The following is a 143109-nucleotide window of genomic DNA, read 5'->3' as shown; positions in this document are numbered from 1 at the left end:
TAAGTGCTACCCCAGTTCAATTGTGAGTCCTCCACACAATTATGGACATTAAATTTTCAGTTACTGCAGCTTTTAGACTGCACATCCCAGCAGAGAACTCTCATGACAGACATTGTGTGCATTTATTTTTTACATTTGGCCACTGACAAACACCAAGGCATGAGCTCCTGAAGTGTGTGCCCCTGCACAACAGAAACAAGTGTCATTTTGGCAATTACAGCAAGATGGATGGAGTGGAAGACTGTTAAGATGGAAAACACTCCAAATTACATGACAAGCCTTTCTGTGTTACAAGTATTGTTTAGGGAATGTGGGCAAAGAGCTGTCAGCTCCCATCAATGGAGAAAACCAGCCTGGTGCAGTCTCCTTGGACCATCTCCTCTCATCAGGACAAAGAAGGAAGGGGTCAGAAGGGGACAGAAGTCTCTTCCAGCAGCTTTCCCAGGCAGGGATTTGGAGCATTTTATCACCACCTATAATTAGTTCAGTTCAGTCAATACTTTATATTCTGGCTCTCAGAACTGTATCCAAAAGGGACAAATCTGTTTTTTTAGATAAAGATTCATTTTGCTTTATCAAACCAGGGCCCTGTCCCCACTGTGCACAGGCCTGAGACTGAGCACAAAGAGGGTTTGCAGCAGGATGTGCCCACAGGGAAGCCAAGCTGCTCTCAGGGGGAGCTGGGGGGTTTGGGAGGCTGTGAGCCCGAGCAGCCCAAACCAGAAAGGGCCCTTACCAACACTTTGGGAACTGCTTTACAGGTCTGACTGCAGAACTCCCTGACATGTGTTTACAAAGCCTCGATGGGATGTGAAATGGCATTACAAAACCCCAGCCTAAACATTTCAAGAACCCAAGACAGACCTCTGTTCACATAAAACAAAGTTTCTTGCCCTAAAAGCTTTAAAAGCTCACTGTAAATTTTTCCATTCATTCCTTTCCCACACCTTACACACTTCAGTGACTCAGCCTGCTTCAGTTACCTTGCACTTGAACTTCTGTATCAAAACTTGTTTTAGAAAGGTATTTTCACAACCAACAAACAAAATATTATGTCTTCCTTGCTATCAATACCAAAGTCTCATTTTGTCTGTACTTGTATCTTTAATTTCCTTTTTTGTCATTGTTTATAATTTCAGTATTTGACCTAATTCTTACCACTTTCACTTGAGGCAACACAAAAAGTATTTATAAACTGAAAACACAGACCCACCCAAAAAATGCACAAATATTTGCCTAAATTAAAGGAAGTTATGTACCTAAAGAGGAAAGGACAGGCAGAAAGTAAACACAACAGAACTCAGTTGAGACAGATGTAATTTAGTGGTTTTATACTGAAAAAAAACAAACATCCATTTTACACAGAGTAAATTAGAAATCAGCTGCAAAACTATCTAAGAGAGCCTTCAGAATTATCTAAAAGAGTGGTAAGAGCTTAAAAGCAATGTGACTAAAATACCAATGTTTATTTAACATAGCAAGCCTTTATCCTTTCTCAAGAACATTCTGTTTGCTAATTCAGGTAGGACAGGCTCTCATAAAACAGATGTCAATACAACTGTGGAAGTTTACCAGGTAGGAACCAAGATAACACTAAGAAAGAAGCCAGGAGAAGGTAATTCCTGAAGTACCTCAGACCCTGTGCTCCTACAGCAGGGAAGGGCAGCCTGAGTGAATATATGGGGCTGCTTTTATTTTAGCTTCCCCTGACACACGTGGCCAGCACTCCACAGCATTTCATCTCTTGCCCTCACAGCAGCCCAAGCATTGCAGAATTGAAGTTGAAAATGCCAATCCAAACTTGTGCAAATATACCAGAGTATTACACAGCACTGCAGAGTTCAGACAAATCAAGACAGAAAGAATCCTTTCTGTGACTGCCTTCAAATGTACTTAACATATACAGTGACACATAACACATGTGCTTCAGGTACCACAGGTATTTTGGAGAAGAGATGTCAGGCTGCCCCAGGGCTAGAAGTCAACACCAGTGGTCTGTGTTAACTGGGAATTGGAGAGAGAACCAACCAGACTGTTCAAACATGTAAATTAATGTCACCCTCTCGACAGATTTCACACCTTATATGCCACATTACTGGCACAGCCATGTGCTATTAAGAGATGTTGGAGTGAGAAAGGAGGAAATGAAAATTCAATACGAAGCCAAAAAGCCTGTTTTGTCCCCCAGGGAAGGTGACAGCACCAGAGAGATGACACCACATCAGCACAGACCACCCCAGGAGTCCCTGAGTTGCTGTGCCCACTGCCCTGGCAGCTCTGAGAGCCCCTGCCCTGCGGTACCACAGGGCTGGGAGCATTGGAGTCCATCGGGGAGGCTCCAGAGCCCCTGCCCTGCGGTACCACAGGGCTGGGAGCATTGGAGTCCATCGGGGAGGCTCCAGAGCCCCTGCCCTGCGGTACCACAGGGCTGGGAGCATTGGAGTCCGTCGGGGAGGCTCCAGAGCCCCTGCCCTGCGGTACCACAGGGCTGGGAGCATTGGAGTCCGTCGGGGAGGCTCCAGAGCCCCTGCCCTGCAGTACCACAGGGCTGGGAGCATTGGAGTCCGTCGGGGAGGCTCCAGAGCCCCTGCCCTGCGGTACCACAGGGCTGGGAGCATTGGAGTCCATCGGGAAGGCTCCAGGGCCCACAGCACTGAGCCATCAGATACCCACTCCTCTCGCCTCCGACCAAACTTCCTTACGGGGCTAATCAAACACACGTACCTTCAGCGTTGCAAAAGATCCCAGCCGGCCATCCTTGTCTCTCCACTGTTCAGTTTTCCTTCCCAGGTCCGGGGGACCCGCCTTGTATCTCGACGGTGCCGCCTCTGAGGAGCTTCGCCTCAGCTCCCGCAGCCCCCGCGAACACCTGAGGGAAAGGACACAGAGTTCGCTAAAATCAGGTGAAGCCAGTTAGGGTATTTTAACAGTTGATTGCCCCAAGCCACCTGTTTATCATCTTCTACGCTGGAGGCTCCTGAAAGTTCAGAACACGAACTCGCTCCCCGTCTCAGCCACGCGCGGGATCCGCCGCTCCCGCCCTCAGCGCCGCTTGAGGGGACACGGAGCTTCCTAAAGCTGGGGAAGCAGCTGGGATATTTTAACAGGTCACTGCTCCAAATCGTTTCTTTTCCATCTCTTCCGTTAGAGGCTCCCAAAAGTAGAGAGTGTGAACTTAAACATCTTCCTCCGCTTCCCGCCCTCTGCCACCCACGAGGGACCCGCCGCTCCCCGCCCCTGGCAACTTGTGAGGGCCCCGCAGCTTTCCCGCCCTCCTCTGCCCGCCCTCAGCCCGGCGTGAGGGACCCGCCGTTCCCACCCACACCACCCGTAAGGGACCCGCCGTTCTCGCCCTCAGCCCCCTGTGAGGAACCCGCCGGTTCCCGCTCTCCGCTCCCCCCTCAGGCGCCCCCGGCCCGGGACTCCCCCCCAGCCGCGCCCGTCCCGGTCCCGGTCCCGATCCTGATCCCGATCCCGGTCCCGATCCCGCAGCGGCGGTCCCGGGGCGGCTCCCGCGGGAAGGGAGCACAGCCGAGGGGTGCAGGTAGGCGAGGCACGAGAGTGGCTGTGGGAAGGAGAGCGGTCACAGCCAGAGACAGGGCAGGGACAGGAGCCGCGTCCCTGAGCCCTCGCTCTGGCTGCACAGACCGGACCTGTACAGGCTGGACCTGCGCGACCCCGACCGGCTGTTTGCAGCTCTGAACGTGCTGCTTATCCTGAAAAGCAGCATCACAACTGACATTTATTGTGGCTCCTGCAGTCACAGAATCACAGAACGGTTCGGGTTGGAAGGGCCGTTAAAGCTCACCTGTTTGCTCCAAGCCCTGTCCAGCCCGGCCTTGGACACTTCCAGGGATGGAGCAGCCACAGCTCCTCTGGGCAACCTGTGCCAGGGCCTCACCATGACTTTAATAATCCCTAATTCCTCTATGAAACATTCAGATTTGCTGACTTTATCAGGATTATGTGTAAAGTACACCTCCTCCCATGGGACAAGTAGATAAAAATCTTATCAGTTCATCTGGCTTTTCCACTGACACCTCTGAACTGAGAGATTTCTTTTCTGACACCTCTGTCAGAACTTTTGCTCTAAAAGCATTATTTTCCACGTCTCACTGGTTGTTTTTTTTTTTAAGGGAAGATTTCTGTGAACTCCAAACACTTTGCCTCAGAGTTCCTTGCCAACACCCACAGCCTCTGGAGACCAGGCATTCCTGTGTTCCCTTTGCTGCCATTCCAGCCTGGGGTCTGGAAGTTCCCACAGCATGGTATGTACTTGGTACTTGACTTTGCTCTTTCACCTACACCACAAACACCACTATGGACTTGTGCAGAGACACTGACCTGAGCAGAACTGGGGAGCAGATGCATTTTGGCAAATCCCAAAATGACCTGGGGCTTTCTCAGCCTCCCCTCAGGCTGAGGGATCAGCTCTGCCAGAGAGGTGCCCCATGACAGCTCACAGTTCCCTTTACTGATGACAATTTCCATTTTTTCCCTGTGACTTCCCTAATATCTAGGCAATTTGTGAATTTGTCTCAGCTGGAACACAAATTTCCAAGCATTGTGTCTCTGTGAATTACCTGGTGTGATGGGCAGGCTGACTCTGGGTCTTAGAGATCTTAATTGTACATCATAGGCAATATCACCATTCAAACAGTTTCAGCTTTAAGAGATCCCAGCTAGTTATGGAAAATCTTATTTCCTGGGCTGTTGTGTCATTAATAATAACAATATTTTCAGTCCTGTTATCTACAACCTTACCCATATAACCTGGAAAATATCAGTAATCCCTAATTAAAGACTGGTAAGTGGTGACTGATTGCAAAAGAATTGATAACTCCAAAAAACCCCAAAAGTCTTCATGCAACAGAAGGTCTCACAGCTCTAACAGAGAGAGTTTGAAGGGTTTAACAGTGTTTTGCACAAGTGCCAAACTCAGCATGTTTTGTACTCTGTGTTTTGCAGTGCTCTGCACTTTAAGGGAAAGCAAAATTATTACCTGTTTCCAAAAGTTCCATCTTGAAAATCAGTAATGGAAAGGCTAAACAGGATTAAATAGGCCAACATAAAGCTGAGAGAACAGTTCCCTGTGAAGGTGAGAGAAATTAGCCCCAGTTCTGAAGGAAAAGTTACCAACCCTTCATTCAGTGCTTTTCATGGCACAATTGCTGGCAGAAATTTATGAACATCTCAGAGATTGGTTTTGCTCAAAAGGCCCATCCCATTTCTTTGGCCATAAAGCTGATGGGATTAAGAATAAATCCATTCCTGTGAATGATGCACCATGTGATGAGTTATATTGGTGCAGTCTGAGGAACCTCTGTCAGAGGTGAATTTAGCACAGGAAACTCTGCCTACCCACTCTGCAGAGTCAAGTGCAGTCACACTAAATGTGTTACAGCAGAAGGCACCAGGCATGGCCCTTCCAGCAAAACACAGCAAAGGAGATTGCAAGTCATGAATGTTTTACAGGAGTCAAGTTAATTCCAGCATTAAGAGTCAGTTTTGTGTCAGTACCATCCATGAACAACACTCAGATTTCAGCCTGAACCACTCTGGGTGTTCCCACAAGGAAACACTCCATGAGGCAGCTCCCAGGAGGCCTCTGGCTTAGTCCTGTCTTAGAGAATTTATAAACAGCATATTTGTAAGTACAGCCTTTGGTCAGCCTTTGGAACATCACAGTTTGCAAGCAAAGCAGGAGTTTGGGGGTTAACAATAGTTGGAGGAAAAGGGACACCCATTGGAGCTGTTGAATGTGGATTTGTTTCACCTTAGTCATAGGTTGGTGTTGAAACATTATTTGTGTGCCTATACAGAATTTATAACTATAAATCTATATATATGTGGAAAAGTATATTAAATGTATGCATTTATAATTCATAACATATAATTATATAACCAAGTTTTAGCTTCTGAAAGGAAGAGCTCATTTACATTTTTACCAGGTAGCTGAGAAATGTGGAAATTCTACAGATGAGTCTGATCTACTCTGACTCAGATTATTTATGGTCTGGCTAAATGGCAGCACTTATTCCCTGGGATGGGAAATACAAGGGAAGCTCCAGCACACTTCAAAGTGATTTGGTTTGATTCATGCAAGTCTGTAGGGCTCAGGAATGGGTTTAGGATTTTCTTCATCTAATTTTATGGAGCTTCTTCCCCGTTTATTGTGTTCCTGTGCTCAAGGGAGCACAGCCCAGGGAAAAGGGGTTGTGTTTTGTCCATGGCATTTCAGGCTTGGGGCCAAATGGAGCTGCACAGGTGTAAATAAAGAGCAGACTTGGCTCTCCATGTCCCTTGTGCAAGACTTGAGGCTTAACTCATAAGAGTAAGTAAAGATTGGACTGAGTTCTTGCCTTATTTGATTCCCCTGGTGACTACTGTGTTGTTTAATCACATTTATGTAATTGCAGAACCCAGGAAAAGACTTAAATTTACTCCATTTGACTGGAGTTTGTGCTTTTAAATTTAGATCCCTGACTCCTTAAATACATCCTGTAGTTCATGGCCAGGAACTGACTGACTGTTAATCTCTCTGACATTATAGTTATTCCTGTCATTTGGTTTACAGCTTCTGCTTTGAGCAGAGCCCTTCAGACCCAGCCCTGCTCAGAGCCCTCTCTTCACCAAGGCTGTAGTTCAGGTCTACAGTGTTGCTGATGAATGAACCAGCAATTAAGGTCTGACAATGCATGTCCTGGAAGCCACTGACTGACCTTCAGCAGCAGCAGAATGTGCCAAGGTGAGTCTGTGGTGAACACACATGAGGATCCTTTTCCTTGGGTGGATTGAGTACTAAATGTCCATTTATTTTCCCAAATGAAAAGAAAAACAATATTAAAAGACACAGTTTTTTAGGTTTTGCCTCATAACTACATAGGAGTCTTCTGTTTCAGAGAACTGCTCCTTTTTAATTGAAAAAAGGAATCTTAAGAGCCATGATTTTATGTCTCCATGCAATTTATCCTTGTGCCAAGTTCCATCAAAATTAAAGAAGGAAAACACTCTTGTAATGTAGAATTTGCTCATTAACCATAATTATGAGATAGACTCTGAACTTGAGCTGTAGAGGCAGCACAAATGGCTTTGACAACACCCACTGCAGCAATTTTGTTCTGTGGGAATTCATGTAGATAACATGAAAAAGTGTTCAGAAGTTCAGAGCTGAATTTCTCTTGCCAAAGGAAGTAATTTAACTGTGAGAGCAATTCATCCCACTTTCAGCACTGACTCCTGGTCTCTACAGTGCAAAACCACCCCCAGCACTCCTTTAGCCAACAGGCTGCAGTTTGGTTTTTAAATGCAAACCCCACCAATCTCTATGGAACAGGCAGCTGGACTGCCTGGCCTGAGAGCATCTTCCCTGGTTGGAATGCAGGACAGCTTCATCTTCTGCAAACTGGGAGTATTTAATTTAGGCAGGCACGGTGAGCAAATATGTGAGGGCATTAATTCCTTTGCAGTCCCCTGATGTATCCAGCAGCTCTGGGGTTTGATTGGATTGATTGTGCTGCTGACTCTGGGGACCTCCAATAAAAAATTGTTGCATTCACCACAAAGTGATTTATGATGGCAGAACTCTCTGTTACATAAATACTTTCCAATGCATTAGTCAGAAATCCACTGTCTTACTTCATTAAACCAACAAACACAATCAATTCTTACCTGATTTACAGTTTTTATGCAAGGAAAAATGATTTTACCTTTATGCCAAATGGAGTTAAAATGTAGATCCTGCCATGTGCAATGTCTGTGCCTCAGTGTGTGAGAGCCACTAATGCAAATCCGAGTGCACATCCAAGATCTGAGCTCTGGTCACAGCCTGGCTTGGACAGGACAGGAATTAAAGGCACCTGCATGTTTGGATAAACAGTGCTGAGCATCAACACTGTGCCTTTTTGCAGCTAAACAGCCACCTGGGTTTAATCACAGTGGGGAATGAAAGGCATGGCTTAAATCTGAGCATCCAACAGGTGACATCAGGGGACAAAGTGCTTCCTGCCAACGCATCACTTCACTGTCTGTCTGCACACACTTGTGCACCCTGATATTGCATCTTAAACATCTTACACACAGGCATCACTTCAGCCCTGTCTGAACTGCAGATATAGCACTTACTTTCTATGCTTATGCAGACAGAGAATAACCCATTTTCAGAAGTAATGCCTCTTTTAATTCAAAAGGATAGATGTGCCACTGAATCTATAGCTCCTTATCACAACACTGAGTCAATAGAAAGAGCTCTTATCCATCTCCTGTGCAGCCCATTGATAATTCTGCCAGAAACACTCAACACTTCTTTGCTGTACTGTCCCTCTGGCCCAGTTATTGGGATAATAATTTTGAAATAAAACTTGGGGGCAGGTACTTGGTCACTTTTCCAAAACTGGTGCCACCCCTAGAGTAGGGAGGGAACAATGAAAGTTTTAAAAACCTAAAGCAGAAAATTAAAACAATGCTGTGTTTTTTCTGCCTGATTGATTTACTTGCTGAGATACTGTAAAGAGATGAGTAGGAGATCTGTAATGTGTCCTGTTCCTTTGGCAGCTGTGCTTTACAAAGAGCTGAGTGAAATCCTCTCAGCCCTCTGGACATGACCTACAGGGTCAGCAGTGGAAAAAGGGGCTTTTCCCTGAGGAGGAGCTTCAACATGACAGAACTCACCATCTCCTATAGGTAGCTCAGAACAGCTCCCAGTAACTGTGCACTGGCCAGTCTGGATTTCAGGGGCCTCCCTTAGTGTGTTGGCTGGGTGGAATTCCTTCAGGAGTCAGCCCAGCACCACCCAGTGCAGGGCTGTGAATGGCAGTGCAGTGATCTGAGTGCCAGGGCGGGGCTCTCAATGCCAGGGCAGGGCTGGGAGTGCCAATGCAGGGCTCTCAATGCCAGGGCAGGGCTCTGAGTGCCAGGGTGGGGCTCGCTGCCAACCACAGGCTCTGTGCAGCCCGAGGCCTGGTTAAGATTCTGTGCAAGGATGGGGATTAATGGCCAATCCCAGCGATGCTCGAGGTGCTGCTGACACAGCCCCTGTTCTCCTGCTCTGAGCAGGGCCCTGGTGCAGGGCAGGCTCTTGCTGTGGCTGCTGCAGGGACTCTGCATTTCTGGAACATTCACTGGGTCTATGCAAAGAGTGCAAACCTGTCTGGGTGCAGAGCAGGAGCAGCTGCTGGCCTTGCACACACCCCTGCCAGGCTCAGCACCAATCACCGACGGGACTGTCAGCAACCAAACACCATCAGCACCTCTGAGCTGAGGAACAGCTCCCACACCTGCCCACTGCTGGCCTTCCTGCTTCTGTCGGCACAGGGTACACAGCACTGGGAGACTGTTACCAACACCCTTGGCATTACACAACTTACTAGACAAGGTATTTTTGAGCATTTATGACTCAACACTTCCAGTTCCATCATAGATTTTTTTTCTGCAGGAAACAGCAGGACCCTGTATAGACACCTGAAATGTCATGGGGCAGACACAGCAATGAAACTGTCTCTCTCTCACCCCCTCAGGCTCCAGCAGTAACTCTGCTAACTTGCTGTCAGGAAATAACAGCCCCCTCTCTCTGGAGCAGAACATCTGATCTTGATCAAAAAGTCTGTGTCCTACACCATTAATAGAAAATCCAGGAATCACTTGATAGCTGGGAAGGAACAGAACCACAACTCTTTATGGCATTTAAGAACAGCCTTCAGTTTCTGTTCCCTCTCTCTGTGATGCAGTAAGAAGAGGGAAAGGATAAAAATATTGGTATCAAAGGATTTTTCTTGTCAGAAAGGGTGTGTTATTGGCCTTACTGAAGGAATTCAAAGTGGTTTTGATTCACTAGACAGTTCAGTGATATCTGTAACCTGCCACATCTATGGACTTTTTCCAGCTGGTGTAACTTTATCAGCAGGTGAAACATTGATTTATCTTCCAGGAGTTCCTAAACACCAAACTGCTGTTTCTGGAATTAGAGATTATTTAATACATACTGGAAGAGGCTCCTTGCTGGATTTCCACTAGTTCCAATTCTACACAATTCCACTGCATGTACTGTGAAACCATCTTCATAAAGATACAGTTAAGGAAGACATCAGATGAATACATAGGCAAAGCCTGACTTACAAAACCAGAGTCCCTCTAAGGAGATATTTCTCCTACACAGAGAGATTCCTCAGCCTCTTGCACTGTCAGAGCATTTTCCTTAAGACTCCATTATTTTCATGTTAACTTTGTGCACAACTGAGCACATAATACACAGGTCAAAATTGTTTCATCTTCTCTTTTGTGAAATAAGTGTCCCTTTGCCCCCTGTAGAGCCCTGGCAGGAGAGATCTCCCCTCTGCAGTGCCACAGTCTGTACTGAGCTGGGTCAGATCAATGGCACACCCTGGATTACAAGGTGCCTGAGGAGGGGGCAGGTGTAAGTGCAGCTTTGGAAGGGCTGAGATCTGCAGAAATATCAGGGCAGAACAGGAACTCCCTTCTACTTTGGCATCCCCAGTTTTGCAGCTGAGCCCTATTGCTGAATGGTTCAAATGAAAAGCCATGACACAAAGAGCCCCCAGGACTCTTGAAGCTGAGCCTGACCAGCTGTTTCAAACAGAGCAGCTCATGGGCAGAGAGTATAGAAAAGAGAGTGTTATAACTGACACAAAACAGCCTTGATTGCTGTTCATCTGGCTTTAATTTTCCCTTATGGAAACCTGTACTGGGCAGTAACAAGCAGTGCCTGAGCCAAGCCCATGGCCCTTGGCTGCCTGTGCAGGGCACTGAGGGGTGGGGATTGCATGGAGGGGGTCACACAAGCCCTGCTTTGACAGAGCTCTTTTCTGGCTGTGAGTGCTCCAGAATGGAGCTTGGAATAAATAAGGGTTTGGAAGATCTTCCTGGTTGTGATCAAAGTAAGAGTTTGCAAGTGTTTTCAGTGAGACAAAGGCTTCCTTCAAAGTTCTTGCCCCTGTGCCCCCCTGAGAGCCCAGTACCAGAGCCCAGGGGATCTACACCCCTGCCTGGTCTGTGCAGGGTAGGGAAGAGCCACTTAGCAGAGACTGAAAACACCCCAGCAAAATACTGCAATGAAAAGGGTATCAGATAAGCTTGACAGCAGTTTCCAAAGCCAAGGGTTCACCCTGTGGCATGTGAGCAGCTCACATGGGCAGCTACAGCTGTTACAGAGGAAGAAATGGCATTTGGGGATCCCAGCCCACGTGTCTTCTCCACAGCAAACAGCCAAAGAGAACCCTTCAGTAATGACCAACCTCCCATCAGTGCAGTGTGCTCTGTGTTTAGAGTTTGGCTACAAAGATGGAATTGTCACAACCTTTGGTGGAGCTTTTTCAGCACAGTGCTAAAAACTCCAACAGAAGAAACTCCTTGGTGGCCCAACACTAGGCAAGCCCTGCTTGAGTGACATTTTTCTATGTGAAATGTATATTTCTAGCTAGTATATGTACATTATTCTTTCAACTATATTTTGTCTGCAAATGAACTTGTCCTCAGAATGATTTATCTCTTAGTTTCAGGCTTAGCAGAAGAAATGAAGCCCCAGAATGCTCAGTAATTAGAGACCTCACCCTGGAAAATGGATAATGACAGTCCTTGAAATCAGTGAAGGTTAAAGCTGCCTGTTTATAATAACATTTCTATAAACACAAGATAAGATGTTGATTAGGATATTCTATCAGCCACATAACAATTACAATTTATATTTAATCCTGAAGGGAGAGTTTATTTTGAGCATTGCATGACCTCACAGATTTATCCAGCAAATAATCCTTGACTTTGATGCCACAGACAACCAATACTGGGCTTTGTTCAAACTTGCCCTGTGTCCACACACTTCTCACAGACAATCATTCAGGGACATGAACTACAGGTGAGGTGTTCTGGAAATAACAACTGTCTGCAGACAATCAACAAGCCCCATGTTTTTTGCAATAGGAATGTATAAATGAGCCAAATCACATGCACAAGTTCCCAGTAAAACAGCTACAATTTATGTAGGTCCATTTTGGATCTATTGATTATTAAGACACACAGATCTGGTTTTCCCTTGTCCTGCCTGACCCAGAGGCCACCCAACAGGTGGCAGATTCCCCAGCCCTGGAAACATCCAGGGCCAGGTTGGACAGGGCTCTGAGCAGCCTGAGCTGGCTGGAGATGTCCCTGCTCATTGCAGGTGGGTTAGACTTCAATGGTCCCTTCCAGCCCAAACCATTCTGTTGTTCTGTTGTCCTCCCAGGGGCCTTAGATAGATGAACAGCAAGTGTTCTCCACCTTTTTCTCATGGATTCCCATTATTAAGAATTTCCCATTATTAAGAAATTGCAACTCTTGGAAATTGGTGGTGGTGGTTTAAGTTCTGTTTTAACACAAGTTTTATATTTATTCTATGATTTTTCTTTCGTATAAGAATTTCTGGATCAGTCCCTCCTTTGCTTTAATCTCTCAGGCAATGAGGTTCTCCAAAATGATTTGTACAGCCTCACATTTACCTCTGAGCAGGAGTGGTCACACAGGCAGTACCTAATGCAGTGCAAACCTACAGTCTCATTTCTCTGTGTGTGTTCCTTCAATTAAACCTCAAATGTGTCTTTCAAATGTTAGGGAAGGTCAGACTTGCCTAAAATTTGGTGCATGCTACTTATAATTAGCTAAAGATTTGGGGGAGGTGGAGTTGCTTTAGTACTCCTCAAGCCCTGTGAGCATTTGGGTGTTTGCAACAAGATGTGTTTTGTTTTCCTGGTCAACAAGTGAAGAATAAAATTATGAGGGGGAAAATACCTGACCTTCTCTGTACACTGCAATTTGTGCCACCTGCCATCAGCTCTCCCCTCCATTCCCTGCACACAGCACTGTCAGCATGGACATGACTGGGAAGATGAGCTCTAAATCCTTCTGGAAAGTTCAAGCCCACAGATTTGCACGAGATCTTGCTCTGCCCTAGTTCTCTTTTCTCTGAATTTGCTGTTACAAAGAATCCATGAGCTCTGGAATTTGATCTATTATTTCTCACTTGTGGCTCCATTCAGCTTCTAAAGTTGATGCCCTGGTACAACTTTAGTGTTTATGATTCATTTCTATGACTGAAGAGAAAATCACCAGAGAATTGTATTGTGTTGCTCTGCCTCTTAATGAACAAAGATGGTGCTGCTCTAAAAAGCCCAACATTTAAAAGGACCAGAGGTTGGAGTTTAAATAGCCCATATTGGCCAGTCAGGGACTTCTTTCTGGGAATGGGAAGGGCTGAGGCAGCAGCTTGAAATGCTGCAGATCCAACTACAGAACCTGTTAGGTGAGAGGATACTGTAGACTAATCTTGATGAAAAACACTTGATGATGATTCTTTCCAGCTCAGCATAACTGTTACTGTGCCTTGTTTATGGTTTTTAAGCCAAGCCTCATCTGGGCTTCTGAAGGGAATGAAACTCAACACTTGCAGCTGGACAGAGGGACACTTTCCACCCTGGGCCTGTTTCTGTGCCAGCCATTTAATAACCAAACATTTCTTTCTCAAACAGCCTGTGTGGATTGTTTAAGTAACAGCTTTAGAGCCAGACAGATAAAATAAGACACATCTGTTATTTTTCTCCCTTAGTCTCAGTATTTGGGTAACAATAAGATTCCTTCCCCTCACTGATCAAAGCAGCAGGTTTGTTCCTTGTGGGATTTCTGCTTCTGCTGGGTGGTGAGTTGGCAGCCCCAGTTGTATTGGTGTTTCTGGCAGCACCCACATTCAATATGTCTCCCTGGGGGAGAACTCACAGTGCAGCCCACTCTGGACATCTAAATTTAAATCTTTCATCACATCCATGTTGAAATCCAGCTACCACCTGGACTCCTGGAGGGTTTAATTACCAAAATGCTCAGAATATTTCTGTTCCAAATATCAAATTAAAAATTAACTGAAGTTTATATTTAGGCAGGACAGCCAGTAAACCACAGACACTTTGGTTTTTTGCTTCTCTCTCTGCTTTTTGTAGTGTCAGAGCAGATTTCCATAACCCAAATCAGAATTTGGTACCTGCTGTGCTTGTTTGGTCTTACTTTGGGCTGTGTTTATTCCCCCTGGGTTTACAAGTTCAGAAAGCCTTGGTGGCACTGCAGCCTCTGGCACTGCTCTCCATGTCTGTGAAATTTGGAAATGGAAGTGTGAATTCCAGCAGGATATTCTGGGATTTCCTGCTGTCCTGAGTGCAGAGCTCAGGCCTGGCATTGCAGGGGCAGGTTCAGCTCCTGGTGCCCGCTCAGAGTCTGCTCTGCTGGTGCCTCATTGCAGGGCACAACCAGCTGGTCGTGGGCAGAGGAGCCCCAGAGGGGGCTCTGGGTCCTGCTTTCTCTGTGCCCCTCACACCTCTGGAGCTGCTCTGGGCACAGCCTGTGCTGCAGCCACAAACCCTCCAGTGCAGACGTGGCCTGTGCTCTGGGCAGAAAAGGGTTCCAGAATGTACATCTGCATCAGGGAATGCAGGAATGGCACTGCTGCAGAAATCCAGACAGCAATTCCACACCAAAATTCCTCATCCATAGATTGTCAGCACTGCCTTGGTGGTGGTGGGGAGGGAGCTGGAGGGGACTCACCTGGCCAGGGGCCACATCCTTTCCCTTCTAGGTGAGGTGCAAGTCAATAACCACACACTTCCAGAAATGAAGTTTTTTCTCTCTCTCTATCATACATATGCCTCAGAGTTCTTGTTTTACTCAGATGATCTGTCAGGTTGTATTTTCCTAACCTTCCATTATGACAACTAGAACACAAACAGCACAACACTAATTCAAACAGCATTTTGGGCAGGGTCCTTTCTTTCCTTCTGGCAAATGGTCCTGGTTTCTGCTGAAACAGGTGACAGTGAAACCATTTCACCTGAACTCATTTTGGAAAATACTCTGTATTTTCCCTTAAGAGCACAACTGTGTTTAAGGACCTGCAGGCAACAGGAGCCATTACAGCAGAACTGTGTTAACCCCTGTGTGACATGTTAACTGGGCACTGAGCAGTATCTTCAGGGAAGTGCCCCTTGGCAAAAGTGATCAGGGTCAGAGGAATTAAGCAATGGGAAAGTCACTTTACAATTCTGCAAGTGAGTAAAATAAATAAATTACTTGGAGACTTAGAAGGATATTTGCATTTGAGTTTTGGGAGCTCCAGACTTTGGCCACAGTTCTTACTCTGGCTTTGTGCCCTCTGTTAAAGAACCCCAAGGGATCAGATTCCAGCTGTTCCTACAGGTAACCAGTTCTGTTCAGACCCTGCTCTTGGGGGTTTGGGAAGCAAATACATACCATGGACACCCCCACAGCCACCTCAGGGCTGTTCTTTGCATTTCACAGCAGGACACGACTGATTTTTATTCTATTTCATGGCCATTTATTCTTCAGCTTGAACAAAGTTGTCTCATTTATCTGATACAGCCACAATCATTAACCACAATTATATAAAGACTCCCAAGCCAACCCCAAAAGGAAAATATTCCTTCATATGGTTTGTTTGCAGACTTGTTCTAGGCTTCTGTAAGACAAGACTCTGTGAAAACTCTTTGATTCAGGCCAGGCAAAGCCATGACAGGATTGAAACCAAGGTGGAAATTCTGTTCCTGTGAACCTCTGCAAGCCTGTTGGAATTCCAGCTGAACAGCAAAATTAAGCACATGCTCAGCTTTAACATTTAAGTGACTTGTTTGGCTGAACTGAGCTCTGAAGGTGCCCACTTAAAATGGGCAACATAATTTAACTTTAAACTCAGGGTGACTGTGAATGGACTAATGCAGAAATCAGTGGTAAAACCCAGTGGAAAGTGAGAACATTTCAAGATTCTTTTTTTCCTTTTGTTTCCTTTGAATCTCATTATGCTCTTTCAGTGCTGTTTTTCCCTCAGTCCTCTCCACCTACTATGGCATAATTATAGACCCACATTTAAGTACACTAATTAAGAGCAGATTCACAGCAAGGACAGCAGAAAGGGGGACACAGAGAAGGTGTTCAAGAACCAGAGAGCAAATTAATACCCATAAAAAAAGAAACAGGAGAGAGAATAAGGGAAGGAGAGAAAACAAGACATCTTGCTGTGTGCCAGTAAATAAACTGAATATCCCATTCCCAGGGGTGCACCCACAGCCTTGTCTATCAGCACTGCACCAACATTCCTGCCAGATGATGGAACACTGTATATATTGCTTGAGGTTTAGAAGATTTTATGTAAGTAATGGCAAACTAATTAAGCAACCCTTCTGAGCCTCCCCCATAGAAGTGCTGCTTTATCTGGTTTTGCAGAATAAGAGGGTACTAAAGCAGCCCTGGAAGTGCCTGTTTACCTGCTAATGGGTGTGGGCAGCCCTGAGTGCAGAGACAAACCCTCCAGGGGCAGCTTTTCGGGTGTGCTTTGAGGTGACATTCAGGAACAGCAGCAGCTGTTCTGAGGAGGCTGAACAGGGGTAGACACTCACTGGAACTTTCCTTTTGTAAGGTCAAGAACCAAAATCTCCAGGGCAAAAAAATTATTGTAGATGGAGAGAACATCTTAATCAGTGCAAACACCACAGCAACTGTTCAGAAAATCTGATTAAAAAACAGCCTTTCCACCTCTCAGGGACAAAGCGCAACCCCTTTTGATCCTGTTTGATTTCAAGTCTTCTCTTGGCCTGTCCCAAAGTACCACGTGCCATATTTTAGACATGCAGGGATTTCAGCTCAGTCCCTGTTTCACATGAGATGTGGAGGTGCAAACCAGCATTTTGTTATAATGTCAGTGCCTGGCAAAATAGCTCAAGGCAGAGAATCAGACATAATGTAGGAGAGGGACTCCTGGTTCACCCAACAGAGTCAGTGGCAGGTGCTGTAAAACATTCTTGTAGCTTGAAATGCTTTTGTAGCCTCCAAAACAAGCTTACAGTGCTCATCACAAATTCATTACCTGTAACAAGATGAAATAGGACAAAACTTAGTGGGTTATGCATGAAAGAGTATGGATATGAGCAGGGTAACCTTTATCCATTCTTAGGGACCTGTGCACAAGACAATAACTATGGAAGGCCCTGCCAGCAGCAGGCCCAGGAGCAAAGCACAGCACACTGTCAGAGGGGTTACAGAGTGCCTGAAAAGGCTCTGAGAGTCTGGACTGGCCTTTGCCTGATGGCTGGAGCTGTGGCTGTCAGAGAGCCCTTCCCCTGCTGCTGTGTCTGAAGGTGCTCAGCCTTTCCCCACTGCACTGCTGCCTTCAGGCTCATTGCACAGGAACTGAGACTGCAGCAAGGGGGGACTTGGAGTCCCACAAGGTTTGAGGGTGCAGAGCCCTTTCCAAAGTGCTGAGTGTCCATTTACTGAAAACCAGCCACTGAAAATGCTTCAGTGGAGGAGCCAAACCCACAACTGTCTTAGAACTTCAGGTTTCTCACAGGCAATGTCAAAGCTTTCCCCATCTTTACAAGTATCTTTTCCCTCCAGTTCTATCACACACTAAGTCTGGGTCTGGAGAGCCTGTAGAACATATAAATTAGCAAAGCAACCAGCCCAGATTTCCTCCATGTGTGAGCTGTGCTAAGGACAGGGATGAGTTACACACTGAGAAAACACAGCACGGCCCTGTAACATCTCCAGGCTCTGTGTAGGAGATACCAGGAACTCAACTTGAAGTGAAATGTTTGGTATTCAGTTGTATTTGTGGATAAAATGTTTAATTTCTTGGCTTCAGATTATTCATGATCAACCAATACTGAACATGAAGAACATTTTGAGGGAACATTTGGCCCTCTCAATTCAGGCTGCTTTTTGATGGTGTGCAAGTGCTCAGCAAACCAGAGCCCTGGTGCTTGTATTCCACATTCCCATTTAATTGCTGTGTCAGTTCTGCATTGCTGCCCCAAAGGGCCTGGCTGAACTGCTGCTCACAGCCCAGAGCAGTCCCACAGGATGAACCCACAGCTGGTTCAAATACCAAAGAACACAGGGATGGAGAGTGTGGGGCACAAAATACTCTCCATCAATTCTGATCACAGGTTTCTACAACCAAAGCAAGAGCCCAGGGGTCACATTGCCCAGGGCTGGCCCAGGAAATCACCCCCACAGCCCCAGGGGCAGCTCCATCCCACCTGCAGCTGCACCCCCTGCACTCTGGAGCTCCCTCTGCTCCCCCCATGAGCTCGTGCTTTGCTCTCACAGGGAACGTGCCCACCTGGTGTGTCCCCTGCCAGATCCCAGTGCCAGCTGCCCTTTCTCACAGCTGGCACAGCAGCAGCTTCTCTGCCTCACAGTTTCCAACACTGCTCCTGCCTTTCTACCATCACCTTTGCCTCCCTTTCAGACTCCCACTATGAACAGGGCTCGGGTTTGCCAGCAGAAAGTGAAATATCTTTCAATAATTCTGCTGTATGGCAATCAACAATTCAGCTCTTCAAACATACAAGTAAAGGAGAGTAATTTGGAATCAGGACCCTTGATTTTTCTGTTCTTGTTTTCCTCTCCCTCCATTGTGCTTTATTGATGGGTGAAAGGCTAATTTAGTCTCGAGTGCTCTGAGTCCACCCCAACCACTTCATTCCAATAAATAACCTTGCTGTGAATACATTTTAATTAGTGATTTCCTACTTGGAATTGTGCAGCTGTAATACAGTGGGCGTGAGGATCTGTTGAAATAGTATAAGAAAGTAGAATTATGTTCAAAAGCTCTGCTGGAATAATGCAGGTAAGAAATTCTCCTGCTGGCATCTGTTTTCTGTGCCCTGTGTATCATTAGCACTTCACACTCTGTATTTATGAAAGGGGAGGTGCTTGGCCTTCAGGTTGTGCAGGATGTTCCCACAGTGCTGGAGCTTTCTCATTCCTTGTTTGTTGTTCCTCACTGAGACCATTATAATGAGGGTGAGATTTTTACTTCATTTGAGAATTTTGGTCTGACTGAAAAATATTACAAAGAAAAATGGGAACAAATTCATGAGATTCAGAAGAATTTTCCTGACTTTGTGGGCCTGGATTGGGATTTTTTTCATGCAATGTGGAATAAATGAAGCAGGGACTAAAATAAAATAATCAAACCCTTGTCACACATGTCACTGCTGAAGGCTGACAGAGAAGGGTTTGGAGAAACAGAGAAAGAAAAATCTTTAAGAACCATAAGTTCATTTCAGATGTGCATCCAAACTGCAAACACAATGCTGGGCTTCAGCCCAGAGGAGCTTGGTACAAAATCCAAGGGGGTGACAATGTGTAAGACCATTAAATGAGGCATTAGTTGTATTCAGGACCAGCTCAGATAGTTTGGCCACTGCTCGCAGGGCACTCACTCTGGCACAGAACAAGAACAATAAAGGCCAAGTGGATTCCTCAGCACTACCTGGGACTGCATTTGATGTGCAAGTTCCCTTGAAGGCCCTTTCTGTCTGTCATGCTAAACTATCATGTTTAAGAAAACTGCCAGAAATTCACTGGCACGTCAATGAAAACAAGGAGGTTGTTCTTAAAATGTAGGCAATTTACACCTCCTCAGAGGGACTCTAGTTAGGAACACACGTCTGAGCTGTCAGATCTGCTCCCTCAGCTCCCTCCTCGTGTCCATGGGCACATTTTGGCAAGTCCCCAGCCCTGCACCCAGCCTGGAGGAGTGGCTGCCTCCAGCTCTCCTGCCTGCTGGCATCTCCTCCGGGATTCTGTGCCTGGAGAGAGCAGCCCATCGGCAGAGGCCCAGGGGAAGGGCAGCAGCGCCGCTCATTAATTACCCGGGCTCTGCTCCAGGCAGGGAGGGGTTTGCACCGAGAGCACCGACCACGGAGTGGTTCTGTTCCCAGAGAAACCTCGGGGCAAATCATGTACAGAGGGTGCCATGAGCTCACCTGCCCGAATCCATCAGTGTTAAGGGCTTTGGAAGAGGGGAAGGGAGGCTGAAAGATGAGGATTGAGAGTTCAGAAAGCCATCAGGTCACCTGCAATCCTGCAGCCCTGCAGCCTGGGGCCAGGAACAGGGGAAAAGGCAACTTCAAAAGAGTCCCAAGCACGAATGTTTAGTCAGTGAGGGAAGAAACTGGGACTGAGCTGAAATTGCCTGGGCTTTGCTCTGGGATGCTTGGGAAAAAAGCTGAGAAACCTGCCTAGACTTAAAGTGACTTTGTAACAAAGTACCTTGACAGAGGAGAGTTTCAGGCCTAGAAAGGGGCAGATGAAGAGCTGAGATATAAAGGTCACTATGCAGGGACCTCACAAATTCTGTACTGGATGCATTCTTAACCAAGTTTTAAAAGGGAAGAGGAGCAGATTGAAGTTGCAAAGTGGAACAGATTCTGGTCTGTTTTGTGCAGATAAAGCTTCCAAAATGTTGTGTATCAAAGCACAAAAAGAAAGTTCTTCTGCAAAAAATAAAGACTGAAATCAAGAAATAAACAGGAAAAAAAACCATTTATCCCCACCTGCTGCCTTGCAGTTCTGGAAATTGAACATCTTGGATGCATCTGTCTGCACTAGGCAAATAATTGCTGTTTCCATCCCAGGGGAAAGCCAGGAAAGCACAGGGAGATCCCAACCCTCAGGGCATGCCTGTCTGTCCTAAAGTGCACTCAACAAAGCCATGGTCACAAACACCTGATGATTCACCTTCTGTGGGAACCAAACCTCTGCTTTCCCCAGAAATGGCAATCCTAAAAATAGAGGAGCAAGGGAATTGTCCACTCCATTTGTACTGCTGGAACCCCAGTCAGGACAGGCACTCCTTATTCCCCAGAAAAATGGTGTCTGTTGATTCCTTGGCAGGGGCTGCTCCCCTGGGAAGTGAGTGCTGTTCAAGGACAGGCAGAGGGACACACTGCTGGTTTGCCACCTCCCACTCCCCTCTGCACTGGGCTCACTGTGCACAGCAGGAGTAAAAGAGAGGTTGTGTTCCCACCTTTCCATGTTCCAGAGATGAGCAAGTACCCCAGACTGCACACTAATCTCATCTCAAAGCACACTCTGCTCCTGTACAAAAATGAACCCCTCCCTGTACTTTATGAACAGACAAAGCAGGTGCTGGCCCTGTGTGGTGGGACACAGGGAAAACAGGCTGGTCAGACTCTGTGTCAGCACCAGGACACTGTCTGGGACCCCAGATTAGGGGGCAGCAGAAGAATTCAGTCTCTGCCTTAGCCAAATGCAATGGAACATTTTTGCATATTTTTGATATGTGATTTTATCAGCAGAAGCTTTTTCCTTTCAGTAAAATAAATCCTTGTAATTCCACAGCACAGAAAACTGACAGCACAGAAAGTAATCTTTATGATGGCTGGAAGTCTCTGCACAGCAGATCCTGCAGCTTGGGATAATTATTTATTGCTGTGTTACCATCCCTGAGTGTTTAATGCACTTGTGGCCAGTGGGCAGAAAATCAGCAACCCCTGGGCACAACAGCCAGAAGGCCCTTCCTCACATGGCAAGCAACTTCCTTCAGTCCCTGTCAGGCTGGAATAACTTTCCCCTCCATGCAAGAGCATAAAATACAAACTTTGGAGATATAAATCAGAGCAGGGCGAGTTCACTGCTGTGCCAAGAGGGAGCCAAATGAATCCCAGGGACATTAAAGCTGGAAGGGGCCTCCTGGATCATCCTGTTCTGCCTCCCTTCCCTTGCCAGTGACAGCTGCTGGTGTCACCTGAGCAGAATCTCAAACAGCACAGGGATGGAGAAGGAATTCTGGGCTGTGTCCCCTCAGTGCATTAACATTGTGTACAACACACTGACCCCCCCAGCTTTCCTTTTCTGTGCCTGTTTGCTCACACACCAGCTCTGATACATCAGCACCTCTGCAGTCACGGGCAACTTCCTTCAGCCAAGTTATTCCATTGTAAGACTGACCTGCCCTTAGCAAAGCCTTTGTCTCCTAATGCATAAAAACAATTTCCTTTCTTCTGGTTTCAGCCCACTGCATCTTTTAAATACTCAGTAATTCCTTGCCATCTTTATTGTCACTACAGTGAGGATATTATAGGCAAGTACATGGAGTGACAGCCAAGTGACAAACAGCCAGAGTGAGGAACCACAGGGGAGACTCTCAGAGCCACAGAGAGGGATGATCAATCCCAAGGGCTGGCTGTGTGTGCACCAAGGTGTGTGACAGCAGCAGGAAAGAGAGGAGGGATGTTCAGCTCAGCCAATATTGCTCTGTGAGGAATGACTCTGTTAAGGTGCTTTGAGAGCAGAGAGAGGGATCTGTCAGGGTGCAATTTTATTTATTTCCACTTCATAGAAACAATCCCCCTGGAAATGAGTCATACAAGGTGATCCTGTCCCCCTCTTTGCCATTGGGCACTGCCTGATAATCCTTCATGTTTTCTGCATTTAGGTCTTCCAAAGGGTGCTCCTTCTCCCCATATTTCTCACCTCACCCCTTATTAAAGCTTTGGAGCATCTTTAGCCCATTTCCCAGCTTGAGCTTCCTGCTCTCTGAGCCCAGAGTGCCTGCCTGGTGCTGCTGTGGTGCATCACCTGAATGCAGACTGGCTGCTCCTGGTGTGCAAATACTTTCTTAGCTGGGAGTTTGATCTGTGCTCATGTATATTAAAGAGGAAAACAGCTGTTACTGTCATCAGGGGCTGCAACTTGCTCATGTCCTGGCACAAATGATGTTAATGCTGCAGTGTAAGCTCAGTAAAAGTTATTACATGTAAAAAGGGTTGGAAACCCAAAAAAGGTCCAGTGTGTTCTGAGGAAATGGCTCAGTGATTCCTCTGACTGAACAGTTCCAATAGTGCTAAATATCAAGTTATATCCACTATGAAACTTTACAGGGTGGTTTTCACTTTAGTCCAGGCATGTTTTTTTCCAAACCCTTTTTTCCCTGTAGTTCAAAGCTCCATAAAGTAGTGCAGAGGTGGTGCCATGGCAACCACAAGAAAGTAAGTTTAAAGACAGAAAATGAGGTTTTTGCTTTCTAATAGCAGAGCTTTCATATTCATATCTTCTTGCTGGGTTTGGAACACCTGGTTCTGTTTCAGCTGACTGTGCTGAGAGAACAGAAGCTGTTCAGCACTGCTGAAGTGCAATTAAATAAACCTGTTTGCTGGGACTGTTCTTTGGGCACCAACAAAGAGAAAACTGAATTTTGACTAGTGAGGAATTAATTTGCTTTTTAAATTAAATTAGCATTCCCTTGAAACAGAAGGTGGTATTTTGGTATAAAAAACAATTGGTTCCCACAATGGGTACAAGAATAAACCTACTTTTTCCTACTGACTTGGGAAAATCAAATAAACCCAAACAATCTCCACTGTGATTTCCTTAGATCAGTTTTGGGGCTCTCTGCCCTGTCTGCACAATAATGTGGATTCTGTCAGAACAGCTGAGGGGCTGAGAGTTCAGTGATTTGGCACCTTGTTGGCTTGTTCTGTTACCTGGACTGAGTTTAAGGCTGTGACTCATCCTGGATTTGGTTCTTTCTTTTCAAAGATCTCGGTGTCTGGAAAAGGGGATGTGAACAGCAATGCCCTGAGGATAAAACCTCAGAGTTTATAACTGCAGTTCCTCTTTGGCAGGGCTAACCCAAACTCTCTCTGAGTTTCCCTCTTCAACAAGGACTCTGTTGGCAGCATTTCAGTTTCCTACAAGCAGCATTATAATTCTTCACACCAACCTGTGCAAAGCCTTGGAAATGATGGAGTTTTACAAGGGACCCACAATTCCTATGCCCAGGTTCCAGTGGGATTATCCAAGCCCACAGGTCATGCCTTTGGCTGGGGTTGTGCAGAGCAGAGCTGTGAAGAACACACTGATATCCCACCCCACCCCTCCCTCCTGTCTGAGGGAAGGCAGAGCCACTGCCAGAATTAGAGCTCTGAGCTGTGACTTGGATATTCAGTTCCTGCTTTGACACATCTGCATTTCCCATACACATTTTGTACTGCAGTGCCATTACTGATGACTTATTAGCAGGAAAATAACAGCAACACAGAGAACAGCTGTGTGGGAGAATTATTGATTATTGACTGATACATTATTAAAGTGTGAAGGGTTCATGTTTGTTTGACAACTGTGTTAGTGATTAGTTGTCCTACAGCTAAAGCTGGAGTTGCCCATTATAAGATTTATTTCTTTTCAATTTAAGGCTTGGAAATACATATGCTTTGATTAGATGGAATTTACTAAAATCTGCATTCTGTCAAAAAAGGGAACAATTTCACATGTGAATATAGACTTTTGTCACTGATCAAAACATTTCCCAGACTGCAGTGGGAAGAGGGAGAAAGGAAAGAGGGTCAGTGACTCCATCCCAGCCTCAAGCAGGAAGGGAAAGGTTGACTGGAGTCCATTAAAGCAGAAGATGAGACAGGAAAAAATGGACTCTCTGATTCTGGACTCATTTAGCAAATAAGGAGTAAATAAATGAGGAGGAAGGAAAGGGAGAGGTTTCAGACACTGGGAAGTTCTCCCTGCCATGACTGAATACTGGAGGTTCCAGCTGCCCAGAGGTCACGGGTCTGTCTGCCAACACCAGGGCTGAGCCCAGGGCACTGGGGTGCAACTCTGTGTGAGATGTCAGGCCTGAACCAGCCCTGAATAGGACAGAAATGACACTTGCAAAGCAAATATTTATTAAGCTCCTTCTTCCTCATCCCCCCTTTAGGTAGTCTGTGTGACCAGAAAATCATGTCATTCTGGAAAGCCTCAGAGAAATTCATCAGAGTTCATTTTAATTGTTCTTTTGGATCTAATGTGTGTGTTCTTCTACCTACCAGTATAGAGGGTTGTTCAAAAATATTAATTTTCCCTGCTCTGTTTATAGAACCTGGAAATGTTTAGTTATTTAACCAGTGTTAAACAATATGCCTGTTGAGAACATACAAACACTCAAATCCCAGAAATGGTTATACATAAATATTCCACTGCTATACTATGGTAGATAAGGATAATATAAATTGAGAGATACAAATGCAACAAAGTGTCATCAACTCACTTCTAAATAACCACTGAACTGCAAATGAATGGGATGTGAACACCCCAGAAGGGCAGAAACACCCTCTGCCAAACATGGCCTTAGCTCAGAGCTGAACATTGGCATTCACAGGGCACAGAGCCCTCCATAAACTGCACAGGCCCTGCAGTTCTTCTCCCCCATTCCATCTGCCTGTTTGTGGAGCCTGACTGGCACAGCCAGCCACAACCTGCTCTTTCCCTCTCTTCCCAGATCCCTGAAGCAGTGGAGCTCAGGAAATGAGGCACATGGCCCCAGAGAGGAGGAGCTGCTGCCAGCACAGACTGGCCCAGCAGCACCAGCAGAGCCCCTGGAGCTGCATCTGGACCCCAGGTGGGCACCAGGTATGAGACCTGGATCAGAAACCTAATTCAGAGTAAAGAAACCAAACCCAAAAGCATTTCTGTGCCAGAATAGTTGATAGCCCATATTGGAGTTCTGGACAAAGATTCATTTCTTTATTTCACTCCTCACTGTATCTCTGGGCTGTCTCCAAACCACCTGTTGGGAACAGGACTGATCTGGGCATCTCTCATTATAAAAGAAAGGTATTTTTGGACCTGAGTCACCATCCCTACTCTCTGCAGTCACTTCTCACACAACAATCTGGATTCATCCTGCACTTCCTGCCCATCCCCAGGGGGATCATACCAGGTACTAAAACACACTTGCTGTCCTCCTTTGTTCTGCTGGGGTTCTCTGACAGATGCAAAGAGGATTCTCATCCCTGTAGGGGCAGAGCAACACATGCCATGGGCAGAACAACTCCTGTTTCTGTTCCTGCTGGTTGCTTTTCTTTCCTACTCCACAAAGATTTCCAAGATGACAGCAAAGAGAAACTACTGTGAGTGTCCCCAAACCACTCATGTTGGTGAACAGTGAAACCATCAGAGCCACAGATTGGAGCCTCCCTGAGTGAACCCCAGGGCTCAGCACAGCATTTCCAGTGGGGCTGGTCATTGGTGTCACTGCTGGAGTGGAGATTAACAGAGAAACACACCTTGGGTGAGGTACTGCAGCCAAAGTCTGGGAACTGATCTCCTGGGAAAATCTGGGAACTGATCTGGGAACTGATCTCCTGGGAAAATCTGGGAACTGATCTGGGAACTGATCTCCTGGAAAAATCTGGGAACTGATCTCCTGAGCCTTAATCAGTCACCTCCACTCCAGCTGAATTATTTCAGGATATTGGCAAATAACTTTCCTTCCAATCAATGTTACTGTCATTGCCTGAAGCTCTGGGGACACCAATGCTTTTGAACTGTAGCCATGGAACTCTGAGGCTCCCACTCCTCCAAAAGGGGAAGGTGCCTCTCTGCAATCACTCCAGACAGACTCAGACCCTCTTACCCTCTCTCCTGTCCAGCACAGACAATGGGAACAGCTAATCCTGATGCCCCCCTGCAGCACTGCTCAGGAAGCAGGGCAATAAATACAGGGGGAATTCAGGATAGGAGGTTATTTTAAAGGAGCAGGATCTTCCCATGCTGCAGCTCCCAGGAGGCTGGGAGGGATTGGAGTGCAGAGCCTCGTGCTGACAGCACAGCAGAACCAGAGGGGCACAGAAGTAACTGAAGGCATTATGGTCAGTCCAGCCATGCATCCCACAGGACAGACACACCAGACACAACCAGAAATGCAGGTGGTTTCACTGTGCCCAGACACATCTCTCTGCAAACCCTGTTCCAGCACTGACTCCTGTCCTTTCCTTATGGGTTTGTTCAAGCAGCTTTGCCAAAGGAGAGCACTTGCTGTGGCTCAGTGGCTGAGCAGAGCATTGTAAGCCAAGATGTATCATTTCCCCCCTACAGCCCAAAATTAGGTAATCTACAGAATTAATTTCCTTCACCTTTAACGAGGCTGTTACGTGGCTTGCTGTGCATTATTGAGTGTATTAGTCACAGCCTGACTGAAGGGAAATGCAGCACCAAATTTATTGTAGCAGCAATTTCCCTTAAAGTACATCAAGGCAGATGGGTTGGCAGAGCCCTGGCACGTGGCTGAAAACGATCCTTGATACGACATTGCCCTCTATGGGAGCCCAAGGTGTAACAGATTGGAAATGCACACACTGCTCTTCTTCTGTCCTGTTCATTTTGTTGGGTATAAATCCTTCTTTCCTAAACACTTCTCTTTTTAGCATCAAAGCTTTATGCCACCAGGCAAAGCCAAGCTCCCATCCTCTCATCATTCAGGCCATTTCTTTTGAGCCTTCCTTTCCCATTGTAGCAAACACATCTATTATTGCTGTTCAGCTTTTCTGTGATCATTTCAGCTCCCAGAGCCCCAGCTCCAGCAGTGCTGCCTTTCTGCAGTGTTAAAAACAGCAAACAAACAAACCAAACCCAAATGCACTGGTGGGAACAGGTAAATAACACCTTGGGTACTATTTCTAAGTGCACAGAAGCCTTCAGAGAGCAAAGAGGCAACTCCAAAATGTCATCACAGATAGAAACAGATATTTCCAAACGTGACCTGCTGAGCTTGAGTGCTGTGGGTAAAGAAGGGATGAGCAGGATAATGGAGTATAATGGTCAGATTGCAAGAGCTTATTCACTTGGAGTGCTCTCACCCTTGATTACCCCAAGCATGGTTTTCTTTGACCAGTTTAATTAAGTCACCTTGATTTTCTTCCCATGAGAACAGTCTATTTTTTAAAGAAATCTCAGTCCAAAGCTGATTGAAGAGCAATAATCAGTGGACATTGTTCACACTGAGCTGTATTGCATATTCAGAGAAAGGCCCAACATTCCTTGGGCTGCCATCCTCATATTTCAAGAGCAGCACTTGAAGTGTGTGAGCAATTCCTGCCTCAGGAAAAGGGAATCAATAGCAGTTGGATGTGAAAAGCATTTCTTTAGCTTATTAACTCTGTTCTAACAGATGCTGCAGATTCCACCTGTCTAAACAAAGTAAACCTAATTCAGCTCAATGTAAATAGAACATCATGATCTTGATGGCCTTTGTCAGACTACAACATTTTCAAGTCTTTGGGGCTGCCTTTGGTTGAACTCAGGTCTGTGTGGGTTTGGGTTTTTTAATTTTGAGACACTGCATAGTTACATCAGTCTAAAAATGGGCCTCAGGGCATAGCTCCATTTCCCATTTGACTGTGCTGTGACACCTTCCATGGTTTGGGGTGACTTATGGAAAGTTTTGTGGCCCCCAAGAGAAATACCATTCCCAGTGTACCAGCCTAGGAAATCAATTTTCTTAACAGAGGGAAACCCAAGTCCCTGGAAGCCCCACAGAGCTGCCTCAGAGCAGGGGGGGTTGGCAAAGGAGATGGGCAGGGAACAGGAATTGATTTCCAAAGGCTTCGTTCCACACCAGGAATTCCCACCCCAGCTGGAGCATCAGCACGAGGAGCCTCCTACAGCACCAGATACAGCAGGAAACAAATGGTAATGGCATGATCTAAAATTAAACAGATTGCCAAGAGCTGAAACAAACCACTCTGTGCAACAGGACCCATTTATTACAGTAATGCTACAGTGCCATTTGAGGGTGGGTTAGTAATGGATTTTTCACTTGGAGGTTGTTTTAAGTTATAAATTATGGTATATAAAAAAGATTCACTTGTGAGAGCTAACCTAGGAAAAAAGTCATCCTTAGAATGCAATGGAAGTTTGATATCAAGATCACAGGGACACAAAAGTAAAAGGAGAAAGATAAATGCTCTTTGTAGTTTCTCCTTTGAAACCCATCCTTCCTGGTTTCACCCTTTATTCAGAATGGATTAGAGTATTTAAAGAGCCTCTGTAGACATGTTAGAGGGGACTCCCATTGGAGCTTGGGTCTAATTAAGCTCCTTTACCAATCATTCCCCAGTTTGACTAACTCAAAAATTAAAAAAAAATCACTTAATACATTGACCCAAGAGTTCAAGCTCCTTTAGTTTCAATAATCAAAGAAGAAATGCTTAGTTTAAAGACCTGTGTGCTATTGCTTTGCTGTATGGGTGAGTCCTTTGGGATAACTGCTGTGGCAGCAGCTGGTTTGCCTTCCTGTTGGGGAGCAGCCCCTCCCTCTGCACATCTGCCCAGCCCTGCTGCAGCCCCACTGTCTGTGCTGTGCTCTGGCATGGGCTGGGACCTGCTGGAGCCCCAGGGGAGGGACCTGAAGGACTGACTGACCCATTGGGAAACAGCACCCTGCAGGACACGGCCCATTGCTCTGTCCTTAGAAAGCCCCAAAGCTCAGAGGAGCAGCTGGCACGGGACAGAGGGTGGCACGGGACAGAGGGTGGCACGGGACAGAGGGTGGCACGGGACAGAGGGTGGCACAGCTGGCACGGGACAGTGGGTGGCACAGCTGGCACACACTGTCAGGTGTCACAGGGGCACACACAAATCACAAAGGGACTGAGCAGGACATGAACCATCTCTGGTGCTTCAGGCTCTCCTGCTACATCCAAGTGTGGCCTGGAAAAAGCTCCTCTCTTTCCAAGCTCCAGCCCTACCCCCACTCACTGCCCAAGAGCTCCCTGCTGACCTCAGGCCCGAGCTGGACCCAGGAAGGATTCTGTAAGGAAAACTGTGGGACAGAGCCCACAGGCTCTATGGATACACAAGGCAGGCATCTCTCACCAAACAGGAACCCTTGTCTCAGTGTCACTCAGGAACTGGTGACACAGGTCAGGCTGTGGATTAGGCACAAACTCATTTTTTCCTTTGATGGATCTCAGTAGCAGCTCTTGGAAGGCAACAGTTTGTATTTCTATAGTTGAGTGAGCACTTCAGACATAAACCAGTGATGTAATTAGAGAGATGTGGAGCAGCCCTAATGCTGGGTGTTAATAAATGTGTGTTGGTTTAACAGATATTTCAACAGCAGTTCATGTCAGCACCTCTCAAACTGACACACCCCAAGCCTTCCAGCAGCAAAGCCACAGCAGGATATCAGTTACCCTACAAAAATAAAATCATAAGATAAAGGTCATTGCAGAGCTGGTGTGCACTGACCTGCCTTGGTCTCTACAAGTGTGTCCAGCTGTAAACAGGGGAGGAGAAGAGAAGCTGAATTAGAGACTGTGCAGCTGGACAGAGGCAGCATCAGGGAATTCAGTTCATTTCTCCTTTTTGTTTTTATTTTCCTTTGGCCTGTGCAGCATTTGTGCTGCTGGTGGTGTGGCAAACCAGCACCTCGTGCCAAGGGCACTGCCAGCAGCACATTCCCCCTGGCACCTGGGAATGGGAACAGCCTGTGCCAGGGCAGGCCTGGCAGCAGGAGACACCAATGCCCTGACTGAGTTGTGGTGCCTGAATCTCAGCTCCAAGTGTGTCTGTATTTCACCCCTCCATTTCTGAGGATGTTAAACCTCCAACAAATTCTGAGTTAGAGCCAAAACATTCAGATTAAAACCCCAATGACTTATTGAGACATCAAGAAAACCAAACAGATTTCTCTTAATGAAATAGATGAATAGAACAAAAAATCCCAAACCAAACCCCATTCTCATTTGCCTTTATGTTTTCTGCACTTTTGATGTGAGTGTAATTAAGTTCTGCATATCTCAAGGAGCTGCTGGAGAATTAAGTCTAACCTACATCTCTTCCAAGCTGTCACAGTTGCTCTGAAATCAGTGGCTGTTTTGACAAGTTACACCATCTGAGGCCCTGCTCTGTGTGTTTAATAAAAGCCACTGCTGCTTCCTTACAGACAAGCTCAGAAGAAGCTCAAGAAAAAGCTGGTCCTTGCAGGAATAGTCATTTTGTGTTCTTGTAAACTCATTATGCACTTCTGTGTCAAAAGCCTTCTTTCTTTCAACAAAACCCACAAATCTGCCTTTAGCAGAAAAAGACAGTTCTATGTAATGTAGTGAATTGAATTTTGAAGTGCTCTGAGGTGGTTTTGAAGAGGAGAAGTTGGGAGGTCCCTTTCACAGTGTCATCAGAACTGAAACAACAGGAGAGAGAACTGGGGGCAGTCAGAGATCACAGAAGCTCCACATGAGAACAACAGAACATCAATCCAAACATTCCCAAGTTTTTACATATTCTAGAAGGGTGGACCCATGTATTGCATGTACTCATTTCTGAGAGGATTTGCTGTTGTTTCTGCTGTTCTAGTTTTCTTTCTTGCACATTTTTCTCTAAAGCAGAGCATGGGAATTAGATCATGACCAGGACATTGTAGGTAACTCAAGTGCATTGTCACCAAGCAAGAAGAGTTCCATTTTCTCTACTGCTCAAGGAGAGCGAAGTGAAAACTCCACCTGTGCTCTTTTCCCCAAGGCTTGGTGTGCTCTCTCTGTTCCACAGGGTCAGAGCAATCCTGCCACCTGATTCCCACACATTTCCCAGAAGGACAGACCCTGGCACAGCCATTCTCCTGATCCTCCACTCCCAATGAACCCCTGGCAAAGCCAACAGACACCACAGCAGTGCCAGTCACAGCCTGGCTCAGCCTCAAGCCAAGGATTTCAGGGCAGGGACTGACTCCACACCTCAATTAACACACACTCTCAGCAGGGTGTGGAACCCCTTGGCACTGCCTGCCCTGGCAACATCTGCAGCAGCAGCTCCCAAGGGCAGAGCTCTGCTCCCACCACATCTGGGGCAGCACAGCTGTCCTGCAGCCAACCCTCCTGCTCACAGGGTCCCTCTGGTGCTCCATGTGCACCCAGGATGGGAGCACAGCTGCTCCCACCACATCTGGGGCAGCACAGCTGTCCTACAGCCCAACCCTCCTGCTCACAGGGTCCCTCTGGTGCTCCATGTGCACCCAGGATGGGAGCACAGCTGCTCCCACCACATCTGGGGCAGCACAGCTGTCCTGCAGCCCAACCCTCCTGCTCACAGGGTCCCTCTGGTGCTCCATGTGCACCCAGGAGCCCAGGATGTGCCAGTTCACAGCCTGACTGAAGTTCTGATGTTCACACCTCATCCAAGGAGGCACCTGCTCCCCTCCCACTGCAGTGGGAACCTCACACCAACATCCACAGCAGCCTCGGGGAAACAAATCCCAAATCCAGTGCCAGTCACAGGCAGAAGGCATTTCTAAAAGACCTCAGCGAGTGCTTTGTAATTAGAAATTGCAGGAAATGGCTCAGACATCCTTTGAATTCTGATTTTCCCTCTATTTCTAATTTAGGCAGAAGGAATCAATTAGTCTCCAGTTAGGAATATCCACCATCTTTGAAACTCGGATATTCAGAGAGCAAAGAGCTCTTTGTGTGGAAGGGCCCAGCTGAAGGATGGAAAAGGCAAACTGCACAGAACACCATTTATTTACACTGCTTTGGAAACACAAAAGGTTGAGCTGACCCTCCTCTGATTCCAATCTGAGTTTACAGCATCATTCATCATCTCAGAACGGGTTTGTTCCAGTCTCCTTGAACAAAACTATTTTCTCCTGGCAGTTGCTGCACAGAACTGGCTGGATTTCAATTCCAAGGTGTATTGAACAAAGAACAGGTTTGGAGTGAAAGGTGTCAAGCTGGCAAAAATTGAAAATTAGATTGGAATAAAATCTAATTCTTTTAACATAGAAAGTGTTTAGTTTCACCTCTGTAACATAATTTGCAGTCACACAGCAATCATGTTTCTTGGCTGTGCAGGCAGGTTTCATCTCTAGCTGGAGGAGATAAAGGCTTTTAATAAGAAATTATGCAACAAATAGATGGAACTTGTGTCACATCCAGCAAGAAAATACTTGGCACCTCTGAGCACCGAATATTTGTTGGTCTCAGGGACATCATTTGTAACCCACTCACTGAGTGACCTCTGCTTGATCTCGGTCATGCACTAAACGCACCTTTTGTTGTACCAGGTGATCTTATCAGTGACCTAACGAGAGTAGGAACCAAAGAGTCTTCCAGCACTGGGGTTTTGTTGAGCCTCCTTTGGCACCGGGAGATGGTGGGGGGCAACTGCGGCTCGAGCATCCTCCTGTCAGAAATAAATGACTGTTTCAACTTCTCCTTTCCCCCAGGCTTTCGCTTGCAGACTCCAGGCGGAAAACCAGGAGCTGGCCGTGGCATTCCCTCCCCGTGGCATTCGGGGCGGGCAGGAGGGAGGTGGTCCGACCGCACAGTGACAGATGATGCAGATCCTGGCGGAGCATCCAGTCGATCCCGGCGGCGGGAGAGGGATGCAGCTCCTCTCCGAATGAGCCTCCCCCGCCGCGTCCCCGCGGGCAGCATCGCCCCTCGGGCTGGGATGAAGCGGAGCGGCTCCGAGCCCTTGGAAGGCTGCGGGAATCGTCCGCTCCTGCCCATCCCGGCGCTGCGGAGCCGCCCCGAGCCTGCCGTGGATCCGAGGGACGGCGAGGCCGAGCCCGCGGGCGGGAGCGCAGCGGCAGCGGCGCCGGGAGCGGCCGGAGCGGGTCATGGAATAGTTCTCGCTGCCCTCCCGCCGCAGCCCGGGCGCTCCCCGCCGTAATTCCCGTGCCCGAGGGGAGGCTGCATTCGGAACGGGGTGCGGAGCAGAGGTGCCAGTCGTTCCAGCGGGCTGCTCGCTCTGGGAAGGACAGGCCGGGTATAAATGGGATGTGACGGTGCCGGCAGAGCTGTCACCGCGGCTGAGCAAGAGGAGCCTGCCTGGGATGGGCTCAGATCGCTGCTGTCCATTGGGAACTCCGCCTGGCTTACCGGGAGCCACGGGAAGAGACTGGAATAGCAGACGCTCTTTCCTGCACGCCGACAAGAGGAATTCTTCTCTAGGTAAGCTCTTGTTCAGCTTCTGAGCCTGAACCTCTGGGGATATATTGGTGCAGCTACACAGGCAGTGCCTGCTCAGAGACCAGCACACGGTGCTGAGCAGGGACAAATATCCACACAGTGTCCAACCATTTGCCTCGACCCTGTGCAGAGTGAGCACTTCAGAAAGCTGCCAGAGCCTGGCACACAGGGATTATCCCAAAGTTTGGGATAGTCTTTGCCACCTTTGCATCCAAGTGCCCTCCATGTGCAACCTCTGAAGGGAAACTTGTCTGCCAAAATCTGTGAAAGATCACAGAAGGGAGAGCATGGGAAGGTATGTGAGGGGGAAAGAAGAGGTTGCAGTTCTTCCTTAGTCCACTCCATATCCTTTGCTTTTATGTGCTACCACCGAGCAAAGTTGGGCAGAACTGCTGGATTAAAATGACAAAGTGAAAGCTCAGATATACATTAAACATGCATTGCTTAAAGTAGGAGGAATTGTAGTGTGAGGGAGCCCAGACCTACAGCTCTGCTCCCTGGCAGCACTTGGATACCAAACTGTCAGCAACATTTTTGTTTTAAACAGCATGGTCCTTCCCAGTGTGGAAGCAAGGGTTGCTTCAGGTAGGGAGAGGTCAACTGCAGAAACCAGTGGGGCTCTTCAGACCCTGCCCAGTCAGAGCCCAGCACAGCCCAGCGTTTCTGTGCCACAGCTGGCACAGCAGCTCCCAGTCACTGCTGCTGGGAATGAGCACCCACAGGACAAGAGCTCAGAGGGGAGTGAGTCTGTTCCTGCCAGCACTGCTCTAGTGTGAGCACACACACCTACAGAAACACACACTCAACAAGTTCTCTTTTCCCCAGGGCATTTACTATGGCATTCTTCACCAACTCCTGCAGCTCTCCATCACCTTGTGTGAACTCTCCCTCCCTGTGAATAGAAGCTGCAGAACCTGGCCTGCCCCATACAGCAGCCCACTCTGCCTTTTCTAGCTCTGAAGGTTACCCGACAAAAATACAAAGTCATTTTAACCCCATTTCTTCAGTTGTTTAATTAAGACCCTCCTGCTACAAGATGTTCAGCTTGTGAAGAGCAGCACAGTCTCCTTGTTCACAAAGTGTCACTGGTTGCCACATTTCCAGGTGCTTCCCTGCCCTGCCCCATGTGCCCGGGCACTGCCCTCACACACCTCACCCCCCAGGCTGCTCTGGCTGAGCTGCTCTCAGGGAGAGGGCTGGGCATGGGCTGTGAAATGCCAAGCTGCTTTTCACTAAGAAACTGCCTGGCTTCCAGTTTGCTTTTCAATCTTATCAATTCAGATAACATGATCCCCCCAATGAGATTAGATGCTGCTCATGGCATTGCTCTCTGCACAAGTTTAAGGCTGTGTATTGGTTTTTGTGCCATTTCCTCAGAATAAGGCCATTTTTTTGAGTCATAATAGATGCCTAATGCCTGAAAGCCTCAGCAATGAAAGCAGGAGTATGTTAACACCTTGCTGACACCATTCTCTTCTGTGGGGCTGCAGAAATGCTCCTCTGACTTCCCTTTTATTGGAGTAAATCAAATCCAAAGGGTTAAACTGAAGCAGAACTCTTGAAGTGACTGACCACTCACACACACACATAAATGATGCCCCTACATGTAATTCCATCTCAGTCTGAACACCCTGGTAACTCACACTATCAAGTTCTGCAAGTCCTTTTACAACCTGATGGCTGTTTAGAGGTTGGAGATCTGCTCTATCACTCCTTGTAATGGCAATGATCAAACTCAGCATTGCAGGAACCACGAGCTCCTCTGGAGTGTAACTGTCATTCAGGACAAGTAGAAGGAAAATGTGCCCATAGTAAAGATGGGGTTTTTAAGGTTTACAGGACAGGAATTATCCCAGCAGTCTAATGAGATACTGTAAGGAAAATGTGTCCATATATTGCAAACCCCTGGCAATACTGAGCAAAGGAAATGCTGATGAGTTACTATTAGTTTGGACTAGGAGTTTTCAGTGAGATAGAAAAATTCATTTCACTTTATGCCCCCAGAAAAAGATTTGTTTCTCATTTTTCCACAAGCAATAAGAGAAAGGCTATCATGGTTCTTTACCAAAAAAGAAGGTAATTTCTGTTTCAAATCTTTCTGCTTTAGTCCACAAACAGCTTTGATCTGATTGCCTCTGTGGCCACGGGGCTGGCTGAGTTTCAGCTGCACACACGCCCTGATGTTGCTCCCACCAGGGGTTTGCTTTGCAAAGCTTCCCAATCCCAGCACCACAGAAGGGTTTGGGTTGGGAGGGACCTTAGAGACCATCTGGTTCCAACCCCCCTGTCATGGACAGGGACACTTTCTCCAGCCCACAGGAGCATCCAAGGAACTGCTTCCCATCCCCACAAACCTGGTTATTCTGAGCAAAGCAAAGCCTGGGCTGAGAGCAGCAAAGCTCTGCCAGCTGGGGCTGGGTGGCTGAGGGAAAGGGTCCCCTGGGATTGTGCAGGAAGCTGCCATGGCCCAGCATGGAGAGTCACTCAGAACAGGGCACTGAGCTTAAGGTGGGCCAAGGGCTCTGCACACTTGGCAGGTGAGGGAGCCTGGGCTGGAAAGCACTGGCAAGTGTGAAGGGGTGCAGGGTAGGGTGGCAGTGCAGCAGGTCCCAGCAGGCCTGGGATGCAGCTGAGGACATTTGAGCAGGCTGAGGGGCTGCACTGTGGGACAGGGAGGGTCTGTGTGCTGGGAATTGCACAGGGCATCAACTCCAAGTGTCCTCTCTCACATTTTGGGATAGGCTGGAGAGTGCTCATGTCACAGCAACAACTCTCCTTCTCCTACTGAGATGTTAAAGCCAAGCACCTCATGAAGGTAATCCACTCAGAAGAGTCTTAGACAGAAATACAGAATTAATTCTCCATCTGTGTCAACATTTAAATTAGAAAAATTGGGCTATTAAAAGAATTGGGTGCTGGAAGAACATGAAAATCATTCACGTCAATCCAGAACACTCATTACAACTACTGTCAGGAGTAGTTACAATGGAATCACAGATCCTTCTGAAATCAGCAGTTGCTATAGAAAACTAATAACATTTCACCCAAGCAGTGATGCCCCCAGAATCACATGGCAACAGCACAGCAGTGCAGAAACCATGGCAGTGTCTGCTGAGGAAAACTCCCTGGCACCACAAGTCATGTGTGGCCAGGAGTGACAAACTCAGCTCCAAAAGGAGCAGAGAAGTGTTTAAACCTCTTGGCTTCCCTCTGGCTCCAGGAGGGGTCACAGCTGCCCTCCCTCCTCTGCTGTGGGGAGGGTTTCCCAGAGCAGAGCAAACACTCAGAGAACCCAGGGCAGGGTGGGCTCCTCTCACCAGGAAGGAAGCCCAGAGAAAGGGATTCCCTCTTACCCCTTGGAGGCTGATGGAATAGGAACTTGCTCAGCCTGGCTGGGGGAAAGCAGAGAAATGCACCCACAGCTCCAGACTCTGACTGGTGGCTGAGTCCTCCCCTCCCACACACAGATCCATCCTCAGGCACAGCAGAGGGACAAATGGGAGCTGTTCCTTCCCTGGCACAGCTCTGCACAAAGCCTGCCCTCCTGCAGTGCCATCCACAGCTCCTCATTCCAGCCCACACTCTGCCAGGCACCCCCTGACAGGAGTGCATTTAGCTCTTGGTGTATTAATAAATGTTCTCATTAATAATTAACAGTAGCTGCTGGCCATAAAAGAGGTGACTGGCTGGAAAGTTAAACCAGTCTGTCATGAAATATGCACCCACCTCTCTGTTCCACTTTCAGGGGATGTTTTATCCAACACCTTTTGCCTTGTATGGGACCACAGTTTGAAAGGAAAAGGCCAGAACTCAAGTTCCAGAGCCTCAGGGTATCCTTGAATTTGTTCTTTCTCTCTGGGATATTTGTCACCCCAGAGGAGAGGGCAGGTGGTCAGTGCTTCCCAGGGAAGGTTTTGGAAATGAGAGCAAAATTCACTGTCTGGGCTTCTGGGTGAGATACACAAATGAGACTTCCTGGTCACAATTGATTTTTAAGCTGTCATAGCTTTTTTTTTTTTAAACCAAAGCAGGGCCACCTGCCTTGCTATTCTGGCAGACCACCTGCCCTCCACCTGCCCAAACAGCTGGTGTAACAGTGGGGCATTTTATTCCTCACTGGTCAGCAGACTGTTTTCCATTTTCCTTGGCTCCACTGCTCTACCCCACACGGGTAAGGGTGGAACCAGGAGCCTGAGGGAGGGATGGAGGGATGGATGGGTCACCTGCACAAGTGCATGTTACTGGCATTTGTACCTGGCAAACCACAATTAAAGGGAATTCTGTGGTATGACAGGCAAAGCAATCCATGCACAGCCTAAAACCCCTGACACAGAGTCCCCTCAGACCTCCACCAGCCTTGGAGCAGCTCCCTGTGCCTGCCTGAACCAGCAGCACTCAGGCTGCACATCCACAGGTGGAACTGAAGGGTCTCCAAAAAGGATTTCTCCTCCAGGGAAAAATACATTCAGGCAGAAAATTCAGGTGTCTGTGTATATATTGTCTAAAATAGAACTCTGTGGATTACAACATATTGTGTCAACTCACTAGACATCCTCCTGTTGGCTTGTAAGGCCCTTCCACACACCAGAAAGCCAGGCTGGATTTCCCCTCCATGGCACAGCCAGGATGGGCACATTGGCACACTCAGGGCAGTTGTGCCCCCACCCAGGGAGGGCACAGGGACCCAGAGACACAACTAATGCCAGCCTGGCTCAGGGGCAGGATTGCAGAAACATTTTGACTACATTTGGATTATATTTCACTCCACACCCTCTCCCTTCAAATACAAGGTAATGCCCCAGTAGTTCAATAAACAGATTTTTCACCAAGAGGTTAATCAAAGCCTCTCTGCTCTATCCCAGAGCTCTGATGGTGTTGGCTCCAGTTCCAGTCTCTGAGCTCAGTGTGACTCAACAAAAAGTCTCCTGAATTCTCAAGTAGGACCCTTATCCTACCACTGGCATTTCCACACTGAACTTCATACAGACAACACACAGAACAGATCTGGTGAAAGGGAACATTTGTTTATGTTTTGAAGCACAAGAAAAACAGGATCTGTAGGTCACAGGTGACACACCAGAAATCTCCAAAGAGATCTTTCCTTTGACAAAGTGGCTTCTCTCAGAGAAACCCCACAGAACAGTGGCAGAAATAAACACAGAGGAATTTAACCAGGGTACAGAGAAAAAGAAAAAGGAAGGAAGACCTGCAAACACATTTGACTACATCACACTATGAATTTTGTACCTGCTTTCCCAAATGCACCCTTTGCAACATCCATTTGAACCAAACATGGATCATCTTAGAACATTCTATAGGGAATGTCCATGTGAAGGTAAAAAGGAGTAATATTTCCACAACACAGACAGGAAAACTGAAGTACTAGAAAAGAATCAGTGGCCTCCAAAGAGCAAATAATCATGGTGGTTGTAGAAAGAGCCAGAAATCCAAGGTGCAGCTCCCACCTCATCCTCTCACCATCAGGCATTTTGGCTCTTAATGGGCAAACCACACCCACCCAATCATTTCTGGATAAGAAGCTGAATTTGCATCAATAATCCTCCATCCAGGTGCCTCAGCCTGTCTCACCTGCAGTGCTCACACACAGCAAGGTGAGGGACAGCCTGGTGGGCACTGCAGGATTGGCAGGCCATGCTCAGCTGCTGTGCCTGCAGCAGTTTCACTGACACAGCCCCATGTGCAGCCAGAGGGGGTGCCCACCCAGAGCTCCCCTTGCCTGTGTCACAGAACTGCTCACCCTGCTGTGCTGGGACAGCCACTGCCTGCCCAGCCTGCCCTGCTGGCACCAGCCCTGGGGGCTCAGATGGGGCTCCAGCCCAAACATCTGCTCTGAGCTGAGCCTGCTGGGGCCAAACTCCACATATTGTCCCCATTTTAATACCAAATCCTCTCAGGGGTAACAAACCCTTCAGCCAGCAAGGACCAAGACTGGGAAAGGGAACTCCAGCAGAAATTACCTAAAGAATAAAGGGGAGTTGTTATAAAGAGAATTAATGTATACAGAGCTTGAAAACACTTTATGGCTCAGACTGGGGTTGAGTCAACTCAAAATAAACCTCTGCTGTGGCCACATCTGAGCCTCACCAAGAGTGCTGTGACAGGACACACAGCACAGAACGTGGTACTGGGGGAAATGCACTGGCACTGATACCAGGGTGGGCACATGTCAGTCATCTCAGATGGTGGCCAACAGTTTTTAGGTCCCATAAAAGAAATAGGAGAACACAAACTGTGGGAAACAATTAACTAGTAACACAAAAGTATAAAGAAGCAATAGTTTAGGTTCTAACAGACTATTCCAGAGCCTGTGACTGTGTCTTGTAGGCCAAGGGCCTCTTCACTAAAAAGGAAGCTTGCAAACTCTGCGTGTAAGAAACCAAAAGTCAAGTCTCAACACTCACCCACCAAATCTGCAGTCCTTGGGAAATGTTCAGAATTGAAACAGAACACCTGCAGACACTTGGATTCTAACAGAACTCTTCAAAGGTTTCTAATGTTTTCAATCCCTGCCCTTGTACCCCCCATCAAACAGGAGCACAGGCTGTGTCTGCTGCCCTGACTGGCTGTGAGGAGCTCTGGCCAGGCAGCCACTGCACTGCACAAATGTTGTGTCTCAGCTGAACTCACAACACAAATCATCCCATTGGAACTGGAGAACTAATGGACAGCCTGATCAAAGTGGAAAACAGCACCAGGATAGATGGACTGTAATAAAAGTTGTGATACAGCAGCTCACAAAGTTTTATTTGAAAAGTTAAATGGATTCAGATTGGCTTCCATTGAAGCATCAAACTATGAATTGAAGAGAGATGAAGAGCCATTAGCCAAGTGAGATGACAAGATTTGTTGCAGCAAACAGCAGAAATGCTTTGTGAGCTGCCTCGGGACAGTGAGTGGAGCCTGCTTTTATTCTCCAGCTTCATTCCAAAGGACTGGGGCAGGCACAGCATGTTCATTCCCTCTGCACTCTCCATTAATCCCTCTGGGCAAGCAAAGCATCAGCCCCAGGGACTCAGCCCTGCAGTTACACCCTTCTCTGCACCAGCTCTGCTGTCCCTGCAGGCACAACTCTGTGCCATGGCATTGTGGCTCTGTCCTCATGGCTCTGGCAGTGAGCTCTGACCTTCACACCAGCTCTCTACACCTTCTCTCCACCCCTGGAGGTTTGGGCACTGCCCTACAGATGCCACGGGGGTTGCCAACACCTGTGGAGGGGCCCTGTGCAAGAGCCAGTGGCTGTTGGGTCCAGCTCAGCCCTGGGGCTGCCCAGTGACCTGGGCAAAGTCAGGCCTGAGCCAACTAACCTTGAGCTTTGGGAATTTTTGGTGAGTTACTGGTTAAAAGGGATGGATCTTATCTTTGCTCAGGCAAGTTGTACAAATGTATTAAAGACTAAAGGTACTTTTTTCCCTCTGCAGTGAACAGAAAGCCTGAAGTTTTGCTGTTGGTCACCAGGAGTCATTTCTCACTCAAGCCAGTCCCGTGTTCCTGTAACGAGTGAGGAGTCGTGTCAGGAGCAGCAGGCAGGGATCATGAGCCATTGGGCTGCTGGGAAACAGCAGGAGTCCCCCAGGCTCAGAAAGGGAGGCAAAGAGAAAAGGGCTCACAGGAATGTTTTAGCCTAAAGGGAAGTTTGATATGTAGAAAATAAAGACATTCTGACTTTGAGTGATGCTGGAACAAGATGAAAGGAAACCTCTGGCTGCCTGCAGGTGAATTACTGCCAGCCATGCCCTCCAGGGCAGACAGATCAGCCATGGCCACACTGCCCTGGCACAACAAGTGTCCTGCTCCTCTGCTCAGCACTGGCATCAGCAACACACCCTTTGCCTGCTTGTTAACCCAGCAGGCTCAGGGAGGAGGGCTGTGTGTAGGAACTGGCCACCAGAGAATCAGCTTCAATTCCTGAAACAATGTTAACACATGGTATTAATAACAGGCTGTTTCTCTTCACTATCATGTAATCAGTTGTAAATAGTCAAGTTCTGATCTCCCAATCAATCATCTTCAACACCAGTACCCTTCAGTCATCAATCAAAAGCATTTTCAGGGCCAAAGCAGGAAGTTTTATTTAGCCAAGAGGCAGCAAATCTCAAGCCTCTGTTTTCCTTCAGCTGCCTGAACTGCAGAAAAATTGCAGTCCCTGCACGTGTCTGACATCCCAACAGTCCCAGGGCAGAGCTCTGCCCTTGCTGGGACAGGCCCATGTCCAGGGGCACAGCTGGACACCCCACTGAAGATCTAACAGGGACCAGCTCCTGATTCCTTGGCCAGACGTGCCCAGCTCGGGACTCCACCCCCTGGGAGTCCCTGAGTGCTCAGCAGTGGCCACGGGAACACAGCACCTCAAACACCAGTTCCTGAGGCTCCATTAGTAACACTAATTATGAAATATGGCCTATTCTCATGCTTTCTTCAAATTAATATAGCACAGGAACTCTCCAAAGTCTTTGAATTTCTGAGCATAAAAGGCTGTTGAACTTTAAGGGGGAGAGTTTCAAAGGCACAAATGGCACTTAACTTGCAATTATGCCCAGGAAAATGTCCCACTAATGGCTAATATAGCTGATTTATTTTCATAAACTTTAATTACTTCACAGTATTCTTTTTTTCACTGAACAGTATAATCAGTTCAACAGAGCAGTTCAAACCAAATGTGCAAACTGAAAGGCAGCCCTGCTCCAATGCCAGGTTTGCATGTGCAAGGTTGAATTCCTTATCCATTCTAACATTTAGACACTTGTCAGAACATCTGCATACAACAGACAGAAGTTTACATTAAACCTGACTATAAATATTTTAACTGGGAGGGACTTTACCAGTGTCATTTGGAGGCACAGCCACTCCCTTTGCCCCTGATGGGGGCACAGCACCCACAGCTGCACGCTGGAGGTTCAGCACCTGCTCATCCACTGGGCAAATCCCTGCCCCACCTTCACTGTTCCTTAAGGCTCTGAGGGACTGATCACTCCAAGTACAGAATGGACACTGGAGAGAAAAGGGCTACAAACCTTCCCTCAAGGTCCTCTCATGTCTCTCACCTTGGTCACACGAGTTTCCCAGTCCAACCCAGAATTTATCCCCCCTTCAAAATACTCATGCAGTGTGACCTGGAACACAGCCCTGTGTGTAAAACCATTTACATTGTCCTAATTTTGACCTCCACTCTTCAGTCATTGCCATTTGACAGATACACAGCCTCAAAAAGTTGAGTTTAGAGTTTATTTTTATCCCCTAAGAACACAGGAGAGCTGTTTAATGCAGCAAGAAAGGAGTGACACTGACAGCTCCTTGAACTGCTCATACACTTCCCTCTCCACTCACACTGCCAGCATCAATCACCAGCTTCATTAACATGTGTTTTAATTGCCTTATGGATTTTATTTTACTCTTCTTTCACTTCTTGTTGCAGATCATGTTGAGAGGCCTCTTCATTGAGTATTGGCAGCTGCTGCATCCTGAGGAAACCTCTTTCAACTCAGCTCTCCGGATCCTTTGACTTCCTGCTCCAGCAGCTTTACAGCCCCCCTGAGAGCTCCATAAATGCCCTGCGATGGTCACATGAACATCTTGGAAGGGGAACTGGCACCTCTGCAGCTCCTCCTTCCTGTGGCACTTTAGGAAGAGAGAGAAGCGGGAAAGCAGCAGGTTTGGAATCCCACAAAAGATGAATCTGATGGTGAAGCTCCGCAGGAGTTTCAGAACGCTGGTCATTGTCCTGGCAGCCTCCTGCCTGGCCACCATCCTCCTCTCTGCCTACTTCCTCTACTCTGGGCACAGGCAGGACATGGCCCTGGTGGAAACCACCGGAGCAGCAGAGTGTGACCCCCTCAAGCTGCTGCCCTACAGGTCTGTGGAGAGGAGAAGGGCCAAGCCCATGGATCCATCCAGAACTGACCCCATTGTGCTCCTGTTTGTGGAGAGCCAGTACTCCCAGCTGGGGCAGGACATCATAGCCATCCTGGAGTCCAGCAGGTTCCAGTACCACATGGTCATAGCCCCGGCCAAGGGGGACATTCCCCCTCTCACAGACAACGGGAGAGGGAAATACACCCTTGTTATCTACGAGAACATCTTAAAGTACGTGTCCATGGACTCGTGGAACAGGGAGCTCCTGGAGAAATACTGTGTGGAGTACAGTGTGGGCATCATCGGGTTCCACAGAGCCAACGAGAACAGCCCCCCCAGCATTCCCCTGAAAGGGCTGCCCCTGCTCCTGCACACCAACGTGGCCCTGCAGGACTGCCTGGTGAGCCCCCAGGCGCCCCTGCTGCGCATCACCAGGGCCCCGGGGGCCGAGGGGGGGCCCCTGCCTGGGCAGGACTGGACAGTGTTCCAGGCCAACCATTCCACCTACCAGCCCGTGCTCCTCAGCCACCTGCAGCCCTCCAGCCCCACCCCCCCGGCACTGCCCAGGGCTGCCCTGCACCCCACGGTCATCCAGGACCTGGGGCTCCATGACGGGATCCAGAGGGTCCTGTTTGGGAACAGCCTGACCTTCTGGCTGCACAAACTGCTCCTCATCGACGCCATCTCCTTCCTGTCGGGGCAGAGGCTCTCGCTGTCCCTGGACAGGTACATTCTGGTGGACATCGACGACATCTTCGTGGGCAAGGAGGGCACGAGGATGAAGGTCAGCGATGTGAAGGTAAGGCAGGGGCTGGGGGGGACCAGCCCAGGCACTTCATGTGCAAATGGGGACTGAGAGACAGGAAGCTTGAAAATGCTGCACAGCTCCATTCCCTGGCACAGGCTGAGAGTGCCCAAGTGCAGCCAGCAGGGCCAGAAACCACAGCCTGAGAGTGCTGGGAAAGCCTGTTTGCCCACAGACAGCCAGGGATGGATGTAGGGAGGTGTATATGGAGGGGCATACACAGGTACCTGATGTATGTGTACATATAACATCATTTACAAGCCTTTCTTAGATTGTTTCTGTCACTACTCCTGGAAAGTTGACAGAGCAATAGAAGTTTGTGGCTTTTTAAACCTCACTGTCACTGTATTTACAAAGAACACAAGAGCAAAAAGAAAAAAAAAAGACCTGAAAAAGTTACAGCCCAAATTTGACTTACAAGAACAAGCAGGATAATTTTCATTGGCAGATGAGCATTTAAAGCTACCAGGGACAGGATGGAAACACAGCACACACTTGAGCAAGTGGCACAGCCACCTGACACAGTGCATAGCCCATGGGCTGTTCTTCAGGGGCTCCTTCACACTTATTTGATGATCTGGAGTACCCAGGGGTGCCCCCAGGTTTGTTCACTGCAATTTTCAAAGGTGTGTGAAACTCGGAAAGAACAGACAAAACTCCATAGCCTGGCAGTTATTCCCTTGGAATTTTCCACATGTGGGAATCATTTAGGGATTAATAAAAGTCCCTAAACATGCAGTATCACATCCCAACCCTTTATTCTAGAGAGGTGCTTTTTCTCTAAATACCTCAATGCTTTCAAGGAAAATAAGCAAGTCTTTTGTTTGGAAAGGCAGATTTCTATTTAATTTTTAAATTCTTATTTCCATTTCTATCATTTTTGTGTTCCTCTGCCTCCTCATCCAGACCCCTGACACATCCAAACACCCAACAAAAGCAACAGTCTCATATACAACTAAAACAGTTTGGCCCATCAGAGCAGTTTGGGTGATTCTGTCACAGCCAAACCAGGCACAGGATGCTCCTCAGGGCTGGTTTGGAGTGCCTGGTGTCTTTGGGAGCTGAGCTCTGCACAAGCTCAGGGATCAAGTGCTCTCTCTGGAAACATCTGCTAAAATGCTTGAGGAAGGGCTTGGATACAAGAGGAAATGAACTGACAAGGCAATTGTGAAAGGAGTTTTCCAGCAATAGCTTTCCACCTGCACACCTTTGAGAGCCTCTTTCTGACCTGGTTTGCTCCACTGAGCAAGGCTGTTGTTATTCTACACTGGTGAAAGAGACCCCACTCCCAGCACAGGAGTGTCCACACAGAGACACTTGGGATTCAGGCCATACTTTTCACTGGAATAATCTCATTATGCTTCAAAAACAACAAGTCACCTCCTTTATGACCCAGCAATGACCAGCATGGCCAGGCAAACCCTTCCCCTGTGCCTGGCAGAGCAGCCATTGGGGCTTCCCTGCTCCTCACAGGAGACACAGCAGGGACCTCCAGAACCCACAGGGCCTGGAGCAGGAGCTGGATGCTGTTAAAAGCCTTCAGCATTATTTTTATACACTGCACACATTTATCCACCTGAGACCCCCCCAGTGCCCACTGCTGAGTGTCCAGACAGCAACAGGAAAAAGCATTTGCAGGAGTCAGGCTGTTTGCAAGGAATACATGGTGAGTCTTCTTTCCCAGACTGTGTTTGAGTCAAGGTCCAAAGGGGAACTTCCATCCTTCCCACATTTCTCCAGACCAGCAGCCCACTGGCACCACAAACCCACCAACAGGGCCCCTCAGGGGATAAACCCCCTCCTCACCTCACACAGGGAATCACACCCAGATCCACAGGGACAAATCCTTGGCAGGCACAGGCTCAGACCCTTCAGCCTTCCCATCAAGTGCTCTCTGGGGACAATAAGGAGTTTATCTCCCTTTTTACTTGAGTGTTCCCTCATAAATCCACTCTGCAACTTGAGCACCCACAGACACTCTGTGGCTTCATTTCCAATCAGTTCCCTGAAAAACACCACTAAATAACATCCCTCTGTTCAGCCTCTCCAGCATTTCCTTCCAGTGCCCACTCAAAGGGCACAGCTACAAATGAGTCTTCTGGAAACAATATCAGTGGGTAACAATAAGACAAGTCAACCTGTTCCTGTGCAATTAATTTCCACAAGTCAAATGATTCCATTCCCTCACAAAGCCCTTTCTCCATTAGGTGCTTCAGGGATAACAGACAGTTTTATAAATGGTGCATCACCCAGAGAAACAGAGATCAGAGAACAGAGTTATTATGGGCTGTGTTTACCACAGCAGATCTCCCAGTCCCTCCTGTTCAGGCTGTGCAAGGTCATGTCTGGCTGGGTAATTAAACAGGAACTCAGCAGAGCCACAGAAAGCTTTCCCCAAGCTTTGGGGAGATCTGTCTGGAGCCCAGCAAGGCTCTGCAAATGAACTGCTCCCTTTCCTGCCTGCCAAGGTATTACCTCAGTGCTGGATTGTAGAAGGCAAAAGAAGTCACCAGCTCATCTGCAGAGTTACTGAATTTGGGTGCTTGCAAATGGTACTGGTTCCAACCACACAACAAGTTCAGCATCACTGGCACCAGGGATTGAGCAAAGAACTCTTAGAAACATCTGCTCCTGCTGTGTCTGGAAGTGCCATCAAAAACACACAAACCTTTCACCTTTAAAGTTCCCTTTTCACTGAGCACAAACAAAGCTGCATTACTAAAAAGAGAATAAGAACTTGCTGAAGTCTTTCTATTTTTTCTGTTACTATAGTATGAGAAAGGACAATATTTACTCACCAGGAAGAGCTCAGAGCAGTCACCAGGGCTTTTCCAACACCTTTCTCAGGTGCACTTTCTGCTGTTCTCTCCAAATCCCTGCAGAAGCACAATGCAGTCTAAGGCACTTAAAACAAAACAAATAAAAATAAAAAAACCAAATCCAAACAAAGTAAAAAGCATTTGCCTCTCACTTTCTACTTTCCTCTTAGTTCAAAAATTTACCCTACCCCCCTACTTCCCTTTTATACCTTCTTGCAGGTGGGCTCTCTCAGCCCCCCCTGCTTCCCTCTCTCCCACCCTCCCAGCTGGAGCTGATCACCAAACAGACATTGCTGTCCCAGCACCCCCATCTCACACAGCCCCTTCTCCACAAGCTGTGCTTCCCTCTTCTGGATTCCCTGTCTTTGCTGCCATGAGGCCAGAGCATCCTTAGGTCTGAGACCTTTAGGTCTGAGACCCCCTAAAGTCACATCTTTTATGGTCATTCCAAATTAAGGAGTCCTGGCACAGCAGGAGGCTGAGCTCAACTGAATCTCTCCAGCACAGGCTGTTCCTGATCCTTGTGCAAGGACAGCTGCTGGCAGGGGGAATTGCTGGGAATGCTGGGCCACATCCCCAGGCAGGGCAGAGGGATCAGCCAGGACAGAGCTGTGGGTGGGCACAGGGTGAGCCAAGCTCTCTGTGCAGCTGCTGAGTGCAGTCAGGGCAGAGTACAGTGGACACATACCTGGATCTCCAGCTCAGGCTCTGCAGGGCTCTCTGGGTGCCCTTGCACCCATCCTGCACCCACACTGAGCTGTGGGAAGGTGATGGGGAGGCAGAGCAGCCCAACCCCTCAGGGAGCATCCCCAGGTACCTCCAGGTGTGCTCAGGATCAGCCCCCACATCCCCAGGGCCTGAGCAAAGCTCCAGACTCCTGGTGCTATAGAGGGGCACTGGGAACAAATCTGCTTTATTGTCCCTTCATCTGTGGCTTTTTCCTTCAGCAGCAGCTGCAAAGAGCAGTTGGTTCCTCGCTGCTGGTGGGAGATAAAATGGTCATGCCCACCCCTTTGGCTGAGCCCGCCCAGTGACCAGGGCAGGGGCCAGGGCAGGGGGACACTGAGGGCAGGAGAGGAACAAGCACAGGCAGCCAGAACAGACAGCCCAGCACTGGCACTGCAGCCTGGGTGGCACTGGTGGCACCTCTGACAGCACTCAGAGGGGCAGGGCAGGACACAGTGAAGGGAAATTCTGCAGTTCCCACTTTGGATGGTCCTAAAGCATTTGAAAGGGAATTTAAATAGTAGCTGAGAGGCATTGTAAGAAAACTTCAATAATCAGACAATGTTTTTAAGAATGGCAGTGTCTGATCCATTCTGCTTCATCAGAGGTGACAGTTCATTCAGTATTTCCCTTGTCTGGGTCTCCTGAATCACCCAATTCCTTCCGTAATAACTGGAGTGTGGAATGCTGCTCAAGTGCCTTGTCAAGATCCATCACACAAATGTTTCCTACTTCTTTTCCTCACCAGACTGCTCTCTCATTCAGAATTTCAGTACAATGTAGTTAAACCCACAGTTCCTTGGCCATCAGCAGAGCATTTATTTTGCTCCCTGGCAGCCTGAGAGACTGACTGGCTGTCCCAGCACCCTCCCTGAGTTACAGCAGGAAATGTTAAATCTGGAATTTGTAATTGGAATAGTTCCACTAGTTTATAGATAATATAATAGGAATGTCTCTCCAGAAATGTCAGGAAGAGAACAAACCTTTTCTTATTCAGTTCCAACAAGACCTTCATGTACCAGACAATGCCAGGCCCAGCTATTCCCAATGCCCTGCAAAGCAGAGTCTCAGTTACACCCCGTCCCCACCCAGACAGCCCCAAACACGGCGGGCTCTGTGGGGTGACCACACTCAGCCCCTCCAGCAGGGCCATCCTGCTGTTTCTGACACCTCTGACTGGAACAGGCTGGATCTGTTAGCTCAGAGTTTAATTGGTTTAATTGATGCAGGCACTGAATTGGCATTTTTTGCATTTATTTAAAAAAATCACAAATTAAATATAATAACAGTGGTACCACCTTCCCAAGACTTTCTGGCCAAGGTATGGAAATATTCACACAACTAAAACCTCCTTCCTTCCAGCTTGTGTAGCCATTTGTCCTTGGGCTAAATGGGTGAAACCCCTTCCCTAATGGCAGAGTGGCCACGCAGAGGAAAAGGAGGTTGATATTCCTGCTCCTCCATCCCCTTGGGCTGCTCCAGTGAAACAGCTGCTCGTGGCCAAGTGTTGATTTATTCACTGCAGAATGTTTCACCAGAGTGTGACTCAAACAGAATTATGTTCTGCAGCTCATCTGCCCTGGCAGCCTAAAGGAAAAGTGGGCAGTTTGTAGAATATTAGAAATAAAATTATTCCAAAGATCATAATTAAATGTAGCTTTGGAGTTGCTGATCCTCCAGAAATTAAAAATTGCAAATAATTCACACTCTGTTGAGAGACTTCTCCAATAAGAGAATATCCCAGGAAATGGGTATTTCAGGTTTTCCTGCCTCTTCAGTTCATGTAAAAGCAGAATTATTAATGTGGCTTTCACATTACATATTAAATCCCAAACACCAACACTGAGGTGATGGCTAAAAATTGTCTTAATGCCATATCTGAGCTGAATTCAGGCTGAATTAAAGCCAAGGGCTCCAAGGCCTGGGTGTTCCTCACCCCAGAACAGCAGCCCCTGCAGCAAAGGTGGGATAAAGGATGTTGGATCCCCATTTCTGACACAGCCTGGTGTGCCTTCCCAAAGCTCAGGGAATGTTGGCTCCCAAAGCTCAGGGAATGTTGGCTCCCAAAGCTCAGGGAATGGTGGCTCCCAAAGCTCAGGGAATGGTGGCTCCCAAAGCTCAGGGAATGTTGGATCCCAAAGCTCAGGGAATGTTTCTTGGCTCCCAAAGCTCAGGGAATGTTGGCTCCCAAAGCTCAGGGAATATTTCTTGGCTCCCAAAGCTCAGGGAATATTTCTTGGCTCTCAAAGCTCAGGGAATGTTGGCTCCCAAAGCTCAGGGAATGTTTCTTGGCTCCCAGAGCTCAGGGAATGTTGGCTCCCAAAGCTCAGGGAATGTTTCTTGGCTCCCAAAGCTCAGGGAATGTTGGCTCCCAAAGCTCAGGGGATGTTTCTTGGCTCCCAAAGCTCAGGGAATGTTGGCTCCCAAAGCTCAGGGAATGTTGGCTCCCAAAGCTCAGGGAATGTTGGCTCCCAAAACTGAGGGAATGGTGGCTCCCAAAGCTCAGGGAATGTTTCTTGGCTCCCAAAGCTCAGGGAATATTTCTTGGCTCCCAAAGCTCAGGGAATGTTTCTTGGCTCCCAAAGCTCAGGGAATGGTGGCTCCCAAAGCTCAGGGAATGTTTCTTGGCTCCCAAAGCTCAGGGAATGGTGGCTCCCAAAGCTCAGGGAATGTTTCTTGGCTCCCAAAGCTCAGGGAATGTTGGCTCCCAAAGCTCAGGGAATGGTGGCTCCCAAAGCTCAGGGAATATTTCTTGGCTCTCAAAGCTCAGGGAATGTTGGCTCCCAAAGCTCAGGGAATGTTGGTCCCCAAAGCTCAGGGAATGTTGGCTCCCAAAGCTCAGGGAATGTTGGCTCCCAAAGCTCAGGGATTGTTTCTTGGCTCCCAAAGCTCAGGGAATGTTTCTTGGCTCCCAAAGCTCAGGAAATGTTGGCTCCCAAAGCTCAGGGAATATTTCTTGGCTCCCAAAGCTCAGGGAATATTTCTTGGCTCTCAAAGCTCAGGGAATGTTGGCTCCCAAAGCTCAGGGAATGTTGGTCCCCAAAGCTCAGGGAATGTTGGCTTCCAAAGCTCAGGGAATGTTGGCTCCCAAAGCTCAGGGAATGGTGGCTCCCAAAGCTCAGGGAATGGTGGCTCCCAAAGCTCAGGGAATGTTTCTTGGCTCCCAGAGCTCAGGGAATGTTGGCTCCCAAAGCTCAGGGAATGTTTCTTGGCTCCCAAAGCTCAGGGAATGTTGGCTCCCAAAGCTCAGGGGATGTTTCTTGGCTCCCAAAGCTCAGGGAATGTTGGCTCCCAAAGCTCAGGGAATGTTGGCTCCCAAAGCTCAGGGAATGTTGGCTCCCAAAACTGAGGGAATGGTGGCTCCCAAAGCTCAGGGAATGTTTCTTGGCTCCCAAAGCTCAGGGAATATTTCTTGGCTCCCAAAGCTCAGGGAATGTTTCTTGGCTCCCAAAGCTCAGGGAATGGTGGCTCCCAAAGCTCAGGGAATGTTTCTTGGCTCCCAAAGCTCAGGGAATGGTGGCTCCCAAAGCTCAGGGAATGTTTCTTGGCTCCCAAAGCTCAGGGAATGTTGGCTCCCAAAGCTCAGGGAATGGTGGCTCCCAAAGCTCAGGGAATATTTCTTGGCTCTCAAAGCTCAGGGAATGTTGGCTCCCAAAGCTCAGGGAATGTTGGTCCCCAAAGCTCAGGGAATGTTGGCTCCCAAAGCTCAGGGAATGTTTCTTGGCTCCCAAAGCTCAGGGAATGTTTCTTGGCTCCCAAAGCTCAGGAAATGTTGGCTCCCAAAGCTCAGGGAATATTTCTTGGCTCCCAAAGCTCAGGGAATATTTCTTGGCTCTCAAAGCTCAGGGAATGTTGGCTCCCAAAGCTCAGGGAATGTTGGTCCCCAAAGCTCAGGGAATGTTGGCTTCCAAAGCTCAGGGAATGTTGGCTCCCAAAGCTCAGGGAATGGTGGCTCCCAAAGCTCAGGGAATGGTGGCTCCCAAAGCTCAGGGAATATTTCTTGGCTCCCAAAGCTCAGGGAATGTTGGCTTCCAGAGCTCAGGGAATGTTGGCTCCCAAAGCTCAGGGAATGGTGGCTCCCAGAGCTCCGGGAATGGTGGCTCCCAAAGCTCAGGGAATGTTGGCTCCCAGAGCTCAGGGAATGTTGGCTCCCAAAGCTCAGGGAATGTTTCTTGGCTCCCAAAACTCAGGGAATGTTTCTTGGCTCCCAAAGCTCAGGGAATGTTTCTTGGCTCCCAAAGCTCAGGGAATATTTCTTGGCTCCCAAAGCTCAGGGAATGTTTCTTGGCTCCCAAAGCTCAGGAAATATTTCTTGGCTCCCAAAGCTCAGGGAATGTTGGCTCCCAAAGCTCAGGGAATATTTCTTGGCTCCCAAAGCTCAGGGAATGTTTCTTGGCTCCCAGAGCTGTCAGGGAGCCTGGCAAGCACAAGGGCTGTGCTGGGAGAGCCCCAGTTTGTTCCCTGGGCACAGGCTGGCCCTGGGCAGGGCAGGGCAGGGGCACAAGGGCTGAGCAGCAAAGCTGGGCCAGGGCCAGGCTCTCTCCCTTGGCCAGGAATGTTCAATCCCCCAGGGCTGCACACACTGAAACCTCCTTGGCAATGACAGTTACTGGAGGGTTTGAGCAGAGTAGCACAAATGTTTGGGAATTAATTGAATAGACATGGATAAATAAGCATTAATCTGTATGAATCTATCATTAATGGAGACAAAATAGTCTGTAATAGTATCAATTTAGGAAATCTTTGATGGAGTTCCAGGCCTAAGTGTGACCTGCTGAGGAGATGCTCTGCAGGGTTAATAATACCAATAATACTGCCAATAATGCATTGCATTTAAAAATAGGCTGAGCTGCAGAGTGTGAGTTCTTTAATAAAGCTCTGTCAGTGTCTTCCTGGTGACACAGCCCAGATTTCTGTGCCCCACAAACAAACATGTCTGTGGTGTTATCAAGTGCAATTCCCTGTGTTTGTCCCGAGGGAAGGGCACAGTTCCCATGTGCTCTCCCTCCTGTCTCTCCTGTCACTGGAGCTGCTGCCAGGCCAGCCCAGGGCATCAGAGCTGCCCATCTCTGCTGGGAACACTCCAGGGGGTGTCCTGGGGCAGCCCCACGTTCCAGAGCAGAGGGAATTTGGGGCCCAGGGGCATTTCCAAGCCCAGCCCCAATGCCAGGCTTTGGGAATTGCAGGGGCTGGGCCTGGTGAGCAGCCTTTGGGTGTGCTAAAAACCCTGCAGGGCACAGAGGGCAAAGCAGAGGGAGGGCAGGGCCCACAGCAGGTCCTGAGGGATAAGGAATATTTCCCACAATGGAAAACACCACCTATTTCTCAGCCCTTCCTCATTTACAGTGGCAAACCATTCTCAGGTATCCCTTGTCCAACAGTCCCGTTTGTGTGCAGAGCATTGGCCAAGGAAAACCTATCCCAGCAATCCAGGATTTGTGATTTTAAACAGCCATTCCCACAGAAAACAGAATTATGGCATTACCCTTCAGCTGGGAGGGTAACAGAACCCCTCACCTCAGAAATGAGAGCAAATTCTGTGTAACATCTGTAGTTAAAGGTGGATGGTTTGCTGAACATATTTATCTCAGTTCAATGATCCTGTTCCAAGGATTCAGACCTGGCACTGCAAGTAGCTGCAGCTTTCAAGGGGAATATTTAGAGAAAAAAGTTGTGCCCTTAATGATTAAGATCAAAATCAATTAGATATAAAAGTCAACTGGCTCAGCAGTGCCTGCCATGGAAATGCACTGGGATGGCTTTGGAACAGGAACCTTCTTTAAACAAAACCCCAAACCAAACCTCTCCCCCCAACCCTTCTGTGCTCCCTTTGTTTTCTGAGCTCAGGCTGTGGAAGAATTTCATGTGCTGCTGAGCCCATTCCCAAAGCTGAAGGACAGACCTGAATTTTGAATACACCACCTGCTCCAATCTCTCCTTTATGATTGAAACTGGGCTGGGAAAAAATTAATTCCCCAGCACAAACACAGACATCAGCTGGTTGGTAAGCAGTAAATTTAAAGCAGAAATCTGAGGGTGCTGGTGGGAGTTCAGGATCTGGAGATTAATGTCTGTGATGAGAACTTCAAGGGAGTTTGATTTTTATGACAAGTTATCCAAGGAAATGATTTCCAAGGGCAGCAAAGGAACAGAAAACTACTCTGATGACACCTGAGTAGATCCAAATCCATAAATTAAAGAAGATGAACAAGGCAGTCTCCATTGGTCCATCCTTAAATAACCTACAACACCCGAGTGCCCACCTATAACAAGTTGGGGATTGTTGTTGTTGGGTTTTTTTGCTAAAGGAAGCAATTTTTGAACCCCCAGGAAACAAAAGAAAGCCCAGACACAACTAAACCAGGCCCAGCTGCTGGTGCTGCTTGTCTTTCACTCTGTGTGTGCTGTGCCAGAGAAGGGGGCACTGAGGGGTGTTTGGCACAGCCCAGCCCCTGCTGAGTCACTGCAAGGGACTCCTGACACTTCCCTGACTTCAGGGCAGTCACAAAACAGCAGCAGGAGCAGATCTGATAAATTGGGCATTCCACTCCTAAAGGAAGAATCAATTTCCCTGTTTGCAATGACCATATTACAAATCATCCCTTTGTTCTTGCTTCCAATAACCCCCCACACCCCCAGCCCTCCCACCCCTCGGGGAAATGCTGAGCAGCTCCAGGAGCAGCTCTGCAATCCAGCCCAGCCCTGCAGCCCCAGCTGGCCGTGCCCAGCCCAGCCCTGAGTGCTGCTCAGTGTTCCTGTGGCCCCAGAGATGAGCAGAGCCCTGCCCAGAAACAAATACCCAGCAGGGCAGCCCCACTCTCAGGAGGGCAGGGCAAGGGCCAACCCTGCTGTGCCCAGCCCTGCAGCCAGCACTGGCAATGGCACCCTTGGGATGGAGCACTGGCAGAAAAGGGTCTCTGGGGGAACAGAACTTGGTTTGAAATTCAGTTTTACTACCAGAAACAAACACCAGTGCCAATTATTTCACACCTTCCTTACAATCATTACTGTGATTATAATTATTTTGTGGTATTCCCATCAATTCCAGGTCCATTGGCCTTGAAAATTACCAAGACCAATCAGGCATGGTCGGATTATTGTTTTTCCCAGCACAGATTTCAGGGAAGGAGCAAGAGCAGGAAGAGGCAATCACAAAAATCCCACCCTGACAGCAGCTGCTTGCAGTGCCAAGAAACACTGCTGGAATTGTTCTTGGCTTTTGCTTTTTCTTTCTACAAATTTCTAGTTGGAAATGAAGAGCAAAACTACTTTGTAGTGCTCCAGCTTTCCAAGAGCACCAGGAAATTGGTGCAGGAACAGCCTGGGGATGAACCTCAGGGCTCTGTACCTGCACCAGCACCAAGGACAGAGGGCAGGGACAGAAAGGAATAAATGCACTAAAAGGCTCCTTGGTGTTAATGACAGCCACGGGCCAGAGCAGCCTGAGAGAAGGGTCTGGGAGGGGAAACCAGCTGTGGTTGGAAGGGAAAACCAGCTGTGGTTGGAAGGGAAAACCAGTTGTGGTTGGAAGAGAAAACCAGTTGTGGTTGGAAGGGAAAACCAGCTGTGGTTGGAAGGCATTTCTGGAGGGGATCCAATCCAAGCCCCTGCTCAAAGCAGAGGCAATGTCAGAGTCAGGTCTGGGCAAATACTTGCACCTGTTTTCTCTCTCCAGCACACAGAAATAAACAGTGAGGTGAATATAGTGAGTGTAGATATATATATATATATATATTATAAATATATTATATACAGAGAGAACATACATATATATTAGACACAGACATAAGAAAGAGAAAAACCTGCAGCAGTGGAATCACTTTCCAGCACTGGGAGCTGCTCCCAAATGAACAGTGACTGTGAGTAATGCCAAGGGAGCCCATTTCTGACAAGATCCTCAGTCAGACCCCTCAGAAGGTGCTGGCACAACACAGCCCTGGCCCTGTGCCCCAGGATGGCAGACCCTGGCACAGCCTCCCAGGCCACAAGCACTGCTGGGACGGGGCTGTGGCAGGGAAATAATTCATGACAGCAAATTACAGACACACTGGAGAGCAGGAATATCTCACTCCCCTCCTGCCCTCCAGCTCCTTCCAAGCTGAGTGAGGAACACCCTTTCCCATCTGTCCCCCAGGCTGTGCAGCCCTCAGGGACAGCTCTGCAGGCCCTTGGGGTCGTGTTTCCTTGGGCATGGAATGAAATGCCCTCGGGGAATGCCCCACAGGCCCTCTGGGCACCATGACCAGAGACAGGAACCTCCAAGAGGCTTTGCTGCTTCCCAGAATTCCCATTCCCAGTATTGCCAGGAGCTCTCAGGGCATGCTGGGCTCTCTGCCCTTGCTGTCTCCAGCCCTGTCTCTGCTCCTGAGCCAGTTCTAGTCAGGCTCCTGTGGGATGGTGCTCAGGGATGGAATGCTGGGCAGAGGACAAGGGGCTGTGTGTCCTTCCCCCTAATGAGCCTTTTTTGGTGTAACTGAAGTGTCTGCTTTGTTTGCCCTCCCCTGTCCCTGCCCTTGCACACCCCCCAGGGCTGCATTTCCCTCTGCCTGTCTCCAAACAGCCCAGCACTGCCCACACCCCCTCCCTTTCCCTGCCAAGGAATGTGAGGTCCCGTTCTGTGGGTCAGGGCTGTGGCTCTGCCCCTTCCCCCTGTCCATCCCTGCACATGCACAGGGGGGCTCCTGCCTGGGCAGCCCATGGGCCCCCACACCCCTCTGGGGAGCAGTGGAGCCTCTTTCATTGCCTTGGCTGCCCCTCAGGCCTGGGCTTGTGTTTCTAACTGGTACCACATGTCAGTGTTGCCATCACTGAGCTCAGACCTGGAGTTTTGTTCCCAGGGAAACACCACCTGCCCCAGCCCTGCCCAGCCTTGGCATCAGCATCAGCAAAAGCCATTCCTTGACCTTCTCTGAGGTTTGATAACCCCTGCACTTCCCTCAGCCAGAGGTGCTCTGACCTCTAATTAAAAGGCAGATTAGTTGTCTCCCATTCCGAAGCAGCCAATAATGAGCTCATTAAATGAGGTCAGTGCTGAGGCCTCAGAGCAATAAGAGCCCCAGGCTCATCAGCAGCAACAATGCAGAGCACAGCACACAAACAAAGCTAATATGGCACAGCCAAATGCCTGGGGGCATTCACTGGAGCAGCATCAAATGTTTACACTCAGGCATGTCTGGGGTGGGAAGTTTTAATGTGCTTAATGAAGGAGAGCAAATTGCCTCCTATTAGGCATGAAATGGCCCTGCAGAAATTGCCCCAAAAAGTTGGTTATGTAAATGAAGGATGGAGTTATAATTAAAAAGGACATAGCAGGAAAATATCACTTCTCCCTAATAGATGCACCAATTATGAAGAATAAAGACACGGCAGCTTCAAACCTACAAAAGGCAATTACATGGATTAATGTAAAGGCTGCTGAATGCAAATGCAATATAAAGAGAAACTGTGTCTTGTGGATGTCAGAGAGGAGCTTCACTGACACAGCAAAAAATCAATTAATAAAATGGAACCTGTGAGCTCTGAGAGATTCCAGGCAATTAAGGGTTTGTGTTTGAAAGAACAGCTTAGACTGCCTTAAAAAACTCCCCCTCTTGCTTAGCCTGGATGGAGACCTGTTCCATGTGCAGGTGAGTTTCCTAGTTCCCTCCCTGGAGAGAGAGAATCAGGAAGTGTCATCTCTTGGACTGCTTTTCATATTAAGGCTGTGGAAGACAAATTAATTTGCATACATGGAAATTGCAATTAAAAAGAAAAGCTTTAGGGCCAAGCCAAATGCAGTTTGAGTGACAGATTTGCCCTTTACACAGAGCAAAGTGCTGCCACACTGCAGGGTACAGGAGTTCCACCTTCATCCCTGTGCTGTTTCTAATGAGGCCTCCCCAGGCTGGGAGGCTCCTGCCCATCCATCCCCCAGCTCTGTCCCCTGATGGAGCTGGGAGGGAGAGGAGAGGGCAGAACTCCTGGAAAGGGGTTTGTTCCCTGCACCTCCCTGTGCTGGGTGGTGAGCCAGGATAATTTCTCAGGGTGTTCTTCCCTCACAGGCAAATTAAATTGATTCTGCTCAGCCCATCAGTCTTTCTCAGCACATCTAAAATGCTCTGGATAGTTGGAAATGATGTTCTAAAATGTAATGACTCACATTCTGTGCTTCTGACTGTGATGGTGTCAGTTCAGTGCCAGATTTACCAGCTGGGGATTCTCCTCAGTGTCTCAGCTCTCAGTGCTGTGGATCTCTGAGGTTTCACATTGTAGTGAGCACTGAGTTGTTACAGATTCTGTAAATACAGTCCCACGTGTGGAACTGTCACAGGATTGCAATAACCAACTCCCAACTGTCTGCCAGGATGGGCTGGAACCCTCCTGTGCCTTCATATTAATGTGCAGCACAGGATTCCCTGCCCTTGGATTGCTGGCTCCTCCAGCAGGGAGAGGGATTTGCCTGGTGATGTTGTGGCTGCTCAGCACCCTCTTTGCTTTAGCCCTTCCCTGGCACCTGCTCAGTGTGTCTGTCCAACAAATGCAGGCAGGGCACAGAGCCTGCCCTGCACTCACCCCCTCCCTGCCCAAACCCTGTGCCAGCTCTGGCAGGGGCTGGGCACACCTTGGGGCTGGGGGCACAGGGAGAGGAGGGGGCTGGTTAAATTAGAGCAGTGGCTGAGCAAAGAGGCAGAACTATTGCCCTGTAATGTGGGGGGAAATCAGTGAGGAGCAGACAAAATGTGCTTTTTGCAAAAGAGGGGCAAGATAAGCTGGACCCTGAGTGTGTGTGAAGCACTGCAGGCATTTTATCCTCAACTCTGCAAGAACAAGGTCGATAGGAATGGTATTAATAGAGAGCAGGAGAAGTTCTCAAGAGCCACATAATGGAGACAGAAAATGGATGGAAATAAGAGTTTATAGCCCATCCAGCACTGGCAGGGCCACCAGGGAGATAAATGCACTAATAATATCCTTAATTGTCCTTTGGGTGTTCAGCACATTTGATCAGGCAGCACTAACAACCCCCAGCAGGGGTGACTCAGTGACCCAGTGTGTTCCTGCCCTGAGCAGCTGGAGCCAAGCCCTGCCACAGGGCACTGCCACAGTGGGGACTGTCCTGGCCAAGCCACAGGACAGTCACTGCCTGGGCACTCAGGGACTGTCACTGCCTGGGCACTCGGGGACTGTCACTGCCTGGGCACTCAGGTGCTGTCACTGCTTGGGCACTCAGGGACTGTCACTGCTTGGGCACTCAGGGCCTGTCACTGCCTGGGCACTCAGGTGCTGTCACTGCCTGGGCACTCAGGTATTGTCACTGCCTGGGCACTCAGGTGCTGTCACTGCCTGGGCACTCAGGGCCTGTCACTGCCTGGGCACTCAGGTATTGTCACTGCCTGGGCACTCAGGTGCTGTCACTGCCTGGGCACTCAGGGACTGTCACTGCCTGGGCACTCAGGTGCTGTCACTGCCTGGGCACTCAGGGACTGGCACTGCCTGGGCACTCAGGTGCTGTCACTGCCTGGGCACTCAGGGACTGTCACTGCCTGGGCACTCAGGTATTGTCACTGCCTGGGCACTCAGAGACTGTCACTGCCTGGGCACTCAGGGACTGTCACTGCCTGGGCACTCAGGTGCTGTCACTGCCTGGGCACTCAGGGACTGTCAGGAGCATTCCAGGCCATCAAACTGGTGTAACAGCCTCATAAAAGAGAATGAGCCCAAAATAAAATGTGAGGCATTTCACAGTATCTTTTTTTTCTGTCTCCTCAGCTGGACACAAGTTTTACAATGAGACTTTCCAAATTCCAGCAGTACCTTCCTAAATGCACGTTCATCTCTCATTTCCTGCAGGCTTTGCTGGAGACCCAACAGTTACTGCGCTCTCAGGTGGACAATTTTACCTTCAACCTTGGATTTTCAGGAAAATTTTACCACACAGGTAAGAAGGAGCTTCCTGCCCTGAGGGAGCTGCAGTTACACAGGTGACAGTTTGACACCTGGCTCTGACCTTGCCCTTTTCGATGACACAGAGAGCCAGTGGGGCAGAGGGACATCCCTGTGCCACCAGTGCAGCATCAGGGCCCAAAGGGGAAGGGACACTGAGGATGAGCTGCTCAGGTGCTGAGGGTGTCCTGGGGACTGCCCTGGAAATGTGTGGGAGTAATATCGGGGTGGGAAAGGAGCCAAAATTACACTCTGTCCTAAATCTTCTGTGAGATGATTGTAGCTCTTTTTATATTTCAAATAGCCACTTTTCCTCCCTGCCTTTGGCTTATCAAAGGTACCTGCAATTTCTTCACAAACCCCATTTTCTCTCTCCTCTGTCCTATTTTGAAAGCCTGTGCTGAGTTTCTTCCCTTGCACCAAAAATTACCAGACTTCAATTAAGGCTAATAAAGGCAGGGATGGAGGGATGGCATTGATGAGAACTCCTTATTACCCATATGTTGTCTTTATGGAGAGTATTTTGTGTCTAACAGTGACATTATTATCAGGACAAAATGGCAAATAGCTGATACATGCTGAACCTTTTCTTCTTTAGTACTGACTGAACATCATCTTTTGTGCAGCTTTCAAAAGGCCTGACAAGCAGCATTAATATTCCTGTTTGTGCCATTAAACCCAGCTCAGGTTATGGTGATGCAAAGAGAGTGGCATTAAACAGATAGAGGAAAAATGGGGGCATTTGGGCTTTTAAAAAGATCACATAAGCTAAATAAAAACCCCCACTGTCTCTATTTAATCTTGGCTTTGTTCACAACCCCCACAGGAGCTGTTAATATTTCAGCCCTGTGTGACACCCCCCAGCACAGTGAGACACCCAGGCCAAGGCCACAGGGCTTGTGGCACCTCTTCTGTGTCTCCAAACCAGCCCTGGGCCTCTTTTGCTGCTGCTTTTCCATTCCCTTTCCCTCCCTCTGCTCCCTGTGCAGGCACTGAGGAGGAGGATGCAGGGGATGACCTGCTGCTGAGCTCTGTGGGGCAGTTCTGGTGGTTCCCCCACATGTGGAGCCACCTGCAGCCACACCTCTTCCCCAACGAGTCCGCCCTGGTGGAGCAGATGAGCCTCAACAAGGAGTTTGCAGTGGTGAGTGAAGTTCCCCAGAGCTGCCCTGGGCCCCTTCCCTGTCCCAGCTGACCTTCCCCAGCTGACCTTCCCCAGCTGGTCTGTGTTTATCTGGGGGATCCCTGGGGATTTGCAGAGATGAGAAAGGTGAGAAACTCACCCCCAAAAGAGCCTTTTAGTGGCAAACTGGAGCTGAATTTTCTCTGAGGCTTTCCCAGTGGCACAGGCTGTCTGGGGAGGGGGCAGCCCTTCACCCAGGCATTCCTGGGAGACTGGAGGGATCAGGATCAGGATCAGGGCAAACTCACAGTGCCAGCTGACCGTCAGGCTTTAGGGATCAGGATCAGGGCAAACCCAGCAGTGCCAGCTGACCTGTCAGGCTTTAGGGATCAGGATCAGGGCAAACTCAGCAGTGCCAGCTGACCTGTCAGGCTTCAGGGATCAGGATCAGGGCAAACTCACAGTGCCAGCTGACCTGTCAGGCTTTAGGGATCAGGATCAGGGCAAACTCAGCAGTGCCAGCTGACCTGTCAGGCTTTAGGGATCAGGATCAGGGCAAACTCAGCAGTGCCAGCTGAGCTGTTGCTGTCCATGAGAGATGCTGCTGCTCCCCTTCTCCCCTCTGTGCTGCTCCCTGCCCAGAGCCATCCTGCCCACCCTGCCCACAGCTCACAGCACTGGGGCTGTGCCCAGCCCCTCCAGGACAATCCTGCTGCCTTGTTGGGCGGCACAAAGGACACCTGGAATCCAGAAACTGGGAACATTTCCCTTGGCAGAGCCACTGTGTGCTCTGTGCCAAGGGGCAGGGCTGCCCCTGAGTCACCAGAGCCACTCAGAGGGGCACAGGGACACAGTGGGGCTGTCCCAGCTGCTTTGGGAACAGAAATCCCAGCCCTTCCCAGCTCTCTGAGGCCGGGCCCTTCCTCCCACCCCTCACATCAGCCAGGGCACATCAGGGAAAGGCAGAGGCCTGAACAGGCAGTTGGAAGCAATTCCTTCCCTTGTTTATGAGAATGTTTGCCCAACAACCTTTAAAGGAAATTAATTAAAAACGGCTTAACTGTTCAGTCTCCTTGCCAGCTCCCCCTTTCCCATCTCCTGTTGGTGCAGAGGCATTTGGGATGACTTTTTCCCTCCCTCCAGTCCTGCTTTGCTGTCAGCGTCATTCCTGGCACAGCCTTTGGCCCAGCCTGACCCAGAGACCCAAACAGAGCTGAGATTTAAATGCAAGAGTAATTTTTTAATAATCCATATCTCAGAAATACACAGTCCCTTCATCTTTAAACCTGTGGGGAAATTCTCCTCGTGCTTCCAGGAAACATGAAGTCCTCCAGGTCAAACCACCTTTAGGACTGAAATCCATAGCACAGCCTGAACACAGAGCTGGTAATAGAATCTCTTTGTAACTGCAAGTGCAGGGAGATAAATGTGCTGAAGGGCAGAGACTCCTTAGGGTGCCTGTAAATAAGGAGCTGATGGCAGTGACAGGCTGCTGTTATTACAGTTTTATTTCCTGCCAACACTGGACAGGGGTTGGACCAGCCCCTTGCCCTTGAATCTGTCTGAGCTGCACAATTGACTCACCAGAACAGCCCTTTGCAAAAGGCTGCCTGTGAAATTCTCTCTTGGGGCAGGAATTCATCCTCCCCCTCTGACAGCCCTGCTGAGGCTGCCCAGAGTGCCAGCCATGGCCTGGAGTGGGATTGATCCCTGTCTGGATTGCACCCCCTCAGCATCTGTGTTAGCTGGGACAGACACTCCTGTGCCCCAGCTGCCCTGCCCCAGGGCTGCAAGGGAGAGCAAACCCCTCCTGGTTATTCTGGGACTGCAGTGTGCATCCAGATTTAAACTGGGGATCTGGGTCAATACTTGGAAAACCTGCTTGCTGTTCCACATGTTTTGTTTGTTGTCTAATCTCTTAATTCAGTGTTAAACTCAGGGGGACACAGCTCGATGTTGATGCCATTTCCTCTTGCATTTCTCCTTTGGTGCCCACATTTCCCCCCTCCTGTTTGAGCTGCAGCTGGAGATGACACTTTGTGTCAGTTCCTGCCAGAAAAGCTGCAGGAATTATTTGGAAGTGTGATCACATTAATTCCTCACCTAATGTGGTATTTCTTTGTTCATCTTTTGTAAAACATGGCTGAGAAGGTATCAGGGTGTTCAGGCAGGGAGAGCACATCATTATATCCCAGAACAACAGGCAAAGCTGCTTAAGATCCCAAACAACACCCAGAAATTCTGTTTGTTGAGACCTGTTGGCCCCTCCTGACTCCATCATTTCTGCAGGAGGCTGAAGGAGCTCCCACTGCCAGGAGAGCTGCACCCAAACCCATCCCAGCCACCCCTCCTGCCAGAGAGCACCAGGTTTGGACTGGCAAAGCACATGGAGAAACTGGATACCCAGACAGTTCTGTACACACAGAACTAATTGCTGATTAGGCAACTAATTGCCTTGATTTCAGTGCAGACAAGGACACCTTGTGTATCTGGAGCTCAGCAGAACCAACAGCCTGCAAAGGATTCCCTTCCATGGGCATGTTTGCTAATCAGAGAGTCCCAAAACCCTTTAGAGACACTAAGCCTTGGATTAAATTTTGCAAACTGGTAATAGCTCAGGTATTGCTCTCTTTGTTTGTAGGCAATGCAATGGATACACAAAGAGGTGAACAAATTCCTCAAGCAGAACTCTCTGATAGCACATATTCCAAAAATAATCCAACCAAGTTTCCAGGCCATCAATAACAAGATATTCTTCCTCCTCCTCTTTGTACATCCTTCTGAGCTGCCCAAACCACAAGGAAACCATGAGCTTTTAATATACCAATTAAATACCAAGAACACAAAGCCCAGTGACCACAGATCAAAGGCAAAGCATCTCCATCTGATGGAAAGGGTCTAATTTGTCTCATTATTCACATCTGTACTTAGTGCTGGGAAGGAGAGATGCCCACAAGAGACTGGCCCTACAAATGGTCTGCATGTACACAATGACCCTGCCCTGGGCAGTCTCTGAGAGAGGACACACAACATTTCATTTGCCCAAGTCCACTGAAGACAGAACTGAGCAGAGGAACTGTGATGATTTGTAGTTGTTTCTCCCTAGAGCCACCCTGGTGTCTGAGAGCCTGCCCTGTGTTTGTGTGATGGGCTGTGCAGTGAGCAGGTTTTAGGCACAGGCTCATTTCCTTTGCATCCTGAGCCCTGATGAGAAGCTGCCTGATTTCACTGGTGACTGGCAGGTCACCATGTCACCATCCCGTTGCTGTGGCAACAGCAGCATCACCCAATGATGGATAAACAGGATCCCACCAGACCCAGCCAGATCCCTCCTTCTGGCCCTGCCATTCCCAGCAGTTCCATCATCCCCCTCAGCACTCCCTGCCTGACCTTTGTGTCTCTGGGCACTCCCAGCACAGCTCTGGGGCAGGCCTGTAGTTCCAGTTAACCCAGGATATTGAAGTTGGCACTGCCAGCTTGGGCATCACAGGCCACTCGGGCAGGGTGACAAGGGGACACATTTTAAGGAACCTTTAGGTACAGATTTTTTCCCTTTATACTTGTTCATGGCAGAAAAATAGAGAACAGGGTGACTCACCATTTCTCATTGTAGAGCTGTCCCTCCTTTCCCCCTTAAACTGACTCTTGCCTCTCAAGTGGGCAACAGCATTAATAAACTGCAATTACACTTTGTTCTCAGCAGATTATGGAGAGTTTGGGTTTCTCTCCTACAAGATCAGCCAGTAACTCCAGAGCTTTACTAATAAGGAAGGGATAATTTCAAGTGGTTGCATTATGTGATGCAGGAACAAGTGTTCCCTACAGATTTAACTTAATTTCTGCCAATGAATCAAAACCTTTTCTCTGTTAAGTACTTGAAGATGCTCAGCAGAACCTGCTGTTCCTGGAATTAAAGTAATCAATGGCTAATGTGTTCAAGAGGAAGGACAAAACCCCACATAATCATCTCATATTTTGGCCATTTCCCTCTGCACATCAATTTTGTAGGACTGGAAAGGAGCTGATGGATCCAGTGGCACTGGGAGCAAAATGAATTTGTGCCTTTGGAAGATATTTCTGAGATAACCCATAGATTATATTCATGAAAATGCACAAATTTCCACATAGAAATGGAGCTAAATATAAATATTTATGAAATGAAGAAGGAGCCCACCTTTTCTTTCCCCCTACTACCTTAATACTATGGAAAACAACAAGCAGGATCAGAAGCTACGAGGAATATTTATTTCCTTATTAAACTGGGAATGAATCCTGCTCTTATTCCAGAAATAGGAAACAAAACCCCATGTCTGCCACTGCAATATTTTTTTTCCATCTGTTTGCTGCTCTAATGCTGTTTCACAGCTTAGCATTGGTTTGCTGGATCACCTTTACACAGAGGCAAACAGGTGGGGTGGACATTAAATACAGGCAATAAGTGATGAACAGGAGACAAATCTATTCCATGCAACAGCCACGCGACATAATCCAGGAGGATTATTTGTTCCTGGGGAGTTACCACAGTAATTGCGGCTCCCGCAGTGCCCCGAGCGCAGGAACAGCAGCCCCGGGCAGTGCCCCAAGCGCAGGGCCAGCAGCCCCGGGCAGTGCCCTCAGCGCAGGGACAGCAGGGACAGCAGCCCCGGGCAGTGCCCCCAGCGCAGGGACAGCAGCCCCGGGCAGTGCCCGAGCGCAGGGACAGCAGGGACAGCAGCCCGGGCAGTGCCCCGAGCGCAGGCACAGCAGGGACAGCAGCCCCGGGCAGTGCCCCCAGCACAGGCACAGCAGGGACAGCAGCCCGGGCAGTGCCCCCAGCGCTGGGACAGCAGGGACAGCAGCCCCGGGCAGTGCCCCCAGCGCTGGGACAGCAGGGCCAGCAGCCCGGGCAGTGCCCCGAGCGCAGGGCCAGCAGCCCCGGGCAGTGCCCCCAGCGCAGGCACAGCAGGGCCAGCAGCCCGGGCAGTGCCCCGAGCGCAGGGACAGCAGGGACAGCAGCCCCGGGCAGTGCCCCCAGCGCAGGCACAGCAGGGACAGCAGCCCGGGCAGTGCCCCCAGCACAGGCACAGCAGGGACAGCAGCCCGGGCAGTGCCCCCAGCGCTGGGACAGCAGGGCCAGCAGCCCGGGCAGTGCCCCGAGCGCAGGGCCAGCAGCCCCGGGCAGTGCCCCCAGCGCAGGCACAGCAGGGACAGCAGCCCGGGCAGTGCCCCGAGCGCAGGCACAGCAGGCACAGCAGCCCCGGGCAGTGCCCCGAGCGCAGGCACAGCAGGCACAGCAGCCCCGGGCAGTGCCCCGAGCGCAGGGACAGCAGCCCCGGACAGTGCCCCCAGCGCAGGCACAGCAGCCCCGGGCAGTGCCCGAGCGCAGGCACAGCAGGGACAGCAGCCCCGGGCAGTGCCCCCAGCGCAGGCACAGCAGCCCCGGGCAGTGCCCGAGCGCAGGCACAGCAGGCACAGCAGCCCCGGGCAGTGCCCGAGCGCAGGGACAGCAGCCCGGGCAGTGTCCGTGTGTCCCTCCCGGGCAGTGTCCGTGTGTCCCTCCCGCCCCGTGTCCCTTGCAGGCGCACGGCATCCCCACGGCGCTGGGCTACGCGGTGGCCCCGCACCACTCCGGGGTGTACCCGGTGCACCCGCAGCTCTACGCGGCCTGGAGGAAGGTGTGGCACGTCCGCGTCACCAGCACCGAGGAATACCCGCACCTGAAGCCCGCGCGGGGCCGGCGCGGCTTCGTCCACAGCGGCATCATGGTACGGTTCGCTGCGCTCCGAGTGCCCCGCGCCGGCCGGGGCTGCTCCGCCCGGGCTGCGCCTCTCCTGGCACTGCCAGCCTTGCCAGCCGGGGGCGGGGAGGCCGAACGGGGCATTTGTCAGGCGGCCGAGCCCAGCGAGGGGAAACAGTCACATAAACTCGGGCGGCTGCAAATGTAACCCTGGGAAAGCAACGGCGCCTGCAGCGCCATCGGCCACCGATCCAGACACTCATTAATCTGCCCGAGACCTGCCTGTGCAGCTCTGCTTCGTCTTTGTGCATGAAGGGATCAGAAATCCATCACCTGGGAGGGTGGGCAGGGGGAATTCACCTCCTTCAGCGAGTGGGACACTTCTCCAGGGCCCAGGGTTCAGGTTTGGCTCTGAAATCCCAGAGGCAGGGACTGGGACACCTCCTGACTGTTCCAGACCCTGCCTGACTGTTCCAGACCCTGCCTGGGTGTGAGCAGAGAGAAGGCTCCTCACAAACACAAGTGCACAAAGGGCAGGAAAATGAATAAAATTTGGCCTGCCCAGTATTTCAAGGGCAGGTCCTGGGATGGTTTCCAGTCCCAGCTGACCTGAGTATTGCCTGGGCACATCAAACCAAAATTGTGACCCCCAAAGAAGGCAGAAGGAATGCCCTAAACCCAAGTTCCTGCACAGAGTGCAGTTCCTGCTGGAACAGACTCCAACAGTGAATTCACCCATGTACCCAAATGCTCTGGTGAATGTGGGGGTAGTTTGTTGTTTGAACTGAGTGAAAACACAACAATATTGCATTAAGGGAGGCCAAAGCCCTTCCCCAGGTCAGTGATGTCTCTGCAGGGATCAGGCAACCCCTGTGAGCTGCTCCTTTTGTTTCAGGTGCTCCCTCGACAGACCTGTGGCCTTTTCACTCACACCATTTTTTACAAGGAGTACCCTGGGGGCCCTCAGGAGCTGGACAGAAGTATCCAAGGAGGGGAGCTCTTCCTCACCATTCTCCTGAATCCTGTAGGTACCTCCCTGTGCTGTTTCTGGCCATGCTGAGGGACAGGGAGGAGGGAGGGAGGGAGATCAGCTTTCCTGGTCTTGTCTGGGAAGTAATAATCAGGAGCACTTGCTCAGAGGTAACAAGCAGTTGAAGAAGAAAGGAGAACAAAGTCTCCTGCCTATTTCTAACTACAAGTGTAAGCACCAAGTGACTGAAAAATGCACTAATTTCCTCTCCACAGTGTTTCCCAATCTGAAGCTGGGCCCCTCTGAGACACTTGTCTGAGACAGTGTGGTCTGATTGCTCTTTTCCTTCCTTGCCCAATCTTGGCTCCTCAGGCACTCCTGATACAGCTCAGTGGGAACCCCAGGGATGAGGCCTCACATCATTCCTCCAACACTGGCTCTCAAAAATAGGTTGTGAGCAGCTAAAAAGTCTGGTGTCAATTAAAACAGCAGCCTAAAGGTGCAAGGAGCAAGGGCAAAAAGGGCAAAAAAAGAAACCCCCACTTATCAATTATTGTTTTGCCATTGTCCTCCCTCCTTCCCCCTCCACCCAACCAAGCTGCACCAGGCACAAGATGAATGTCTCTTGTCTTGCCAAGTGGCCTCATTTCCCGTGGGTTTCAATTGCAGCACTCAGTGGCTCCTCTGCACAGCTAAAGCACCTTCAGGTGGAGCTGCCTCTCAACTCCCAGGGTTTGGTCCCAGCTTGGATAACCAGTGCCATTAATGAGCTTCCCAGGGTTTGGTCCCAGCTTGGATCAGCAGCCCCACAGACACTCCTCAGGCAGGGAGGGCAAGGTCACAGCTGAGAGCAGGTCAGGCCACATTATCAGAGAGGATTCCAGAAGGGAAAAGCCCCAATTCACACTCCAGTAAATACAATTGTTCCGTGTTTCCCACACACACCTCAAGGAAACCTTTCTCAGATGGTTCAGCCTTGAGGAACAAGACAATGCCTTGATTAAAATGAGCACAGCACACCCTGGGCTGTGCATCACAGCTGGTGAGCTGTCAAAAACAAACCAAACAGCTATTTCTGGCCTTCTTGCTTGAGATGTCTGGTGCAGAGAGCCAGAAACCTGAGGGATGGTGGGGAGGGGGTGACAGAAGCTGCTCTGAGGAGATGGAGCTGCAGAAGTGGATGAACAAACTCTGGCACCCCCAGGCCCAACAGACCCACAGCCAAGGGACTACAAATAACTATTAAGCTCCCCTGCCCCACATGTTTGCAGCTCCATGCAGCAATGCCACACAGATGGGTAAAGCAGGAAATGCCCAGGGGACACTGCACTGGAATAAGGAGTTTGCACAGGGACTGTCAAGGGGATCTGCTGATGGGATTTTTTGATGGCTCCTCCTGTGGCTCAGAGATATTTTCACTGTCTAATTTATGAATCCCAAAGATGAGTCATGTCTGGCAGAGATGATTTAGTAGCAGGCAGAGGAGGGTAAATCCCACCCAGACAGACAGAAATCCAAGCAGCTTCCCTTTGAGTGTCCCTGAGGGTGCCAGGAATGCCAGGCAGAGCTTTGCAGCTGCAGCTGCTGCAGAGGCTGCTCGAGCTGCGGGCTGGGCACTGACTCTGGGCAGGGACACTGCAAAGCAAAGCTCGGGAGGGGCACTGGGAAAGGCTCAGGGCACACCTGGGCCTGAGATAACCCAACCAGCAAAGCTCCTCCCCAAGGGGTCAGTGCAGCTCCTCCCCAAAGGGGCTCCCTCATTTGGAGGCTGAGAACAGGAACGAGGAGCTTCAGATCTGTGTGCAAGGAAGGAACACGCTCCAGTTTGGGGCAGAAAGTGAGACATTGTTGTCCTCCTGGAGCTGTCCTGGACTAGTTGATACAAGCAAGGAAACACTCAATGCAATATTTTCATCCATCTCCCTTGCCAGACCCAAGTGTTAAGTTGTTCTCCTCTCTGATGTTATTTGCTCTGTGCTCTGACAAACATCAAACCCAGTTACTCAGTACATCTCAATTAGGCCAGACCTCCCAAGGGTTGGAGCATCAGCACTTCCACATCAGCAGTGAAAACAGAGCAGCAAACCCGCCACAACCAGGAGAAAGAAGGGAAGAGGAAAAAAATTACATCTAAAACTTTGTCAGTCCAAATGCAGAAAAAGTTTTACAAAACTCTTTTTGTGCCTAACCTGATTTTAATTAGAATTTAAAAACAATTGTGGCATTTCAAGGAGTTCAACATTTTAGTCATTTTCAGCATTTTAAAAATTCTACTTCCCATTATTTACTCAGCTAAATTGTCCTTTAGAAGAACTTTTTCTTCCCACAGAATATATTAGACCCCCCCTTCCTCTTTGCTCACTTGCCCAGTGCTGGGCCATCCTCCTTTGCTTGGCCTCCCCTCTCTCTTTAAACACATTCCCATCACCTTTCCAAGCACTGGTGGGTTTGACACTGCACAGACAAGGACAAGTGAACCAGCATTAAAAATGAGCCCACTGGTAACACACAATCCCCAGACTGAAATACTTCCAGCAGCAGAATGAGGTTTCTCATGAAAATTTCCATTGGAGCTGAGGTTTTAAGGGGGATTTTCCACCTCCAAATGTCAGGCCCCCAACTCAGAGGGTTCAGCACCTCAGTGGAACAGTGTTTGAATTCCAGCTCCCACTGTCTCCTTTCCACAGTCCCACCATAACATTCCCTGCTTGTTCCTGCCCTCACTCCCCACACAAACAGGTGGGAATCCACGTTATTGCTCCAGCTCATTAAAGCAAATGCAGAGAGGGGTTAATTTAGCCCTTCCCCAAGAGATCTGGGAGTGTTATTATGAAACATCTCAAGTGCTAATAGTATTTTTCTTTTTATTTGCTTTGGTCCTCTGAGCAGAGCTGTAGAAAGGATAAAAACTAACCCTGGGCACTGGAGGGATGTGCTGCAGTCCAGCTGGAACTGATAATGCAGCTCTGCCAAGGGCCTGGGAATTGAGCAGCTCAGCATCATCTGGGGCAGGGAGGGAAAAGGGAAGGAACCTCCCCACTAAAACAGTCAATATTCCTTGGGCTGCATTTGGCAAAGTGTTGGCTGTGGGGACAGACATGGCCCTCTCCAACCTGACAGGAGGAAAACTTCAATCTACCAAATTAAAAGGGAGTTCTGTTAACAACAGAATTTATCTTAATGGTCACAAATGCACCAAAACAACTCTGACCTTCCTCAGGCTTTGGAATCTTTTCCCCCCCTTTGTAAATCATTATTTCCCCCTCATCCCACGTGGCCACCCCACCTGCATAGAGCTGGCACAGGAAAACATTGTCCCATGGAAAGTCCAGCCTCCAGGAGCACAGTTAGACTCTAATTAGCTGGAAACAGAGCACAGAGGAAATACCTCCAGGGTAACACATCCCCTTCCCTTCTTTCCTGACATTCCCCTGCTTTAGGAAGGCTGAGGCTCCACACCCCGGGCTTTGATATTCCACAGAACGACTTCCCAGCAGTTGGGCCATGGCAGGAACAGCAATGCCCAAGTGTGTGCCAGCAAGGGGGGCACTGGGGGAGGAGGGGAAGGGGCTGTTCCCTTCAGGCACCACCACACAGGAATCCATGGAAGTGTCAGGGGAGAGCCTTGGGGGTGAGCACGAGCTGGCTCAGAATTCCCTGATTATGGAAATGAATCCTGAACAGAAGCAAATGGGCAAGAACAGAATTTCCTCATTGTGTTCCCCACTCAAAATTAATTGCACAGTGGCTGATTTGAGAATATTATATCCTCCAGTGAGCTGAAAATGCTGTGGCTTTGCCTCTGAAACCAAGAGTGGAGAATTAAATTAACTCTGAGGTTTGTTTGCTCAGAGTAGGCCACCAAAATGGATTAATTAATCATCATTTATGAACACAACACAGAGCCACCAGCTCTTCAGAAAAGTGCTGGAACAGCAACATGACAGCAGAGCAGTTATAAAAACAAATGATACATTTCCTGCACCTCCAATCTCTGTCAGCCAGCCTGGCATTGCTTTGCAGTGCCAAGGAAAATCCCCTGGTGCCAGCTCTCCCTGTTGATGGGGTGATTGGCAGCTGTTGTGTAGCTCTGTGTGCCCTGCAGGGCCCTGGGCACTCCTTGCCATGAGCAGTGCCAGGATTGCCCTGGGAGACCCAATACATTCCAGTACAACAGAGATCCCACTGGGAGAGGGCCCTGCTGGAGCATTGTCTGAGCACAGTGGAAAAGAGGGAACAGCACAACTCATTTTCCCGGGAAAGCTGCCTGAGGAGAGGAGCTGAGCAGGAAAAGGTGCTGGGATCCTGCACAGAGACAGGCACCAAGGGCAGGGCAATCTTAATGGTCAGTCTGTCCATGTCAAATCCTTTGGGCCATAAAATGCACAGGCTCTGGAATCCACCAAGTCAAGACAACAGAAAGAAGAACTTGCACAGGTGCCAATCTTGGCTCCCCAGAGGCTCAGAACACAATGGAAGGGAAGCATAAATTACTTTCTGTGGGGTAAAGTGTGCCCAGTGCAAACCCACTGCAGAGGGGCCAGGAGGGGCACTCTCTGCTGAGCTCCATCTCTCCTCACCCCAGAGAAGCACTAAAAGCCTTGTTAATAATTCAGCAAACTAATGGACCTGCTTTAAACCATTGTGGGCTGACATTTGGAGGCTCAGCAGCTCCCACAGTTTGGCAGCTGGAGGGCCTGGTGCCACCCAGCTGGGACCCGTGTTCCCAGGGGGCTGCAGTGAGGGCCAGGGGGCCAGGACAGCCAGAAAGTACCCCCAGCAAGGCCAGCCCACACCTTGGCATCTCTGGGCACCACTCAGACTCCATCCAGCTCCCCCCCAAGGAACAGAACCCACAGCTCACTGACCTGGCCCCTGTCCTGCTGCAGCTCTGCCAAGAGGAAGGGGCACATTGTCCCCTGCAGTCCCTCCCTGCTGCCTGCACTGCCCTTTGGCAGCTCCCACTGCCCATTCCTCATCACCAAACCAAGGCTCACCTGGGCACAGATCCCTCCTGCAAAGCCCCCATTCCCCTGGGAATCCGTGCCCTCAGCCCCCCCATTCCCCTGGGAATCCGTGCCCTCAGCCCCCCCTTCCCCTGGGAATGCGTGTCCTCAGCCCCCCATTCCCCTGGGAATCCGTGCCCTCAGCCCCCCATTCCCCTGGGAATCTGTGCCCTCAGCCCCCCCTTCCCCTGGGAATGCGTGCCCTCAACCCCCCATTCCCCTGGGAATCCATGTCCTCAACCCCCCATTCCCCTGGGAATCCAGGTCCTCAGCCCCCCATTCCCCTGGGAATCCGTGCCCTCAGCCCCCCCTTCCCCTGGGAATGCGTGTCCTCAGCCCCCCATTCCCCTGGGAATCCGTGCCCTCAGCCCCCCATTCCCCTGGGAATCTGTGCCCTCAGCCCCCCCTTCCCCTGGGAATCTGTGCCCTCAGCCCCCAGACATGCCTGGCTTATCCCAGCCCTGCCTGCAGCTGGAATCACATCCCACTGTCATTCCCTCCCATCTCGGGGGATGTGCTGAGAGACACTCAGGGAACAACACTCAGTTTAGGGCATCTCCAGAGAGCCCCATAATGGTGGTCTGCAGGTGACCCAGGCCCTTGAGGAGAGTTCAGTGCCCTCAGCCTGGCCCTCAGCCCTGCACACCCAGGGAGTTCAGTGCCCTCAGCCTGGCACTCAGCCCTGCCTGCACACCCAGGGAGTTCAGTGCCCTCAGCCTGGCACTCAGCCCTGCACACCCAGGGAGTTCAGTGCCCTCAGCCTGGCACTCAGCTCTGCCTGCACACCCAGGGAGTTCAGTGCCCTCAGCCTGGCACTCAGCCCTGCACACCCAGGGAGTTCAGTGCCCTCAGCCTGGCACTCAGCTCTGCCTGCACACCCAGGGAGTTCAGTGCCTTCACCCTGGCACTCAGCCCTGCACACCCAGGGAGTTCAGTGCCCTCAGCCTGGCACTCAGCCCTGCACACCCAGGGAGTTCAGTGCCCTCAGCCTGGCACTCAGCCCTGCCTGCACACCCAGGGAGTTCAGTGCCCTCAGCCTGGCACTCAGCCCTGCCTGCACACCCAGGGAGTTCAGTGCCCTCAGCCTGGCACTCAGCTCTGCACACCCAGGGAGTTCAGTGCCCTCAGCCTGGCACTCAGCTCTGCACACCCAGGGAGTTCAGTGCCCTCAGCCTGGCACTCAGCCTTGCCTTCACACCCAGGGAGTTCAGTGCCCTCAGCCTGGCACTCAGCCCTGCACACCCAGGGAGTTCAGTGCCCTCAGCCTGGCACTCAGCCCTGCACACCCAGGGAGTTCAGTGCCCTCAGCCTGACACTCAGCCCTGCACACCCAGGGAGTTCAGTGCCCCCACCCTGGCACTCAGCCCTGCCTGCACACCCAGAAGCAGAGCTGCCCTCCCCAGAGGTGCCAGGCACTCCTCCCTGAGGGGTCCCGTGTGCCAGCAGTGCCAGACACTGCCAGGGCCGAGCACAGGGGAGTCAAGAGGAGAAGTGTGACCAGTTTCACATTTCCCTGCCCTCTTTGGGTCTGGGTGGGGCAGAGGGGCTGGCAGAGCTCCCAGAGTGCCCACCCCTCGCTGCCCCGTGACCGGAGGGTCCCTCTCGCCTCCCAGATCAGCATCTTCATGACCCACCTGTCCAACTACGGCAACGACCGCCTGGGGCTCTACACCTTTGCCAGCCTGGCCCGCTTCGTGAGGAGCAGCACCCACCTGAGGCTGCGCACGCTGCCCCCCGTGCAGCTGGCACACAAGTACTTCCAGCTCTTCCCGGAGCAGAGGGACCCTCTCTGGCAGGTACCGCCCCCTCCTGCTCCCACTGCGAGCCGCTCTGGAGCGAGAGGCTCTCCCTGTGCAAAGGGCTTTGCTCACAGGTTTGCAGTTTGCGTTCACAGGCAGCACAAAGATCAGGAGATGGATAAGACCCCACATTCCTGTTTTGTCCTTCCTTTTTGCCTCCTCAGTAAATTAAAACGGGCACTAAGCCCCGTGCACCTGAAACCATCCTGACACCTCATAAGTAATGCCTTGAAGCTCTTCAGAGGTTTCTATTTTAACCTCTGATACAAACTTGATTAAATCAAGACTTGAATCTTTTTTCCCTTCCTTCTTTCCCTTTCCTTCTCCCACTGACTGACCACACTCCTCAGTCCCGCAGAACCATTACACACACCCCGGGGGGTTTCACTCCTCAGTGCAGGGCTCTGCACTGGGGCAGAACATGTGGATCCTGCAGAGACTGTGCCTGCAGAATGTGGGATCCTCCAGGGTGAGGCACCACCCACCTCTTCTCCTCCAGAACCCGTGTGACGATAAACGACACAGGGACATTTGGTCCAGAGACAAGACTTGTGACCACCTGCCCCACTTCCTGGTGATAGGACCCCAGAAAACAGGTAAGGAGCCAGGGATTTGTGACCCAAGCTTTGTGTCTGTGTGTTTGTGTCCTGGGAACTGAGGAGAACTCCCTGACACGGAGACGGGCACTCCCGATCCCGAGGGAATTCCGTGGTGACTCCGTCACTGCCCACAGAAAGGGACACTGTTTGGGAAGTGAAATTTCTTCATTCACCACAAAAAAGCCCCATTCCTGGCATTCCAAAGTGTCCTTATCACACACAGGATGGCTACACTGAGACAGACAATTCCTGCCTCACAACACACCCCCAGGGAAAATCCACCGAGGACAAAAGTGCAGCTCTGGGAGCCCCAAAAGCGTCACCCCACAATTAGAGCTTTTAAGGACTGTCTTGAATGAATAGAGTCAAAGGTGGGGTTTTCTGCTATTTCCTAATGGCATCTCTGTTTGTTACCTTAGGAACAACAGCCCTTTATTTATTCCTCCTGATGCATCCTTCCATTATCAGCAACCTCCCGAGCCCCAGAACTTTCGAGGAAGTTCAGTTCTTCAACGGCAACAACTACCACAAGGGAATTGACTGGTAAGGAGGGCACAGGAACGAGGGGTTCCTTATTAATGCTTGGAAAATGGAGCAATTCCAGAGCATGTGTGACACTGCCAGAATTACTGGATGGATTTGCTGTGCTTGGCATTATCAGACAGAGGGAGAGTCTAATTGGTCATGACGGGACATTTACTCAAGTCCTTAATGTTGCTCAGATATTACAGTCAGAACTTCCCGGGTTTGCACCCCAGAGAGAGCCAGAGCAGCTCAGTCATGGTTTGTCCTCATGCTGAGCAGCATCTCTGGGTCTGCACTGAGTTACACCCTTTTCCTTCAGAAGGGGCTCTTCATGAAGGAAGGTTTGATTCATCTCCCCGTGGGAATCATCCAACCCATTTTCAATGGAAAAGACCACTCAGAGCCAGAATTCAGATCTCACATTCCAGAAGTGTCCAAAAGCAAAGATTTGTCAGCTCCAAAATGAAGTACTTCAACAGTGTTAAAATTAAAAGCTTGACATTTTGAAGCTTTTCCCATTTTTTTTATCCTGCAGCTAAAGCTGAACTCCCTCCAAACTGGTGACAGAGATCCCTTTGACACCAGATTTCTTAGCAAAAATCCCATCCATCAAAGGAAAACCTAATTCCCTGACTTCAGGGTGGCTTTAGCTGATCCCAGCACCACCCAAGAGCCGAGATGCATTCCCTTATTCCAGTCTGGAGTGAGCTGAGAAATTCAATGTGGCCTCGGGAGGACAATCCCGACAATTTCCCCTTTGCCCTGCTGTGAAATGGGAGGCACAGGGTGCCCCTCCTGTGCTCCTGCTGATCTAACAGCTCTCTGCCCCTCCCAGGTACATGGATTTCTTCCCCACCCCTTCCAACACCACCACCGACCTCCTGTTTGAGAAAAGTGCCACCTATTTCCACTCGGAGGAGGCTCCCAGGCGAGCCGCGTCCCTCCTGCCCCGGGCCAAGATCATCACCATCCTCATCGACCCGTCTGACCGCGCCTACTCCTGGTACCAGGTACGGCCCCGCCAGAGGGGACAGTGCCAGGGGGGATGCCCCCAGCAGTGGCATTTGTGTCCCTGAGCCGGGAATGGGATCCATGGCAGAGCATTTGCCCCGTGGGGGAGCGGAGGGATGCTCAGTGCCAGCTTTGCGGGTGGCACCTGTGCCCCCGGGGGCACAAGTGACGGCACCTCCCGGCACGGAGCTGCCACCAGCGGGGAGCAAACAGTTTCATCTCAATTCCAGTGCCAGGGCAGAGGGAAAGCTGTGCTTTTCCTGGGAAAAGGGGCGCGGCCAGCTGGGAAAGCAGCGCTGTGGATGCCGAGAGTCTGCCCCTCATCCCTCCCTCCAGCCGGGGGGCTCAGCAGGGGGGGCTGTGCGCGATGTGCAGTGTCTGCTGAAGGCTCCGAGGGTTCCCAGGGGCTGTGTCTGCACGGGCTGCCTTTCCCTCCCTCTGGAAACAAAGGCAAGCCTGCTGTGCTCCTGTGGGATCCCCAGGATGCTCCTTCCTGCCTTTTGCCGAGCCCACACCTTTCCATAACGAAACCTGCACTGCTTAAAGAACTCCTTTAGTGAAAGGCTTAAGCACGCACGGGAAATGTGGTGTAGGCTACGGGGAAAGGAAAGCCCCAAAGCCGTGTCAGAGCAGACACAAATTAATAGTGTTGCCATGAGCATGAAATACCCCATTTCTGACACTGTTAGGAAGTTCTGCAAGGAATAAAACACGGCCTGGGGCTGCACTTTGCACCCTTTCAGTGTCTCATTTGCACCTTTTCAACTGCGGGTGCACAGCAGTAAAAACTGGTGCCTGCTGTGCCAGGATGGGATCCTCAGCTCCCAGGGCAGCCCCTGACTGACCGGTGGCCCCATCCTGCTTCCCTGAACCCCCCAGTGCCACCCGGCCCACGGGGCACCGCGGGGAGCCAAGGGCTGTCAGCACAGCCGTGCCCACAGCTCCGGGCAGCTGCCAGGCTGTGTGTCAGTGTCCCTGAGCCTGTCCCCGCTGTGTCCCGCAGCACAGCCGTGTTCACAGCTCCGGGCAGCTGCCAGGCTGTGTGTCAGTGTCCCTGTGCCTGTCCCCGCCGTGTCCCGCAGCACAGCCGTGCCCACAGCTCCGGGCAGCTGCCAGGCTGTGTGCCAGTGTCCCTGTGCCTGTCCCCGCTCTGTCCCGCAGCACCAGCGCTCCCACCAGGACCCCGCTGCCCTGCGGCTCCCCTTCCACGCGGTGCTCACGGCGAGCCCGCGGGCGCCCGCGGCGATCCGGGCTCTGCAGAGGAGGTGCCTGGCCCCGGGCTGGTACGCCGTGCACATCCAGAGGTGGCTGGCACACTACCCCGCCGCACAGGTAAGGAATGCCCCGCGCTCCCTGCCAGGGGCAGCCGCGGCTCCGCAGCCTCCTGGGCCCGGGGAACACGCGGTGTGGCTTTGGGGCACTGGGGGCAGAGGGGCACACACATTTAGGACATGCCAGGGCTGTCTCTGGACAGAAATCTCAACCTGCTTCCCACTCAGGCCCTTTCATAGAGAACTCTTGGGTCCTGATATGGAATGGGCTTCTCTTGGGGTTAGAGCTGAAATTCCTTCTTTTGCCTCTCTCCCTTCAGGTATTTTATTGAATTTTATAATCTATCCCATGAAAAATCACCTAAACACAGACACTTAGAGAATATTCCCATTGCTAAAATAATGTCACCTAAAGCAAACATATTAGTCCTACAAAATACACACGTGGGCACTCCTTGTGCCTGGACAGGGTCATGTGTCAGTTCATGTCTCTGCCCACTGTGCCCTCTCATGAAACATTCAGGACACCAAGACATTTCCTGTGAAACCACTTGTGTTTCACAGTGACAGTGATAAATTTACAAGACACACCCCCAAAGCACTCACTGCCAGTCAGGGGCACACACAGAGGGCACTCCCAGTGCCACTGATGGGCACTCAGGGACGTGCATTGCCCAGCCTGGGCACTCTCACACTCAGGGATTCCTGCTGAGCCCTCACAACAAACCCAAAGCTCACCTGCCCAGAGTGGTCCCAGCACCAGCTCGGTGCTCAGCAGGCTCTGGAGACATTGTCCTGCCTTTGCTTGTGCAGCTCAGTGCACATTCACAGCAATTAAAAACAAACCCCAGCCCACTGGTAAAAGTTTTGCAAGCCTTTATGGGTGATGGAATGGCGAGGGGCTTCAAACAAATTGCCACAATGTCACTTTTGACCATGTAATTATCTCATTCTGAGCATTTAATTGTAAAATATACCTGACCTTTGGTTACTTTTCCTATTCCGTGCCAGATTTTCCACAGACACCTCATAAACCTCAACAATATTTTACATTCTTCGATTATCTCTTTTTCTCAGAATTCTCTGAGGCTCAGGTTTGGCTGGGGAGATTCAACCCTTGCAGCTGAACAAGGGGCACTCACAGAGTTACAGGTGCCCACCTATAAAAACACAATGAAGTGAAGAGTGACCCTGGAGAGAAGCCCCTCCTATGACTGTGATTAGCCCTGTACAAAGTCACCTGCTAATTTAAATCCAGGCTGTCCCAGCAGGGCAATGATGTCATCACTCTGTTAGGCTCAGCCCTGTTTCTGAAAACCTGCCCCCTCCCCCTGCAGTTGCTCATCATCGATGGACAGCAGCTGAGAAGTGACCCTGCCACTGTGATGGACCAGGTGCAGAAGTTCCTGGGAGTGTCTCCTCATTACAATTACTCCGAAGCTCTAACGTGAGTCTGTGCCTTTCCCAAGTGCCCCTTGGGCTCAGGGGCTCATCCCCTCCCACCAGGATCCCACCAAGATCCCACCAAGATCCCTGGTCATTAATGACAAGCCAACATCACCTTATGACAGTGACAGCTTTGCAAGGCTTGGGCTTTCCTCATGTCACCTCCAGGAGCTGCAGCCCAGGCAGTGTCAGTGTGGCCAGTTCAGCCCAGATGTTCTTACCCCATTCAGGCAGGAGCCCGAGGGCAGAGGTTGGTGAGCAGCACTCACTCCCTGAGCCCATTTCCTGTCTGGCTGAGACTCCTGCAGGGGCAGCAGTGGCTGATTTTCCTCTCCCCTCTCAGAGCAGCAGGAAATCAGCAGCAGCTTTTCCAGGGAGCCTCTCAGTGTGAGGAGCATCCTCTGCCACAGCCCAGCCCGGGCCCTCCGTGGGCTGGGCAGCCTGGCCTGGCACTGGGGCCTTTGGAGCCACTGTGCCAGCAGGGCACGAGCTGCATGTGGGGTGGGGAGGAGAAAAGCCTCCCCTTGCCTGCCCTGCAGGCAGAGACCAGCAACACGGGAAAACCAGCCCAGGGACTCTCCAGCTGCCCCAACACTCCTCTCTGCTTGCAGTTCCTGTTGGGTGCTCTTTATACCAGGGGCACAAAGGGAGAGCTCAGGGCTTAAGGAAGTTGCTCTGCCAAGCCCTTTCTCCAGAGCCAAAAATGTGCATTTCAGACTGTCATTTTTTCAGACTGTCATTTTTTCAGACTAATTTTTTAAGTTCCTGGCTTCCTGAGAGGGTGGAGGAGAGGAGGAGTTGGAGTGCAGAGCTGAGCTCCTGATGGTTGAACAACTGCTGCACATCTGCAGTGCCTTCTGCCAGGGTTCCAAAATACACACCCACACACATCCATCTTCCTTTCTGGCACTAAATTAGAGCCAGTGGAGTCACACAGCAGGAGAAGAAATTGGCCTCCCATCCTGGTTTGGACAGGAAAAATGGGTTGTAAACAGATCTATAAAGTGATGCAGTCTCTGTTCAGAGGTGTCAAGAATGCAAATATGCTGTGGGAGCACACACGGATCTGGGATGGAAGAGGAAATGCCTTAAACCATGGAGCTGGTTATGGCAGGGCTTGGCAATGTGGAATCATTGCATGGGATCCTACCCAGTCATTGCTGCCCAACAAGGGCACTCCACACACCTCTGAAGGTGGCAGAGGCAGCCTGAGGACCAGCCCTGCCAACACCAGGGAGCAACAAGTCCATGCCCTGAGTGATGGGGGGAAAGTCTTACAGGAGAGAGAAACCAGCCCAGGCAGGAGGGAGGAGTGCCCAGAGCCATGGCAGGAGCAGAGGGGACACAGGGGCAGGGCTGCAGGAAAATACAGGGCCAGGGGATCCTGCTTAAGGACATTTCTGCTGGAGTGCTGCCACTTTTGGTCAGACAGGAGAAAGCTCCTCACGGTGGCACTGCCTGGCCGTGCCCTCGCAGGCACCGCCCTGCCTGTGCCATCGGTGCAGCCCCAGCCCTGCCTCTGCCACAGGCTCACTCTGCAGCAGGAGAAGGGAACCAGGCCTGGGAAGGGCTCTGCTGACTGCCCTGAGAAGCTCCCTTGGAACTTCAGCCTTAGGGCTGTCACTGTTTTACATAAACTATTCCACTGTGCCCAGTTCATTTCCAGAACTCCTGAGAGTTCCGTGGTACCTCAACTCAGTGGGTTGAACTCAGCCTGGGCTGTCTTGCCCTCTTTTCCCCTACCCAAATTTGCACATCCTCTTCATAATGTCCAATAAGCTCCTTCTGAGGCAGAAATCCTATTTGGGGCTGGGTTTGCAGCTTTCCTTTTCCCAGCACACTGCCTTGGGCTCCTCTTGGGAATCAGTGCAGGCCAGTAAAGCACCTCACATGCCATGAGCAGATGGGGAAGGCCAAAGCAGGAATGAATCTCTCATCAGTATACCCATTTAATGAGTGATTTGTTGGGTTGTAATTGATACAGCTACTGAGACAGCTTAGGAAACAGGAAACTGCAGGAATAGGCTGGGCAAGAGAAAAGCCCATGAAGAAGGTTCAGCCTTCTCCTGAAATGAGTTCACTTGTGCAGGTGCCTCAGTGTGACACAGACACAGCCAGGGCCAAGGGCAGTGTGTAACTCGCTAACTGTGTGTGCCTCAGTGTGACACAGACACAGCCAGGGCCAAGGGCAGTGTGTAACTCACTGTGTGTGCCTCAGTGTGACACAGACACAGCCAGGGCCAAGGGCAGTGTGTAACTCACTGTGTGTGCCTCAGTGTGACACAGACACAGCCAGGGCCAAGGGCAGTGTGTAACTCGCTAACTGTGTGTGCCTCAGTGTGACACAGACACAGCCAGGGCCAAGGGCAGTGTGTAACTCACTAACTGTGTGTGCCTCAGTGTGACACAGACACAGCCAGGGCCAAGGGCAGTGTGTAACTCGCTAACTGTGTGTGCCTCAGTGTGACACAGACACAGCCAGGGCCAAGGGCAGTGTGTAACTCACTAACTGTGTGTGCCTCAGTGTGACACAGACACAGCCAGGGCCAAGGGCAGTGTGTAACTCGCTAACTGTGTGTGCCTCAGTGTGACACAGACAGAGCCAGGGCCAAGGGCAGTGTGTAACTCACTAACTGTGTGTGCCAGCCCCTGGTACTCCATCCCTGTCACCATCTGCTGAACAGCAGCAATGCTCATGCTCAGCCTTTCCATGCTCTGTGCAGTGCTGCCAGTGCCACAGCAATGAATTCCAGCCCCAACACCACGTGCTCCTCATTCCTCAGTTGGGGTGTGTTTTAGAGCCTTAACCTGTAGTTCCCCATCTCTGGATTTCAGGCAGCAACACCAACTTGTGTAGCTCAGATAAGGAGCTGAGACAGGGTTAGTGCTACGATGCCTCTTTGGAATGCCAATGCTATTCAGATCCAATGACAGGGAACAGCAGCTTCTCAGGTGAGGTTAAATCACCAACACCCAGAGGTTCATTCAGGAGACTCTGCAGATCAACCCTTCAAACCTGCCCCCTGCATGCTGACAAGTGGAATAAAAATTAGCCAGTGCGGGTAAAGCACAGTGGGAAAAACTTCCTGCCTGGAGCCACTTCCAGGGCAAATTTGTGGGGAAACAAAACAAATCCCCAGAGTTTCACAGGAGAGGAAAGCTGTTTCCCACTCTGCCCTCAGAGTTCCACTCCCCCAGAGAGGTGTGCAGCACTGATGTTTTGGTAGCTGAGAGATTCTTCTGTGGTGAGGTTTCTAAACTATATAATCCTCTCTAGGTTTGACCCCCAGAAAGGCTTCTGGTGCCAGTTATTGGAAGGAGGGAAAACAAAGTGCCTGGGAAAAAGCAAAGGTCGGAAATACCCACCAATGGACCAAGAGGTGAGGCCTTTTCAGAGATGGGCAGTTTTCAATACAGAGCCTGTGTTTGCCTCCTGGAATAAACACACTGGTTTTATTTATTTGTTAGATTTTCTCTGGCTTGTGACTTTAAAAAATGGGGAACTTGAGCTCTGAATGGCAGGAGCTGCCCTGCCCCCTGTGAGAGTCCCTGTGTGGGAGCAGGGCAGAGACGCAGGGGCTGGACCCTTCCCTTCTTTAACCTTCTGTGGGTGTTTTCTTTCCCCCCTCCTCAGTCTCGGGCGTTTCTGTCGAGCTACTACCGAGAGCACAACGTGGAGCTGTCCAAGCTGCTGCACAGGCTGGGGCAGCCCCTGCCCTCCTGGCTGAGACAGGAGCTGCAGAAGGTCGGGTAGCACCGAGGGCACCGCCCGTGCCCATCCCTGCAGCGCCACCCCTGCCCCGACCCACCGTGACCGTCAGTCCGGGCCTCATGGACACCTCTGCCATCCAGGAGAGAGCAGCAACCCCTGGAGAGTGACAGTGAACCCAACCCGACCCTGCTCCCAGCACTGCTGGCAGTGGGAGCACCGACCCCGCTGGCAGTGCCCAGGGACAACAGGGAGCTCCTGGCACTGCCCTCCTGCAGGGAGAAGGGGGAGCTCCTGGCACTGCCCTTCTCCAGGGAGAACAGGGAGCTCCTGGCACTGCCCTCCTGCAGGGAGAACAGGGAGTTCCTGGCACTGCCCTTCTCCAGGGAGAACAGGGAGCTCCTGGCACTGCCCTTCTCCAGGGAGAACAGGGAGCTCCTGGCACTGCCCTCCTCCAGGGAGAACAGGGAGCTCCTGGCACTGCCCTCCTGCAGGGAGAACAGGGAGCTCCTGGCACTGCCCTTCTCCAGGGAGAACAGGGAGCTCCTGGCACTGCCCTCCTGCAGGGAGAACAGGGAGCTCCTGGCACTGCCCTCCTGCAGGGAGAACAGGGAGCTCCTGGCACTGCCCTTCTCCAGGCTGGGATTCAGCACAGCCTCGTTCCTCTGCCCCCAGGAGCACCAGAGACTGTGTGGGACACTCTGCAGCTGGCAGGACACAGCACAGGATGGGCACAGCCCTCTCTGGGCCAAGAGGTTGGTCACTCATGGGGCTTTGCCCACGTGTGTTCCCCAGTTCCCTCCCTTGCCAGGCAGGCACTGCCATAACCCTTCCCATGCCAGGCAGGCACTGCCATAACCCTTCCCCTGCCAGGCAGGCACTGCCATAACCCTTCCCCTGCCAGGCAGGCACTGCCATAACCCTTCCCCTGCCAGGCAGGCACTGCCATAACCCTTCCCTTGCCAGGCAGGCACTGCCATAACCCTTCCCATGCCAGGGAGTTCCTTTCCCCATGGATTTGATCCTTACCTCCCAGTTTAGGAGACAGAACTGGTCTTATATTTTGACAAGGAGGACTCTTCAAAATGAGCCAGGGCAAAATAAAAGGAACTTTGTGGGGGATTTTTGGGCAGAGGAGTCCTTTCCATACTTTGGATGTACCACACAAATTCACACCCCCTTGTCTTTTAGCACTGACAATGCCAAAGGTGACTCAGTGTGGGATGAGTAAGGCTTAGTCAGTGATGAATATCTAAGTCAACCATTTGGGAGAATTTCAGCTGTTAAAATTGGCTCATCATTAATTAAAACTTGATTAAAAGCTAAATAAACATGACATTAGTTTCCAGAGCTGGTCCTTCTTCCCTGTCCATAAGGCACAGGATTCCTGACCTTCCTGTGGTGCAGCTCTAAACCCAGAAGAGTTTTACAAACCCCCTAAATCATGCACTGACCTCTCAAGGTCTGAATGAAGTTATGGGATTATCAGCTGGTGGATGTTTCCTCATAAAACAAATTTCCTCTCTGATGGGGGATCAGATTGCTGAGTGTCCCCACAACAAAGTCAGATGGGGGAATTACCAGTTCCCAGGGGAGGGAAATGTTGAGTAACCCAAGCTCTGATGGGTCCCAGGATAATAAAACATGCCCTGAATACCTTCTCCTCTTCCTGCCCCCTCCTCCTTTCCCTTCCCATTCCTGCTAAATGCTGAGCCCCTGAGAGGAGGAATACCATGCCCTGAACAATCAGCCAGGACTAAACTGGGTGCTGGGTGTTCATTTCCCCTTGGCTGGACCACCCCAAAGGGAGACATTGAGTTCAAACCACCCATTTCTTTTCCCTCAGTAGCAAATTATGTTTGTAAAAGGTTTAAAATTGATGCTTATAATGAGTGTGGGAGCAGGTACAGCACAGGGACACCAATCAGCAGTGGCCAAGTGGCTGATTTTGTTGTGGTTAGGATTAGTTTTGCCTTTTGTTTTACTTCAGTGCATGTTCATGGGATGGGAATCTCCATCAGACACCATTTCTTACACTGTCTTTATTGTGTCTGTCTGTCCCTCCAGTGTGACTGCAAAGGTTGGACCTGCCTATGGACTGGACTCCTCCATCACTGTCCTTCCTGGAAATGCTCCCAAAAATGAGGATTTACAAGGGACACAGACTCTGAAGTGTCCAGTGCTCCAGGGACTGCATAACTTTATAAGATTGTTCTCATTCCTGCAGCATTTCAGAACAAAAGACATCCTGGCCATAAAAACTTCACTGTCTTGCCCAAGCTCTTTTCTGGTTAAATTTTTCTGTCCCCTCCTACGTGACAACAGCAGATCCAGTTGAACAAATACCTGGTGCTGAAGCAAAAGGGATGAAAATAAGTGTGATCCCTGCAAGTATTTTGGTTGGGGGGTGGGGGGGAGGCCAAAGGCTGCACTGGCTGGAATGGTTTGAAGTCATTGATGTGCACACACCTGACTGGGGGTTCTTCTCACTGCCTCAGAATAAACACTTCTGGTGGGGTATCAGAGAGCTTTTCTTCTCTAATTAATAATAATTACTATAATAATAATTTCCCCTGCTCTGTTTGAGTGACTTCACAAGGCCTTGATTTCAGCTGCTGCAAATCTCTCAAACTGTGCACTCAGAATTATGAGCCACATTTTCCTTCCCCCCTTCCCTCTAAAATCTCATAATGCTTCTACTTTTCCTCATAAAATATTCATTTGTTTTACAGATCTGTGTCAGAGTGAGGTTAAATCACACCAGAGCCAAGAAGTCTTAGTACAAACCCTACAGAACAGCAGATTATGCCTCTCTAGATCTTTTGCCACTGCACAAATCAGAAATGGCATTTACAGCTATCTCAGTACCAGTTCTGGGGTTTTTTCCTTTCTTGCTTGGTGCTTGCACACAAGGGAGGCACAATAAGAGAAATATTCAAAGTATTTTAGGACTTTATTTGTAAAAAAACCCTAAAACTACTTGCAGGTCCTCAGAAACTAAAAATTCACCAGCTTTTAAAAGCCCCCTCAGACATTCCCACCTCTGCTCCTTTGGATCCCAAGTGCCTTTATGCAGCTAAATGAAGGGATTACTGAAAGGAAAAGGAAAGGGGAGAAAGGGAAGGGGAGAAAGGGAAGGGGAGAAAGGAAAGGGGAGAAAGGGAAGGGGAGAAAGGGAAGGGGAGAAAGGGAAGGGGAGAAAGGGAAGGGGAGAAAGGGAAGGGGAGAAAGGGAAGGGGAGAAAGGGAAGGGGAGAAAGGGAAGGGGAGAAAGGGAAGGGGAGAAAGGGAAGGGGAGAAAGGGAAGGGGAGAAAGGGAAGGGGAGAAAGGGAAGGGGAGAAAGGGAAGGGGAGAAAGGGAAGGGGAGAAAGGGAAGGGGAGAAAGGGAAGGGGAGAAAGGGAAGGGGAGAAAGGGAAGGGGAGAAAGGGAAGGGGAGAAAGGGAAGGGGAGAAAGGGAAGGGGAGAAAGGGAAGGGGAGAAAGGGAAGGGGAGAAAGGGAAGGGGAGAAAGGGAAGGGGAGAAAGGGAAGGGGAGAAAGGGAAGGGGAGAAAGGGAAGGGGAGAAAGGGAAGGGGAGAAAGGGAAGGGGAGAAAGGGAAGGGGAGAAAGGGAAGGGGAGAAAGGGAAGGGGAGAAAGGGAAGGGGAGAAAGGGAAGGGGAGAAAGGGAAGGGGAGAAAGGGAAGGGGAGAAAGGGAAGGGGAGAAAGGGAAGGGGAGAAAGGGAAGGGGAGAAAGGGAAGGGGAGAAAGGGAAGGGGAGAAAGGGAAGGGGAGAAAGGGAAGGGGAGAAAGGGAAGGGGAGAAAGGGAAGGGGAGAAAGGGAAGGGGAGAAAGGGAAGGGGAGAAAGGGAAGGGGAGAAAGGGAAGGGGAGAAAGGGAAGGGGAGAAAGGGAAGGGGAGAAAGGGAAGGGGAGAAAGGGAAGGGGAGAAAGGGAAGGGGAGAAAGGGAAGGGGAGAAAGGGAAGGGGAGAAAGGGAAGGGGAGAAAGGGAAGGGGAGAAAGGGAAGGGGAGAAAGGGAAGGGGAGAAAGGGAAGGGGAGAAAGGGAAGGGGAGAAAGGGAAGGGGAGAAAGGGAAGGGGAGAAAGGGAAGGGGAGAAAGGGAAGGGGAGAAAGGGAAGGGGAGAAAGGGAAGGGGAGAAAGGGAAGGGGAGAAAGGGAAGGGGAGAAAGGGAAGGGGAGAAAGGGAAGGGGAGAAAGGGAAGGGGAGAAAGGGAAGGGGAGAAAGGGAAGGGGAGAAAGGGAAGGGGAGAAAGGGAAGGGGAGAAAGGGAAGGGGAGAAAGGGAAGGGGAGAAAGGGAAGGGGAGAAAGGGAAGGGGAGAAAGGGAAGGGGAGAAAGGGAAGGGGAGAAAGGGAAGGGGAGAAAGGGAAGGGGAGAAAGGGAAGGGGAGAAAGGGAAGGGGAGAAAGGGAAGGGGAGAAAGGAAAGGGGAGAAAGGAAAGGGGAGAAAGGAAAGGGGAGAAAGGAAAGGGGAGAAAGGGAAGGGGAGAAAGGGAAGGGGAGAAAGGGAAGGGGAGAAAGGGAAGGGGAGAAAGGGAAGGGGAGAAAGGAAAGGGGAGAAAGGAAAGGGGAGAAAGGAAAGGGGAGAAAGGAAAGGGGAGAAAGGAAAGGGGAGAAAGGAAAGGGGAGAAAGGAAAGGGGAGAAAGGAAAGGGGAGAAAGGAAAGGGGAGAAAGGAAAGGGGAGAAAGGAAAGGGGAGAAAGGAAAGGGGAGAAAGGAAAGGGGAGAAAGGAAAGGGGAGAAAGGAAAGGGGAGAAAGGAAAGGGGAGAAAGGAAAGGGGAGAAAGGAAAGGGGAGAAAGGAAAGGGGAGAAAGGAAAGGGGAGAAAGGAAAGGGGAGAAAGGAAAGGGGAGAAAGGAAAGGGGAGAAAGGAAAGGGGAGAAAGGAAAGGGGAGAAAGGAAAGGGGAGAAAGGAAAGGGGAGAAAGGAAAGGGGAGAAAGGAAAGGGGAGAAAGGAAAGGGGAGAAAGGAAAGGGGAGAAAGGAAAGGGGAGAAAGGAAAGGGGAGAAAGGAAAGGGGAGAAAGGAAAGGGGAGAAAGGAAAGGGGAGAAAGGAAAGGGGAGAAAGGAAAGGGGAGAAAGGAAAGGGGAGAAAGGAAAGGGGAGAAAGGAAAGGGGAGAAAGGAAAGGGGAGAAAGGAAAGGGGAGAAAGGAAAGGGGAGAAAGGAAAGGGGAGAAAGGAAAGGGGAGAAAGGAAAGGGGAGAAAGGAAAGGGGAGAAAGGAAAGGGAAAAAAGGAAAGGGAAAAAAGGAAAGGAAAAAAGGAAAGGAAAAGGAATGGAAAGAAAAGGAGAACAGCCAGGTTTTTCCTGTCTCTCACAGATCCCTGTCCTTTCCTGGCCACCTCTTGTATTCCCTTTGTATTCCCTGGGTGTGGAAATTGCAGCTGAAACCTGGCAATGAACCTGGAAGGTTCTTGCCTAAACCAGGAATCTTTCTGGGCTCAAAAGTTTCCTGCCTAAGTCTTACTTACTAAAAGAACAGCAAAGCTCTTCTAAAAATTTAGTATTTCTAAAAAAAAAAATCATTACAGTTTGTGTTTTCCCCTCCTGGAATGAGATTATTCTCCCCCAGGGCCTGGAAAGCTGAAAGCACTGGATGAACTGAGCTGATGTGTTTGGGAAGGAGGAGACAGAACCCCTTTGTCAGTTCTGTAACACCCACCCCCGGTTACAAACTGATTTAGAGAGCCCCAGGAATGAATCCTGCATGTCAGGGAAACTCCTGGCATCAGGGACAATGGAATCTGCTCAGGACAAACCCAGCAAAGGAAATGTTATTTACTGACACTGCAGCACCTCTTCCTGCAGAGCTCTGGGTAACCACACCAAGGAAGCAAAGAAAAACTGTTCTGCCACGTGGAGTGTTTAAAATTTAATGAGCAAACTGATCTAAAAAGAGCAAGAATCACCTTGCAGGTACCTTTCTGTTTTAGGAGAAAGTTTGCTGTCTGAGGGATCACTTACCCACCCTCCCTGGGGCTGCTTCTCATCCTCAAGATCTATTAATTCACCTGTAAACTTTAATCCCAAAGGAGTTTCTTCCCTGAGAGGAAAAATGCAGATCTCCCAAGCAAGCACCATCTTTCATTTCCTACACCACACAGGCTTTAATTACTTTGAAATCTCTTAGTTAATTAAGATGTGCTCTAGGAGTGTGTTGAGCTTAACCCTCCAGAGGGACAAAAATGAGTTTCCCATTTCCAGAGGAAAAGTGCCATGGACATGTCCAGGTGTAGCAGGAAGGAGGGTGAGGAAAAGCCTCATTTTTGCCCCCTCTGGAGGATTAAGCTCTGAGGGAAGTGAAGGGAACATTTCCCACTCTGTGCTTCTTCCATACAACACTGACAAAGTATTGAGTGCTAAAGCAGAAATAGCATCTTTCCCAAGGATCATTAAACACTTTCATTTTACACATTAAAGAAGAATAATCCTGGACACTTGACAGTGACACAAGGAAGACATTACAAAATTTGGAGATGGGCAATAAACTACTTTCATAGGTGGCCAACCTTAAGTACATCCATTTTCTGGTTTCCTTCCAGTGTTCCAGTGCCCTGAGTGGTGATGGAGCCAACCTGAATGGGGCCAGTAGGGCTGAAAACACCTGCAGGTCCTCAGAGTTTTCTCAGTTGAAAGTTCAAGGTGAACAGCACAGACCTTAAAATCAAACACTGTGCCTGAAAGCTCAAAGGGAATCATGGATGATGTGCCAACAGTGGATGTTGTTCTTGGCTTTGTCTCCCTCCTGTGGGTGGGTAAAAAACCAAACTCATCACTGGTGATAAAATCAGAGAACCATCAAGGTCGGAAAAGATCTTTAGGATCATCAAGTTGCTGTTAAAAGCAAAAAGGGGAGGTGAGGAAAGCAGTGCCAAGACATGAACTGCAGCTCAGCCAAATTTAGCTAGAAATGAGCACAGGATTCAACCTTTCCTTTCCCTGCATTTCTGAAGACCCTGCAAGTGTTTCACAGCAGATTGACAAAGTAACCTTTCACTTCTTTGGATTTGTGATGAGTCTTTCTGCAAGGGCAGGATGGGAGGTGGGATAAATCATCTCTGTGGGGTTAAAATAAGAGCCCTCCAGATCCAAAGCTCCCCCACGTGTCAGCAAAGGAGGCACTTGGAATTAAGTGCAAGACAAGTATGGAAAGCTGAGCTTGAGAAACAAGCAGGAATAGGATTATCCTAATCCAATGAGACATAATTAAATGCAGGAATCAAAGGCTCTGAGTGGCACAGAACTTGTTAGAGCCTTGAAGTGGGTATTTGCACTTTACTCTCTATTTGCACTTTATTTTTAAGCTGCAGCTTCTTCAAAAAAAAAAAAACAACAAAGGTTTTTCAGAAGGAATGAAAAGATTACAAGTTTGTAAATCACTTGGGGGAAAAGGCAAAAGAAGCAAAAATAACAAAACCCAACATTACAAAAGAAGAGTGTTCCTCAAAACACCCCCAAGAGAACAAAGCCAAGGAAGCCTCAGCAGCACCAATGATGACGTTGCTTTGAGATCTCTGCTCCCAGTTGTGTCTCCATAATAACCCTTCAAAGGATCAGTGCTGGATACCAGAAGGGCAGCCCAAGGCTTTGCCTTCTGCCAAGCCCACGGAGCTCCCACTCCCCATCCCAATGACAAGTAACTCAGTTCACCCTCTCATTAATGCAGCACCAAATCAAGTGCTGATTAGATTAATAAAAGATTGCCAGGATTGGTATTTTCAGGGCTGGGGGTTGTTTTCTTTCCTTTCCTGGTTTTCTCTCCCTTTTAGCTTTTCTTTTCATCCTGGTTTTCTCTCCTCCCAAGACAGTAAAAGAGGACAGAAGGTCAAAAAAGAAATATATTACATTTGCCCACTCTCTAAATAAAAAAGAATCCCCAAGCTCTTGCCACCTTTTTTTCTCCCCATCTTCTCAGAAGAGAAAAACAGAGAAGGAAAACAGGGCATTTCTTTTATTTTAACAGGCATGGAGATGGAGTGATAACACCAGAAATGTACCCCTGTCCCTTCCTGGGTGATCAATACACCTGAGGAGGTGTTTGATATCGATCTCCAGCTCCTGCCTCCTGGTGCTGGCGCCAGCACAACACACAGGGATCCCGGGGGGGGATAAACAGCAAATAAAGGGCAGTTTGTCTGCTGGGATATATTGATTAAGTGGCTGTAAAGCCATTGGGGAAGAGTTATCTGTGGGTGCCTGTCCTTTATTGCTGTCACAGGCACGGGGCTCTGGCTGGGGGCACCTCTGATGCTTCCAGGGATGGGATATTGGGCAAGACAGAGCTCTGGGAATAAATGCTACAGGCTCATTTTAGCTGACTGAACAAGGAACAGATTTCTCCCTTGCAGGCTTTGTTTGGAGTGTGAGAGATGCTGTGGGAAATCAGGTATTAAAGCTCCCTTCCCTCCTCTGGGCTTTCCCTTGGAAAGGAGAAACCAGCAGGAATTTAGCCAAGACTGTGAGAAAAAATGTCATTACCTGAATTTACAATTTTTTACCTGATTTTTTGCAAAAAAATGCCCTCAAAGGAGGACTTGCCCTTTCCTCCCTCCCCTGGGCTTCTCTCTTGGCTCTGCTCCCCAGCAAGGTGTTCATCTTGTGGTGCACAAGGGCTGCCACTTTTCTCTCCACCTTTCAGAGCTTCAATAGTCTCAGTGGCAAAGAACTGTGTCTTCTCTCCTAACTGAATGTATTCAGGTTCAAATTAATTTTTTTCTTTTAATTTTTTATAACGAACTGAGTATTTTATCTCCATTTCGAGTAGGATAAGGGAGGAAGCAGCACATAAAGCAGAAAGGCAGAGCCCCAAAGCCACAGCCGCGCTCTCCCCGCCCTGACCCGGCCCGGCTCGCAGGGTGAGAAGCCCCACAGTGCCACCTCTTGCTCATTTATTTGGCCCCACAGTGCCACCTCTTGCTCATTTATTTGGCAGCAGCCAAAGGCAACGGAGGGTTGGACCATTTCCCTCCAGCCTGACCCCTCCAGCCTGACACAAACGTGTAAAGACATTCTAAAAACCTTCTCTCCAATGTCCATGGAAAACAGCTCATTGTTTCCCATTTTCTTACAGAGTGTCCCCCCTTCCACCTCCCCTCTCTCTCCCTGCCCTTTGCTCCTTTCCCTGACAAAAATAAATTTATTTTCATCTCCCTCGCTGTAATTCCTGAACTGGGCATTTCTCAGCCACCCCACAGTGGGGACAAACCTGCAGCATCTGTTAATTATTGATATCCTAATTATACATCTGTTAATAGCAAGTTTCATCATCGGGTTAATAGCAACAGCCTGTTCCTGCCTCAGACCCGTGTGGATGAGCTCAGCAAAAACAACCTGAAGGGCACAAAAAAAGTGCCCAAGTGTTTCCTGCTGAAAGATTGTTCTCTTGGCAGGAAGGTCAGTTCTCCAGGGTGGTGCTGGATGCCCTTTGGAAAAATCCCACGAAATATTGAAACTTGCTCAACAAAAGGCTGTTCTGGGGTGATATGGCATTAAATTGGTGAACTTGGAGATAGTTAAGGAATCTTAAAATACATCCTGAGGGCTACAAATGTCTCTGTTTACTCCGTATAAAATAAATAAGAGCAGCAAAACTTGGGGGGAAAATCCTGGAAGAAGAAATGCAGAGAATTATTGTGGATATGAACTGCAATGCAAAGAGGAATCTGGAGTAGTGCCCCATCCCTGGAATTGCCCAAGGCCAGCCTGGATGGGGCCTGGAGCCACCTGGGATAGGGGAAGGTGTCCCTGCCCATGGCAGGGGGATGGAATGAGATCACATTTAAGGTCCCTCCCAACCCAAAGCACCCCGGGATTCTGTGCTAACACACAGACTGTGTCTCCTTCCCCACAGCCCTCCCAGTGCCAAGGATAGGGAGGGACAGGAGCACTCCTGGATCCAGGTAAGGGGGTTGGATGGGATCACCTGAGGCACATCAACAGAACCAAGAATAAATTTAGAAGGAAAGAAAAAAAGAGTCTGTGCCAAATTGCTGCTCCAAGAACACGAGGAGACAAATAAATGGGCATCCAATGCTTAAGGCATAAATAAAAGTTAAATTCAAGCTGTTCTTATCTGCTGACTCATTTCAGACCCACACAAAGTCTCACCCTCGGAGTTTATCACCTCTAAAAGCTTAGAACTAAACCCTTGAATGCAGAGAGTTATTATTTAAGCTCAAAGCTGCCATGAAGCCTACAACATCCCAATGCCTGGAATACTTACAAGCTGCCAAAGAGAGGCCCTGGCTTTATTTTTTTATGGATTAATTACGTGCTGGCAGGGAGGAGGTTTTGCTCTTGTAGGGGCCACCTGCTCATCTCATTATCAAGTGCCTTGTACCAAGTCAAAACCTGTGATAAACCACCCCGTGACTCCAGCTGGGTGTGGAGGGAGTGTTAAACAGCTGCTGTCAGGCTGTGGTGGGCTTGTTGTGCTCTCCTCACTCACCCCTGACAGGCAGAGATGGGCAGTTCTAATCCCACCCCATCCTCAGTGAGCCCTAAATCACCAGATGCCCTTTCCTGCCTGGTTGCTGTGCTCCAGCAAGGTGGGAGGAAAACCCACACACACATCCTGCTCACACCCAAAAATACCCACAAAATCCCATTTGTTTTAATTGTGACATTGCACTCCCTTTTCCCATCAGCACCAGGGCGGGATCGGACAGCGCCGTGACTGCTCCTGACTCACCCTGGGAAAAGGTTTTGCCCAAACCCTCACCAATCCAGGGGCTTTGAGCAGGGCTGGTCCAGCAGGCTGAGTCATCCTTCAGGAGCTGCCGTCACCCCATTGTGCCATTAAATCACCTCCTTTGTCCTCCTTTGGCCGAAACCAAAACGAGCATTTGCAACACTCCTCCTTCTCCCTACACTCGCCCAGCCCAGTGAGGACTTCCCTGGGTTTGTTTGCTCTGTGATCCAGCAGAAACCTCAGGGGGACTCTGAGAACAAAGTCACCTCTGTGGCACCTGTCAGCGGAGCTTTATTAGCCCTCGGATCGCGAGGGCTGTCGAGGTAAAAGGAGGGGCTCTTTCAAACCACACAATGGGTGCAACCCAGAAAGTCAGCAAAGAACTCGGACTGTTCCTCCTTTCCTCTGTTTCCTCACAACTCCCACTACTAATCCTTGGCTGTGGCAACAGAGCAAACAGGAGGTGCTGGGGAAGGAACGTCTCCCTGATTGTCTCCAGGCCCTGAGGTTCCCTTGGATCTTCCTGTCGTCCACACTCCACTGGGAGAAAAGTTTTCCATGGGAACACTTTCCCTTCAACCTGAGTGTTTTGACAGAGGGATATCCCTGCCCATAACTTTGGGGTGGATGGTTTAATTCCTGCCTGAATCAGGAGCTCTTCTGGAACATAAAGATCATTATGAAATGATGCCTTGAGAGAACAAAAAAAAATAAAAAAGGGGGCTGGGGGTTGCACTTTTATTTCCCCTCTAATTAATGATCTATCATCCTTTATATATATATATTTGTCATAAAAAACTACAGTGTCTGGCATCTTCCTCTGAGAAAAATGTCATGACCTGATTTTTTAGCACTGTCTGAGACCTTCCACCCTCAGAAACAAAACAATAAACCCATTTCAGAGTCCTTATTAAGGGAAAGCAACATGCTGGCAGTTCAGCTGAATTACAAGAGCAAGAGGCTGAAGACAAGCCCTGGGAGATTTATAGCTGGAACAGACCCAGCCCTGCAGCTCCTGCTTTCCACCCTGATCCCAACACCCTCTGCCTGTGCCAGGGCTTGGGAGAACAACTCCCCATCAATATCCTGCCACCTCCCAAAGCCCTCCTTAAAACCAGGTTCTGAATGTCTCCCTGAGCTCCCTTAGTTTGGGGGGTTTCTTCACACCCATTTACGTTCTCCAGAGCTGATTTTGTCCCCAAATCCTCCACCAGCAGGAAAACACCACCCACATTCCACAGCAACATTCCAGCAGGGGGAAAGTTACAAAGATCTGGAAATAACTAAATAATTATCCATCCAATCCACAGCTGGAACAAAAAGCCAAAGCCCTGAGGAGGTGCAAAGGCAGGAGTGCCAGAGAGCAGCTCTGCACCCAGACACTTTGCAGACATTGTGTCTCTCCTCTGATTTATCTCGTGCTGTTCCAGCCGCAGAAAATAAAAGCTGAAATGATTTCATCATTTTTTTATGTCGAGCTTTTATGAATTCCCAAAGACCCTCACGGGAACGCTTCCTGCTCGGCTTCTGATTGGATGGATGTTATTTGGAGCATGGTGAGTGGGTTTTTCCCGACTTTCCCGATCAAACAGCCCCTCCAGGAGGACATGGGAACGAACAGCAAGCGAGGGAATGAACTTCAAGCCCTCAGGCACAGGGAAAAGACATGAGATTTTTGTACACTGCAATCCTTTTTTGTGTGGAATGATCAGTTCTGCAGCAGGTGCAAGTGCATGAGGAATAGTCCTTGCTTGAATCCCTCCAGTATCTTAACTCGTGGATTTCTTTTTGGGAAGAAGCTGCACTAAGGGAATTCCAATCCTACCAGCTCCATAGACAGGACCTCTCCCTGGCCATGGGAAAGTTCTGCTCTAGAGGAGACAGACATGGGACCAGGGGACACAAGTCCATACTCTGAAGGGACACAGCCCTTTGGAAACAAGGGGAGTAACAGCTGGTCCCCAAGGGCTGCCTTTTGGAGCCACCTGGGAGAGACATTGGTGCTGTTTTGAAGGAGATTAATGCTCAAAATGAGTTGATGACAGAAGCACAGACAGGTTTGGGTGGGAAGGGACCTTAAAGCCCATCCAGTCCCACGCCCTGATATGGACAGGGACACCTTCCACTGGATGGGGTTGCTGAGAGCCCCATCCAACCAACCTGGACTTGGACATTTCCAGGGACACCTCCCACTGGATCTGGAGGCTCAGAGCCCCATCCAACCAACCTGGCCTTGGACACTTCCAGGGACACCTCCCACTGGATCTGGTGGCTCAGAGCCCCATCCAACCAACCTGGCCTTGGACACTTCCAGGGACACTTCCCACTGGATCTGGTGGTTCAGAGCCCCATCCAACCAACCTGGCCTTGGACACTTCCAGGGACACTTCCCACTGGATCTGGTGGTTCAGAGCCCCATCCAACCAACCTGGCCTTGGACACTTCCAGGGACACTTCCCACTGGATCTGGTGGTTCAGAGCCCCATCCAACCAACCTGGCCTTGGACACTTCCAGGGACACCTCCCAGTGGATCTGGTGGCTCAGAGCCCCATCCAACCAACCTGGCCTTGGACACTTCCAGGGACACTTCCCACTGGATCTGGTGGCTCAGAGCCCCATCCAACCAACCTGGCCTTGGACACTTCCAGGGACACTTCCCACTGGATCTGGTGGCTCAGAGCCCCATCCAACCAACCTGGCCTTGGACACTTCCAGGGACACTTCCCAGTGGATCTGGTGGCTCAGAGCCCCATCCAACCAACCTGGCCTTGGACACTTCCAGGGATGCCACAGCAAGTGATGTGCCTGTACAGGCCCACAGAAAATCCTCTGCTTCCTCTCTTTTCCCTCCTGTTCTCCCTGTCAGGGCCCTGGACCTGCTCAGACAGTCATTCCCCAAAAACCTGAAGAAATCACACCAAAGCATTTTCCACTGAACAACGAAATAAATTCTTAATATATTTAGCAAGCAATGAAGGAACATTTTAGCTGAAATTTTTCCATCTGCTCCACTGGGAAGCAACAGCAATTAATTTATACATCTTGGTTTGCAGTTACTACGTGTTTTGGAATTCTTTCTGAGCTGGGAATTCCTGTAAATATTTATTTGTGGACACAGTGACTTGGCCATCCATTAGGGATGTAAAAAAGTTGCTTTTTCTCCATTTGTGCAGCCAGTACTAAAACCAGATGATGTTGTCTCTCTTCAGAGATGGAATCACAGAATGGTTGGGTTGGAAGGGACCTGGGGCCCGTCTGGCCTCGCTTGCACACAGGTTGTGACTTGTGTCTTTGGCCACAATTTCTGTGTGAATAAAGGCACTGACTGAACTCACCCTCCAGGTGTCCATCCTGTCAGTCACCTGGTCCCCAGCAAATCCCAGCAGGGACAGGGCTTGGAACACCCAGGGCTGCTGCAAAGTGTCCCTGCCCATGGTGGTTGAACTTCAAGATCCCTTCCAACCCACACCATTCAAGGATTCCATGACCCTACAAAAACAAGAACTTAGATGTTATTCTAGAACTGTCAGTGTGAGCTCAGGCATGTAATTATTCCCCACAAAGACATGCTCCTCCTGATATTTTGACCTCTCCTCCCTAAAAACACCAGGCAAGCTGCCCCAGAGAGCCTGTGAGGCCCCCAGAGCACACTGGTGTTGCAGGTATATCCATGGAGTGGCTGGGGAATTGCTGAGCACCAAGAAAAGAGCTGCAATATCTGAGATTCCAGTCCTTTGGGAGACCTGCCAGATCCTCCTGCTCCATCCACCCTGCAGAGGCAGCACCTGTGTCAGGTAACCATCTCCCTGACAGCACTTCATTTTGGAGGGCACCATCCACCCAGAGGAAACAAACCTCTCCTTATCATCTACCTGGGCCCATCTCCAAGAGTTGGGATATGACCAAGTCCACCTTCCAGGCTGAAACTTTCCCATTCTCTCAGCCACCCCTTTCACAGGCAGCACAAAAATCTCTGCTTTAAGCTGGATTTAGTTACATGTCAACTGTTTTCCCCAGGCTGCCTTTTGTGGGGGAAGAGTGATTGGAATTGCTGCTGTAATTGAGGAGCACAGTCTATGCTACTTTGGGAATTGGAACAAAATATTTTTCTCAGTGGAATTATTTAAGCTGTCAGGATTCCAGTCAAGAAGGGTAATAAAGGCATTTTCCCAGCTGAGAGGAATGGCCAGCACAGCCTCCCTGCCCTGCTGTTTGTTACACACCTCACCTACTTGAATATAAATCTAATGCTAACCCCAAATTCCAGGCCTGTGAAAGTCACATTTTCCTACACAGGGGAAGCAAGTTTGGCTTGTCGGAGGCACGTGAGAAGGTTCCACATGACCCTGACAGGAAGGGACAGTGCCCAGGGTGCTTTCTGTTCATTCACACCTGCTCAGGTGCCCCCCAGCCACACTTGGGGCTCCTCCTTGGCATCCCCTCTGTCATGTGGACTTCCCAGAGGCTTTTCCACAGCCACACCAGCTCCTGCACTCAAACCTCCTTCCTATAACTTTTGTCTGTGCCACAGGGGATTTCTTACCTCTTTGGGCATCTTCCTCAATTCAGTGTGCCCACAGCAGAAGCCCAAGCAGTGCAAGGTGAAGTGACAGGGCTGCAAACCCCCTGTGCTGAATTTCCCAGCCCAGCGGCTCAGTCTGCAAGGCAGAACTGCCTCTGTCCTGCACCCTCCAGCCTCACATGCCTGTGCTGTGCAGCAATTTGTACTCATCAACCACCTCACACACCTTTTCACAGATTCAGCTTCCAGCCAGGAGCCTGTTCAGACACCAAGAGACATTGCAAAAGGCATTAAAAGTCCTAAAGAGCCTCTCCATCACTGCAGGAATCAAACATTCTGTACCTGGGATGCAACACTCACAGATCATACCTGCACCTCAAACATTTGAGTCCACTCCAGAAGGGTGAGAGTTTGGGGAATATCTTCAGCTTTTTTATCCTCTCCCAAATGCCACAATGGACCTGTAGCTTTGCAGCTTCTGCCTTTGCAGGGCAGCTTTTCTAACAAGCTGAATATTCTGGAGATGGCAATCCAGTCCCTGGAGCTTCAGGCTGTGCTGAGGATGTGTGTTCATCTCCTGTGCAATTATTTTTCTTATATATAAGCAGTCAAACAGCACAGTCTGAAGCTTGAAGCAAAAAGCATCATTGTAAATATGTGGTTTTGTTCTAGTAAAAAAAATTCAGGAGGAAGAGTGTCTCAGGGGAATCTGAGGAATCATCTCACAATATCCTGCTCTGATATAAGGATTCAATGGAAATAAGAAGTTGGAATGAAACCCCTTCACTTCTCAGATGGCCTGACTGAACTCTGCTGCTGAAAGACCTGAGGTGCTGCTTAAGCTCAGAAATCTGGAGTGTCTTCTCTCCACTTTGTGCACTGAAACACATCCAATTATCTTGGGAGAATCATTCCCAGGTACTTCTTAAACAAGCAATGTCCAGGCAAGCAGAATTCCTGTTCAACCTTTCAGGTATTAACTCACCTTTTAATTTCCTTATAAAAATATTGCAGAATTCATTTGGTTTGAGCATTGATGTCACAGAAAAGCAATTTAACAACGCCACTGATGCTGTGAACAACCTTCAAAGTCACCTTGAGGAGTGTGTTAATTTATCAGGAATGACACATTATTTATCATATTCAGTGATTTCCACCCTGGGAAGCATTTGCATCTTTCCCAAGTCAGGACAGAGGAAAGGAATACCCTCAAGTCTTGAGCTGCCACCTGTCCCTCAGTATTCACTACTTGCTATATCATTTATTCCAGATAATTTATATTAATCTTGCAAAGGAACATAGTGAGAAAAAGTGTTCATTTCTGCCTTGGGTTGAGCTGGCCACAATTTCCCACCCTGGAAGGTTAGGAATTCCTCAATTAAAAAGCCCAGGGTTTTAAAAACATGCCCACCACTGAGAGGGAGGACACAACAGATTTAAGGGGCAAGACATCACCTTGTACACCTCAAAACCAGCTCTGCCTAATTTGTCAAGGCTGAGATAAGTTGGTGTTCTGGGGTTATGTGTGCACACATGGACATGATTTCCCCAACAGAAAATAAACTGCAACCTGCACATCCTGGCTGTAACTTGACATCACTTTCCCTTGCCATCACTAACTCCTTCCACAGCTGCGTGAACATCCAGATTTCCTTCCCTTTGGCCCTAAAACTGACACCACTGCAGAGCAGGGGAACAAGGTCCCGTCCCGGGCACAAGGCAGGGGCTGCAATTCCATCCCCGGGCCGGGGCTGTGCGCTTGAATCGCGCCTTTGTGCCGCGGGGCACCCGCAGCAGCGACCCCGAATAATCGCAGCCTTGTGCTCGCCGCTCGCGGGCAGCGCTCGGTGTCACCTCGGGCAGCTCCCGCCGTGCCCACTGCGGGGAAACGCCGGGGCAGGGCTGGGGCGATTCCCGCAGCAGGGCTGGAGCTGGTGGCATTCAGCCCCCAGCCACCCCCTGGGGCAGCGCTCAAGCCCCGCTCGGGTACAGACAGGACAGAGGGAGCTCCATGGAATGGAAACAGGGATGATATTACCCCTTTTTATGCTTCAGAAAAGCGGCTGTGATTCTCCATCTGTCGTGGAAGCTCACCCTGAGCTGGGATTACTCCAGAGCGGGTTACATCCCAGGGAAAAACCCATTCATTCCCTGGAGACACAGCACCATCCCAGGAAACAGCCAGGAACAAAAACAGCACTTAGTACTCGCCAGGGAGATGCCCTGTAAAAAAAAAAAGTCATTTCACATTCTCCTAAGGGAAAGTCAGTATTATCCTTGTCTTCCCCCAGCTTTCAACTCCAGGTGTATCAGTGGCTGTGACTTTTACCTTCTGTGCTCAGACTTGCACAACCCAGAGATGCAAACGCGGCAAATTAGTGGGAAAATCACATTCCTAAACCACAGGGATCCTGCGGGACAAACATAACACATGGAGGACTCCACTTGATTCATTATAGATATTATTAGTGGCAAGAGAAAAGATACAGCAGAAGGGTTCAAATCTCAGCTGAATTATCCATTAGTAATATATAGTAAAGGTAATTTCACATCCAATAAACCCCTTCCCAAGGAGGCACCAACAACTTCGGCTGTCTTTGGGCGGATATTTGTTTGCTGATGGGGTTTCTTGAAGCTCACACGGCCCCGAGAGGCAGCAGAGGAGCGAGCCCCTTTTCCCAGGGAGCGGGATGCTCCTTCCCGGCTCCCACCAGATGGCAGCGCAGCCCCGGCGATGGAGCGCGGCGGGAGAGGGCTGGAAAAGAGTAGGAAAAAAGAAAAATAAAGGGAGGGAAAGCTGCGGATCTGCAACAGGCTGTGACCAGGAAAGCAGCGCTGCTGCAGGAATAGCCCCCGTGGGATAATGACGATTCCAGACCTGGAAAAAGCAGCTCCAGGCTGGCACCAAGGACATGATGCATGGACACTCACACAGATAGGGATGCACAATTTTGTTATTCCTCCTCCACTCCTCAAAATATTCATCCCATTTCTAATGAGAAAGACAAATTCAAGCAAATTTCAAGTGATGTCATAAATTGGGCTTTTCTCAAGGAAAAACATGACCTTAAGCTTAGCAATAGGGTTTTGGTTTGAGCTTATGCCTTGTGCAATGTCCTTAAAAAGCAAACCAGCACCATTTCTGAGGTCAGCCATCCTTTGAAACAGCTACAAGGAAGCAAAGGTGATGCTGAAAAATTAGTATTTCCAAGCCCAGAAATGAAGTGGAAAAAAATATGTAGGCTGCCTGCAAGTTTCTCAAGCTCCAGGGTGAAACCAAGAAGTTTTTTCCTCCTGTAACCCCATTTAAACAACTGCTCTGGTCCATGATCAAAATCTGAAAATCACCAACCTAAGCCATAGAATGACATGGAATTACTGAGCAGTTTGGGTGGGAAGAGACCAGAAAGATTCCATGTCATTCCCTGGACAGACACACCTTCCACTAGGCCAGGTTGCTCCAACCCTGTGTCCAGTTTGGCCTTGGATCTTCCATATTCTCCCAGCAACTTCTACCCAGGTGTTTTGTCTCGTAATTCCTGGGCTGAAACACCTTCCCAAGCCCTTTTTTTCCCTCCTGTTGCTGTGTAACCTCAGCTCCTCCCGGCCTTTGTGTGCCGGCTGTACAATGAGCTGGGAATTGGCCTCTCCCTCCTGAAATCGATCCCTTCAGTGTCAACAAACGCTGGGGTTCAGCAGTGCCAAGAGCAAAGAGCAGCCCTGCTGGGGAGCCTCGTCCCTGGAGATATCCAAACCCTCTGGATACCATCCTGAGGGACACGCTCTGGGGAGCTGGAGGGGAACTCCTGCCAAGCACAGGTTTTTCTGGAAAGTGGTAGTGTCTCTATTTCTCACACTGAGGCCAAGCATGAGGAGAAAAATGCAAATAAAGGCTCCAGCAGCTGCAGGAATATTGGCATGTAGCTCGATGGAACGCCACCAAAGATGGAAGTAAGGAATGTCCAGGTTGGCTTTGCACGACTGGTACCTGGAAATGGATAATGATCTGTGGGACAGCACCTGGCACACCTTCCCATGGCCCTGCAGTGGGCAGGGACTGCACAGGGTGTTCCCACAGAGCTCCCAGCCTGAGAACTGACTGTTCTGCACTGGGCAGTTCCTGAAAACCAGGTGGATACAGGAGGTTGAGGGAACTATCTCTTGGCTCCCAAACTGTGCATGGACACAGAAGGGGGACCCACAGCTCAACCTTCATTTCACAAATACCATGGTGGTAACAGAAAAGTCAAAATTCCCCATTTCAACTGTATTTGAGGTTATGGGCTCAAGGCTTGGAAGATCAACCACAAGAGTGGCCAAAATTACATGTTACTGAAATCCCTCCAGCCTGACTGATAACACTTCCCTTGTAACCTGGCCTGGACAGAGCCTGGCTGTGCTCCCACAGCACCCACACAGCAGCACTGCCCCTAAACCAAAGCTGTGCCCTCACCACAGGGGGACATGGCGTGGCTTCCACTGCACAACCAAGTGTCCAGCATTCCCAACCTTCCCTCCCACAGCCAGGGAAGCAGGACTGCCCAGGAGCCATCCATGAGAACACACTTGGTGAGGTGTTTGGGTCTGTGCCCAAAGGAGAGACACAGGGCTCCATCCCAAAGATGCACAGCCTTTCCTCTGACTCCTGGGGCCCAGGGAGCCTCAGCTGTCCCCTGCCACCACCTGTCCCAGCTCTGCAGCCCCTTCACAACACCCTCCAGAACACCAAGTTTCACAGGCTGCCTCCACCTACACAGGTTTCCTGACTGGCAAAGGTGGCCCTTCCCCAATCTGTGCTGGGAGAAGGAGATCTTTGTTGTCTCCTCTGAATAGACTCTAATTTTCTTCCTGTAAGCCAAAAATGGGCTATTTCCTGAGGATTATGGACTGATCCAACAAACAGTGGCACTTAATTTTCTACAGAAATCCCACCAGAGGCTGGATTGTTTTCCACTCTTAGCTTGAGATGCTCTTCCCTTAACACCCACTAAATAAATACTTCATTAAAAAAAGGCAAAAAACAACCAAACAAACAAATTGAGGGAGCTGATGAGTCTTTCAGGTGCCACCCACAGATGTGAATTCATTTGCCTCTCTGGGAAAACCATGAGGGGCACAGTCCCTGCCCCTCACTGTGTGTCACTCCTTACCCCCTGCTTTCTCCACTGCTCCATCTGCTTCCCTGAGGCTGCTCTGAGAGAGAGAAACAAACAGTGGGGTTTAATCCCAGGGGGTTACTGTTCACCTGGATCTTCTCACAGGTTTGGTTTCTGGTGCAGCTCCACCCAGAGATGTGTCTGCACACAGGAGGAGGCACAAGCTGCAGTCCAGGGCAAGGAGACCTTGAAAAAGAATGGATAAAGCTCTTGCACCTAAGCAATGAACCCCAGGAAAAAACCCTGTTCCCCCTGCAGTACCATGCAATCAATCACATTCCAAATTCCTATCATTTTATCTAAAAAAAACCCAAATATTTTTCCAGTAAGTTGTGCAGATTTCAATTCATGCATCTTCTTGTCACGCTTTTTTCAGTGTCACTGAGGACCCAACAGTGCACCTTTTCCCAGACCAGACAGAAGGTGCTGAGCCAAAAACAACAGAAAGGAACAGCCAGATAAACATTTCTTTCATCAGGAAGCTCATGTGTGAGCTCACAAGTGTTGAAAGCTCTTATCTGCAGTGAAATCAAAGCACCAAAGTTAATCTCAGCTTGGAAAGGTTCCCTGGGGCGAGTCCACCTCCACCTGAAAGCCAAGAGAGGCCAACCAGGACTTCTGGGACACGGGAATGATCTGGACCTTCTCTAAATTTGGGATGGAGCTGCTGGAACAGCTCCTGGCATGGTTCTGGTGTCCCCAGGACAGTTATCCTGCAAAGGAGTATCAGGAGGGTGGGTAAATTCCAAGGGGGCGTTGGGAAAGTGGCAAATCAACAGTTGGGATCCTCAAACTGTGCACAAAAGCTTCAGAAAGAAAAGCTGCTGCTGTAAAAAAGGAAGATACAGAAGCATCTGGAAAAGAAGGGCATAAAAGTTAACATGAGAAAAGCAAAGCACAACAGAGAAACTTCATAAATACTTGCAAATGTGTTAATTCCTTGGGGAACTCTACTTATTACATTTGCTGTTTTTATGACAGTTTTCTCAGTGGGCATCTCCTGGTGCTGAGAACTCTTATCCCTGCTCTAAACCTCACAGGAGCTGAAGAGGGGAATTTATTTCAAGCCTGTACCTGAGATTACTACTTAAAACTAAACAGCAGATACATGATAAAAAGGTTGTTTGTGTTTGCAATGAGAACATGTTCTTCCTTTCAAGCCCCCCAAGGAATTGAGTGCATCCTTCTGCACTAAACTTGAAAAATATCATTTTTATCCAAGCTATGAGAAACAGAAAACACCAAGAGGATGCTGAACATCTTTAGACCAACACAGCTCATCTCCAGTGAGCCCCTTAATCATTGGCTTGTCTTCCCCTTTGCCCCAGATGGTTTTAAACACCTGATGAAACTCTGCATCCTCCTAAAACCAGCACAGATGAACACCAAGTGTTGCTTACACCTCTCAAGTTAATTATTACACTGCACAGCCCTGTCAGGCCAAGTGGGACAAGGAATTCTTCCTGATTTCAAAAAGAATAACTCATTTTCACCTCCAGCACTCTGTGGTTTCCCAATCTCAGTTTCAATCATTTCTTTTCCAGAAGAAGTTTCTCCAGTGCCTCTACCCATGTATTTAGCTCCACTATCTCAATAACCTGCCAGTTTCAGGAGATTATTTGCAATGAAATAAGACTGAGCATTGGTTGTTTTAGTTTAGGAGAGAAAACACACACACCCCCCCATGAATAAATGTGGTTTTGCCCCCTGAAAAGTGTAATTTTCATCAGGATAAATAAGCCCCAGGTGTGGTATTTACCAAAGAGCAGCAGAACTTGGTTCTGGAAGGTGACTTCAGTTTCAAGACTGTCTTCTCCATTCAGTGAAAACATTCAACTTTCAGGTGAGTAAAGCCTCAGACTCACTCCTGTGGTGCAGTCTGGAGTTGCACATGTATTTTTCAACACTTCTTTCAACATTCCTTCAGCCATCAGGCTGATTTCAACACTGGCTGGGCACCAACACCCATCACTGCCGAATTCTGTGTCTCAAAACACAGGAATACTCACTTGTTACAGCAAAGAGGGAAAGGAAATCACAGTACAGCTCACACTTGAACTCCACAATGAAGCTGAAACACAACTGGTATTTCTTTAGAGGAGGTGGGTCAGACCCAGCAGAAGTTTGGCAATGCAATTAAAGCAGCAGCTGCCTCTTCCTGAAACAGAATTGCAGCATGTTTGTATCTGCAGAGACTGCCCAAGGAATCCATCATCTCAAACATCACAGGGAAAAACCTTTCAGTTCTGCTTTTGAAGAAATGAGTACAATATATATGGGGTGGGGGAAAAAAAGAAAAAAAAATCCACTTGGCCACGGATGCCCAAACTTTAAATTTCAACTGCCTTAGAGAAAGGTAGTTAAGCATTTTGCATCTCAGCTGATTCAAAGCTCCTACAGGAAATGAGTCTACATTCAAAAGAAAGTAACTTTTGATTTCAATTATGTATCATGCACCACAGTACACAGTAAAAAGTGTTATGTGTGTCCTAAAAAGCACCCACAGTTTTGTATTCACACACAGCAGGTGCTGTGAAATAATCACCATCCAACTGAACGAAAACATAATTCCAACCACCAACTTTCTCTATTAAATCCATGTTTATTGCTTAAGTTTTATCACAGTGGAGATTAAATTATGCTTAATCATCCGGTCAGTGCTTTTGTACCTTCTTTAATGCCAAAACCCCCCCATGTTTAAACCAAGTCATTCATACACTCGAAGTCTTCTCCCCATCCCACCACTCATCGCCTCCGTGTGCTCCTTTAGTTGCCACCAACTGTGAGATTGTAAAAAGGTATAGCTAATAATAGGCTTATTTATAACACCATTTTCTTCAAGTATTCAGAGAGCAGTACAAGTAGCTGTACTGTGCATTAGAAACACATCTGCACTGTTATTTATTGCTACAGGACGAGGCTCCTGATGGGACAGCGAGGGAAATATTGCATCACTGTGTATGAAGATGAGCTCAGCATCCCATCATCATTCCCAACTCCTCCCGTGTTAGTGAGCGCCACCAGGCCAGAAAAACCAGGCTCCTTCCCTTTCTCCTTCAAGGCAATGGGATCTCAGACTACAAATAAATAAAGCAACGTGTGTAGTGCAAAATTCCAAGTAAACAGAATGACACGGAAACGAAACTCATAGTTGCCAACTTGGGTCGGGCCCCGTGTGGGCCACAGTGATTGGAGGAGGTTGTTGCAGGGACAGGGGGGACACAGGGCCACCCCCAGGTGGGGGGGCCAGGCTTCATCCCAATTATCCCAGCACAGCTGGACACCCACCATTCCCATTGGCAACTCTGTGGAACATGGATTGCATGGCCCAGACTCATAGAAGGTCATTGTTTTCTTGGGTTGGTGTTGGTTTTTTTGGTTTTTTGTTGGTTTTTCTCCAGATACAACCATTGAAGAAAGAGAAGAACATCTACAACACTGCGATTTCCAAAGAACTTAATGAGAATTAACAGGAAAGACATTCAACTTGGGGGGGGTGTGGGGTGTTGGCTGTCTGGTGGTTGTTTCCTTCCTCAACAGACCCCAAGGAGTGGTTTGATTCTGCACAGCTCTGGGCCATTACAAAACCTCCTGCACCAAGCACAGGGCTGCATTTTCTTACTGCTGTCTTTTTTGTTGTTGTTGTTTCATTTGTTTTTCTTAATTATGCAAATCTACTTCCCCCACAGCCATGTTTTGAACTGAAACAAAACCCCCTAATATTTTTGTGGCATAAGTTCATATTATGCAGAGAAAGGCAACAAATAAAATTTTGTCTAAATTAAAATTAGGACCTACTGTAGACTTGCTCAAGACCCTTTTCTCCAAAGTACTGGTAGTGAGCAGAAGAGTCATGCAGCTTATCAGTAAAACAAGTACCTATTTTTGCCATTTTTCTTCAGTGCTCTTTAAGATTTTTTTTAAAGGTCTGTGTTCTCAGTCTGCAACTTATTTTTTGCATCAAGACTGGGATAAATTATTTTTTTGTTTTAAACAGCGTTCTTACACAACATGTTGAACCTTCAACAAAGGAAACACAGAACTAGCACTAGAGTTCTCAGCTAAAAGGATGGACACATTAAAATAAAAAAATAAAAGGAGAACACCTCTGCAAATAAAAAGAAACCTCTCCTCATTTGGGACACACACATCGAGCTTTTAAAAACTCAAAATTCATAAATACGGTCATTTCATAGAACTTTAGAGAATTAAGGCTTCTAAAAACTTCAGTGCCAAAATAACCTCTCTGCATCAGTATTAAGAATAAAATATTTTCCATTTTAGGTTGTGCTTTCTTGCCTTTTTTTTTTAAAGACTTCTCTTAGTTCCGTAGAATTTCATCACATAATATTACATACTGAAGGGGAGTGTTAGAACTGCTTATTGAGGTTTTTTAAGTAGTTGTTAGACTAAGTTACAGCGATAAAATTCGATTACTGATCTGATTCAGGACTACTTTACACGGGGCTGTTGGCTCATTTCACCTTTTTTTCGTGCTTGATGTGGCCGTTTCTTCTATACTTGCCGTTGGGGATCCCGTTCTGGTAGTGTCCATTGACAGCACTGTGCTTGTCGCTCGACCAGAGGTGTTTGCTCTGCTTGCAGACAAACTTGGTCACCCTGGCCAAGACATAGCAAAGTAAGGCAGCACCCACTAGTAGGACAAAGGCAATATCCAGTAAGAAATACTGAAAGGAGGAGATGCTGTAAACAGCGGCACGGAGATGTTGGGCTCCGTTGTGGCGCAGGATGTAGTTAATCCAGTACACAGTCCGGTTCACCGGGTGGCCGGGCTGGTCCTTGTGGATCTCCGACAGCCTCTGCGCCCGCTGGCGGTAGCTGGGGGGGGACAGAGACAGGGAAGAGGGGACAAACAGGGAGGGGAGAGAGCAAAAAGCCCCACGTTATGCTCTTGTGCAACTGAGGCACTGCAGAAATGCAGCACGACGAGAAACGCGGCTCCGGTTTCGCAATAGACATTTCCGCTCCGTCCGGAGTTTCACCTGAAAAGCTTTTCCTTTTCACCCCAGTGGCTGATTGTGTCAAATTCCTCCTCTGCTCCCTGCGGGGTCGGCAGGTTATTCACCCAGGACCTGCCTTTGCACTGAGGGTGATTGCACAAGGGGACGGTGATGCAACTGATGTTATCGAGGTCTCTCTATGGACATTCCCCCTCGCTGCTGCTCAACCCCTACAGGGCTCTCCTGCCCCAGGGTCAGCACCACTTGAAGACTCTGCTCCCATGACAGCAAGAAGCTTTTTTTTTAACACCACCATATTCCAAATTTTTGATTAGCCAGTACAATATATCACCAGCTGACATCTCACTACTTTTAATCTGCAGGTGGTCTCACCATCAAGGGTGTTTAGAACAGAAGAATCAGAAGGAACTACTGAAGTGACTCTCCTCACACTTAAATAACAGTGAGAAAACTTATTTGCTGGAATTAGACTTCTGGAACTTGTGCTTATTCCCTTGAGTAACCAAAAAAAAATCAGACTAGAGTCCTAATATTCATAAAAAGTTCTTTAAAAATATTGTCCTTGTAAACACAAATGATATTCCTGAAGACAGGTGGTATTAATTAGAACAGGAAGATATTTTTAGGGTTTTTTTAATCAAATAATGGGACTTAACTCATTCTTTGTGAACATCTGCCTACTTAAACTGCAACCCAAATCCCCTACATGTGTCTTGCTTCAGGTCTCTGAGGCAGCACAACAGCCAGACTGGTAGTAAGGAATAACCCAGACAGACACAAAGACACCTCGGTCTGCAGTGTGGATTAAGTCAGGACAGGTTGGTTTCCATAACATCTCTGTCCCCCACATGGCACTGTCACCAGACCAAGTGACACAACTGAGCTTTGGTCCTGAGCAATGAGCCCAGCACTGCACAGCAAGCCCAGCCATGGGCAATCCTGGGGCAGGGGACCCACAGCCACAGACCAGCCCCAGCTGCACACACAACCCCCACCAGGCGGTTTATTCCACTGCACAAGGGTTTGGACAGTCACATAACCCATGAACACCCCCTCACACCATACCTGGGGTCATTAATGACTTTCACCAGGGCCTCATACAACGCAGACTCAGTCATGGTCTTCCAGTTGAGCAGGATGCCCATGCCCTTGGCCTGCACACGAGTCATGGTGTCATAGTGGTCCCCAAACAGGGGGATCCCCACCACTGGCACCCCGTGGTACATGGTCTCAAAAATGCTGTTCAAGCCCCCGTGGCTGAGGAAAGCTTTGATGTTGGAGTGACCTGGAAACAGAAGAGGCATGAAGGTAAAAAAATCCATTTCTATCTCCTAAATGTGAAGCTGTTGAAGCACCTGGGTACAACACATCTGTCAGTGTTTCCATGGCTGAAACTCAGGCAGGTGAAAATTAATACAACTTGTTCTCACGTTCTCCCCAAGACCACTCTGCACAAACTCCTCATGCATTAAATTACTTCCTTATACACTAAGAGAGGGAAGAGCCAAAGCAAACTCTCAGGTGTATGAGTCATGTAAAATGATTAATGGAGAAATTAATATGCACTCCTTACTCCAGAGTAGCTGCAGGTGGTGACTACAGCAGGTTTAGCAGTACAAATGAGCAAGGCAGGGCACATTTTAGGATGAAATAGAAGGTATTTCATCACAGGACAGCTGATGTTATGCTCTCCCTGAAGCCTCACATGCCTCACTCCAGGCTGGCAGGAGCCGACAATCCCAGTACCAGCCTTATGTAATGGAAAAGTCCCACTGCCCCGGAGCGATTCCGTATCCACAACAAACCTACCTGTTCACAAGTCATTTGCCTAATCACTGTTGTGGCAAACACTCCAGCTGACACAGCACACACACACTGACTGCATTCAGCAGCACCCACGGGGGCTGTGCTGGGAACACACATCCAGGTACCCCAGAGACAGACAGGAATATCCTGTGGCCTCTCATATCCACAAAGGCTCTGCTGCCATCTGGAAATGCTAATTCTGTGTTCTTGCTCTGTGGCTTCCAGGACAGGAGTGATTCTGGCTTTACAGTAGCTGTTAGGACAGCAGAAGGTTTCCAGAAGAGCAAGCTGAAACCAAGGGACAACGAGCAGCATCAAACAGGTACTCACCAAGGAGGTCGTTTTGTGGTAACCACTCGATAAGCTTCGTGTTGTTGCCCAAATTCCTTGGTTTGTTCCCTGAAAACCTAAACCAGTAAAAATCAAATGGAAGCTGAGTTATCAAAACCTTTGAAGTGACCACTACAGGTTACAGCTGGTTTGTGACAGCTCCATTAACCAACTTAAACATTCTGTTTATTGGAGAGCATTAGAACAGTCAGGAAATAATCACCTGCACATCCCCAATTAAGCAAGTCCTACTTAGAACTGGCTTGTACATTCTGTGTGTTGAGAAGAACCTGCATTATTTACACTGAGCTACAGAAAAACAACTAAATCAGTGTACAAAGGCCCATCAAGACTTCCTTGATTTAACATCATAATGTAAGACTGAAAACCTCCCTCTTTCCAAGAAATGTCTTGTGTAAATCCACCTGTGTCCAACACAGACAGGTCCATGACTTGAAGAACAAAAACAAACCCAAAAAACTCCACATCATCTTTGCTTGATAATGTTAAGATACTTAATTATGCATCTCAAATTGCCACTGGGGTGGAGTGATTGCACCTTGTCCCAGACATCATCCCATTCTATAAATCATGATCAAAGTAACAGCAGGTGGGTTCCCTTATCCAAAAACTCATTCAGCAAATCAGACTGCAAGTTAACAAATCAAAAACAGTGAAAAAGCTTTAAGGAAAGACTAGTAAAAAACCCCATTTAATATAAGGCTTCAACTGGGATTGTTGGTTTTGCATTAAAAATAAGCTATCTTGGAGAAAAATCTGTTAAAATTTATTTAATTAGTACAGTAAGTGGATACTCCGACAGAGAAATATTCCAGGGAAAACAATGAAAGGACAAAAGAAAAGCAGCAAAATCAATTGGGAGCAATAATTAACTGGAAGTCAAGCAAAGGAAACAGTGGCTCCACCCCAAACCAAAACTGATGCAATCTTGACTAAACTACCACAAATTCTGTGCCACACTCTGAAGAATTCTCATTTTCCTGTTCATTAGTGGGGTTTGGTACTTAATTACACACAGCAGAGGGGACATTCCTTAGGAGATGGCAGGGAACACACCACTAAACAGCCTGTTAGTACCACTGACAGCCCAGCAGCAGGCAGGAGTTGGAACACACTGATTATTTGGGGGAAAAATGGTTCACACCAACTCCTCCAAATTCATCAGTGATGCTCCATGTGAAGCAGAGCTGACTAAACAATTTTGGGGTTTTTCCAGCAAGTTGAGAGAACCACTCAAGATCTTTTTAGAGCTGAGATTGTTACTGATTTTGACTCATACAGATTTCTGTTCTTCCAATTTCTCACAGAAAAAAAAAACACAAGTGGGAAAATCTATCAGTAAAGTCAGTGTTCCCAGATAAGAGTGGAAAGGGACTTAAAGTGAGGGTAAAGGCAAAGAGGGATGAAAATTTAGGATTTCATCATCAGGATTCACTCTTGAGCCCTAGGGTGGCTTCTTTACCAAAACTGATGACAGCATGTCCCAGGCACTCAGCAATAGGACAAGGGGGCACGATGGGCTCAAGCTCTGCCAGGGGAAACTGAAGCTGGAGAGCAGAAAGAAATTCTTTGCAGAGAGAGTGCTCAGGGATTGGAATGGGCTGCCCAGAGAGGGGGTGGATTCCCCATCCCTGGAGGTTTTTCAACTGAGCTTGGCCGTGGCACTGAGTGCCATGATCTGGTAAAGGGACTGGAGTTGGACCAAGGGTTGGACTTGATGATCTCGGAGGTCTTTTCCAACCCAATCCATTCCATGATTTTATGCCACCAATGTTATAACCTCAGATACTGTTCACTGTCCCCAATCCTTGCAGGGTATTAGCACAGGACTGTATCCCACACCTCCTGCTGCCCCAAGAATTGCTGCTCCTCCTTCCTGCCAGGGAATTGCAGCGTTCTCACGGAGTGTCTCAGCAGTCGGGTCCTCAGTGCCAAGTCCAGATTCCCCAAATCTGAGGGCACAGAGGGAAAGCAGCCTGGGGCAAAGCACCCCCAGCAGGGCACTCACCTCCAAATCACCCTCTGGGGCAGCCTGGCCAGGGCATGAGCCAACTTATCGGCGAGGTCTTCCGCCAGGTACTTCACACCAGCCCCGAAGGAGACGAGCACAAAGCCGTTCTCATGAGCACCATCCACCCACGTCTGGAGGTCCTGGGGGAGGGAAAAGGGACACTGAGTACTCCACAGGCAAAGCACAGAAACACAAAGGACAGGTGGCTTAGCAGGAGTGGTTGTTGGACCCTTGGTTACTTAACCAGGTAAGTCTCAGGAGCTGCAAACATTCCACAAGTTACTGGGAACAATGACTCGATGATTCAGAATCCAAGGCACAGGCCATGAACAGCAAAGCCCTTCCATGCTTGTTTCAGCTTCCACATTAACCACCAGTGATTTGAAACTATTTATCCCTTCTTTACTACTTAACACACTCACAAATTAACACATCACATCCGACCTCAGCAAAACATGAGTAGACCCATGTCACAGTTTCAGCCTGGATGCACAGCACATGAATCAAGCCTGGGACGTGGCTGTGCCATTTCCAGCCTTCACCAGAGTGACAGCACCACACAAGCCTTGTTTTGCTTCCTTTGGTATGAAAACAACACAATTTGAAAGAAGCCAGAACTTCAAAACACACTTGGAGTTCCCACTGAAGGAAAATATACCCTTTACTTTTTAAAACAGATTGAACTGGGGGTTTTTTCCAGTGCAACTGGTGAAAGTGGGAAATGAAAAGAAACCCCAAAAAATCATCCCCCTGACAAGCAGATGTATCAGCTGGATGAAGACCATTTTCTGTTTCTCAGGACATGGCTCAGCTCTGGTCTCATCAAGCTGAGGCACAAGCCTGCTCAAAGGCCAGCACAGCAATAGGAAGTGAGCAAAGAGAAAATCAAGAGCCCTGCTGACAATGTGCCCCTTGTCCTGGCAGCAAATAAATAGCAGGGCAGGCAGGAATGGAGCAACGCCGTGCTATGGTACCCCAGCACAGAACCTGCCCCAAAAGCAGCACACCACACCAGGGCTGGGCACTGCTCTCTGCAGGGCAGCAGAAAATACCCACTTCCTCTAAAATCCACACTTCCACTGCACTCTTTTCCTATTTTTTATTCATGTGAAGGGAGAGGAAGGAGGGGAAAGGAGGGGAAGTGGCTGTGACCTGCCTCGAAGCTGAATCATTTATTATGGGCTGAACTTCTGACACAGAAAGTTTCCAAGTGGTTTTGTGATTTATTTAAAGCTTGTCCTTGAATCTTCGTTAAGGACCTAAGGCATGCTGCAAATGTCACTGAATTACAGCCACTGGAGTGGTTCAGCTACTTACATCTTGAGCCAGTTCTAAGCAGTTTAAAACTCAAAAGTAACAATTTTGGGGCTCTGGGACAGAACTATTCTGAAAAGCCCAACACCTCAGCCTTGGGATAGTGCAAATAATCCTGGAGGATCTTGGCTCCAGGAGGTCCCACCTGGGACTGCTCCTCCTTGGTCAGACATGACTTCTCCTAGAGAGGAGGCTGTTCTAGATGAGAAACAGCTCCCAAGGCTACTGCTCCTCTCTGCTTAATTAGAAATTCCCTGACACTTCACAACTCTGATGTATCACAAAGTAAATATTACACTTCATTATGTTAACACAGAGAAAGTATAAAATATTTCCTTAAAACACAATTTTTAAAATAACCTTCAAAATTCCCCATCTACAGTAACAAATGACTATCAAAAATTTTATGTATAGAGGAAAAGAAAGCAACTTGACTATGTACCACAGAATGAGAATAACCTACAAACAGGCTCTTGCACTTCCTTATTGTGCAACAGCAAAGAACCTGCTCTGTGTCATTGTGCCTGTTTCACAGCCAAACCTCTGCAATCCTTCCCTCTGAAGGTAACCCCACTGCTCTGTGGAACATCACACGTACCAAGGCCAACTGAAACACCTGACAGGCAAGACAAGATCCTCAAGGCTCAAAAAAGGGATTTGTTTGTTGTATTAAACAGGATTATGTTAAAGAATAAACAGAATACAAAATAAACCAGTTTGTACCAACTGAATCTTAATATCCAGCCCAGAGCTGGATGATGCCTGGCTACACCAAACCAGGAGTAAGAGAACCTCGAGTTGTCTTTGGGGTTACTTTCAGAAAGCTGGATTAGAACATCATTGATTCCTCACACAGGTTCCAAACCATCCTGTGCCAAACTCCAGAACATCCAGGGAGTTTGAACTCAGCTTGTATTTTGGCATCATCTGAAAGGTTCTTGCCCAACTTCTGCTTATGCTTGACATTGTGCTGTCAGTATGAGGAACTGCTGATGTGCCTTCTGACCTGCAGCCCCTTCCCCACCTGCTTCCCCAGAGGGTGCTGGACATCCCTGCTGTGTATGGGCTGCTCAGGGTCAACCACAGACTGCTCAGGATCAGAGTTGTCCTTGCACCCTCCTCTCTAACTCCAGCACAGCAGAGACTTGATTAAGTGGGATCACTGGAAACACAGGAGCTGGGGGAAAACCAGGAAATGGCAAGCAGGGAACATGCACTGCCTCCTTGGAGAGCTCCTTGAGTTTGTGACTTGGACAAGTCCATTGTTCTTTAACTCCTGATAATTATTTCTCCTGACAGCTTTGCAGCACAGACTTTCTAAACTGAAGATCAAGTGAAACTGGACCCAAGTGAGCAGCATTCACAGGCCTTGGGTTTTCAGGCAGATCTGAATGTCCTGGGACAAATGAGCTGGGCCACAGCACAAAGGCTGAGTATTTCCTTGTACTTTCTTGTTCTCTGTGTAGTGTACAAGGTGTAGCAGTGATAGAGCAGATAAGAGGCAGGCTGTGATCTTGGCACATGAAACACACTGAGTACTTGGACAGAACTACTGCAGCTCTGTATTTGATTTTATTGCCCACATTTTTGTTTGTAATTTAGCAGAATACAAGCTTGGAGCCGTGCTCCCAGAACCTGAACACAGAGAGCACACACTGATGCCACAGGACAATTCTGTGTCCCTAAAACTGCACAGCCTTCAGTCACCTTGCACTCATTAGGGCTGTATTAGCCCCATCACCCCAAGCACCAGCCCTGTTGGATCCACTGCCAGCCAAAATCCCTCACAGACGCCCAAGCTCATCCCCCACGAGCTCACCCCTTTCTTTTCCTTAAATCCACTTACACTTTTGACCTCCAGCTCATTCTGCCGTCCCGATCTAATTACGCTCTGTATGAAAAGGCCCTGAGTCAGGATGATGAGTCATTAGAGCTGCCCTCATTAAAACCAGCCTTCCCTGTCGGGGCAGCACTTCACAGCTCCTGGCGTGCAGCACAGCGACCTCCTTTCGCCCACTTGAAATGATTTTCAGGTTTACTGCAAACTCCGCGGGATTTTTTTGTTGGTTTCTTTTTTGTTTTTAAACGCAAGCAAAGGAAATCACAACTTCTGAGGTCCAATCCACAGAGGAAATTTGGGGAGGGAGGTTATTACACATGTTGCATTTAACCCTCCTCAAACTGCTTCAAACCTCAGCTGAACAGAGAAGGAAACACCTTTGACTTTTGCAGTTAATTCAAGACATGCATTTCTTTAAATGGTTCTCTTTCAGTGACTGGAACAGAACACCTATTCCTTTTTTTTCCCCAAAAAGTGTAACTATTTGCAGATTTTCTTTAGGAAGAAAAGCCCCTGCCTCAGTTTAAGTCCCAGCACAGGCAGCAAACACAGCTTTGCCCAAGTTCCACTGCCAACTTGGCACACTCACCAGTGACTTAGAAACAGCCTTGCACCTTCCAAGCCAGGAATCAAGCCATAAGGAATTATAACCCCCAAAACCTCACTAGCTTGAAAGCAAAAAACACTTTCAGCACAAATTCTAATAAAAAATTACATCAGAACTCGAGCACAAACATGTGAATTAGAGGTATAATTATTCCCTGTGATTCCCACAAAAACAAGCTGACATTAGTGGAGCATTAAGTTGGACACAGGTGCATATTTGGATTTTCCAGAAATGTTGAAATGCTGAAAAGACTGGGATTAGAGAGGTACTTCCAAAATTACCTGAATGAGCCTGTTTTGTCCAGACCATGACACAGGTGGAGAAGCTCATCCAGAGGATCAGTGGGCACACCACACCTCCCTCACCAGGAACTCCCCTCAGATGAGGAGCCCACAGGAAAGACAGAAAACCTGGCAAAGCTACCACAGCACATTCAGGTTCTGTGCTGAATTCTGACTGAGCTTTGCATTCCATCCAGTTACAGCTTTATCTACACTGACAATAAAGTATCCCCCTAATACATACATTAATTACCTTTTCACCCTAAGGCATGGAAACCTTAAAGGACCCTCACTACAACACTCTGCCCAAAATTACCTGAATGAGCCTGTTTTGTCCAGACCATGACACAGGTGGAGAAGCTCATCCAGAGGATCAGTGGGCACATCACACCTCCCTCACCAGGAACTTTCCTCAAACGAGGAGCCCACAGGAAAGACAAAACCTGGCAAAGCTACCACAGCACATTCAGGTTCTGTGCTGAACTGTGACTGAGCTTTGCATTCCAACCAGTTACAGCTTTATCTACACTGACAATAAAGTATCACCTAATATATGCATTAATTACCTTTTCACTTAAGGCACAGAAACCTTAAAGGACCCTCACTACAACACTGTGCCCAGCCCTGCCTGTGTCCATGTAACTGCTGTGCAAATGCATGTTCTTGGGGAAAAGCACTGGAAGAGCCTGTGCTTCCACAGGGAGAAGCAGCACTTACTGATCTGTGCTGTGCTATAGGCATGAGGGGGAGGACCAAAGAAATAAAATCAATCTTTTGAGCATTCTGAGACAGGAATGCCATTGTGGCAGCCCCACTGGGTGAGCTTTGTTCTGCCTGGCCTTCTCATTAGCCATTCTCTGCAGGATTCATGCTAAAGGCACAGCTGTGACTGCAGAGTGAGGGCCCAGCTGGCAGTAACCAGTGGTGCCTAATACTGAGCTTTGTTCCACATAAACAAAGTACACAAATACAAACATAACCGGGTTTAATGGCCGAGGCTTTCCCTGTTCAGCTGCTCGATTCAAATGTGGAATAGCACAAATGCCTGTTCTTCAAATATGGTTGCAACCCACCCTTTCCCCAAGGGAGAGCACAGGCATCCTATGCAACTTCCCCTATAAAATGCTGCTTAGAGCGGACAAAATGAGATCTATTTCAAAATAAAAGAGAAGCCACATTGAGCCAGGTTTAGAAAGGAGATGGTTGATGATCAACAGAAAGGTACACAGAGCATTTGTTGCATCTGCTAAATAGTACTTCTTCAGTGGCATATTTCTTTATAAATACATTTTTACAGGTGGTCAGAGGTCATACAGATACTCTTACACAACCTCTACTGTCACAAAACAAACAAGGTCATATCATGTAATCTGAAAGTTCTAAAACAAGCCGTCGACCCACAGTAAACCCCGAGAGACACTCACTGAGGCAAAGGAAGCTTTGCATTTGCTTGCCATGGGTTTGTAACTCAGTTTACAACCAAAAATAGGAGTTATCTGCTCTAAGGAGCAAAGGACACTGCCCATCACAGTGAGCTCCCAGCTGGGTGAGGCAGAGGATGGCTCAGACCTCCCTGATTCCACACACCCAGCTGCTTCTGGGGGCTCCACATCACACTCCAGAGGTTCATTTCCCACTAACTCAATTCCCACCTTTCCAAAACTGTGTCCACCAGGCAAAAGTGCTCAACCCATTTATCAGGGCTTGTTCCTTTCCACAACAGACTTAGTTCAATTAGGAGCAGACACACCATTCCCAGTAAGGACAAGATGCTCCCAAACCTCCCATTTCCCTCTGGATTAATAGCAAGTTCATGGTTTTTTCCCCCTGGGTTTTACTAATGAGATTTACCACAAAGAAGACCATACAGTGAACATTCACACTATTTCCTTATATTTGGTAATGGATACTAGCCAGAACACACTAATTCCCAAATCAATACCCCATATTCATTAAAAAAGCACACTGGGAATATGGCATTAGACTCAATCCCTCTTCTTGCTGACTATTATCAGCTGGGAAACAAACTATGAACTGCACTGTCCTCTATCAGGACCCCAAGCATTACCCAGTGCACTGTCACCACATATTAATCTAACAAGGCTGTTGACAGAGTGCTCCTTCAATAGTATCAGACACAGATCCAGTCCTGTTTAACACCTCCCTTTCACATTTCTCACCAATTATTTCAGATACGTGTACACACTGTATATCTGGCTTATCAAAACACACTGGGAAATAAAAAAAACTAACAACTTTAAAGCCTTACAAAGCTTTCCAATGCCTAAAATATTGTTTTTTCTCAATCCCCGACCTGTCTTTTCCTATTTAAACACTAATGGTGTTGGATCTTAAGTTCATTTAAGTTGGAAGAGAAATGAAGTTGACCCTGAAAAGCAGTCAGGAAATGCAGCACCCCAAGGTTTTGTCTGTCCTTCCTTCCCTCCCCTCTTGAGTTGTAGGAGTATCCAGTGAAGCCTCTGAGAACAGAGGTGGAAGAGCAATGAAGTTGACCCTGAAAAGCAGTCAGGAAATGCAGCATCCCAAGATTTTGTCTGTCCCTCCCTCCCTCCCTCCCTCCCCTCTGGAGTTGCAGGAGTATCCAGTGAAGCCTCTGAAAACAGAGTTGGAAGAGAAATGAAGTTGACCCTGAAAAGCAGTCAGGAAATGCAGCATCCCAGGGTTTTGTCTGTCCCTCCCTCCCTCCCCTCTGGAGTTGCAGGAGTATCCAGTGAAGCCTCTGAGAACAGAGCCTACCCCAAAGTAGAGGTCAGGCAGCAAAGTGCCACCCAAGTGCTTCCCTGCTGCAAGGTTCCTGTCAGAAATCCATTACTCACCAGAGCTCTGGCACACTCCCTGGGAAAGCAACCTTGCCCTGCAATGCCATGGCAGGAGTGGAAAACAAGGAGCTTGTCCTTCAGGAGAGGTTATCCAAACCACTGCAGAGAGCAGCAGCAGTATCCTCAATTCAGGATCCAAGTCAAAAATCCTTGTTTGGTGTTGCCCCAGAGGCAACTTTCTGTTAAAAACCACCCCAAAAGGCCACTTTGCTAAACATGAGCTCACGAGCATGCACAGAAGGTTGATGATTACCAAATGTAAACACAGACTGAGGTTTTACCGACTCTCCTACACTTTCAGTAGCTCCATATGTAGCAAGAAACTCCACAACTCTTTAGGAAAAACCCAGTTTCAAGCATGGAGACTATTTGTACTTATTCTGTCTACAGAACATCAGGTCAGATTTAACTGCAGCAAATACAGTAAGAAGAAAATTAAAGAGGAGCTTTAAGAACCCAAACCTCTGCATTACAGACACTGACATAAATCCCCTTCCATAAACCCACATTATAATCTGATTTAGGTCCTCATTGTTCTACTGTGACACCTGTGCTCTGTGGATGGCAGAACATACAACTCTAACCTGCAGCTTTAACAACTGCAATTTCTTCATATCTTCTTTGGACAAAAAACCTTATCTTTATTCCTGGGCCTTACCTCCTTCCCACCTCTTTTTAAAGCTTTATATAACACATACATACAATACATGTATATTTTCATACAACAGTTGTGTAAACAGGCCACTCACCACCCATTCTTTAACAACAAGCCTAAGATCAGCTGGTTTCTGATCCTGTTTAAAATTCACATCCCTCACCAAGACCTCTCTGTTCTCCCCTTCTGCTCCTCCACTTGGGATTGCCCAGGTGGTTTGTGAACAGCCTGGGAAGGCTCAGGGAGATGCCTCTCCTGAGGATATTAGCCACAAACAAATTAGCCACTTAACTTTTAAGCAACTAGGACACCTAAAAAGCTGTTTTACCTATTACCTTTAGTCAGTAATGTTAGTAATTAGCTGGTATTTCAGAGCAGCAACCCTGTCTTTGATCACATTCTAATTGCCCACATTACAGAAACTTGGTATCCAAATGCTACAGAAAAGAACCCCACATGCCTCTGGAAATAAATTCCTATCTTCTGTTTTAAACAGGAAAAACAGGGGGGAAAGCACTAGCTCATTATTTGTCCTATATGAAAGGTCATTTCCCCAAAACTTGGAAGTGACATTCAGTCAGACCACCGCAGGGTCAGGTCAATAAATATCGTTGATTTAGATGTTCCAATACAAGTAGGAGTACAATAAATCTGAGTATTTAAAACCACAAAACCTGTTGAAAGCAGGAGCTCATTAACCTGTTAGTTGTTCACCAGCTCAGTCCTACTGGGGCACCTGAGACCAGAGGCTACAAGTGTGTGACTGTGGGGACCTGGGAAGCTCAGGCAACACTTACTGTGAAGCAAAGCATCAAATGCTGGGGTGGGGGAAAAGCTGTGCCTAAAATCTATTTCAGAGCCAAAACACAGCAGCAAAGAGTTCAGCACAGAATTTACACAGTGCTGCATCATCTCTATCATCCTTAGAAGACTTTTTGCCTCCCCAGCTGGCAATCATATGGATTTTACAACTGCTCAAACTGCTTCACATCACCAGAAGTTTACTGTCCAAACAGCTGTACAAGAACTATTCCCTGGAATTTAAGGAAAACACTAAAAGGATGGTGCTCTGCCACACTCACAATCGACTGCGACAGCCTTACAAGAGCTTACAGACAGTGCCCTTGGATTTGAATCAAGGAGAGAAGTCAGACTTAAGGAATAAAGCATCTCTTTAGTCTCCCACCTCATTTTAAAGATAATTATCAGTACTACCTACACACATCCCCCGTAAACACAACTGTCAGCAAGGCTCGGGGCGGGGGGGGGGGGGGAAGCAAAAAAACCAAAATACTTTTTAGTGAGGATATTTCAAAGCCACCAATTTGCGCCATACTTAGATCTACACAATAAGAAGCTCAGATAAGAAAGGTACAGGGAGGAGTGAGGAAGTGACTGCAATTAATACCTGTTGACAGCTGTGGCTGAAAGGACAACTTGCTCTGAAACGTGCACATCCTCCTCCATCGCATAAACTTAATTTATTCATGGAGTATTTCCCAGGGCGGCTGCTCGCAGCACCCCTCAGGTTCCTGCCCTGATTCAGGGAGCGCCTTACCGGGCTCATTAACGCCTCATACACATTAACCCAAGATAAAAGCCAGGGCCGAGGTTTGCTCACTGTTTCTTCAAAGGGGTGTTCTTTTAAGAAGCCAGCTTCATTCAGACCCCTCGAGGGAGAGGCAGAGGTGCCTCTTACTTCGCTAATGGCCACTGACAGTTATCAGGAAAACACTGCCAGGGTACACCATACACTTGATAGTTTAAGTCAGTGATTATCTTAAGGACTTGATAATCAGTCCGTCTCTATCTTTCGAGGCTAATTCTGATCACGGTGCCCTCTAACGCAATTCAACACACTTCTCTGAGTTAACGACGCAAACCCTGGACTTTACTGCACGTGCATGTAACCTTTGATTCACTGATGCATAATGGGAACAGCCACAATGATGTCCTTGCTTTTTTTACAGAGCGGCGCACTTCAGGCAAGGAGCACCTCCTGAACCCAGTTTAACCAGCGAAAATGCCACGCTGGCTACCCCAGAGGACGGCTGACACTTCCCGCTTCGGGCTCCGCAAAGCGACCATCAGCCCCTCCACACGACGGAGAGGAGCGACACGAGCCACGCTCAGGGTTCATCCATCGGAGGGCAGAACGTGCCATCCCATCCCCAGGCATTTCGGGCGCTGCGTCCCGCTGAGCCCGAGCCTGCCGTGCCGAGGAGGGAGCCAAAGGGAGCCGGGAGGAGCGGCGACCTCCAAAGGACCTGCCGCTCGCCCTCCCTCCCGCTCCTTGGCACAGCGATCGCTGCTGCGCCCGCGCCGAGGGACACTGCGCCAAGCGCCGAGCGGGGACATGGCAGGGGGGGACGGCAGGGGAGGACGGCAGGGCTCGGGGAGGTTGGCAGGGGTACCAGGGTGGGACAGCAAGGAGGGGCATCAGGGCTCGGGGGGGCTGGCACGGGTACCTGGAAGGGACAGCAAGGAGGGGCATCAGGGCTCGGGGGGGCTGGCACGGGTACCTGGGAGGGACAGCAAGGAGGGACATCAGGGCTCGGGGAGGCTGGCACGAGTACCAGGGAGGGACGGCAGGGAGGGGCACCAGGGGTCGGGGGGGAGGGCTGGCACGGGTACCTGGGAGGGACAGCAAGGAGGGACATCAGGACTCGGGGAGGCTGGCACGGGTACCAGGGAGGGACAGCAAGGCTCGGGGAGACTGGCACGGGTACCAAGGAAGGACAGCAGGGCTCGGAGAGGCTGGCACGGGTACCAAGGAAGGACAGCAGGGCTCGGAGAGGCTGGCACGGGTACCAGGGAGCGACAGCAAGCAGGGATATCAGGGCTCGGGGGGGCTGGCACGGGTACCAGGGAGGGACAGCAAGCAGGGATATCAGGGCTCGGTGAGGCTGGCACGGGTACCACACGGTGCCCGCAGGGACTGCAGCCTGCCCAGCACGACAGAGTCTTGGCGCACACACAGGGCACGCTCCAGCAGCCGTGATTTATCACAGAATCATGGGCTGCATCTCCTGTGGTCCCCCATCCAAGCATCAACACACAGTTAAAGGGGCTAAAACAGGGATTTACAAACCCCACCCGCTGCCCAGAACCGACTATCAATGCAGATGGGGCAGAGCAAAGCAGGAGTAACGTTCCTTTCCCCTTCACACACGCAGTGTGTGTTACGCGACACGGCCATTCCGCACCCACTGCCACATGGTACCTTAAAAAGCTGTGGGTTTCGAACTTGAAACAAGTGAGAACAGGTGTAAATTCCAAATATCCACAAAAAGGAGCTACCACATCCCCTAGAATCAAAGAATGGCCATCCCACAGCACTTCAAAACACCTTGACCTTTATCTCCTCGTTGACTGCTCAATTATTGCTCTCTGCCTCTTCTTTTTAAGGTGCTACTTTTGAGTAGCAAACTGGAGCTTTTCGGTTACGTGCAGGCATTCGGGTTGGGTGAAACAAACTACTTGGTGAGGGGTAAAAACGGGGAAAAAACTGCCGGCAAGACACAAGTGCCACTAACTGAGGGGCCCAGGTGTGCTGTGTTCGGCAGCAGTTGGACTTGAAAAAACGCCACTGATTTTTATCTAATACTTCTCTAAAAGACAAAGTGAACAAGGGTACCTAAAAGCAGTTTTGGAGACACTAAGAAACCAAATAATTTTAATAGTAGCTTAAATTTGCCTGCTAAAGGTGTTCTATCCAGACACACCCCCCTTTTCTCATCATCTCTAAGCAGGAGCATAATTTTTGAGAGAGCTCCTGAAGCATCACCAGTTCCAGCCCAGCACAGAAATGGGAACCAGCTCCTCTTCTGGCTCACCTTAATGCACCAAACTAAGAGCTGCAGAAAATAAATTAGCCAAGGCTCCTGCCTCAGAGATGCAGCAGGAGCAGGGAACAGCCGCAGTGCTCGCCATTCAGTTTAATCTCCCAGAACAGAGGCACAGTTACGAATTTTATCTCCCTGCTCAGTAAACGCCAACTGATTGCTCAGTAATTAACCTACAACACATACCACAGGGGATTATGTGTAACACCTTAGGCATGGACAAATTGCAGGATAAAAGACGAACGTGCTCACTTTGTTTCTCTCCCGCAGCACATTCAAATCTCGTGCTTAGAACACTCAAAGAATGAATTACCAGATAAAACTAAGCACGTGGTAAATAACATCTCAGTTCACAACTAGTTAGAGGTGGTTTTTTTCACTCCACTGTAATGAATATTTGCCAGCATGTACTAGGCTATTTCCAGGTCGCTGTCACTCTGGGTATATTAAACAAAAAGAAAACAGTGTTAACCCAGTGCCCAAACTGACCATGCAAAAGACATTTTTTTCTCCTTGCAGAAAAAGAAAATACCAGTTTAGAAAAGGAAGAAAATGCTCATTTCATGCTAAAAGCAACAGCAGAATAAGGTATTTTACCAAGATGGTTGAGCACTGCAGGCCTACCTACACATTTATCTCCCAGCCCTAAGCATCTATTAACATGTGCCACTCGGTCAAGATCTGCCTTTTATGTACACGTAAACCAAGTGCAAATGACATGGTGTTCTGTGAGATTTTGTTCTGCCTGTCACTCACCCCTGTGCTGCTGAATAGAGGCCTCCTTTTGCAGCAGGTATCAAAGATCACCTACTACACTGGAGTAATCAAACTTAATTATTAATCTGTGCAGCCTGGATTTCCAGAGTCCATGCAACCACTATCACTGTTTCAGTTCCTGATGGCCAGCACGAGCACAATAAAAACTCACATCCAAGTGTAGCAGTGGTGCCACTTAGGTCAGCTCACACCTCCTTGTCTTGATCTACACACAGTTTTTTCATGCTTATATACACACAGCCTTAAAGACATTTTTACTTAAAGCCAAGAGAGGCATAAAAACAAATACCCCAAAGATCAGTAACACCATGAAGTTAAATGGTATAACCCATCAGTAGCCTTCATCCATTCTCCCTTCTCAGTTTGAACCATGTTTGGTTCAAAGCTTTGATGTGACTTTTAAGGCAGAGCACACTGTTCTCCACCCCTAATGCACCATTAAGCACTTTACTCAAAAGCAAAACACTTTCTGCAACCACAAAAGAGCAATTTTGTGGACTTTGTATATCACAGTTCCCCTCACCACCACCCCAAGCAACTCCCAGAAACTTCAAGAGCACATTCCACCAAGCAACAGCAGAACACCACAAACCATTTGAAATTCACTGCTTAAAAACCATCCCTCACGACATGAGGTCAACCAGCAACCACAAAATGACTGCAAAACTCAGCAAACCTTACTTCTGGGAGAGGGCTGGCCGGTTTGGTGAGGATTCCTCCCACATAAACCACGTTGGGTAGAGTAGGTCTGGGAAACTCCAGTGCTACATCAGTACAAAGCATCCACAGGCTGGATCCATGGACCAAGTCATACATGGACCTTTCCGGAAGAACTCTGTGTTTCTGCATTATCCTTTCGTATTTTGGCAGAACCAAAAAACTGACTCCAAACCTTGAAATCAGATAAACAGCAGTGTTTTTAATCCTCTCAAAGAGGTTCATGTGATCTGTGAGCAGCGAGTTAAATTCGGGAACGTAGGACAGAGGAGCTGGAGCGCCCACTTCTGCTGGGTACCAGAGGCCAGTGGAAAACACGGCGTACTTAACCCCCAAAAGATGAGCTATAACAAACCCACACATCTCATTGGGATCCACCAGCAGCAGGTCGAAGCTCTCCTGTTTCAGGGCACGCATGAGGTCTCGGTTGCCAACAATCATGTCGCAGTTCTTGGAGTAGTGGTCCAAGATATCGAACAGTTCGAGGGCTGTCAGTCTCCCCGAGAAGATACTCCTCATCTTGGACTGGAGAAAATCATCCGAGGTGCTGCTGTTAAAGATCCCTGGGTAGCGCTGGAGTCTGTAGTGATTAGATGGAGGAATCTCCCTGCCCTCAGAGAGGAGAAACACTGTCTGGTGACCTTGGTCATGCAAGGCTGAGGCCAGAGTCTTGAAAATATAAAGATGGCTTTCAAACATAATTGGCGGCACGACGACGATTTTGGCAGCCCCGGCGATCCCGACAGCACTCCACAGGAGGATGAAAGCTGGAGCGTACGGCTTCATAGCTGCAACGGGAAAAACAGCGTGACATCAACACTCAACACATTTGGGAGCTGCTGGGGAACTCACAGCAAGTTATTATCTGGCTGTCCCGTGAAAGCTCAGCACATCTCCCTGTTCTCAAGACATTTCTGCTGTGGTCACAGGGAACAAGACACTCTGTTACAGACAGCACTTGGCAGTGCCCTGTTGCCAGCAAGATCTGCCTTTTGCCCACCCCTCGCTTTCCATCTGGCATTAAGGGTAAACAAGAGACTTCCTCCAACACAGTCAGTCATATGGCACCTACATGGAACAGCAGGAAAACCAGCTGAGACAGTGAGCTTGGTACTCTCCACACACACCCCACACGTTGCACTTCCAAATTACAAATGCCATCCAACAGCTTCCAGACATCACAGCAGCCCTGAAAGCCAAGTCCTGCCACACTTGGGATCATGTTAAGAGCACAACTGCATCACTTAGCATCTTTCTCAGTCACTTTATAAATTAAACGAAGTTCAAAAACCCCAAGGCTAAAATCCTGAATTTCTTCACACATGAGACCCAAGGGAAGCACTGGTCATCTTCAGTGCATAGGATGCAAGATAACTCTTAGTATAAACACAACTCAGCCCTGCTCCCTCAACTGGAACCTCCTACATCCAGCTTGCAGTTTGAGCACACCACACTACTGCTAACACCATTAGGAGCATTCCTACTACAAGGTCTTGTCACAGGCTGCAAGTTCTTCTCCTTCAATTTGCAACTCTCTGGGTCTGATTTCAGGGTAACATTTTTTGATGTTTTGTTTTCATATAAGACAATGAGAATAGAGAAGGGACTTTTTTGTTTCTCCCCAAAGGAAATGCAAATCCATGAAGTATTTTCCTTTAGTTTCAACAACACTGGTCAGACAGACAGGGGTTTAAAGTCAAAACCAGGGAGAGAGAGGCTACCATAGAGTAAGAACCAACTTTACTCTGAGCTTTCAAAACTACATTTTGTGTTTGAGACAATGTACTAACAGGAGGTCACAGCACACATGTCAACATATCAACCTGCACTGAAGCACTTGAACAAGTACTTGACTCTGAACCTACTTAAATCAGCACTTGAACATGCACTTGAGCACCAGTTCTAACCCACACAGAGAGACATCCCACACGTGGTTCCTGACAACAGCTTGGGAGTGGGAAAGGACTTCTTGCACTCCTGTTTTGGTGATTTAAAACCCTGAATGCACCAGAGGAGAACCAAGTGCATTAGAAGTACAGAGAGGGCATGTCAATCTCCTCAGTCACCTCAGGACAGAGAAACAAGCCCAAGCCAAAGCAAACAATCTGCTCTGTGCTCATGCCAAACCAACCCATGCAGAAACCCAAGTCTGTTGCAGTGTCCTTTATAAATAAGAGCAGATAATGCTGCTGCTCAGTCCTTATCTCCCTGTGGTGTAGCCTTGTAACTGTCCTACACAAGATTGCTTGCTCAGGACTCAAAGCATCTCATTTTATGTATCTAAATTACTGTATTAGAATTATACTTACTGTATAGTATAGTTACTATACAACATTAATTTTGTACATTTTTAAAGTACTATTACTCTATAAAATGAAGTTTCTGAAGGGAGCATCACCAGAAGCACCTGAGGTGCTCACTGTGCTGCCCCCCACTGTCACTGACATCAGCAGAGGGCTGTGCAAGTGCCAAAGCACACAGGCTTAGTGTGGTGCCAACAAGCCACACAATCATTTCGGTTGGAAAAGGTCTCCAAGACAGTCCAGTCCAACCTTGGACTGAACCTTGTCCACTAGACCAGAGCACTGAGTGCCACATCCAGTCATTTCCTGAACACCTCCAGTAATGGTGACTCCACAAGCTCCCCATGCAGTCCATTCCAACACCTGACAGCCTTGCCCATGAAGAAATTCCTCCTGATGTCCAGCCCGAGCCCACCCCGCACAGCTCGATGCTACAACCTCTTGTACCATCACTGGTTGCCTGGGAGAAGAGATCAACCTCCACCTTGGCCTCCGTTCCCCAGGCTAAACAATTCCAACTCCCAACTCAAAGGACTTCCTCTCCAGACCCTTTCCCACCTCCATTCCCCTTCTTTGGGCACACTCCAGCACCTCAGTGTCTTCATTAAAGTGAGGAGCCCAGAAGTGGACACAGTCCAGTGCAGAGTGAGAATCCCTTCCCCAGTCCATGTTCAGCCATTTTCAACAGGATAACACTCCTTAGGTAAGAGAAATTACAAAAAAAACCCAAAAGCACAAACCCAATGGTTCAGCAATGAAACATTTGACAAAAATGATGGATCAAATTTAGAAAACCCCCATCCCTGATTCCATGTCTGCATGCCAGAAGCATTCCCACGGTGTTGAGTTACTGCTCCTGCCAACAAGAGCCATATTACCAAACCATGAATGGAGCTGCAGCACTGGGAAACTCAGTGTTCTATCAGCAGGAGAAATCAAAGGCTGCAGCAGCCCAAGGGCTAGTCAGGATCCAACAAGTTGCCAGATGCAGCTCTGCTCCCATCTCCTGACCACAGACAGGCCCAGAGCACAACTCAGGAAGATAATCCTTAGCCCCAAGGCCTGTTTTCCATGGCTTGGTTATGCACATGCCATCAAAATCCATGGAAACTACAGCTGTACTTCCCTGGGATGCTGACAGTGCTGCCCCACTGCTTCCTGTCCCCACAACACCTAATGGGAATCACACTGGATATTTTACTCTTTGTAAAGGCACTTCTAAAGCACTACTTACCGACCATGAGAATCTGACAATAACTACAAACAATTTAGCAATTCTTTTTCCTTCTTGCAGTGTGTCACTGTCAAGAGATGACCACACACTTCCCTGGCATTCTGTACCTTGTGGAATCTTCAGAACTGGTAAAACAATAATCACTTCTCCAAAGCCTATTATGCAACTCCCCTTTTCAGCACAAGCACCTTCCACGAGGACAGGAAAATGTATGTACAGGATCTGCCAAGCCATAAAGATATTGAACACATGATGCTGTTAGAGAAATGCCAACTAAGTGACATTTTTACTGGGAAAAATGGCATTGACCTTCTATAGAACTTTGGCAGGAACCTGCTGGCTCATCATTCCATGCCCTGGCCAGACAGGAGCAGGAGCTTGGAAGGCTTGAATTAAATAGGAACAAGGGCAATAGGCAACAGCACTTTGTAAGCTGTCAGGTGTCCCAACAGAAAACAAAGCCCAAAGCCCAAGGATGAGTTTCTCCAGGATCACTGACAACATGAAACCATTTGGTACCTCTACCTTAAGCTTTTCTTTTTAGGATTTGCCTCCACTAAGACTGTTGCAGGGTCTGAGCTGACACGTAACATCCTTTTACCAAAGAGGGTGAAAAGAAAAATCCAAATGTGCTAAAAGAAAGAAAAACAAAACCCCCAACCAACAAAACAACATCCACAAAACCATCACAGAACCAAAACCAATAATTTCAGCCAAAACCCACCCAAAAGCAATGGTATGTAAAAAAAAACAACAACACAGTGGCTTTACAGGAGTGAAACCAACTGCTGACTGCAAAGGGTTCACCTAGAGGAGCACAGCCAGAAAAAGTTTCCTATTAAAGACAATAAAGACCTATGAAGTCAAACATTAAACCCACTCCAACAGCTGCTCATTAAGTTAATGACCTACATATGGGGTTATTAAAATGAAACACAAAGTATGAGTTTTAAAGTGTTACAGAAAACCAAACACACTAACACAAGATAGCTGACAAAAACTCATACAAATCCCGATTTTTTTTTAGGAAGTGTTTTTCCATTCACCCAGAAGGACCAAGCAGGACCCATAACAAGAAGTGACTGCACAGAAAACAGTGGCTTTCAGAGATAAAAAACAGAGGGACAATCCTTCCCTCCTGAGTGCACAAAGCTCTAATAATTGAAAGCAAAGCAACATGGAAATAAACTGAGTAACATTTATGTTTACATAACTTACATTAAAAAGTGAATGTTTCAATTAGTAACAAATGGACTGGCACTACATCTATTTCTATCTTAAATTATTTTAGATTCATTCCAATTAATAATTCGTGTAACAGTCAGTTACACTGTAGGAATACATAACCAAGATGAGATTTAGATGTGCTGCCAATCCTTAATAATCTGCTAATCACTAATTAAAACTTATGAGCAGATTCGGCAGTTTTTCTGCTTTACACCACTGGTGCCAACCTGCTATTTCTGAACCTCAAATACCCATTTTCAAGCCAGCAATATCATTGTTGATCTTTTCCTCCATTGTAGACAAGATCTAGAAGAGCCTCTCAAGCTCCTCCATACACGGCACAGCTTTAACTGAAACTGCTCCAATGTTTATTGCTCTCAAAAGAGTAAACAGCTCTCAGGCACTTACACCTAAGGATATAAAAAGTCCTTTTTATTCACTGCTAACACACAACACTCCTGACTTCGAAAGTACCAAAAGCAGCTTTACAGAGCTTGAGTGCAGCGAAGCCACTTTATTTTTCAAGTTGTTCCCTTCCTTTCAGCCTCTCTTTAGCTTTGCTGAGGGTTGTTGAGTTTACCTGGGCAGCCTGAGCGGGACCTGTGCGGGAAAGGTGCCCTTCATCCCAACCGGCAGCGCTGCTCTGACAGCAGAGGAGCAATCTCTGAGCTGCCCAGCGCTCTCACCTTACCCAAAGCGCTCAGATTACTCATTTACAATTCAACAGATTGGCACACATTAAAGGAGCGGCCTCGCCGGCCGCGCTGCCACCTCTACAAACCCGAGAGGTTAGCACTGAAATGACTATGCCCAAACGGAAAACATGATATACACCACGGGAGCATCAATATTAAAGAGAAAAAAGGGAAAACGTGAGATCTGTGTGATTTTAAGCAAACTGAATGCCACAATCTGCCACCAGTGACCAGGTATTGTTATACTCTGCGTTGGTGAGGCCACACCTGGAGTGTTGTGTTCAGTTCTGGGCCCCTCAGTTCAGGAAAGAGATTGAGGGGCTGGAGCGGGGCCAGAGAAGAGCAACGAGGCTGGAGAAGGGACTGGAGCACAAGCCCTGTGGGGAGAGGCTGAGGGAGCTGGGGGTGTTCAGCCTGGAGAAGAGGAGGCTCAGAGGTGACCTCAGCACTGTCTGGAACTCCCTGAAGGGAAGTTCTGGCCAGGTGGGGGTTGGTCTCTTCTCCCAGGCACTCAGCAATAGGACAAGGGGGCACGATGGGTTCAAGCTCTGCCAGGGGAAATTGAAGTTGGAGAGCAGAAAAAAATTCTTTGCAGAGAGAGTGCTCAGGGATTGGAATGGGCTGTCCAGAGAGGGGGTGGATTCCCCATCCCTGGAGGTTTTTAACCTGAGCTTGGCCGTGGCACTGAGTGCCATGATCTGGTAAAGGGACTGGAGTTGGACCAAGGGTTGGACTTGATGATCTGGGAGGTCTTTTCCAACCCAATCCATTCTGTGATTCTATGATCTGATTAACTGAAGCTCCAACCCTGCCCTGCTACTCAAACCCCCACTGACATGAACTTGTTTCAGGTACAAATCTGTTTGCTTTAGCTGTTATTAAACAGGTTTACAGATCAAACACAGTATCCAGCACTAACAAGCCTGTAAGCACCTCAGACAAGCACAGAACCAAGCCCTACAAGGACAGTTGCATGACCAAAGGCCCTGTAAGCCAAGCCTTTTATCAAGCCCAAGATAGCCAGGAAAGAGTAACAAAAGGCTCTCACAGGTAAGTATAAGGATGAAAAGAGGAAGAAAAATACTCCAAGACAAACCAAACATTCTCTAACATTGGTTACAGGATGATTCCATGATAAACATGTACTCCAATCTTAGTGTCAGCCACAGGCAAGCAGCTGACATTGAAGACTAAAGACACACAGAAGCATTGAAGTGATGCTCTGACTCTGGAAATGGGAGGAAATGCACTGACCAAACCACATCTGTCAGCAAATCTCAGGAGGTGCTCAAAGTAACAGACACAGGAAGGTTTTAATTAGTGGCACAACAGATGACAGTAAGAAAGTCCACAGTGTTCACACTCAACATGCAATCTGACTGCTAAACCCTTTAAGCTGTCAATAGTCAGGTATGTTCTAACCCACAACGCTGCCTGCTCTGCTGTGCATATTCCACAGGCAATAGGAAATCCCACTCCATAATCCCTTGGGAGCATTAAGTAAATCAGGCCCTTAAGCTGATTTCTGGCAGTTCAAGATGTGGAAGCAGTTGCTGAACAACACAGGCTGTACAGCAGACAAAAACATCAGCAGTGGGGGAAAGCAGAGCCCTGGGGCAACAACCCAGGATATTATCTGGGAAGAGACTCCCCCAACAGGTATTTCACAGCCTTCAGCTTTATCTCCTTACATTTTTCCTATCACACACCTTGGTACTAATTGCTGTGTGTGCTGTGATTGTTCCTCTGTGTTGCAATGTTGTAGATGAGTGTTAAGATTGGGCTTTTAACTACAGGCTCCTTTTTCAACTAAATGGATAAATTAAGAGATGAGTAAGAGCAGGCTTTTTAATTTACTTCGTACAGTCTCCCAAACAATTCCATCATCTACCCAGTAACTCAAGCACTTGGAGGAGTACAAGAACATGCAGAGAAAAGAGGAAGATGTCACTGCAATCCTGTCACACCTACTGTGTCACCTGTGCAAACAGAGCTGTTCAGAGGGAGCCAAAAGATGCAATTTATGAAACAGCTTTTATTATTTGTGTAACAGGTTTTATCAAACACTGAAGGATTTTACCTGAGCTTTTGTATTGAACAACTGTGGGAAAACAATTTTGGACAATCTCACTCCAAAGGTTGCAAGGAAGAGGCAATTCTCTTTCAAAATATAGATTTCATATCTCATACACAAGTACTTTCAATGGCCATGCCAGTAGGTAGATCCTTCACAAGTAAATTGGGAATAACACCCTAATGCAAGGCATAAAGTCCTATTAAAATGCCTTTAGAGCAAGTGGCCAAAGTATGATCTTGGCAACACTTGGCCAGGGCTTCCTAAAATAGCAAGTTTGAGTCTGCATGGCTACAAAAAGCTGTCCTAAACTTCTGAAAATATCATACCTATAAAAATTAAAGACTCACAAAGACTATCTTTATTGTTCCATGGATAGGTTCTAAATCTCCTCAAGACTTCTGAAGTTATGAACAGTCAGATGTGATGTTTTACACCAAGTCCCAGCACACTGGGAGATAATGCTGCAGCACTGACAGCAGTCAAGGACTGATCTACCTGAGAGGAAAGGTTTAAAGTCTAATAAAATATTTTCATAACATGGAATTACAACAGGGCAAAGGCACCTTTCACTTGACACAACCTACAATTCTCAACACCCCACACACTAGAGAAGAGTGAGCAAACAATATGCAGGTCAAAATATAAACTTTATTGAATGCTACTGCTGTACTATATCCATTTTCCAAGTTCAGTCCAACTAATTGCATCAAAGTGAGTTTCAGGAAGCTTTGACAGCCTGTGAAACATTAACCTTCGCAGACCTCCCAGGCAGGGTAGACAAAACAAATCAAGATACATTCTTGAGGCCTTTTAATAACCTAAATAAAAGCAAAAAGAACAAGAACAGCGAGTTCTTTTCCTCGTTCTGCTCTGCACCAGGCAACTCAAATGGGGCATTTCACCATCCTCACGGTCTCACTGCCACAGTGGGGACCAGCAAACCCCAGCAGTGAGCACACTGCTCCCAAAGCCGCGTGCCTGGAGCTGCGGGAACGTGCCCGGGACTCGGATTTCTCCGCATTGGCGCTTCCACCAGGCGGGTCTGCTCGGCCCTGCCCACCCCAGCACCTTGCAGGAGAACTGCTGACTGCACAGAGCCATCTGCTCCCAGGCAGGACACGCACATTCCCTGGGGAGAGGTCTGGCAGGAAAGGCTCTCACGCTGGGCTGGATGAACTAGACAAATTGCACACCTTTCTCAGAGCTGCTGGGAACTCTCAGAAGCTGCAGGAGCTTGGCACCAACACACAGGTCCCCTGAGAGGGTCCCCTCAACTCGGGAGACTTACTCTCCCAGCAAAGTTCGTGCACCAGGAAGCAAACAGAAATACTGCTGTGAGATCCAGGGCTGGGGGCATGAACAGAGAAGCCAACAGGTTATTCCACATTTCCTACAGACACCAGTGGTGCTTGAAGGGTTATTTAGTTTCCCTGCTCCTGCCCTGCCCTGAAGAGCCCAGAACAGTCACCCCTCACACGACTAAGTGCAGAAAAAAAGAGAAAACCTTCCACCTGCAGGGAGCAGGTGGCACAAGTGCCACAAGCAGCTGATGGTGACAAAGATGTCTCAGCCAAGGGGTCAAAGCTGCCCAGGAAGCCTTTGCTCTCACACTGGCATCAAAAGACAGGCTGAAGTAATACTGAATGAAGTACAAAAAAAGAAGAAAAATAAAAAAACCTGACTGCTTTTCAACACTTTGATCAGTGACTGAATCTCTGATAACATGACTCTCTGAAGGGGCTGGAAGGAATCACAGAGCACTTCACAGTGAGCCTAATTTGTTGGTGCAACAAGCACAGCCTGTAATTACATCCTGCCAGCACCCAAGCATGAATTCTGCCTCATGAACAAGCCTGGGGATCTGAAACAGCATTTCTTTTAAACTCAAACCCATTTTACTGGGATTTTCTTTTAACTTCACTAATTATTTGGGGGGATGCTTCACTTCTCACTCCAGTTGGCCTCAGCTTGGTACAGGCTTCCCCTGGTCACGCCATCACATGACACCCAGAAGCACTCAATGAATGGCTTTGTTCCTTTCTGACTTCATCCTATAGCAAATAAGCACATTTTAACCAGCCACACAAACAGAACCACAAAGGAAACCATGGCAGGTTTGTTAGGAAAAAAGGAACTTAGGACAAAAGTTACAATACATGATATAGTCATGTTTTGTTCTTATTCAGCTCAGTTAAAACAATTGTAGCAACAACACACACTCCAGAAACATTCAGACCGTTCAGTCTGTTAATCATTAGGTTTTGGTTTGAAATGCACAGGTAGGTTTTCTTTGAAGTCAATTAATTGGGTTTTGGAGTGACTGCTTTGAATCACCTCCCAGCAGAATGTGAGCCCAGAGTACAGATAAAGTACTGGATGTAACAGTTTGCTATGGAGTTTAATCCTCAGACTGATCTTAAGAGCCAGACCACATCACTCAACAGAGCAAGAGAGGACAGAAGTCAATTTGGGAGTCAACTAAAAACGTGTAAAACACTCCAGTAAGGGTTGGTTTGGAGTTTTTTGCAGTAGCTCCACAAATTTGTAAACATCCTGTCAGGATGTAGCATCAGTAGTTGACTAAAATTTGAGTAAAACTACAGAAAAGAATGGTCTGAAACAGAGTAATTGAGAAATTCCAAAGAAACTGAGACTTTGGTACTATTTGTTCATTCTCAAACATTAAGGAAAAGAAAAAATAGATCCAAAGATAACAGAGGATCAAGACAAAGACAGCTCAGAACTCCAAGACTGATTCACAGAACCATCTGGGTGTAAAACCAAACCAAATAAAAAATAATTCAGACACACCAAAAGCTTCTATCCATGCACCTGTTTGTTCCCACCCACCAAACTGGCACTTCCTGGGAGATGGGAACATCTTCCTCCATTTCTGGAAAGCAGCTAAAACTGGCTGAACATTAACAGTGTAGAGTAACAAATACCTGATGGGGGTTTGTAACAGAAACAACTACAGCCTTGCTATAGGCTGTCAACTGAAGTTATTTCACTACTAAGCACGTTAAGGCAAAATTTAATCCAATAAAAAGTAGTCTGAGCTGAAATTATTAGGAGTAGTCCAATCTCCATGTGTACTTTAATGAAAATAAAGGGATAGGAGATCACACTGTTCCAGGACCAGCAAGGCTTCATCAGGGTCTAATTCTCCAAAGCTTTTTTGGTGCTGGCACTACTCTGGTGTACACATTTTACCTACACTACAGTGACTTCAGCCAATGCCAAACCCCACCAAGAAGATCTCCAGAGTCAGGAAAGCTCTTGAGGAACTCACTGCTAACCAAGGTCCAGGGGGAACACCTCAGCACACCCATGCCATAAACACACGTACTTCTCAGCAGCTGTTTGCATTGTGATAAATTGGCAGAACTGGCTTCCCAAGCAAACCTACAAAATAAACATTTGGCTGCTTGCAAGTAGCACCTAAACTCCCTGATAATCACCCTGGTCTAGAAACCTATTAATGTGAAACAGATACAACATGAACTACCACCACAGTTGAAGGGCTTGATAATGCCAGTGGGCTGGACATTGCTCCCTTTGCTGCAATTTTTTTAATACCTTTATTTCATCCATTGGTGTTCTTGGCATCAAAGCACCTTACTCAAGACAAACAACAAAACAAATCCAACACATACAACTGCATTTTAACCTCAATCTTCACTTGAAGAATCAGAGTTTAAGGTTGTGCTGCAGTGATGCACTCCATCCTTGGGTGTGACAAATAAATAACTTTTTCCAGACTCAGACTCATCTAAAGGTGAAAATAATTTCTTAATTTAAGGAATTCAGAAGGTTCAGTTTCCTTCCCTTCAGCACACTGACAGAACCTTCATTTGTTTAAATTTTTGAAGAGTGTTCCAGCAGGGCATCAAGGCTGAATCCCAGCACAGTTCCCAATCTGAAGCTGCCTCAAGATCCCCATCAACTCTCCCTCCAGTCACTGAGTAGGAAGGGAAAACAGCTTTAAGTGGGTGACTTGTCACCAAGCTGACCCATCCATTCATAGCAGGAAAGAACAGCACAGAGCCAAGAAGAAAGCTGGGATTGTTTCCCTATACAAATAAAATTATGTGCATGACAAGTGTGCTGCTTAAGAGAAATGGCCATAACAAACCATTTTATAACCACAGTTTAGTCTGCAAACAATTGGAATAGTTCTTTCTTGCAAGGAATAACAGGGCCCCACATCCTGAGCATTTTAAATTCAGACATCCAAATGTCATAAAGTATCAGAAATATTTTGTCAAAGGGTTCAAGAAACCTGATGTCACAAGTCTTGGAAATTCCCTCCAAGCCTGGTTGTCCTGGGGGAAGGACAGAATATTAAATGGTTCTGGTGTATTTTACTTCCTGGAAAACAAGGAGAAGAGCCCTCCAACAATGCCTAGTCACAAACACTTGGAGCTGGATCAGATCTCCAGTTTTCAGCCCAAAGATACTTTCTAAAACAACAACAAGAGATTTTTTCTGAAGACTGGAAATACCAACACAGGGAGGTAAATTATTTCCAAAGCTTCTAGAGTATCAACCTTTCTCAAACACAGTCCTGTTCTCTCCTGAAATACCACTCTGTGATCACCAAACCAGTAAAAACATTTCTGTTCCAAGCCCTGTCCTGGAGAGAAAAGGTATTTCATTTACTAAGCATCCCATGAATATGATCTTAGCAAAAAGATCTCAATAGCCTTTCATTCTGCAGCAGGAGTTTTCTTAGAAGGGACTCACCCAAAAAAAGAATGAACAGAGATGAATTCCTGGTAACTATTCTAAAGGAAGTAACCTGGTTAAGACAGTGATGTGGGGGAAAAAAACCACTTTAAAGAGCCCAAAGTAGAAAACACCAAGGAAAGTAGGGGCAAAGAATAAAAACACTTGGCAGTTCAAGTCAGAAATAATCTAGTTCATACTCAGAAAAGTAATAAATAATCAAGTCAGGCTGGACACCTGTTACATTTATAAACATAATTAATTGCAGTACATCTCTGAAGTGGCAGGAGCATCCCAGCAAACACATCCTCTGTGCAAGTCTCAACAGGTACAAAAATATACACAAAGCCCAGTGGTATTTTATGGATTATAACACCTTCTCACACAATGCCTGCACTGGTATAACACACCTACCACACAGAAAATATTTTCTCCTTTCCTGGAAATAAAACATATTGCCAGACACCAACCACACATTATACAAAGCAGAGAATTATGGCAGGTTCTTATTTTTAATTCATCATGATCCAGAGCACCCTCATTTATTAACCCAGTATGTGGAAGAACTACAGAGTTATCACTCCCAAGGGTTGAACTGAATGGATAACAAACTATAAAGTGTTTCAGATATGATAAATACAGGAACATGATAGCTCTGACTGCCTTAGATTTCTGTAAACAGTAACTAAGGTATTTGGATTTATCACATAAATCTGGACTGACATCAGTGATTTGCCTCAATCAGAGCTGCAAGGACTGACCACCAGTGAACACCAACCAAGCTGAATTTGCCACCAGTGTAGAAAACCAAACCACTCCTTCACTGCCACTCCCTCTGCAAGTCACTTCCCTCCAGTGCTCTCACATAGGCAAGGACAGGACTCTCCCAGAGCTCAGGTGACACCACCAGAACAAGGATGAAGGGATCACTTCAGATGTCCTCTCCTCCAGCCCTGCTCAATCCTGGGGGTTTCTCCTTCCAAATCCTGCTTCAGAATAATCCAACCACTTACAGACAACAAAATATAAAGGACATTTACAAAACACTAACACCGTTCTCACCTCAGACAAAATATTTGTAACAGACATTACAAAATGTAAGTATTTTCTTTGCTCACATCCAAGATTAGTTAAGAGGAATTGCACAAAAAGCATTTCAGGCCAACTCCTCATTTTCTTGTATTTCCACTACAATATTTTCACAAAAGCATGAAAGCTGTATCAGTGTCAGGCTCCAGAACAACCTGGTTAGTCTTCTGGGGAAAAAACCCCAAACTACTGTAGTATCCAGTGTTCAGGCTGGATCAATGAGCAAAGCACAAGAACAAAACCAGGGAAATGTGAAGCAAAGCTTAACTGCACATTACGTTGTGTTGGGGCTTTAAACCCAGCTCAGCTAAAACAGAAAAGTGACCTTGTGTGACAATTGCTTGGAAAAGCAGGCAGGCAGCTTCAGTTTGGAAACACAGCTCAGAATTTCTGGAACAGAAGTCTGGAAACAAGTAACACCGTGAATTAATTACAAAATTAAGTCACCTGGTAATAACACTTAAAAAACCCCAATTTCAAGGTGTTGGCTTAAGGGGAGGAGACCTTCAAGGATGTCTACTATTGGAATTACTCTCTATTCATCCCCAGGGAACTCTGATGAGCAGGCAAAACGGGCTGCGCAATTCCCAACCATTCCCTATTGTTCCACACTCAGTGTTCCAACGAGTACGTAAACAAGCCACAAAGGACGCGATGCCACCAAACACCCGCAACTTTATGGCCTCAAAACTTCACGCTTGGCCGTTTTTTCCTCCTTTCTCAGCCCAACGGCGAGGGAGGCGCAGCAGCAATTACGCAATGCTGCCCCTTCGGGATGGAAACTCCGGGAATATCCAGGGAGGGCAGAGCGTCCCAGCCCCTCGGGGGTCACATCGCGGCCCTGCGATGTCCCTCACACCGCGACAGCACAACATGGAGGGGGCGGACTCTGCGCCCGCACAGTCCTGCCCGCGCTGACAAACCCCCTGACGGCTACATAGTGAGTACAGTACGGGCAGAGCGACCCGAGTGGGGCGAAATGAACCCCAAGACCGGTTTTGTCCGAAAAGCTGCGTCCCCTCGGCTCCGCTCCCGCCTTCCCGCCCTCAGCACCCCGCGCGCGTCCCCTCATCATCATCCTCATTCTCCCTCATGGAGCCCAAAGTTGCTCAGGGCGCAGCGCCGGCACCTGCCGGGCTTCCCCGCACTCACCGCTGCGGCGCCTGAGGACGCCCAAGGGGCAGAGCCCGCCCGCCTTCTGTGCCACCACACACACACACACACACAGGTGCCCGAACCCTCCCGCCTTCCCCGCCCGGGCGCCCCTCAGGAAAAGGGCGGGAAGCGACGTGTCCTTCTGGCGCCCCTCAGGACATGGCGCGGCGCGGCCCCCCCGTCCCGCCGCAGGTCACACCGTCCCCTCGCCTCGGACACCGCATCGCCGCGGCTCCCCTGCGGATCTTCTCCTCAGCCCCTCGGCTCTTCCCCTCAGCCCTGACACCCCCTTTTCGTGCCTCTTCCCCCCAGCCCTGACACCCCCTTTTCGTGCCTCTTCCCCCCAGCCCTGACACCCCCTTTTCGTGCCTCTTCCCCCCAGCCCTGACACCCCCTTTTCGTGCCTCTTCCCCCCAGCCCTGACACCCCCCTTTTCGTGCCTCTTCCCCCCAGCCCTGACACCCCCCTTTTCGTGCCTCTTCCCCCCAGCCCTGACACCCCCCTTTTCGTGCCTCTTCCCCCCAGCCCTGACACCCCCCTTTTCGTGCCTCTTCCCCCCAGCCCTGACACCCCCCTTTTCGTGCCTCTTCCGTTCACCGCCTTACACCCTTTTTCATGGCTCTTCCCCTCAGCCCTGACACCCCTTTCCATGGCTCTCCCCCCCATCAGCCCTGACACCCCTTGCCATGGCTCTCCCCCCCCCCCCTCAGCCCTGACACCCCCTTGCCATGGCTCTCCCCTCCCCTCAGCCCTGACACCCCTTGCCATGGCTCTCCCCCCCCCCTCAGCCCTGACACCCCCTTGCCATGGCTCCCCCCCCCCCCCTCAGCCCTGACACCCCCTTGCCATGGCTCTCCCCCCCCCCCCCTCAGCCCTGACACCCCCTTGCCATGGCTCTCCCCCCCCCCCCCCCTCAGCCCTGACACCCCCTTGCCATGGCTCTCCCCCCCCCCCCCCCTCAGCCCTGACACCCCCTTGCCATGGCTCTCCCCCCCCCCCCCCCTCAGCCCTGACACCCCCTTGCCATGGCTCTCCCTCCCCCCCCTCAGCCCTGACACCCCCTTGCCATGGCTCTCCCCCCCCTCAGCCCTGACACCCCCTTGCCATGGCTCTCCCCCCCCTCAGCCCTGACACCCCCTTGCCATGGCTCTCCCCCCCCCCCTCAGCCCTGACACCCCCTTGCCATGGCTCTCCCCCCCCCCCCCCCCTCAGCCCTGACACCCCCTTGCCATGGCTCTCCCCCCCCCCCCCCCTCAGCCCTGACACCCCCTTGCCATGGCTCTCCCTCCCCCCCCTCAGCCCTGACACCCCCTTGCCATGGCTCTCCCCCCCCTCAGCCCTGACACCCCCTTGCCATGGCTCTCCCCCCCCTCAGCCCTGACACCCCCTTGCCATGGCTCTCCCCCCCCTCAGCCCTGACACCCCCTTGCCATGGCTCTCCCCCCCCTCAGCCCTGACACCCCCTTGCCATGGCTCTCCCCCCCCTCAGCCCTGACACCCCCTTGCCATGGCTCTCCCCCCCCTCAGCCCTGACACCCCCTTGCCATGGCTCTCCCCCCCCCCCTCAGCCCTGACACCCCTTGCCATGGCTCTCCCCCCCCCCCTCAGCCCTGACACCCCCTTGCCATGGCTCTCCCCCCCCTCAGCCCTGACACCCCCTTGCCATGGCTCTCCCCCCCCTCAGCCCTGACACCCCCTTGCCATGGCTCTCCCCCCCCTCAGCCCTGACACCCCCTTGCCATGGCTCTCCCCCTCAGCCCCTGGCTCTTCTGTCCTCCATGGCTGTTCCCCTCGCCCTCCGGCTCTCACCCCCACCTTTAGCCACGGCTCTTCCCTTCAGCCCCACGGCTCTCGCCCCACCAGCCCCTCGGCCGCGGGGCGATGCAAGGCGCCCAGGGCTTCCCCTTGGGCTAGAGGAGGCAAGCGGCAGGAGGGAGAACTACACAAGGACCCAGGGGGAACGGAGGCCCCTCTCCGCCTCGCCGCCCGGGCACGGACCCCCCGCCGGAGCCGCACGTCCCCCCCCCGGGTCCCGCCGAGCGCGCTCACCGCTCTTCCTTCAGGGCCGCTGCTCGGCGCCGCCGCCTCTGGTAAGGAGCCGATGGCCGCAGCTCCGCTCGGGGCTCCTGCCCTTCAGCCGGGTGCGCCCGGGCCGGGCTGCGGCGCTGCTGCGGCGCCGGGAGCGCCGGGCCCGCCGGTGCCTCCGCCCGGGCTGTGTTGCACCTGCCACGGGGCTGGGCTGCCCTGCCAGCACAGGACGGTCCCTCGCTCCGTCCTCCCTCAACTTCGCATCACTCCGCGCTGCCCCCGCTCCGCCCCGCCGCATGCACCGGCGCTGCCGTCCGCCCCCGGCTGCGGGCACAGGCTCGGCTGCCCGCCCGCCCCATGCACTGCCCCGCGCCCGGACCGCGGGCAGCTCCGGCACAGGGCAGGGCCCCGCACCGCCCCTGCGGGAGGGACCGCGGTCGCCTCCGCCAATCAGCCCCGGCCCCACCACGGTCAGTCCCCACCTTGTCAGCTCCAGCCCCTGCCCCGAGTAGAGAGAGACCTTCCTCTAGCTCAGATCCATCCAACTGACGAGCTAAACGCGAGCTAAATAACGTAATTACCCATCTTCCTTAATCCTAGCAAATTAGCCTTTAAGGCCATCACCTGGCAGCCTTTAAATACTGATGCTAATTCCCCAATTACTTTTGTGTGTGTGTGTGGTTTGGGTGGACGTGGATTTGGTTTCTGTGTCTGTCTGTGTCTGTCTGTCTGTCTGTCTGACAATAAAGCATGATAAAAGTTTCATTTCACAGCAGGCAGAAAAATAAAGTTCTTGGGAGCAATAAGATTTTCTGCTCATCTCACACACACACACAAAAATCCAAACTGTCTGTGCTTTACATTTTAAGTTCAAAAGTGCTTTATGGACCCACCCGTTGAAGCTTTTGTAATGAGCTTGAAAAGAACAGAAGTGTCAATCTCTCTTTCAGATTTGACAGATCAAGTTAGTCCTTCAATAAAAGTGAAGGGTTGAGTTTCATCAGACAAAAAACAAGGAAGTTAATGAAATTAGAATGGTAAGTTAATGCATGGTAAGAAAAATCAGCATGAGCTTTACACTGATCTCCATTCTTGTGAAGATGGCCTGCAAAAGAAAGTGAAACTTTACTTTCATTCAAATTAATCCAAGTCATTTGGGACATAGAACTTCTCATGATACTCATTATAGAGCCTTTTAAAAGCTCTTGTGTTCCTCACTTATGAAATCATTAAAGTTTCTCTGACCTCATGCCCCCTTTGACATCTAGTT

The 143109-nt window shown here is 48.9% G+C and overlaps 2 protein-coding genes across 5 annotated transcripts; one reads left to right on the top strand and one right to left on the bottom strand.

Annotated features, from left to right (window-relative positions):
• Positions 1–32896: 32896 nt before the first annotated feature.
• NDST4 (N-deacetylase and N-sulfotransferase 4) lies at positions 32897–85431 on the top strand. The gene is made up of 15 exons (XM_071555462.1): positions 32897–33575; positions 43027–44262; positions 59643–59730; positions 60725–60879; positions 66417–66602; positions 67470–67598; positions 74164–74346; positions 74849–74945; positions 75368–75491; positions 76309–76483; positions 77646–77816; positions 79093–79202; positions 82479–82581; positions 82836–83665; positions 84978–85431. The coding sequence occupies exons 2-14, from the start codon at positions 43282–43284 to the stop codon at positions 82953–82955; spliced, it is 2622 nt and encodes an 873-aa protein (XP_071411563.1). The 5' UTR covers positions 32897–33575; positions 43027–43281; the 3' UTR covers positions 82956–83665; positions 84978–85431.
• A 14916-nt stretch (positions 85432–100347) lies between these two features.
• On the bottom strand, positions 100348–142363 carry UGT8 (UDP glycosyltransferase 8). 4 transcript variants are annotated; one of them, XM_071555460.1, is made up of 7 exons: positions 142322–142363; positions 125268–126091; positions 112425–112567; positions 110396–110472; positions 109325–109544; positions 107762–108116; positions 100348–100876 (listed from the first exon to the last, which is right to left on the bottom strand). In XM_071555460.1, exons 2-7 carry the CDS (start codon positions 126087–126089, stop codon positions 100643–100645), a joined length of 1851 nt encoding a protein of 616 aa, XP_071411561.1. In that variant the 5' UTR covers positions 126090–126091; positions 142322–142363; the 3' UTR covers positions 100348–100642. The 4 variants fall into 4 exon arrangements, with proteins under 4 accessions (XP_071411561.1, XP_071411560.1, XP_071411559.1 ...); XM_071555459.1 differs by lacking the exon at positions 142322–142363 and adding an exon at positions 130648–130739; XM_071555458.1 differs by lacking the exon at positions 142322–142363 and adding an exon at positions 141861–142314 and having other exon boundaries at positions 100349–100876.
• Positions 142364–143109: the final 746 nt, after the last annotated feature.

Source organism: Pithys albifrons, chromosome 5, assembly GCF_047495875.1.
Source record: "Pithys albifrons albifrons isolate INPA30051 chromosome 5, PitAlb_v1, whole genome shotgun sequence".
Classification (NCBI taxonomy): Eukaryota; Metazoa; Chordata; class Aves; order Passeriformes; family Thamnophilidae; genus Pithys; species Pithys albifrons.
The sequence above is the reverse complement of the archived record's forward strand: the minus strand, read 5'-3'. Positions and strand labels throughout refer to the sequence as shown.

Excerpts from the sequence above, each read along its gene's own strand:
- NDST4 (XM_071555462.1), top strand. The coding sequence starts at position 43,282 with ATGAATCTGATGGTGAAGCTCCGCAGGAGTTTCAGAACGCTGGTCATT. Across the intron at positions 59,731-60,724 it reads AGGAAAATTTTACCACACAG|GCACTGAGGAGGAGGATGCA; the intron begins GTAAGAAGGAGC and ends CTCCCTGTGCAG. Across the intron at positions 76,484-77,645 it reads GCGCCTACTCCTGGTACCAG|CACCAGCGCTCCCACCAGGA; the intron begins GTACGGCCCCGC and ends TCTGTCCCGCAG.
- UGT8 (XM_071555460.1), bottom strand. The coding sequence starts at position 126,089 with ATGAAGCCGTACGCTCCAGCTTTCATCCTCCTGTGGAGTGCTGTCGGG. Across the intron at positions 108,117-109,324 it reads AAAGTCATTAATGACCCCAG|CTACCGCCAGCGGGCGCAGA; the intron begins GTATGGTGTGAG and ends GTCCCCCCCCAG. Across the intron at positions 100,877-107,761 it reads ACATCAAGCACGAAAAAAAG|CCCTCTCCCGCCGCGCTCCA; the intron begins GTGAAATGAGCC and ends ACTCTTTTCCAG.